Genomic DNA, 144,179 nt, shown 5'->3' on the forward strand with positions numbered 1-144,179 from the left:
AGTCCGTGGCGACTAGCCTTCGGCAGGGTTGGCAGTGAGGCAGCAGGAACCATCGGGCAAAGTGACCCGTGCCGCATCCTATCTCTATCACTTGATGCTCCTTGGTCAAGACACCCCGGAATTACACTTTCTTCAGAGCGTAGACGCTGAGTTGACTTCTTTTGGCGTTGTTCTTGGAGAAGCAGAGTGGACTAAACTGCATGATGGCGGTCGGGTGATCAGTAGGTTGCCGTGTAAATTTGCGGTGAACTCCCTCTCAGTAGTCAAACTAGCCGCCAACTATGGAGGCTATGACACATCAGAGAAGAAAGCAAAGCGCAGCCCGTTTGCCACGGTGTATAAAAGAAGTTAGAGGTGCAATCGTATTCAAGTGTGTTCAGAAAAAGCACGTTGTCAAGTAACTCTAGACATGAGGTCCGCGTTTGTTTTTACACAACTCTGTTCTCGCAGAGAAAACAAGCAGAAAGCGTCGTTATGTCAGTCACTGCACGTACGGCTTGAAATTACAGCTAGAGTCGTAGTTGCGACAGGGGATAAAGAGCCGAAAACAGCATATGAGATGACTACTTGTTTTTCAGCGTGGACGCTTGTGTATAGGGATTATAACATCTATCAGTAGTGTGTTTGGGTTCACTGGACTCTTCTAACGCTACATCGCTAAAAGCTTGTTTCACGGGCACTCAGGTGTCGGCGTCAGAGTTGGCGTCGGCGTCCGTGCTGACGGTAGTGAGCAAAAAATAGGCGTAGTTGATCAGCTGAAATTCGAGATTGATGGATGGTGAAATATCAGCAAAAGTCTTGATAGACGCGATGCAAACATTTAAATATAAGTTTTCGGGCTGGGTGAGAATCTGTTTTGTGGCAAGCAGGTGTTTCAGATCACATCACTTCAACTGCTTGAAAACGCTGCGTGAAAAAAAAAAAAAACACACTGGCTATAAGAATCTCATCTAGTGGGAGGTGTCTCCATAACGCGTGCAAAACAGCGTAAAATAATAATAGAATAGCGCCAGGGGTCAAAACACGTTAATTGCGCCACGACATGGGGCTGTTTAAAAGTCGCTGAAGCTCGGACGAGTTGAAATGAGCTCTCTTAATCTGTATGGATGTGTCGTTATCGGCTGGTTTGGGAATCAGCTCACGCGTGAAATAAAAGAAGCCGCAGCTATAGCAGAAGCGAGGAGCTTGTGTGAGCTCGCAAGAAATCGCCTTGACGGGAAAAGAAAAGATGTTTCTTGGATTGAGATCACGAGCAAGATGAGTTGTGTTTTTTTAGCGCACGTGTGAGAAGGATGTGAAGGCCATGCAACAAACAGTCGGAAGATCAGCGCCTCCTTTTCTTTTCAAGTCTGTGTCGTGTTTACATCTTGTGTCTGCCGCACTATCACAAGCTAAGTTGATGAGTGATTACTAGAGAAGGCAAAAGCGTGAGGAGGAGACTGAAAGTTAGGTGGGCTGATGAGATTAAAATGTTTGCATGTATAGTGGTCCAGCACAAAGCACAAGACCAGGTTGATTGGTAGAACATGGGAGAGGCCTTTGCCCCTGAAGAGGGCATAGTCAGGCTGCTGCTGCTGCTGCTGCTGATGATGATGCTTATGATGACGGGTGGTATAAAGCTGCCCACTCACTGGAAAGCGGGCAGCTTTAAAGTACGTGTGGAATGTAACGGATGCGTAGTGGATATGTCGCCAGTTTGCAAAAGCACCAATTATGGCGCAGTGGGCCCTTCACAACAGCCTTCGCAGGGGGGGGGGGGGGTTCTAAGGTAGTTAGCGTTAGGCGCACATACATTTGTTTATTTGCGGTGCCATTTTATGGTGCGTGCCCCGAGAAGCGAAGCCAGGCTGGCAATCGAGAAGTCCATGCTAGCGGGGCGAGAGTTAGCTATCGTGTTAAACTCTCGAAGGCGAAGCTCAAGCCTCGTCGAAAATTTTCAACTGCGGTGCCATTCAAGCCTGGCATAAACTTTAATGCATAGACTGAAAAAAATACTGCTCGTCACCATCTCTACTAAACAAACGGGTGTCGATAAATAAATAAATAAATAAATAAATGAATAAATAAATGAACGGCCGCCCTGCCGTTCGTAAGCTGCAAGCCGAGCAGCGCTTACGCGAACGCGCTCAGCAGGCCGGTGAATCATTCACCAGCTACATTGAAGACGTCTTGGACCTATGCAAAAAATGCAACGACAGCATGTCCGAATCAGACAAGATCCGGAACGTCATGAAGGGCATTGCCGATGATGCCTTCACGATGCTGCTGGCCAAAAACCCAGGCACAGTAGCTGAGGTCATCACGCTGTGCCAAAGCTACGAGGAGCTCCGCCGGCAGCGTTCGATGACCCGTCGCTCCACACCACGAGATGCAGGGCTTGCAGGCTTGGAGGCGAGCTGTGACCAGGTGGCACTGCTGGCAGACCTCAAGTCCTTCATACGTGAGGAAATCGCACGGCAGTTCTCTCTCCTGCCCTTCGCCCACCCACCGGCTGCTCAACAATCGGCCACTACCATTTTCCCCCCCATCCGCCGAGCGATTGAGCAGGAAATAGCGGAGGTTATGCCTGCGTACCACCCACAACAGCTTCCGGCTCCTGTACCCCCAAGTTACACCCAAGTGGTCGCCAGGCCGCCTCCAGTCGTTCAAGCGCCCGCCCCACTGACTTACGCCGAAGCTGCCGCACGACCTCCATCCTTTGCAGCGGGTATGCCGGCTACGTATGTTGACGTGACCTCTCAGACTCAGCTCCAGCACCCCCTGCAGCCTTTCCAGCCACCGTTCCGTCCATCGGCTCTTGCGTCATGGACAAGACCTACCCCGGCGAACCGATGGCGCACATCCGACAACCGGCCCATTTGCTTTGCCTGCGGTTACGCCGGCCACGTAGCACGTTATTGCACTCGCGTACAGACGCCCCATATCTCGTCGCCTGTTTCTGGCCAGATTAGGCGTACCTATCACGAGGAAACGCCGTCTATGCCACCGCCAACTCGCCTAGCTTCATCTTCTCGTAGGTCACCGTCTCCACGACGTCGTTCCCCGTCCCCCATGCGGCCAAGTTCAGCTGCTCACGAGCGGGAAAACTAGTCGTCGCAGTCCCCGAGGCAAGGACTGTGATGCTATCGCATTGTGAAAGCCCTCAGAGCCGCCCATCTAATGTCATTGACGTGCTTGTGGATGGTGTTCACGCATCTGCTCTTATTGACACAGGAGCTGCAGTATCTGTTATGGACGAAAAATTTTGCCGCTTGCTTCGTAAAGTGACGACGCCAATTTCTGGATTGTCCCTTCGTACCGCCGGTTTGCATCGTATCCATCCTACAGCAGGGTGCACAGCTCGCGTTGTCGTTCAGGACGTTCTGTATGTCGCCCAATTCATCATCATTCCCGCATGCTCTCATGACGTCATCCTGGGGTGGGATTTTCTCTCCCGCAACGACGCCGTCATCCATTGTGCTGCCGCCGAAATTGAACTCTCCCCCTTCTCGCATTTGACGCCGGAAGACAGTTCTTCGAAAGTGAGCAAGATTCTCGTGAAAGACGATACCATAGTGCCTCCAAGCTCCACGATGGGTGTATCTGTCTACTGCGCTGGACTCTCCGACACAATTGCACTCGTTTCGCCACCCGACCGTGCTTGCCGAAGGAAAGGGTTGCTAGTACCTTTCGCGACCGTGCAAATCACCCAGGGCAACGCCTCTATTTTCGTGACCAACCCATCCCCGTACACTGTTACCTTGGTTCGAGGGGAATGTCTCGGCAGTGTGGAACCAGTGGATAACGCACAAGTCCTGGACGTACCTGATGACTCGCGTTGTCCCAATTTGCGTACCATCAGTGCTGTTTCCACTTCTGATTCGTCATCTCCTGATGTATTTGGCCCTTGCATTGATGACAACCTCACGTCGGTACAGCGTTCCCAGCTTCTGAACCTGTTGCGAGAATATCGTTCTTCTTTCGATGTCGGGCGAAGTTCTCTCGGTCGTGCGTCCGCTGTTACGCATCGTATCGACACTGGTGCCCATCCACCATTACGGCAACGTCCCTACCGCGTGTCGCCTGCTGAACGTCGGGAAATTAACGAGCAGGTTGATGATATGCTCAGACGCGACGTTATTCGGCCCTCGGACAGTCCATGGGCGTCTCCTGTTGTTCTTGTTGCGAAGAAAGATGGTTCTGCGCGGTTTAGTGTAGACTACAGACGGCTCAATAAGATCACTCGCAAGGATGTTTACCCACTGCCGCGCATCGATGACGCAATTGACAGCCTTCACGGAGCCAAATTTTTTTCTTCTCTCGATCTGCGCTCGGGGTACTGGCAAGTACCCATGGCTGATGACGCTCGACCGAAGACTGCGTTCATCACACCCGACGGCTTGTACGAATTCAACGTCATGCCGTTTGGTCTATGTAATGCACCTGCGACCTTTGAGCGCATGATGGACACCGTTCTGCGCAACTTGAAATGGCACACGTGCTTGTGTTACCTCGATGACGTTGTGGTGTTCGCTCCAGATTTCTCTACGCACCTCCAACATCTGAAAGAAGTTTTTGCACGTGTCAGCAATGCCGGCTTGCAACTAAATCTAAAGAAGTGCCGCTTTGCAGCACGGCAACTCACCATCCTTGGGTACGTCGTGTCCAAGGATGGCATTCTTCCTGACCCAGCCAAGCTTTGGGCCGTGGCCGAATTCCCCAAACCTGCGTCCGTCAAAGAACTGCGTAGTTTCGTGGGCCTGTGCTCGTACTTCCGACGCTTCATACGAAACTTTGCCACGATCATATCACCGCTGACGAAGCTCCTTGGAAGTAACGGGTCCCTCAATTCGTGGTCGTCTGAGTGCGACGACGCGTTCGCGAAGCTCCGCCATGTGTTGACATCTCCTCCCATTCTACGCCACTACGACCCTACGGCCCCGACGGAGGTGCACACAGACGCCAGCGGTGTAGGCCTCGGCGCTGTCCTGGCGCAGCGCAAACCCGGATTCCCTGAATATGTCGTAGCATATGCAAGCCGTACGCTCACGAGAGCTGAGACAAACTACACCGTCACGGAGAAAGAGTGCCTGGCGATCGTCTGGGCTCTTACAAAGTTTCGACCGTATTTGTATGGTCGCCCATTCGATGCCATCACCGACCATCATGCACTATGCTGGCTTTCATCATTGAAGGATCCCTCAGGCCGTCTCGCCCGTTGGGCTCTTCGTTTACAAGACTACGACATCCGCGTGCTGTACCGCAATGGACGCCAGCATGCTGATGCCGACGCCCTCTCGCGCTCCCCTCTGCCTGAAGGTGATGTGCTCTGCTCAGTATCCTCGGCTGCTGTTTCTGCCATTGACGTTGACATAATCGCTACCGAACAGCGAAAGGATAATTGGATCGGCCCGCTGATCGACTTGCTCTCTGATCCATCCGCAACGCCGTCCACGCGTGCATTGCGTCGTCAAGCTCGCCATTTCGCCATTCGTGACGGCCTTCTACACCGACGCAATTACGACGCCGACGGCCGGCAGTGGTTGCTCGTGATACCCCGCAGTCTGCGGTCAGAGATATGTGAATCCTTCCATTCTGATCCGCAATGCGCGCACTCTGGGGTATTCAAAACCTACCATCGCATTCGACAACGCTACTTCTGGCGCGGGATGTACCGCTATGTGCAGCAGTTCGTTCGCTCTTGCCTCACTTGCCAACGCCGTAAACCGTCAGCTCACATGTCGCACGCCAGTCTACAACCGTTACCTTGCCCTGACCGTCCCTTTGGGCGCGTAGGTATCGATTTGTATGGACCACTTCCTCTGACGTCGGCTGGTAACCGCTGGGCCATCGTTGCCGTTGACCATTTAACGCGATACGCCGAAACCGCCGCTCTCCCTGCGGCTGCTGCGCGCGATGTTGCGTCCTTCCTGCTGCATCGATTTATACTGCGCCACGGACCACCCCAAGAGCTTCTCAGCGATCGAGGCCGTGTCTTCTTGTCGGAAGTCGTCGAAGCCATTCTGACGGAGTGCCATTCTGTCCACCGCAAAACTACTGCTTACCACCCACAGACGAATGGCCTCACCGAACGCTTTAACCGCACCCTCGGCGACATGCTTTCTATGTACGTCGCCGCCAACCACACTAATTGGGATAATATACTGCCCTTCGTCACCTACGCCTACAACACCGCCCCTCAGCGCACGACTGGTTTTTCACCTTTCTACTTGCTGTACGGAAGGCACCCGTCGCACACCATGGACACGATACTCCCGTACACGCCGGATCCATCTGAGTGTACACCTATTTCCGACACAGCCAGGCTTGCTGAAGAGTGTCGCGAGCTTGCCAAGACTTTTACGACGCAAGAGCAAGAGCGGCAGAAGAGTATCCGTGATGCCAGCACCACTTCTGAGCCCACGTTCCTTCCTGGTGCGCTTGTATGGCTCTCGATCCCGACCTCTACCGCTGGCCTCTCTTCCAAACTACGTCCCAAATACGAAGGCCCCTACCGTGTCATCGAGCGCACCTCACCCGTCAACTATCTGATCGAACCCGTTGAACAATCTTCGGACATGCGCCGCCGTGGGCGAGACATCGTCAACGTGGAGCGCCTGAAGGCTTATTATGACCCGCTCATAATAACAAGCTGTTAGGTCGCCAGGCGGCTCCCTCTTCGACCCCGGGTAATTGTAGCGAAGCCTACGAACTATGAAATAGGTCGATCTCTTGAGTACCTTCTAGTGGGGCTACCCAACAAGGACGCCGCTCGCACTGAGAGCCCGTGCTTGGCCGTTACTGTCGCCATTGTGCTTGCTCGCTGTGGACCGGCTATTAAACGCCTTAACAAAATAAATAAAACTAAGATGAAAACTTTGTTTACATTGTTCTACCAGGTCACGTACGTGTTTGACACTGTTGCAGACAGAACAACCACCTTATATATGCGTCACTTAGTGTCAAGACTTCCATTGTAATAATATATGGGTGCCTAATACTATAAGGGTGCGTCACCGAACATAGTACCCCATGAGGCAGAAGCGCGAGTGAGGAAAAAGAAAGGGAAGCCGTTTGAGCGTGAGGAGCAACGAACGAGGCGGGGGGGGGGGGGAGGGTGAGGGGAAAGCATGCAAATGCAATGCATGGTATGTGATGCAGCAAGGAGGCAGCAAAAAGACGAGGAGAGAAAGGAGGAGGGAAATGTCCGCCACACCGCACCACTGTCTTCTCATTCTTTGTAGAGAGAAGAAAAAACATCGGGTCACGGACGCCTTTTCTCTTCTTCTCTCACATCTTTAATACCCTCACCCCACCGTTACATGCGCTGAGCAGCGCTCCCAATTAGGGATGCAGAAGTTGCGTCTTTTTCTTTTCCTCAACATCTCTCTCTCTCTCTCTATTCTCATTCTTGGCTCTGCTAATGCGTGGTGGCTCTGGGTGGCTACGTTTTGTTTCAATCCTCTTTGATGTCCGTTTGTCGTGTGGCCATTTCAGTACATTTGACATGTATGCGACCTTCTTTCGGTTTCTATTGGTCGCAAATATTTCACCTTCACTGAGCAAGTGGCGCATGTATTGCAAACATTAGCATAAAAGGCACAACTAGAAGCGCGTAACAAGGGCTGTAATTTATTCACACTGCTCATGCAAGTTATGGTGATCGGATATGCAAATTAATTTAACCTATAAACCAGAACAAGGATGGAGGCTCTTTAGGATAGCATTATTTTACGGTGCGAGATTGGTTCTAGTGACAGTTTCAGCACGTCGTTGGGTTTTCAGGTGCCTCATGCTGCCGCTGTTAAGCAGCATTTACGTGTGAGGGGCGGCTTTGTTCTCTCCCATAGTAGGGTAGCGGTTACTATAAATTGTTACCCACTTTTTGGAGTAACAGTTTACTATGTTACTTTATGGCGATAGCGTAGAGAGCTCGTGTCACAGAAAACCTGGCACCAGCATCGGCCCCGTTGGTTGTGAGCTAAAAATCATCTGTACGTCTGTGACCAAAAAATCAGGTTACTGAGATAGCCACGGGAGGCCGCTACTTGTTCACGCGTGCGCGCGCGATCACACTGAATATCCGCGCATTCGAAGAAATAAAGAAGTGACCAAGGTCACGAGGCACGGTAGTTTCTTTGCGTTGCCACCCCTCCCTGCTTAGCTTCCAGCGCTTTCACCGGGACGACAGAAGATATAATGCAATTGCAGCATGCGACCAACCTTTGTAACTCCACTCGCACTGGACGGATTCTTAAAATTTTTTGTGGCATTGAATTCGTGAGCCACTAAGCTCTTCTAGTGAATTCATTCCGCGGTTACTTGAAAAAGTGTTTCAGGGTTCCTTTAACGCAATTTGTTCGACAGGTGTCACGACGAAAACGAGCCTATTCGGTGATAACAGCGCGCGCTGGCCCAATCTGCTGTGTGCGGGTTCATGTGCGTGCGTCTGTATGTAACAAAACGTATGAATAAGTATGCATTTAGTAGTTGAAGGATGCGCTAGGGGCCGGATTTCACTATCGCGTTTAACTCTTAAAAGCGAAGCTTAAGGGTCCCCAGTTTTTTTAATTCAGAAACCACTATCTTTTTTTATGATTAACGTACGCGGGGTTCCTCCTCGATTCAAAAGAGTGCACGCGTGCCACTCCTCTAGTCCAGCCGTGGCAGCGGCTATCCTCCTTGGTGGCTACCTACTATTACGACGACTACCAAAAATCGGGAGATGGCACGTGCAAGTGCGGGAGTGGCACGTAATATGGCTGTTTTAGCGACGCAGAACCTGCACTGTGGTGCGTATGTGTCGGGATCTATCTTGGACAGTATGTATAGATTGGGGTAAGGCAAGGTCTGCAGGCGATGCCACGATACCTGAGATTCTTTACAGAGCTTTAGTCCCGGGGGCGGAAGCTTTCGTCGATCGAGTCTTTGATGTTCTAGAATATCTGTGTATGTTAGGAACGGGTTGGAGGTCCGGAAGAGTAATTCTGGGGCCGAGGCATGGGCGAGCTCATTGCCTCTAACTCCGCAGTGGCCGGGTATCCATACCAGCTGCTACCATTCACCCTCTGAGCGTCAGGACGAGAGTCGTGTAAGAAGTTGATGCGCAATGGGAACAATGTAGCTTTTACAAAAATGTTGGTAGGCTGCTTTGGAATCTGTTAGAACTAATGTGGACCTTGGGTTTTGTAGCGTGAAGGCAATTCCTGCTTCTTCCTTACTAGTTGTGTCCGTGCCCTATGCTGATATACAATCAACCTGTTTTTCACAATGAATGAGGCTTGCTGTATATTTGCCGTTCACTGGTTCAGCTGCGTCGACAAAGAAGGCGCCCTCAGTATCTGAGTAGTCGTCATGAAATTTCGCCCGTGCCCGACGTCGATGTTCGTGGAACTGAGGATACATGTGGCGTGGAAGTGGTTTGATGATGAAGTCCTGCCTCCCTTCATGTGGGACACGTTGTTTTCCCCTTCTCTGAATGGGGGCTTCGATGCCAAGTTCTGATATTGGTCATATAAAAGTACTGCCATCTAGCGGACATTTCAAGAACTAAACGAGAGGTGGCTACCTGCTGCATACACCGACGACGCACTACCCACGGCTTAAGGAGCTTCGCCCCTAAAAGTCTATCCCCTGTGGCACATACCCACTTTCTCGGGTATGTGGCATCGGGGGTTACACGATAACGGGATACGAACGGGTGACGTCATAAGGAATAGCAACTGGCTGGTGTATCAGTGCTATTGAAACATAGCTATTAAAGAGATTTGTAATTAGGTGGAGAACTAGACAACTAAGAGAGTTAATCATATAAAATGATAAGTTGAAACAAAACTTGATAATGTGTTCATATTCAGAACGTGTTCTTGATTGGGAACGCGACACGCCTGCCTCAATAACGCTAGTGTTTGAATTAAATTAAAGGATAGTAGCTGGCAGATGTATCAGTGCTGTTGAAACATAGCTATTAAACACATTTGTAATGAACTGAATTACTATATAAGAGTTTACCATATACTACGATTACTTGAAATGAAACCTGCTCATATGTTCATATTCAGAACGTATTCTTGATTGAGAATGCGACAGACACGCACGCCTGCCTGAAAAACGCTAGTGTTCCATTTAATTCAAGGATGATAGCTGGCAGAGGTCTTCTTGTTTTCGCCACCGACACGAACAGAGCTCATAATTCAGTTGCTCTTGCAGGTTCAGCGCACCGAATGACATTTCTTATGGCGTAAATCAATCACCCGATCCTCGTGCGATGCTCCGTTGGAACAAAATCACCTGTCACGGCGGCCCGTATAAAAAGGGCCACGACGGGGTTGCCGATACATACTCCCAGAGCTGTGCGAGGAAAAACCGCATCGACAAGCACGTAGGACTATGAAGGCTGCTGTGCTTTGCGTAGTGGTTCTCGCCGTCCTTCAAATCACCTTTGCCCGTAAGATATTTCCTCATTTGCGCAGTTCTGTCGGCTAGGGAAACGATTGTGAATGCAAAACATAATAAGGCACAGGCGCCTACAGTACCTTGTCTAGTAGGGGCGAGGCAAAGCCGTTTCGCGTCGCGGGAGTGGGTGTAGTAGGGTTAGATGCTGTTGAGGCTTGTGGGTGGAGTTTATCCGCTCCCACAACCGTGCAGCGAAATATTACGTGCACTGCAAATTATTTCTTTTGAATCCCCAGATGTGGTGGAATAGTTAGGCAAATAAAATTGAAAATGGCGTATTTGTTTACCGCTGCTGAAGGACATACGTCCCGGGTTCCATCCTCGGACCATAACGCATTTTCCTGCCAGTACTCAGAAGCTTTCTTTCCTAGGTATTGAATTGTATTTCCTCGTGCGTTAGGGTTACAAACTGGTGGTTGTCAATTTTCTTTTTTTTTAATGCATGCGTTCTTGTTTCCTTTCATTTGCAAAGAGTTCTAGGTGTGTGCCAGGCACCACTAATTGCCTCATTGACTACATATAGTATAGTTCCCTTTAAGTAAACTAGCCCCAAATGTTTTCACGTTTCACAACACATAATTATCTATAGTATATATTTTTTGCTGCCATGAAGGGCGTTCTCGCCACAACCTGTGTGTGTTTTCGTTTTATCATGAGTGCACGTGCATTTTTTTATTCTCTCTCTCTCTCTATCTACCCCCTCTTTCTTGCCCCTATTTCTCTACCCCCAGTGTTGAGTAGCAAACCAGATACCAATATCTGATTAATCTCCCGGCCTTCATTTTTCTCTCTATCTCTCTATTTGCTGCCATCAATAATGCAGAGTAGCATAAGAATAGATAGACTAGCCAACTTGGTCTTTAATAAGGGGTCTTCATTCTCTATGTTTTTGCTTACTTCCCGGAATCAATCTTTCTAGCATGTACTCGGCATCACTGAAAACAGGGGATCATTTCTACAGGTCTGTGATATGCTTAGTTATTGGTTTAGGAGTGTAGAACACGAGCTCGTGGTCTATTATTGTCGCGGCAGTAGCGCAGTTCTTGCGTTTCTGTGATAAGTGTGGAGACGGTGCAAGAAATTGCACTGATTACAGCTTTCACTTACACGATTATTCTTAACCTCTTTATTTTTATTCGTGAATATTGTTGTTACCTAAAAGAGAAATACGTAAAGAAATCGACCTAAATTATTCTTACGCTTTGGCCCACAGGGAAGTCTCCAAACCCTGGTAGTTTAGAACAGGATGCGTGATATCTGTAGGGAATTTTATACTGCCGAAACAATGATGCTGTGGGACGCGGTAGTGAAGGGCTCCGCAAATTTGATTCACCGGGGGTTCATTGACGTGGAACGCAATCTAAGTACAAGGGCCTCCTAGCATTCCGCACCCATTGAAATTGTGGGCCGCCATTGCTGAGATTGAGATAACGCACTTGAGCACCCTCAGACTACCGCGGTGGGCGGAACAGGGTGTGTGATAGAAGGTATACAGTGATTGAGAGCAATGAGACTTTATAATGAATCTAAGATAACAACACTGTTTATTTCGAGAACTGTGAGTGTACTGCGAGCCTTGGACAATCGTAGATAACAATCCCTCTTGTTCCTCCACCGGGGCTTTGTCTTATTCTTGTACTAAGGCATTGTACCGTGCTAGTCAGTAGATGTCAGGATCGATAAATTACAGTGGGAATCCCTAATAACAGAAAAAAACGGTGAAACAGGCTGGAACTTACAATAGCTAAAAAGCATCCTTAGAATGCCACCTTGTATCTGCCGGCAACCATCTTGCGCAAGCGTGAAATCGCCAAGTGTCACATAATAGAAAATCTTAACGAGCTATTACCGCGTGTAGAAAGCTCGACTGTTTACTATAGACAAAAACAATGGCATGTCACTGACGCACTTCTTATTGTAGAACGCCTGCAAGTGTCCCTGTGTGTCGTCGTCCTCCACGACTTAAAATGCTAGGTTTGTCAAGAATTTCTTATCTTCTTCGTCTTTGTCTTCAGCAAGACAACTATTTACAAAAAAGGACAAGTTGTTAAAAAGATATGATAACGCGTAGCTTACCACGGTTTATATTTCAGAAGAGGAGGACTGTGGCCCGGGCGAGATCTGGAAGACTGGCCAGAGCAGCAGCTGTGGTGAGAACAGGTGTGGCGATCCAGAGGACGGAATTAAGCCTTGCACCTTGGACTACGCCAGCCGATGCTTCTGCGACGACGATCTCTACCGAAGGGACAGCGACAGGATGTGTGTGCCCAAGGAGGAATGCTGAGTCATGACGCTGTTCTAGGGCAACAGTGTTCATCGTCGTCAGTATGTCAGCTGCTGAAGAATACGAATAATGAATAGTAAAGAACTAATTCAAAGGGGATTTGTATCCTTTCAGGACCGTCAAGTTGACTGATTCAAGGGGTTTATTATATGTCTAAAGCCTGATTAGTGATTACGCGGAACCCGAAAAAGAGCGACTCTCTGCCTCGTTCAGGAACATGCGTTCAGCCGCGTCATCATGATGTGCGGTGGCGTATCTTTTAAACTCTCGCTTTTGTTTTGTTGTGGTGCACTCTGTTCGCTTGCGTAGCGTATAACAAGAGAAAGAAAGGGTGATAAGTATGAGAAAACTTCGATAAAATAGTGAGCCGAACAGGTGTCATCAATGTGCACCGCAATAAATGCATGTGCGCGATAAACATTTCTGAAGATTAGCGTTGCTGCCTGTGTCTTTTTTAAATAGTCGTGTGTTTCTGCGTCGTTTTAAAAATTCTGGTTTGCTGCAACAGCTCCTTGCACACTCACCTGTTTGAAGATTATCCTTTTCCAACATCCAAATCATGGCTAGAATTACCTGCCCTGAAAATCTCCCGATAATTGTGTTTCGTGTTTACTTATATACGCGTTGTCTTCTGTTCCGCTTTAACGTGGTTGCTTCAGAGAGGCACCACGGCTACTCTATTTACTTACGTTTCAAATCGTAACAAGAATGATTACTCATAATGAAAAATAAACAAGTAAGAAAAAATAAAAGTTTGGCGAAGTGAAACAAATTAATAAACAGAACTGAAATGTGCACTTTCCTAGCATTAACTTTGCAATAAGGCGTTCACACACACGCACACGCACACGCACACGCACACGCACACGCACACACACACACACACACACACACACACACACACACACACACACACACACACACACACACACACACACACACACACACACACACACACACACACACACACACACACACACACACACACGCTTCTCTGTCACATCTGCCCACAGCATACAGAATCTCACAACGCTTACCCAGTCCAGCGTCCACTACGAAGTTCGTCGCGAGGGTGGTCGCCTTTCGGAGAAGGTGCTTTTCAGGTCGTGGTCGAAGTAACTTTAGCAACGTCAGGGGGAACTTGTCTAAACTTGCTAGTGTTCGCTCTTACTTCTTTCGTTTCCGTAATTTATAGATATTAAAAAAAATGTGGCCAACGTAGTTATTTTCGAGAATACACTCACACTCACATGAGCGAGGCTGCTGTATCTCGCGCTCGAAACTGTATATGTCCTAACATCAGCACTTTTTAAGCCGCGGTCAGCTTGTACATTAAGTCAGCTGCTTAAATAAACAAATAGCTCGGACTGTTGCTATTAGCTCGTCTCGTGAACAAGCCCCGCCGCGGTGGTCTAGTGGCTAAGGTACTCGGCTGCTGACTCGCAGGTCGCGGATTCGATTCCCGGCTGTGGTGGCTGCATTTCCGATGGAGGCGGAAATGTTGTAGGCCCATGTACTCAGATTTGGGTGCACGTTAAAGAACCCCAGGCGGTCGAAATTTCCGGAGCCCTCCACTACGACATCTCTCATAATCAAATGGTGGTTTTGGGACGTTAAACCCCACATATCAATCAATCAATCATATAAGGCCTTATGTTGGCTGCTCTACGTCTCATCATATTTCGGTTCTGGTTTTATTGCACATTTTCTATTGAACATTCTTTTTTGTGTATTCTCTTTCTTACGCAAAAACGCAATCACTATATAGATAACTGCCATGATGCTGCTTGTCACTGACGCAGTCAGTTTGTGAAATGAGACATAACAAGTTTCTGCTTACCTTAACAGTATTTTTCGTCAGGAAGTTCATGCTCAGGAATGCATGGCATGGAGGTGCGTGGGTTTCAATCAATTTAAAGATAATTGCAGGTGGCCGCATTCTCCTGTGAGCCTGTTCGAAAATGACGCCCAGCTCTAACAGAGGGTTACACGAAGTAATAAACTACACAGGATACTATGACATGCATTGCTCAATTATTTAGGTGCACCGAAATGTTCGTTGCATATAGTGAAATATTTAACGTTACAGAAATCACTCTCAGAATCCTTTCGCAAGGCCGCGTTTAAAGGAATTGCCAGTCACCCTGGTATGCACGAACAAGGTCATGCCAAAGCTATCGGTTTACTTAAAAAAAGTGTTCCATACAATGAAGTGAAGTTGCTATGGCGAATAGTTGGCATGGCTTCGGGACTCTCCGCGCCACCAAGAACTGACGTAAGGTTGTTTACAATCGAAGAGGATGAGTACAGCACGTGCGCAGGTGAAATCCCGCCGACAAGCCCGTCTCGGCACACCACTACGCGCATATTGGCCGTGAGGGCCTTCACTAGAAAGGCAACTGTTGGGATCATTTTGACGTCACAGATAGGATGCGTAGTTGTGGAATAAGGCAGCTTTGCTTTCGCGAGACCACTTGCATCGTCCCCCACGGCTGCACAGCTTCTTAGTCGTCATTTTACGATAGAAGTTAGACACGAGAGTGCCACCGGGGGGCACCGATTCGTAGTTTGCTTGCCCGTATTATCAGGTCTTACCGCTTCTTTAACCACTAACATTCAAGACAAAGAAAGGGAAGTACGCACGGTGTCTTCTGCGAAAGCGCAGAAGATGCGGTGTTCTAGCAGACAAAGTCGACCCGCCATCCTATGAGTGACGTCATCACGTAGGTGGCGCCACGGTTTAACCGTTGGTATTTAAGAAAAACAGACTGGACTGGAAGCGTGTTGAGGGGGGGGGGCAGAAAGTTAAGGGGGGGATCCGGTTAAGAAGTTGACGCTCATAACATGGTGACAAGAAGTGCAAGATTGTGTTAATAGGAGAAAGAAGGTAGAGACCTTTGCCTTGCAGCGATCGTAGTAAGTCTGGCAACCACGATAAGTATTGGGTGACATGAGAAACATAGCAACAAACTAGACCCTTTTCACAGAGAGAGAGAAGAGAAAAGAGGAAGACAGGGAGGTTTACAAGACACTACAATCCAGTGTGCCACCTTGCTCACCTTTTTGGTAAATGTAAAGCTGGCCTTCCTGCTATGCATCCAGGCTAAATAATGGCAGCTAGTCCCTTCTGAAAAACAGTGTGTTCAGGCGAAGCTTCACGCAGTGTGACGCGGACGATGTGGACTCTGTCCTGTTGATATAAAGAGGCATAAAAGACGTACGTGCAACTAGGGCTTTTTCTCCACTTGAAACACAACTGGTGCCACCATCAGTTGGACGAATGCACAGTGCTCACAAGCGGGCTTTGGAATTATAGAAGGGGTCCATTACATACCTTCAGAATCGGGCAGTCGAAGATAACGATCCGGTAATGTTGTTTAGCGTAGCTTACTTTGTCCTAAACTGGCTAACCTCCCGGAGGGAAGATCCGGTAATGTTGTTTAGCGTAGCTTACTTTGTACCTAAACTGGCTAACCTCCCGGTCTTCCCTCCTTTATGACTTCTTCTTCTTACTCTTTATCTGTATTCGACGGTGTTATCGAGTGCTCAGTTGTATTGTGAAGCATTGGCTGTGCAGTATTGGCAGAATTGCGTTGCGCGCCACAGCACCATAACTTTAAGCTGCAGGAAGGAATAGAGACGTGTGGTCGTGCGTGATAACCTATTGTGGACGCAAAAAAAATGGCAACGTGAGATAAGATATTGTGTTGCAGATAAGATGTTTATGCGAAGTAATGCCTTTGGGCGCACGTCTATTACATTGTCTTGTGCCTAGTTTTTAATTGTTAGTGTTGGCTAAATGTACGCATGAGTTGGCTAGGGATGACTATTATTGTATAGTCATGGCTAATCCTAGAGTTTCCGATAGCGTATTCTAAATATGATCAGTTTCTTGAAGCATCAGCCAAATCAGGCGAATTTTCGGGATGATTGGTTACCAATGGCTAACAGCGACTTAAGTAACAGTCACTGAAGCGTTTAATTTATTTGAAGTAAAAGCTCATTAGTTTGAATGCCACGGAACAAAAAAAGCTACGATTAATCGGCTTCTGAATTATCAAAAGTATCAAGAAAATAATTGACTGTTTCACCTATGCACTTTAATTTTCTTAGAGAATACGTAAATGCAGCAATTATATTAAGAGCAGTGCGAAGAGCAAAATTTTCATCATTTGCGTCTTCATTCACAATGTTCATATGGCTTAAGACGCTGTATGTAAAGCTGAAATGGGCTCTGAACCCATATCGTACTACGTACCGAAAACGTGATAATGAATGGGTAACTTTACATTGATCTAGACCATTCGCGCTGCGCAGGAGTACTAGCAGAAAAGTGCAGAATCGAAAGAATGCCCTGCTCTTTCGCATTGCCTCATACTGACTAACATCTTGAACAAAGGATCGTGAGCATCAGTTCGACGTTGTCGTAGGATGATGGCCCAACTCATTGATACAGAAATGGAAGACTGTTTCCTTCAAGATTTTTTTGTATTTACATCCGACGGTAAAGAGTGTCTAATTTCTGACTGAAGCCAATCACCGATTTCACTTCTACACTACTAGCACTTAATATTATTTGCACCTATAGATATTCTTAATGAGCATTACTTATTTAAAAAAGGCTGCCTTTACGTTGGCGTCCAATTGGAACACGCGGCATGATGGCACAAAATAAATAAGTCAGACAGACGCATGCAGACTTGCAAGTGGACTGACAAAAACACGCAATCAGGCTTTAAACAGTGTAATGACATTAAGGGGGATAACATCAATCTATATTAAACGACCCGGGTTCGAATCTGTCACCTTACTGCCAAAACTGCGTTTCCGAGCCGTTTTCGCAAGACCGTAGTTGTTTTATATATCCAAGAAAAGAAGAGGCATGGTTGGAAATATGTTAGAGACGTGTCACGTAACAAGTGGAGTAGGGTTTATGCGCAACGCGTCAATTTATCTGTTTGACGAAGGGTGTGCCTATGATGCTCGTACTACATAACAAGTTGACTAACGAGGATGTCCACATTAGCTTTTGTTTGCCGTCTTTTCCCCCTAAAACGCCGGCTGGAAGGTCAGTGCCTTTGCTATTTTCATTGTTGTTGGTCATAAGCGCCCGCCAATGATCACCATCTTTATCAATCATATTATGAAATGCAGACTTCCTCTTACGAAGAAAGACACACACACACACACACACACACACACACACACACGCACACACACACACACACACACACACACATATATATATATATATATATATATATATATATATATATATATATATATATATATATATATATATATATATATATATATATATATATATATATATATATACATATATATATATATCTTACTATGTATTTGTGCCTTTACCAAAGGGCCAACTAAACCTATCTTAGGTCAAGGTATTGGCTTGAAAACAAATGTTTCACTGTTAATGGAAGGCACGAAACACGAACGACGAGGAAAGCATATTTTTTTTCGTCCCTCAGTTTGAGCGCCTTTTGTGGTCAGTGCGGATTTCCACCTTGATCAGTATTCAGCTCTTTTAGAGCTTTGGCCACTCCGTATCAAGTGGTTTTACTTTTTGCACCGAACGATGACGAGTACCCCACGCACTCATTTCATTTATTGTGCGGTAGCTCGGCAGCCGTGAACGACGTAGACGGCAAACTTCAACGCCAGTGGCTGTCCCGGCTCTGGGCACAACTTCCGGTGCAACAGTTGCGTCCACAGATCGACGAAGTCTGCCCACTCCTCGGCGGGGACGATGGCCTTGAAGGGAACAACCGCTAGGAGCATGTCTGAAAAGAGAACGGAGAACGCGTGTTCTTAGATTCACCATGGTGTTATTGAATGGTGTTCTCGAGCTCGTCATTGCACTGAAATTGTCACGTGGTCAAAAGAAAAGAGAAGCTGCCCGCAGCTTCTCACGCGGGGAATTCGATTAATTGCGTTGCAGAGGGAGGGGAGTATCGCGTGAATGTTGCGTAATTGGGTATGCTTTGAGAAGGCTTGATTGTTATTTCATATTTGCAAGATGTTTCAGCGCGCGAACAAAGGAAAAAGGACAGGGTAGACAGAAAGTCCTTTTTCCTTTGTTAGCGCGCTGAAACATCTTGCAAATATGACTACGCACCAACTAGCCCAAGTTTCCATTCTTGTGTGTTATTTCATCCTTCTTATTCTTGCCCATTGATTGAAGAAGAACCGTTCCCTTCAACGAGTGGTGGGACGCTGATGCTGGGTTGTGCCCAACTACTGGCTGAAGTTACCACTGCTTCCATCGTAACTACTCGAGTCAAGCAAAGCGCCAAGTCAAGAGAAAGCCAAGTAAAGACGCCCTGATAGAACTCCAAACGCGTGACCCAGTGCCTACATATACGGCGTGGCCAGTGAATGATTGTGCAGCGTGAGCAGTCGGTTTCTACTAGCAGACGCTCACTTTGTCGGCCTTGCGAGGCGAGAGACAGAGAGAGAGTAAGAGACAGAAAAAAAGAATAAGAGACAGAAAAAAAGAAAGAAAGAATGAGAGAGAGTGAGAGCGAGAGAGAGAGGAGCATCAGTTGGCTCGAAACGTGAGCATGCGCAGTGGGGGTATCGACGACACCGTCGCCACCGGACCTGCGAGTAGGTGTGACTATAAAATGCTCCGCATTTAAAATTCGACGTCTTTAAATGAGTCAGATTTTCAATGAAAACCAGTTGCTAGAGCGCTTCTGTCTGTGTGTTAGTGTGTCTTCCTTTCATCCGGATGCGCTAGCGCTGCCCTTCCGAGTATGAATTTCCAACTCGCCCAAGAAACAGCACTTCTTGAATTAAATTACAGTGTCTAAGACCTCGATAATCGTAAAGAGGAAAACCCTGTGGCTAATGCTTTGAGCCACTGATTTTATTTTTTGCAGCAGGACTTGACCATTCCTCTTATTTCCTGACACTGCCGTTACTTGTAATACGATGGTATATCGGCAGCACATGGTATTTGCAAGCCATGTTCTTCCGAAAATTTGCCCAGGTTTCCCAATTTAAGAACAATTCTATCTAGCAACCTTATCGCTTTTGAAGCGTGGCTCACCAAGAAGAGATTCCATGTTTTCGTGCTTCCAGGAGTGATGATGAACTTCGCAGGAGATGCACTGCAGTCCGGTTCCAAGCAATGCGTCCCTGACATCCGCTTCAACCTGTGCTGTTGACTTGACGCGATGAAAGTTGAAGAAGGAGTTTACAATAGTCCGTGGATTCTGTAGGAAAAGATGAGGTTCAGGAATCAAATAATGACGCTGTTTTTTTAAGAATAGGAGACGTGCCACAGAGTACTCGAACTGAATCTACGAGTGCTTAACTGGAAGCAATAATTCTGGCAGTTGCGTGAAATGAAAGCGATAAAAGGCGATATTAACCAATCAGCCGTCGGAAATAAAGTCGGATACTACCTCACAAGTATGTCGGTGACATCATCGCGATGAACATATTAGCAAATAATATCGAAATCAGGCACGGAAGCTGGTGATCGCCCTTCGGTTATCTGGTCACTGTCTCTTTTGGAGTGTGTATCACTAATAAAATTACCACCTACTATACAAAAATTTGGCCAAAATAAAAATTAAGTGACCGACATGTTTTAACAAAGATAGTGAAATCCGAGATAAGCGGCCTTTGTGATAGATGCCATGCCCTTTAATAAATATGTTGCTGATATTTAAGCGATATTACTACAACGGGGCAAGAATCGGTGAGAGCCTTGAGGATTCTAATATTATTCGCTATTTTTCAATCAAAACCATTACATGTAAGCCAGAGATAGATAGATAGATAGATAGATAAAGAGAGAGAGAGAGAGAGAAAGGGAATAGCAAGACAGAGAGGCTGGTTAATAAGGAAGAAAGAAGGAATGAAAACCACTAAACAAAAATAAAACAATTTAGAGGGTCATGGCTAGGCTATCTGCAACTCCTCCGGTGGATGTGAAATGAAACGCGAATTGACATTAGCTGACGCATTGGGATCAATGTGTTAGCAAAATCATCAACCTACTAAGAGAGTGGTAAGTTTCTCTTTGGATGTTGAATGTGATGGAGTTACTTCCAACGTGGAGGGCCTTCACTCTATTTTTGTCCTGAAAAAATGTAGGACCGCAATGCTTGTTTGATATGGGCACGGGCATCACTTTAATGTACGCAATTGTGTCGGTGAGAAGCTATTGTATTGGCAACAAAAATTGTGCCTGATTGTGACCCTATAAGCATAATCGCGTCGGCCAACATATCGTATCTGTTGGTTGCTCTAGAAAGAAAAAAAAACTGGAATATGTTTTTGTTGACGCTAAAAATGACGTTGTGCGATAACATTTAGCTTCAGATATATCAATGCCAAATAATGGTTGCACGCGACCACATTGTCATTATTATGACGAAACCCTCCCATGTCTCTTGAGCAGAAGAAGGTGTCTTGGCGATGGCGCGAACGCAAATTACTCGGGTCCTTTCCGCCCTCTTGCGGGTCTTCACAGAACTAAATTGCGTTACTCATGGCCTCCGAGATCGCGGGCACCCGTCGGAAAACACGCCGCGCACCCACCATCTCGAATGAATGGATGGATGGATGGATGGATGGATGGATGGATGGATGGATGGATGGATGGATGGATGGATGGATGGATGGATGAACTTTGTTTGGTTCTTCGGAACGTGCTTTGGGACGCTGCGGGACGCTCCGGCCATGCGTTACTTATGTCCATGGGCTTAGAGCTGTCGATGAATTCATCCTCGCCCGGCCAATTGCAAGTTTCCTGGCCAGCTCAAATGGTAAAACAACCACCCTAAAATTGCGTTGGTTCCGGGTTTGAACCCCGGAAGATGACACATTTTTAGGCTATTAAGAAGCTTTTCTTTCTGAGAAATACGCGTGGATTTCATTGTGGCTTCGTACTATAACTGGGTGATTGTCTATTTTCCATTTTTTAGGATATCTTGGTAGGAGGTTCGTGTCAGGAACGTTGCCCTTTCAACGATTGTTCGTTACGCAAGTACACATCAAAACAACAACCAACTCTTAGTCAAGTTGGGTGCATTACGTACGCCTTCGCGAAGAGTGCAATTTAAATAAATAAAAAGAAAAGGCGGCTTTGCACTAGCGCTGCCAAGCCTGAGGAAGAAGTGGAGGTGTGTTTCCTTCAATGTGGCTTTTTGTTTTTCGCTCTTTTTCTAGTTTCATCTGTTTCTCGTATTAATTTTTGGAATATGTTTATTTTTGTTTTTTTCTCGCAATGCATATTTCTTTCTCCTTCTTGGCACTTCCTTTCTGACTTTCTCTTTCTTCCTATACTTTTTCTCTCTCCCTAATTATCACTGCCTGTTCCAGGAAGTCTATCTCTTCCTTTCTTTGTTTCTTTCTTGTTATATCTTGCTTTCTGTTCTTAAATCTCGTTGTCGAGTATCATTCATTGTATTTCTTTCTTTGTTTATCTTTGTGTTTCAGTCTTTTGATATCTGTATTCCCTTTATTTCTCTCGAATAATCTATTTGTCTCTTTTCTATTGCGTTCTTTTGCTCTCTCAGTTTCTTTCTATGTCTCTCTCTTTTTTTAACTTGTTTCATGCATTCCATTTCACACCGCAACATTTTTGTTTAACGCTCGCGCCTGCTTTACTCGTTCGTTATTTTATTACCGTGTGGTACTGTTAAGTGGCCTACTGCAGTCGGTGCACCGATTCAGATGTCAGAATCAAGTAAGTCGACTCACCAAGACACTATGGTATGTCAACGCGAATGCATTGTGTCATTCGGTCTATGAAGAAAAAGGTGTGTAACATCACGGCAGAACGCACAGCGAGAACCGCCTATTCAGCACGAAAATGATGTCCTATCACGATGGTCAAGCTGGCCTAGACGTAAATACTGCTTTACAGTTTTGCTGCTCTACTACACCAGTAATTATTTCATGGGTTCGAACATGGGTCACGACATAGCGTCAAGTAATGAAGGTTTCAGCAGGCGTTCTACCACCGGGGCTTAATAGGGTGTCGAATGGTCAACTTACCGGTAAACGGTTTGTCCATTTCGGCGTCTTGCAGACTTCCTCCCACACGTCCGCGAAATCGAAGCTGGAGAAAGCAAGCACCAGGCATTCCCCGTCGTCGTTAAGCAATTTGGCGACGTTCGCGTAGGCTGTCTTCTGGTCCTCCACCAAGTGGAACAGCAGGAAAGAGAAGATCCTGTCGAACTTGCCGTACTTCCCTAGGAAATCACTCACGCTGTGACTGGTGATATCGAGCGTGTCGTAGACGATCTGCTTGTGCGAAAAATGTTTCCTCGCGAAGTCCATCATGACGGGATCGAAGTCTGTGGCAACTATCCTCTTACACGGTTCGCAATGGTGTGTCAGAAACAGGCTTGCAAAGTGTCCCGTACCAGACCCTACTTCGAGAACCTGCTGATTTTCGGTCAGTGGACGGCGGAAGCGTATTTTCTTCAGCAGTTCGTCCTCGAACTGACTGAAGTAATGATTGAAGCTCGCGTAATCGTCACGGTTAAACTTCATAGTTGGCTGAACTTTGGGACGCACTTCAACACCGGTGCACCTCGTGCGGGCTTTTCAAGAGAACCGTAGGACAGCGATACTCGTTTTGTGGGCTCATACACTGTGTCTAAACGTAGGCAGTTGCGTCTTTGAGTGTTCGTTATTGTATCCTTAATTGTATACGTGGACTTGACATGATCACGTTTCTCGTCATATCATATCTTACCGTAGCCAGAGTGTGGAACGCGAACCTGTGTGACCCAAAGATGCTATTGCTGAGGCTAAGAGGGGCAATGTGCGATAGCATTGTGCAGCAAGATAGTACATGGCCACCTTGCATTGTTTAGAGATTGGAGTATTTTCGAATCGGGGCCCCAATCGTTTTGGGGCCCCAAGGAAATAGCGTTGAGGATGCTGCGTTGCGCGAGACGTAAACAGGATATGGGTGTAGCGTTGGGGACGCTTTTTCTCGAATTCAACAGGAGCAGCAAAGCCCGCCCCGAAATGTTTGCTTCAGGCAAACGTGCTAGCTCCTAGTGATGTGATGGCTCTGTGAAGGGGGGGGGGGGGGCGTTCAAAGCACTACAGACCCCATTTGATAACTTTTAGCTCGTACTTGGCTCAAAGTGAGCACATGCAAAGTGCTTTGGGGCTCCTATTCAAACACTCCCTAATAACTTTACATTGATGACCAGTCAAGGATCGTGGTGTTAGAAAATTTGAACATGAATGGCTAAGTAGGCTATGAAATCAAAAAAAAGAAATTTTTGAGGCTTGTTTTTATTTGTTAATAAAAAAAACGAGCCCTTAAAATTCCCCTTCTTCCCTTCATTCTTAGCGAGGTCTTGTTAAGGCAAATTAGATACTCTAAGTAAGGGCGCAGGCAGACATATTTTTGAGGGGGTAGGTGGGTACCTCCTTTAAATGGTAATTTTTCTTTTTGTATGTCATGGCGAAAAAATGGGGGGGGGGGGGGCATGTTAACTGTGCTACAAACATTAACAGACATGGCACAAGCTCTCTTGAATCAGTGTACAATGAACATTAAACTACTTCGATAAGGACCCCTTTTACTTTTGCGTTACACCGATTCCTATGGCAGAACAATCAACCATGACTTTTTTAATGAGTCCATTCTCGAACTGTCTGGGAGAATGACTACCTCGCTGGCTACCTTGATGAATGACAACCTCGGATGAAATTTCATCACTTGTTGAACCTTGTCACAAATAGCAAGGTTGCTACAACGTAAGCTTCCCTCTAAGGAAAGCTTCTCTCGGAGATGCTTGTTTTATGCGCAAGCCCGCCTCTTCCTAATGCAGGCTGTTGTTTTCGAGTGTCCCGTTGTATTGTCTAGAGTGTTGCACTATTGTGGACTATTGACGTGATTTTGTGGGCCATCATGGCACCGTATACAGGCCAACCCAATTATCCACAGCGCAATTAAAAAAAAAAGAGCAATGGCGTTACGCGAAGCGAAGCTCACGCATATTGTTTCCAGTAAACTGCGGTAGCCACTACTATTTTTTGTTAATGATAATTAACTAATTAGTCACGACCATATTTGTAACCCAAAAAGTGCTCTCCTAATTATCAAAGTGTGAAAGAGGCAGATGTGCGCATGTTGAAATGACATCTCTATGTGCTACTTTCAACAACGTACTTATTGCGTGCTCGTTTTTTTCTGGTCAATAAAGAAAGCCCGTGAAATACGAAAAATAACACGTGACTATACCACTGCGCGCATCAGAAAGAAGTGCTCTCAAACAAGCTCACTTTGAGATAGCCAATAGCAATGAAGTAAATGTAGAAAGAAAAAGAAAAATACGGATCGTGCTATCTGCCATTTTCAGCCCGAAGAGACGCGCCGCCTTAATCTTACACAGTCAGGCTGTGATTGCTCTAAGCAGAACGATGACACGGTTGCGTTATCAATGAGAACAGTTGACCATGAGATATGAATGGTGATAGCGACGTACTGGTCAAGCGGAATAAATCCCCGCGAAACTATGGCGCATTATTGTTGGCTCCCGACTTGTACTCTTGCTAAAGGGCAAAACGCTGTGTCTGGCAACAGAAAAGAGGCAAAGAGGTGGATTCCAGAAAACATAACTGAGGGCGCTGCTTTCTTTTGCGGCTTTCTTTATTCACAGAAAAAAAAAAACTGAGCCCACAGTTGATTCGTTGTTGCACGTATCACAGACAGATGCCATTTCAACCTGCGTACATCTGACTCATTGAACTTTTGATAATTATGTGAGTAATTTTAAGCTACCAGTATAATTAGTTTGATTGTTTTATAGTCATTGGCGAAAAAAATCAGTAGTGGGTACTTCAGTATTCTGGGAATGGCATGCACTATAGGTTTGCTTCGCAGTAGCGCAGTTCCTCTTTTTTTTAATCGTGCTGCTTGACAACTGGGGTGCCCTGTATATCTGTTGCTGTAGAATGGAATGGACACATGTGGCCATGTTAGATACCTTCACTGTGTACGCAAAAAGGGGCATAGTGAGACAACATTGCGCTGCCTATAACCCTTCTGTGTGAATTAAGCTACCTCACTGCCACATAATTAGTGGCTATCACAAGTGCTTACTAAATGTTGGCTTGTGAAGGCTACAGTGATGGCTATCATTGGCTAATGTCGGCTTGGAAAGGGTATAACAATGGCTATTTATGGCAAATGTCGGCTTTGATGTCAGAGGGTGTTGGTTCAGATTCACCAGTGATGTCTAGCGTCGTCCAAATATAGCTGATATCATAAACGGCTAGTTAGCAGTGGCCAAGAATGAATGGAGTAGAAGGATGTTAAAGATACTTAATTTTGACTTTTTTTCAATAAACTGCGACTGATGTCTTCTAGTGTCGCATAATGTGCCCTAGATAATGACAACAGGTAAATGTTATTGCGGCACGTTTGTTAAAAATCGTACGATTACAGGTACGCGTTATCCGAGGATTACCCTTGCTGTGATGTTTGTCTAAGTTTATGATTCATAGGGTTGTTGCTGAAGCTGATGCTCTTTTATGGACGTGTTCGAGTACGAACGCACACTAATACACACAGTTTCAAAGTAATACACTACAGATGAATTTGGCGTTAGTGGCTAAAGGAGCCGCAATGTGGGGTGATTCAGCCAGCTTGGGAATGACGTGTAATACGGACATTTTAACTCAAGAAGCGAAGAGGGGGTGGGGTAGTTGTTAAGACGTGGAAAGCATAAAAAATGCGCCTACATGCAGGATACAAAAAGAAATATGCCAACAGCCCCGTTCACGTCTTCTTGGGTCCTGTTTGTAGGCGTAGTTTATTGTTTTCAATGTGCATTTGCCAAAGCTTCGTACTTTGTGCTCTGTGTGGCGGCGTGTGGCCCAAAGCCGTAGTGTCGCAATACGAAGCTCAGTTCCAACAGTTCAGCAGTCCAACTTCATCATATTTACCCTTTCGGGCTGAACATTACAAAAATAAAATCGCTTGGTTAACAACGAGCCTTTATTTTATTTAAAACAGTAGACAAAAGGCATACACACGTAAACAAAGCCACAAGTACATTCACAGGCACCAGCCCAAAGTCTAGACAATGCCATGTACTTCCTATATTTCTCATGGTTGCTGAACTACCACACCAACCTACTTCTCTTTAGAAAGAAAAGGCTTTAGCAAATAATGTGTGAAACTCAATGGTTCAATAAATCCGTGGTTCATGCCTATCGCTACAGATGAGCAGGTTTGTGGCACTGTTCTTCACAAAAATACACAATGAAAGAACAAACGTTGCTTGAGTGTCATGCTGCAAGTATACACGAACACTGCCTAAATACTATGATTAGGTTCCACGTCGCGGATATTTCAGTTCCACGCATCGACAATTACCGTCGAGAGTTTCCGCACTGCTCCGGATGAGAATGAACTTTATGATATTTATTGCACTCTAATCGGTAGATAGCCTTCCGTGCACTACGTAAAATGTGAACTTCAATGCCAATGGCTCTCCTTGGGTAGGGGACAGCTTCTGGTGCATCAGTTCCTCCCATGAATCGCGGAAGCATCCCCACTCCTCAGCAGGAACGAACGCCTTGAATGGAAAAATCGTTAGGAGGATGCCTGTAAAAGAGAAGAAAGAGTAGCAGTGAGTGAAGAGCAATACGCCGACAATATTCTGACGCATTCGTATAGTATGTCTGAGGGCGAAAACTATATAGCGTGACTATTTTTTTTATTCAAATAGAAAATAAACGAAGGAGTTTTTGTCACCGTTGCTTGGCGACGGCTAACCCCCTCCTCTTGATTGGTACAAATAAAAAAAATATAAAAAACAATAGCATACAGTCCTACAAAAGTGAGAGCAAAAGTTCTATGGGCATTTACCCTGGACGTTATACGAACGTCGAATATACCCTTATTATCTGTTACTTATTTGATTATCAATATATGTCCCGCTTTGATCACCATATATTAAACACTCGCATAAGTTTGATTTACTACAACACATATACGAAGTCAGGTTTTCGCTCGCTTTTGCATGGCTTTCCTCATCTATAGACGTCAGTAAGGAGAGTAACGCAGACGTCGCTTTTTTGTACTTTCCAAGTGGAGGGGGCAGCTCCGAGATAACTTTGTTGTTGCTGCTGCTGTTTTAGCTCGGCAAAATGGTATAGTAGCATATTGTAGAACCTTGCATCCGTGACTGAAGCCCGGGCAGGGAGATGGGCCAAGAACGGGTAGTTTGAACAATTCTAAAATTATACATTAGATTTTGTACATTGAAATTAAAAAAAACACACAAACAAACAAAAACTAAAACATTCAAACTGATAAATACGAAAGTGCGCATACATCAAACCAAGCGGACAATTCAAACTAACAAACAACACGATCTGAAAACGCAGGAAGCCGGCCGCGGTGATCTAGCGGCTAAGGTACTCGGCTGCTGACCCGCAGGTCGCGGGATCGAAACCCGGCTGTGGCGGCTGCATTTCCAGTGGAGGCGGAAATGCTGTAGGCCCGTGTGCACAGATTTTGGTGCACGTTAAAGAATCCCAGGTGGTCGAAATTTCCGGAGACACTACGGCGTCTCTCATAATCATATGATGGTGTTGAGACGTTAAACCCCACATATCAATAAAGTCAATCTGAAAGCGCAGGAAATGATGGGTCAACATTGATTCGCCAGAAGAAATATTCTTGAGCCACCAAGAAACTCCTGCAAGGTACTGGCAATTTTCCCGTTGGACGAATTCAAAGGGCAAACAGCCGGAAGAAAGTACATTCGGTGGATTTGAATCTTGTCGAAGGAGTCGAAAGATGGCACCAGAAGTAATTTTGAACTGGCGTTTACATGAAAGAAGATCATAATCTGCAGTCTCAAGCACTCCACAAAAAACAACAGTTCGGGGAAGCTGCCATACCAGCCCGGCGTAAATAAAAATTTAGATATGGAGTCTTACCACGAGGGCTTTCCTTAACTTAGCTGAGTCGTGAGAGGGTCTTTATCTCATTGTTTATAGGCTCTGGTTTAGCCCTTCGCGAAGGTGCAGCGAATGCTGTTTTGTGTTATATTTGCGCTAAACGAAAAACAGAGTAAATCAGCAGCTCGCTCACAGGGGCATGTCAGGCACATCGGCAGCTCAGGTTATAACGTGATAGCGCTAAGAGTTCATTTCGAAAAACTTCCGGCACCAGTGCCGTTGGTTGGGAGCGACAAATCATCATTTTGTGCATAACCGAAAATGAAGAAAGATGCAAGTAAAATAAAAAAAAACTTGGCTGATTCCTTCGTCATATGATTGGTATAACACGAAAGTGTCTCTTCATCGAAGTAGTGCTTATCGTGTAGTGATTTCTCCGTCATAGGAATTGGTATAACACGAAGGTGTCTTCATAGAAGTAGTGCTTATCATGTAGTGATTCCTCCGTCATAGGAATTGGTATAACACGAAAGTGGCTTCATAGAAGTAGTACTTATCGTGTAGTGATGCCTTCGTCACAAGAATTGATATGTGTGTCTTCATAGAAGTGTTGCTTATCGTTTAGTGATATACGAAAGCTTGTACAATTTATATTTGCGTTTCATGGCTATGGCGTCACTTGACGTAGACACATCCTCTTCGACGCCTAGTGGTACGTTTCCCTTGCGACTACTACCACCGACGAACGTCATTTAACCATTTTGGTATACGCTTCTAACATATACCGGAGCACAGCATAACGTTGATCTCCAACAGAGATGGCTTCAACAAACACACAATAAACACGGATATGCACGTCTTTAAAAAGCGTAAGTTATGGACAGAAAGAGCACGACGTGCAGGCGTGCGCACCTGAAACCTGCACCTGCGCTCACGCATACTGCACTTCAACAACGCGAAACGCAAAGGTGCGTAGCTCGAGCACCGAATGCACTCGGCCTCGCACGTCCTGCTGGCCTCCGTTTCGGTCCACCAAGGCACGACATTCACCCATCGACATCGTTGCCTGGCTGCAGTGCTCACTGAAGCAATTTCATATTTCATGAAATGTAAGCCGGTGACATCACACTCGCAGTCGTCAGCCGTGAAACATAGTTTGTGCGTGTGGAAGCTGCACGACTTGAACAACGAGCTGTCACGTACGAACGTGAAGCGGAAGGCAAAGAACACAACTGAGTCGGCGACTCCAACGCTCGCTCGGTCTGGGTTTTACGTTGCTATCGAGAGGTTCAACCATAGCCTCAAAGACTGCGCACCAGCTTCCAATCTCGAAAGCCATGCTTTAAGTGCATCATGCCACAGTACTTCTCTTGAGCTCTCACAGACGGTGGCATCGCACCGCTTCGCCAACCGAGAGCACAGAGCGATAAAATAAGTGAAAGATATAAGGTGCGTTCGTACAGAGAACATCAATTGCCTGAATAGCACAACTGTAATAAGAAAAAAAAAACATTAGCTCAAGCGGTAGTTCACCGGGTGCTGTTCACAGAATCACTAGAAGACAGAGGTTCGACGCCCAGCGAGGAAATTTCTTTCTAGATTGTTTTTTTACTTTCTCATTTGGTGCCATTGCTTAAAAACGTCATTTCTGAGACAGAAGTACGTCCCTGAAGTCTTAGTGGACACTGGCATAAAACACTTTTCTGCAAATAATAAACATTTCTGGGTTAGAGTGTCGATCGAACCATAGTGATCTGCGTGGCAAGCAGGTGTTCTAAATTCTGGCCGCCCAGAGGGCGCGCGCGAGGGTGGTCAGGTTTAACCTGACCATCCCCTAGTGGGCCTGGCCAGATGGCGTCGAGTTCATAAAAAGTGTGTTCATACAAAAAGCGATGTTCATAGAAAAAATGTGGACCACTCTGCGTTGCTTGTCGAGCAGGGGTGCCTACGTGTGGGACATGATCGCGGCACACTTCGCGGTGTAGTATTGGCTATTGCTCGACAATCTTGGCTAAACTGCGTTCAAACGAGGCCTCTTATGAAGAAAGAAAGCCTCAAATGTTTCATGAAACATGAAATTTGACGGTCCGCATCATCCCGCAGCGCCGGGCACGAGTGATGCTAGAAATCACAAGCGCGTAATGACGCCATAGACCACCAGAATTTGTGACGTCATAATAATCTAACGTAGCGTAACATCTCCTGATGACATCAACACACGACATCGTAACTTGTTGAAACGTGGCACGATTACAGAGGCAATCTCATACAAGGGGAGGTGCCTCCGATCTCAGATGCAGCGCAAAACGACGTTGGGGCCAGAATTAAAGTTTTCGAAGGGTGGAGTGGCAGGATCGATACATTGGAAGAGAACAAAGAGAAGATGGCCTTGAGCTTCGAGTCACCTTAGGCGAATGCATAAAAGACCAGTGAGTTTGATTTTCTCGTGGCTTACCGAGAAGGGAGTCCATGCAGTCGAACTTCCAGCAGGAATCTTCAACTTCGCAGGAGATGCACTGCAAACCGGTTCCACGTAAAGTGTCTCTGACTTCGGCTTCAACCTGTGCCGCTGATTTGATCCGGTTGAAGTTGACGGAAGCATTGAAAACGTTTCGCGGGTCCTGTGGTCGGAGACGTTACAAATGACTTAGTCTGGCTCGCCAGTGGTCATATGAAAAAATATTGTTCCTTATAATTCCACCAAGTTATGAGGAAATAATAGTGGTAAATTATAGGAACGGTGCTTATCCGCTTGTAAACCATTTCATTATTAAGTCCATTACAAATAGTGAGAGTTGCTGCTGTATTTATGTAATTCTGTACAAGTGGAACAGCGATATTTGGTATCTTCTTGACATACTATTACAGTACTCTAGTGTATCATTTCTTCATAACGCCACTGAGTTGCCGGTATCAAGAAAGGACCACATGACTAACGGGAAAAGCTGCGTATTGAGAAGGGACCAAAAAAAAAAGCATACATTCATACCATCAACGTAGCACTTCACATACCTGGCCCTTGAGCCAGCGACAATCATGTTCTAAAATTTTTCACGTTCTTACGTTCATGCAGGTAAGCAGGCAATAGTAAACAGAAAATGCACTGTAACACGCCACTTTATTAAAAGGACACTAAAGGCATGTACTGAGTGACTATGGACTGGTGAAAGTGTTCTGGGAACCTCGCAGTACTTGTCTCGTATGAACATTTTCTGAAATAGTCAGGTTAAACAGTGGAAGTGCCTCCGGCGTGTATTCTTGCAGGTGTGCACCTTGAGTTGCGCTAACGGTTAGTAACCTGCTAAAACGTGTTTCGTTTGAAAACTAAGAATTGCAGAAAACGTTAATCCAAAATCTAGATGGGAGCTGACACATGAAAACACGTAGAGAGATAGTCAGGCTGAACAGTGGAAGTGCCTCAGACAGGCTGGCCGACATTTCGATTGGAGGGCCTACCTTGGTCAAAGGCACTTTGTCATCCTTGGCGTGTTAGTTTTAAGAGGGTTCATAGTGACGTCATCTTCTGGTGGTGGCGCGTGTCCCTAGGCACCTTGTCATCCTTGGCGTGTTAGTTTTAAGAGGGTTAATAGTGACGTCATCTGGTGGTGGCGCGTGTCACCACTAGAAGATGACATCACTATTAACCCTCTCAAAACTAACACGCCAAGGATGATAAGGCGCCTTTGACGAAGATAGGTCTTCCTATCGAAACGTCGGCCAGCCTGTCTGAGGCACTTCCACAGTTCAATCTGACTATCCCACTACGTGTTTCTTCCATCTGTCGGCTCCCATCTAGATTTTGGATAAACATTTCCTGAAATTCTTCGTTTTAAAGCGAAAGCCGTTTTAACAGGTTACATACCGTTCGCGCAGTTCAAAGTGCCCATCTGCAAGAATACCAGTTTTTAGGGTAACCTTAAATAATGCGATTTCCTTTATGAACGCAGCTGAAATTCACTATTTGTATTTTATTCTGCATTGTGAGTAACTGCGATTGTTTTTCATCGTGGGTCGTTTGAGAGCTACGAATCAATTGCACAGAGGGCTGCTACGTCGCTGTACACCACCATATCTAACTGTAACGCAGCTGGTGCCCTACCCATGTGTGCCTACAGATGAATGTGTGTCTACAGCGACACGATGCATGTCTATATAGGAATATAGACACTATACGCTGCGTGCGGGCAGCAGGAGGAAACTGCTGAACGCCTGCTACCTTTCTGCAAGGGGCTTTATACCCTACGTTCTAAGGCTATCGGGCTGAATTTTTCGAAGCATTTGGGCCTAACAGAATAGACATGACGCAGATAAAAATAACGAAGAGGCGGTTGTTTTACTGGCGGCAAAAATCAAGGCAGCTGTGAAACTTGTTTTTGCAGAATATATAGCTCGTACTCCACTGTTATTTACGACTAGATGGAGTGATCCGCCGACAGACCAATATGGTACAGTCACGTCCAATTGTCATCGTCTACTGATCGCAACTTTTTGATAACCGTGCATATCACCGATGTTTTACAGGCTCTCAGGCATTGACATTCTACAAAGATAAACTATTTACCTTTATTGTTGCCTCAATACAGCTGACAGACGGTAAACTTACCGGAATACGGCCTTTCCACTTCGGCATTTTGTACACCTCAAGCCACACGTCCATTGTATCAAGGCTCGACATAGCGACCACCAGGCATTCGCCATCGGGGTTAAGCAACTTGGCAATGTTCGCGTACGCTGTCTTCTGGTCCCTAATCATGTGAAACACCAGGAACGAGAAGACCCTGTCAAACTTTCCGTATCTCTCCAGGAACATATCCAAGCAGGGTGTGGTGATGTCTAGTAGGTCGTGCACGATGTCGTCATGCGCAAAATGTTTCTTCGCAAAGTCGATCATGTCCGGATCGCAGTCCGTGGCCACAATCCTCCGGCAGATTCGGCAGTGAGTGAGCAAATATTGCCGAGCGAAGCGTCCCGTCCCGCACCCGACTTCCAGAACTTGATGATTCTCGGTGAGCGAACCTTGGAAATGAATTCTTCTGAGGACTTCATCCGCGGATTGACTTGACTGACTGTCGAACTTCGCGAAGCTGTCCGGGTCAAAATTCACGTTGCTTGAAGCCATCGCCTGAGTTGCCGCTGCTCCACTCGCTGTTATCCGAGGCAGTTACAAGATGCCAGCCGCTCTGTGAGCGCGTACGGGCGTCCGTGTTCTCTATGCTCTTATGAATTTTCCACAGAACTTAGGCAAGTGGTGGGGGGGGGACGTTATCACTGATAATGGCCTAAAAATACCACGTAGGTTTTCATTCCTTTTATCTTAAGGGTGAACGGAGAAAGTCAGCGAAACTCGAGTACGAGAGAACACTTATTCAAGAACGATAAGGCGTTTGCTGTGCGATAAGATTGACACGCGTGCATCGGAGAAAACATACCCATACAAAATGACGGTCGCAGCACATTCGTGTGAGGGAGTCGACAAGCATCGACAAAATAAAGTGATAACATTGTCGAAGTATTTCGATAGTATGAGCCAGAGCATGAACGTATGAGAACAGACATCTGCCACGTGGTCTTGTTGTCATTAACGTGCACGTGTTTGCTGGTTGCTTTGGAGTCAGGAAATAACCACTATCTTTTTGACCAATTAAGCCAGTCTTTTTTTAATACCTTGTAGCTGTCAGCCAGTGGCTAGTACATAACCCATTGGAATGAATTTTTAGGACAGAAGACATGCATTGTGTGTGGACATGCACACAATTTTTTTAGTCCGTCCCGGTAGTGTAGCGGTTAAGACGCCCGGCTGCTGAACCGAAGGTCCCAGGTTCTATGGAGGTGAAACGATAGAGGCCCTTGTACTGTGCGATGTTAGGGCGCGTTAAAAAAACACCGGGTGGCAGAAATTTCCGGAGCCTGGAAACAGCGTCCCTCATCGTCATATCGCAGTTTTGGGACGTTAAACCGCAGATATTGTTACAACACCTTGATGTGATGCCGGCATGAAGCAGTGACAAAAAGACAGAGTAGTGACCAAGGAGGTTAAAAAAATAGTTGGAGTGAAAATATTTTCCCACGAGTAAAGCCGTGTTAATGAGGACACAGACAACAATACGCACTACAATGCAGTCGCATGCATCGAACAACCAAGACACTTAAAGACTAAAGAGTTAGAAAACTTATTCAGTCCAAAGTTCTTGAAACAAAAGTCTGGATGATACTCTTCCGAGAATCACTCACTCAAAGTCTAGTGTTGTTTTCACTCCGCTGCTTCCGAAGTTTCTCTTCCAGGAAACCTCGCGTCTTCAATTGACCGCTCTCCAGGCTCCAAACTTCATCGCCGGAAACACGTCAGCTTCACACACGCAGCTGTTGCCATGCGTCTTCGCTCGATAGTGGTAGACACAACACACACTCTTGCCTGTAGCTCGAGTCTTCACCCCTCAGGTGGAAACTCTTCTCCTCCTTTGTCACGGAAGACAAAAGGCTTCGCCCACAAGGCGGAACACCCTACGCACTCTGGTGCATACTTTCTTTTTCTCCTGCTTTGTCACTAAGGACAAAACCTTCACCGGCAGACGTGGCGGAATAACCCCACACACACTGGCGCTAACTTTCTTCTCCTGATCTCCCATCTTGGCTGCTCGATTAAATACCTTCCGCGCGAGATTCCAGAAAGTTTTCATCATTTCATCGGCGCGATACGCAGCGAAGGATGGGGAAAGGGCGAGACGGTACGAGGGCCGTCCGCGATGGATGACGCAACGCTGCATCACCACGCCCCTTTTCATCGAGAATGTTCCAGGGCTTGCTCGGGCGCCGATTAGAGGATGTTCATCGGCGAACCCACGCTTCCGAGGGGAGAGGGACGCGCACCCGGGGAGTCTTTGGATGCTTGTTTTCATTTTTATTGTTGACCTCGAGGCATCCTTCCGGCGTTTCATCGCGAGAATTTGGCGGCGTGCCCTTTTTGAGCACTCGTTTTGTGACACTGGCCCCCACTTTAAGAATATTATCTCATAATATTCAAAACCACACAAACGAGCGCGAACAGTCACCGCACACTTAAAGACTGTAACATAGTCCGTTGCTCATGGCTCGTCACATTCACAATAGATCACTCAATACAAATGTACATTGCAATTCAATTGCACAACACATGAAATATAACCACAGGTACATGAGTTCAACACTCCATCACATATTCCAAACAATACAATCGTACAAAATTCTCTCATTACAACAATGGTACAATACTATACATCACATCACCGTAACAAACATTTTGACTCGCTCGACATGCAGTTGTGATACAGGATAATAACCACATTACCTTAACATATTGCACTCAGCACTGTCATACACATTCCGATTCGACCTCAACACCTATCCTAAGTACTTCAAGCTGCGCTTGCACCCTTTCTTGCGGTGCTCTCTCGATCTCTTCTTATTGTTCTTGTTTCTGTTCCGATGAGCCCTTTCCAACGACGGTATCTGAGGCGGCGTCTCAGCCATCGTTGTCCCTTTCGACACCGTTAACGGGTGATAACGTTCAACCGATCCTGTCACCCGCTTGTTCATGTCACGACATTGGGCCTGGCTGGCCGACTCCGTCACCTTTACACTGTCGGTCGGTTGAGATCGTGCCGACGTAAGTCCAGCTGCCCAGCACGTGAACTCATTCAACACGATCATGTTCTCATTCACTGTCTCTTGCACCGCGGCTTCACCTTGGGCTCGAGTGAGATCCATCACGGGATGCTCCGCCACTGTATCTCGCGGTCGCTGGGTGGGTGAGGGCTCTATCTTAGGGTCTTCTCCCGATCGTTCTGGATCATTCTGCCCTCGCGTCCCGTCGATGTTTCCGATAAAGAGGTCGTATAGGGGGGTCGTCATGCATAGAGGAGTAACCTTCCCGCTGAAGTACGCGGTTTCGACCTCAATTTCTGCTTCGGGAAGCATCCGAACCGTACTATCAATTAGACAAACTGGATTCGTTTTGCCTGTTAACTCACTTTCTCGTACCAAATTTCTCCGCACGATAACGGTGGAGCTGCCGGTGTCTCTTAACACCGTAATCTTCTTGCCCGCAACTTTTCCAGGCGACGTTGGCATTCCCTTCGTAACACCGGTCGGCTATTTTGTCATTACAGCACCCACAATAGGAAGATTCTCCCCAGTTTTCAACTCTACGAATCCGTCGGTGACGGCATTATCATTGGATTTCGGTGCTGCTAGCACACAGGATAACTGGTGAGTTTGACTCACTCCGTTACGACATGCGCCTGCTTTGTGCTCAGTCTGACCACACTTGAAACATTTTATGACCGTAGGGCTCGTAAAGTTAGTTCGACAGTTGCTAGCGCGATGGCCCACTCGGTTACACAGAAAACATCGCGGCATACTCTCCGGTGCACGCTTCTTTTGTTCGGGTGCCGAATTTTTAGAATCTTCGGGACACTCCTTCTTGACCTTGGTCAAATTAGTTCCACCTCGCGCTTCCAAGAATTGATCACTTAATTCAAGCATGCCATCAAGTGACTCAGCCTTCCTCTCTTTCAAGTACAGCGACAGACTTGGGTGGCAACTGGTGAGAAATTGCTCTCTAATAAGGAGCTCTCTAAGCTCATCATACTCCTGCGCTGTCCCTGAAAGTTCAATCCATCTGTCGAAATAATGGTTAAGTCGGGCGGCGTACTGCGTAGCCGTCTCACCATCAGCTGGTTTTCTTGTCCGAAATCTGTCCCGGAATCCTTCCACAGTAAATCTAAATCGCTTCAGTAAAGCAGTTTTCACCATTGCATAGTTGGCTGCATCGGTCGGCGTCAGCCTACGGTACACACTGAGTGCTTCACCACTCAAGCAAGTTCTCAAAGCAGTTGCCCATTGATGTTCCGGCCAATTCTAGCTCCTCGCAATTGTCTCAAATCTGTGAAGGTACGCGTCAAGGTCGTCCTTCCTTTCATCAAACGCTACGAGAAGCTTGCTTGGGTTCAAAGCCACGTTCCTCCCGTTCGCTGCTTTCAGCTCTAGCTTGGACCGGAGTTTCACTTCGCTGTTGCAAACGGAGCCGATCGAGTTTCATTTCGTGCTGCCACTGCCCTTTCCTTTCAGCCATCTCCGCTTCTCTTTCTTCTCTCGCCCTTTCGGCTGCCAACTTTTCTCTCTCCAGCTCCAACTTCAATTCCTGCCCTCTTTCTTCTTTCAGCTGTCGCTCCTTTGCCTCTCTTTCTTCTTTCGCCATCTCAGTGGCCAGCCTTTCTCTCTCCAACTCAGCTGCTTTTTCTTCCTTGGCCCTCTCAGCTGCCAACCTCTCTCTCTCCAACTCAGCTGCCTTTTCTTCCTTGGCTATTTCAGCTGCCAACCTCTCTCTCTCTCCAACTCAGCTTCTTTTTCCGCTTTGGCTCTTTCGACCGCCAACCTTTCTTTTTCCAGCTAAGCTGCCTTTTCTTCTTTGGCCCTCTCTTTTTCCTCTTTTTTCTTCTGGGTGACCCACTTCCATAGTTCGGCGCCAGAAAGACCCATCTTCTCACCAAGAGCGACTAACTTTTCGAGATCCATTGTGTCTCACAAATAAAACCTTGTCGCGTGCAAAAAATATCTGCCTAAATCAGTCTATTTGAACACTCTCCTGCACTCGTTAACGAGAACACTGAGCAACACACAAAATCGTTCCGATAGCAGTATCAACAACTCGAGGCTCTTTCTCACTACTTTGGACTCACTGTGCACAAAAAAGGTCCTGTCGCGGACGCCAGATTAATTGTCACAGGTCCCGTTAATTTGGGAGGCGATCACCGGGCTAATTCCAAGGGCCGAAATATCGACCCCCCGAACCGCACCACGAAAGCGTGGACAATTTAGAAGTGGTCCTATTTGGCGCGCCAGCGGACGCCGGCTGTGGACCAAAGAACAAGTCAGAGCCAAGAGTTGATAAACAAACAAAATTATATTCTCAATTATGGCAGATCAAAACAATACAGAAGTATGCACACTCGACAATAGTTGAATAAAATATGTCACCAATCAAACAATGTACTACACAGTACAATCAGCCACACTCGAAACAACGGACACAGACAACAATACGCACTACAATGCAGTCGCATGCATCGAACAATGAAGACACTTAAAGACTAAAGAGTTAGAAAACTTATTCAGTCCAAAGTTCTTGGAACAAAAGTCTGGATGATACTCTTCCGAGAATCACTCACTCCAAGTCCAGTGTTGTTGTCGCTCCGCTGCCTCCGATGTTTCTCTTCCAGGAAACCTCGCGTATTCAATTGACCGCTCTCCAGGCTCCAAACTTCTTCGCCGGAAACACGTCGGCTTCACACACGCAGCTGTTGCCATGCGTCTTCGCTCGATAGTGGTAGATACACACTCTTGCCTGTAACCCGAGTCTTCACCCATCAGGTGGAAATCCTCTTCTTCTCCTCATTTGTCACGGAAGACAAAAGGCTTCGCCCACAAGGCGGAACACCCTACGCACTCTGGCGCATACTTTCTTCTTCTCCTGCTTTGTCACTAAGGACAAAACCTTCACCGACAGACACGGCGAAATAACCCCTCGCACACTGGCGCTAACTTCCTTCTTCTCCTGATCTCCCATCTCGGCTGCTCGATTAAATACTTTTAGCGCGAGATTCCAGAAAGTTCTCATCATTTAGTTGGCGCAATACGCAGCGAAGGCTGGAGATAGGGCGAGACGGTACGAGGGCCGTCAGGGACGGATGACGCAACCCTGCATCATCGCGCCCCATTCTATCGAGAATGTTCCAGGGCTTGCTGGGGCGCCGATGAGAGGAGGTTCGTCGGCGAATCCACGCTTCCGAGGGGAGAGGGACGCGCGCCCGGGGAGTCTTTGGATGCTTCTTTTCTTTTTTCATCGCTGACCTCGAGGCATCCTTCCGGCGTTTGTCGCGAGAATTTGGCGGCGCGCCCTTTTTGAGCGCTCTTTTTGTGACACAGGTTGAGGGCCGAAAAACGAAAGTCAAAAGTGTGCCATCCCCTGGATCGACATCTTTTACAAGGTAAACTTATCTTCGGTTCGTAGTGTCAAATAAAACCGAGAACGCCTTGCTTCCTTTTTTCTCCGTTAAAGCATTCAGAGAGCTTTCGACGACTCGAGTGGTTGCTGCATCCGGTGTGATAAACAAGGACCGAAAACGACAGGGAGGTGCATCGTGTATTTACCATCTACTCGTGCAGTTCCGAGCATGACGGTTCGTGGTTCTAGACAAGAGAGTCGACCACTGTGCTACGCACGACAATTTCTTGACGGAAGCATGACCAGGAAACAAAAAACGCCTTCATTATATCACTAGGAGTTACTGTACTGTATGTCATGCTTCGCAAGGACGTGATCGACAACAGTTGACGGCGCTGCTACACAAGGCAAAGCCCCCACGTCGCTGGTCGGCAACGTTCTGTTAAGTTGCGCATCAGGAGCCGAGAAAAGGCTTCGCTCCCGTTCCGCAGGATGAAAGGTATGTTGCTTTGCAACCAATCCTTTACGAGGATTCCTGCGGAAATCAAAGCTGCATCAATTTCTCTTCAACAGTGAAAGCCCATGCAAAATTCTACACACTAAACAAAAATGACCTGAAATAACCTGAAAAACTGGGTAAACCATTTGTCCTCTAGCGCACTACCTCTCCTGGGTTTTTTTTACCACCTACTATTGAGGTAAATATTTACTCTCGTGCTAACTGAGTTTTTGAACGTAGGGAGAGTAGTAATTATTTACCCCAGTGAGGTTTTGAGCGAGTATAGAGACAGTAAATTTTTACTGCCTTCACAAGGTTTTGAGGTGGTTTCTGGGAGTTATTTCTGGTGGTAAAAAATAAAAATTGACGGGTGCATTCGCCCAGAGTCGAGTAATTTATGAAATAGCAGAATTTATTGAATTTATTAAACAGCAGAATTCGTGACACATAGATTTACATACAGACAAACACGCACACACAACAAATGCAGAACAGACTGCACGCGTTGCTCAACTACACTTTGACAATCCGGTATATATAGGCATGACGTTGTGACCGGCCCTGTAGGACCAGTAGGAGAGCTCATTTTTTGCATTTATTAACAACAACGGTGTAAGGTGCAAGCGTAAACTTAAGAAGGGCTGCAGGGAAATAAATGTCACAACGACCTTTTATTCTCACCTTTTTGAGTATCCACCTTTTTGAGTATCCGATAATTACTTGGCACACCGGGCTCATGGCCCCACGCGTGTTAGCACTGCTGATGCACAAGTCCATAAAATATACATAAGTACGCACAAACCATGGCGGCTCAATGATTTTCATTGAGCGACGGTGCACAAACACAGTAGCAGCACGTATTCATCACAACGGGCGTAGAGGAGAGGTGCACGCCTGCACACAAGCTTCTTACCGACGGCGTACTAGGCCTTTTCGAGGAGCACGGCTATCCGATGAAACACAGCTGGCGATCACAGAACACATATCCTGTGCGAATTTCATCGTCATTTCAGACACAAATGAACACGTGACCGCCATCTTACGGGGATGGGGCGGTGTATGCATACTTCCAACGAAAGACCACCGTCCGGGTTTTCTTCGTGCTCACCGAGAGCCGCTTGCTGGTTCCGTCTGCCTCGTATCGGCTTCGCGCTACATGTTTGAGAACAGTTGGTGCATGAGGTGGGCGATTCGGGCAGCACTTTACTCACGCAGACATCGCCTACTGTGGGACAAAATATATGCGATGCTTCTTTCACCTGCCCCGGCGACACACTCCCACTGGTCACTGACGGCCGTGGCTCGGTGCCGACGACAGAGTGAAGCATTTCGCTTATTGCTTCTCCAGTAAGCAAGCACGGACGATGACACCAGATTGATTTTGTTACCACTGGCAGATATTTGCGATTCGGCTCAGAAGCGAGATATCCGCGACGTGCAGGTGCCGAGGCGCTCAGAAGCGGAGTGTCGTTTGACGATGTAGGAAACACGTGAGATTCATCAGCCCAACCAGACACACAGATACCGAGCTTCTTGCACCGTCTGTCTCCAAGGCACCACCGAGCAAAACCTAACAATTTGCGAAAATATGCAGGACAACTTTCCACAGCAGGTTTTCTTTCTTTTTTTTTCTTCTTTTGAGATCCCCCTGTCTTTTTTTTTTCTTTTTCGTTCTGCTGTTCTCGCTTGTTGTGCTTATGCTGCCTCCAGTTCCAGTGAAAGTGCGTTGACTCGAGGTCAGTCCTGAGGCATGTCGATGCCAAAAAAAAAAAAAAATCTGTGGTCCTCGCGTACCTTTAGGATTTACTGAGGGCGTCACGATGGGGGTATGGGGCAAGAGCCACCGAAGCAGCTGCACCTTGCAGTCACGTGGTAATAAACTCTGAATCGCAGGTTAAAAATCACGTGATAGAAAACTCCCTACGTGGTAAAACTGGATTTTGACATCCTTTTACTACTAGCCTGAGAAGTGGTGTTAAAACTATGTCATGTACCATCTTTTATTCCTACACGAGGTAGTAATTTTAAACGCAAGAGAGTTTTCAGAGGTCATGAGCCGCAAAAACCCCAAACTCGGATAGTTTTTGCTTACAGTGTAGGATCGACCTACAGTTTTGATCAGCGAACGTGGCCGCGCCCCTTTTGCATTATATTATAATATTTCAGCGTTTCTATTTTCTCATGTAGTCATCCTTTGTTGCTTTTTGACAGCAGATTTTATTACGATACTGCAGTGGTGGTCAGAACGTGATAGTTGGATCAATATCTCGCGTATTTATGCTACTAAGCCACACATAAACTAAAAAGCGCGAACAGGAAACTGAACGTTATCAGTCGAATTGCTGATAGGAAGCTGTGAATTACGTGCGTATGTTCGCCTACAAATCTCTTATCAGCTATGATTGATTGATTTGTGGTGTTTAACGTCCCAAAACCACCATATGATTATGAGAGACGCCGTAGTGGAGGGCTCCGGAAATTTTGACCACCTGGGGTTCTTTAACGTGCACCCAAATCTGAGCACACGGGCCTCGACATTTCCGCCTCCATCGGAAATGCAGCCGCCGCAGCCGGGATTTGAACCCGCGACCTGCGGGTCATCAGCCGAGTACCTTAGCCACTAGACCACCGCGGCGGGGCATCTCTTGTCAGCTATATAGTCTCCGAATAGTTCGAGATGAGTTCACAAATTCTTAAAAGGTTAGATATACAGAAAGCAGTCAGATGTATCCCACGCATTAGGATACAATGAATAAAGTAGAGAGATATTTTTAAAGAGAGAAAAAAAAACTTCTAAAAAGCAAAACTGGGTTTCTAACCTGTGGCCTCAGTTTTCGCAGCACGTCGTACTCAGTTTTTTAGCACACTAACGGCGAGTAATGTGTATACACCACTTTGCATGCAGCACAGAAATTTCGATGCCGTTTCGGCGTGTTAACAACTACCCGCGAGATGGCGCGGCGGGCGAGTTTTGAAGCGACATCTTTCCATTTTGTTTGAACTGCTCTTGTGAGGCGCTCTAAAAAGCGGCCACATTTATGATGCGGATTGTCGGGAAAGCAACGTTTTGAGCGTCACCGTGCAGAAGACTACGTAGAGGGATGGCTCTACGTGCCTCGGTGTTCGACAAGGAAGCGCTGGCCGAGTCGAGACTCGAAGTGCGGTGATAAAACACAATGACGTAACAACTGTGACAGTCGTCAGTGCCCGTTAGTTCTTTGTATGCCTGTGGGCGCTTTTCGAGCATCTTTCTTTGTGTTTGATCAGCGGAGTGCAAGTGCCGAGCTGTGCCCTCATTTAGTGCGATAGCGTTAAAGAGCTCGTGTCGCAGAAAACCCACCGCCGGCGTCGGCCCCGTTGGTCTGGAGCATTTGAGACAAAAAAAAAAAAAAAAATCAAGTTACCGAGATAGCCGCAAGAGGCCGCTACTTGTCCATGCGTGCACGCACGATCACACTGAAGAAGCCGCGTATTTAAAGAAAAAAAAAAGTGCTCAAGCTCATGAGGCGCGGTAGTTTCTTTGCCCTGCCACCCACCCCTGCTAAGCTTCCACCACTTTCGTCAGGACCAGAGAAAAGATGATGCTATTGCAGCATGCGACAAACCTTTGTAACTCCAGTCGCACTGGATGAATTAAAAAAATTGCGGGGTTGAATTCTTGAGGCAATAGGCCCATTGTTACTTCAAAAAGTGTTTCAGGACCCCTTTAGATCATTTTGATTGAAAGGCGTCCCGACAAAAACGAACCCATTCGGCGATAATAGCGCGCGCTGGTCCAATTTACTGTGTGCGTGTTCGCGTGCGCGTGTGTGTATGTAACCAAACATAAGAATAAGTATGCACTTAGCGGTTGAAAAGTGCACTAGGGGTCGGATTTCGCTATCGCGTTCAACTCTTAAAGGCGAAGCTTGATGGTACCTAAATTTGGGGTGCATCTTTTGCGCCTGAGTGGCGCCATGCGATTATCGCGTGTCTTGGCGTTCAAATTTTTTTTTCACTGCAGTCGCTGCTTCTCCCTTGCAGCAAGACGGTTTTTATGCTTATTTGAGACAACCACTCATCAACCACTCACTTCAAAGTAGATCAAAGTCTTGGCGTTGTTGAGTAGTAGTGGTAATAACGTGGGCTTGCTTACCAGGCATCCTGAGTATGCTGAAAGGCTATCGTGCGTCAGCGTTCACGTTAAAGCGCATACGTTAATTTTATCGAAGCGAAGTTCACGCTATGCTGCGTTGTGCAAATGTGGTCATCCGCATATTCCAACGGGCTTGAGCAACCTATAAATTAATGCCTACCTAATGCTCATTACTGTGGTATAATAGCAAATAGCCAGCACTGCAACCTCAATTATTTTCCGACGTGATGTTTCTTATGTATTTATGCTAAAATTTTTGCAGCTCACATAGGAGACGGGGACATGGAGAAATAATGTACAAATAAGTGTTTTAGGCGCGTCCTAGCCTTTTGTGCGAATTACAACGAGTGTTTAAACGTGAATTTGGGTCAAGTTGTCCAGCTGTCAGTTTTACTGTAATGATGTTAATAGTACACAGTTCTTTTGCCAATAAGTTACAAGCAACGGCATTTATCTGTGGTAGAATATTTGACTGCTACGCGGATTGCCGATGTTCAGTTACTGTTGATACCGCGTTTTTTTTTTTTTCATTCTTTGCGAATTCTGTGACACGGGCTTCTAAACGCTGAAGCATTAAGGAGCACCGTTCTTGAGTTTATGTAGACTACTCCCTTATGACGCCTGCCCGCATTCCATAGGATGTTGTGTGCACATTGTAGCGGGAAACGTGTTTTACGAGAAATGATATATATAGATCCCTTCATTCACGTCGTAACCTGTTAATCGTAATCATAGCTCATTTATATCGCGCTATGCCAGTTTTTTTATTATATGATATTAAGGAGACAACCGCAAAAGCACCAGGACGTAGCGGCTGGACAGGTACTGCCTTTGTTCCTCTAAAAAAAAAAATGCTTCGCACTTTAGCAAGCGGAGCCGAGTAAGGGTTAATGTATGTTAACATTATGTATGTTATGTATGTTAACAAATGTATGTTAACAATTTAGTGCAAGTTCGTAGGAATAAAAATGGATTTCTATGTGAGCGGGAAGCAAAATGCCATAGTAAGAAATGTTATATGAAATAAGTTTAGCAGCAAACTTTTCCGCCCGAATCGTTTAACTACAAAAGGCTGGTGTAAACCAATAGGAATGCTCCGTAGAATGACACAATCTTCGGGCTGTCCGTCTCGCGCCTCTATACGCGAAACGGTGAAAATAGAGGACGAATATACGAGACGTTTGCTGATCGGAGACATAGCACCAGCCCTAGCGCTCGCGACCATGGCCTTGCGATTGAACTTCGCAGTCGCTACTCAAGCCAAGTGTACCATACCACGCTGCTCACCTTCTGCCATTGAAGGTACTTTCAACGGCGCAGCGGTAATGAAAGAAGGAGAAAGACAATGACACCTTCGAATCGTACACAATGCGGACAGAGATGCTTGTCTAAAAAAAAAAAAACTCGAATAGGATGGACGGTGATCAGTGACCACCATGTGTCGTGGGCTCCGACCGAGTCTTCTCTGAGATGTCGCTCCTGGAGAATGACAGCGGCGGTGTTTCTGGTGACCGCAAGGGCTCTTTGGCCGCAACGGCTGGCGCTGGGCTCTCGACAGATTTGCAGGGCGGCGACTCCGCCATTGACGAGTGCTCGCGCGAGAAGACATCCAAGGTGGGCTCAACCTGTTGATAAGAAGTAGGCCACATTGAGCCGAGAAGTGCCGATTGCCTCCTTACGACACCGGTGCTATGCCCTAAACTTCAGTTCAGTGTGCCAGAATATTTTAGCACAGTAAATCCGATGGCAGTAGTTTGAACTGTAAAGAGTGCAATGAATAAATTGGGGGTCTTTCGATTGATAAGCTTCAGACGCTACTACCAAGTGATACATAATTGTCCGGGTTTCGCTTATGAAAACCACAATATAACTGAAGCACGATGTAGTGAAGGGGTTCGGGAATTAAACCAACTGCTGTTCTTTAATGTTCAGCATCGCATTCTGTCTTTCCCTATATTTATATATTGCATCTAAAAAGAATGAATTGGTACAAACATGATTGTTATGGTTCAGTGGAAAGCTATATTTGATGCATATGACATCGACATATAAGCTTACCTAATGTTTGGACCACTTAACTGTTAGGTATATTATTTCACTATAATTGAAAAAAAAATGCATAAAAACAACATGCACTTTTTCTTGAGCAGCTGGCATAGTCACAACGCCGGGAAGTGCAGCTCTCAATCACGTGATTCTTAAATTTTTGTGTAGCTTCTGAGAACTAGTGCTAGGTCAAGCCATTGGAGTTTTTTGATAACCAACGCAGAATAAACTAACTTCCAGGCGTAAATGCAGATTACCTCGCCATGACCAACCTTTAAGAAACACAAGACCACCTTGGTACCTGAATGTAAAACAAATGTCTATGAGGTTTTTTTTTGCGAGGACCATAGTTGAGTGGAACAGGTTACCAATCGAAGTGGTGAACATGTCAACGTCCGACTTTTTTTTCTTTGTCGGCTATTGTGGCCTGTTTGGGATCGCAGGGTGTGCTTTATTGCTTGAAAGTGATTTACTTGTTATTCATTGTTCCTTGTACTGTTGTTGTGAAATGACTGGTGGGCTTTGCTTTTTGACACCAGTAACTGTGGACTGCTCATTGATTATTCCGGTCAGTGTTTTTTGTATCTTATTGCAATTTGGTCACTCTGACAGGATAATGACTTGTAAGAAATATCACGTCCACTGCACGGTAAGAACTCCTGTCTAGGCGATCGAAAGGTTGCGGACGGTACTGAATAAATAATAAATAAAACAATATTAGTAACAACATACAATCACGTTGGTGTATGCAGTCACTCCAGGAGTCCTATAGTCATATCTGTAAGCTAGTAATTTTCTCAATTACAATGAAGTAGACAAAGCAACCAACGGCGTGATAGGACTCATCTATCAGTTAATACCTTGGGTGTTTCGCCCACGTAGCGTGTGGCGCGGCTCGATCGCTGAGAGCTCTTGGAGCTCGTGGACGGCCGCCGGATCAGCAACGCAGAGACACCGGGCACCTCCGATGAGGAGCTCTTGCGGGGAGCCAATTCGGGCGCCTTGCTGGCCGATGCTTGCGAATGCTGCATCGAGCCTCGTCTCGAGGATGGCTTTGAGCCGGCTTTGGAGCCAGCTTTCGAGGTGGTCTTTGAGGGAGCGCTGCTCCGCCGTCCCTTGCTGTCTTCCTTGTCCACCGCACTGCTGCCCCCCGGTGGCTTTTTGGACTCCGAGTGGCGGCGCTTCTTGGACTTGTTCGTGATAACGCTGGTCTGCCTGTGCGCAAATGACTGACGTCTCTAGCAACTCAACAGTGTAGGCCACGGTGTCAGAATAGAACCTATTCTAACACCGTGGTGTAGGCATAAAGGCATTTGTCTAGTGCACCGTGTCACAAAACGTGAAGGACTACAACCACTATGACTGATGGGCCATAATTTATGGCAGAGATATTTAGTGTTCTACTAGGTAAGGTCCTACATAGGTGTAAGCATCGGAACTGGCGGAGGCCGATGTAGGGCGTTTTCGGCCAACTTATCATAGCATGACTGGTTTGCGCAGCGTTTCACTAGCACCGACTTACCGTATATGATTAAGTACAGAAATGCCTTACTGTCTTGGTCAGCAGGATGCTTTTTAAAACTTCAGGCACGCAAACTGTTCATCCCACGCCATAACATGATGAAGAAGATCACATGGGCTAATACGAAGGTCTCGCAAACTAAGGAAGATGCATGCGACCATTGCTGTAGGACGTTACCTTGCTTTATCACCCTGACTGAGCCTGCAGTGCAAAAGCCTGTCTGGTCAGTCGCCAATTTACCTGATAATGTGCTTGCTGCGCTCACGTTATCCCCGCAAACTTCTTTATATCACCTGCCCACCAAACTTGCTGCCTCCACTTCACTGCACTAACGGTAAGGTAAGCTGGCATGCACTAACTGTAAGGTAAGCTTTCGCCGCTAAAACACACTGTTAAAGAAACAGCCGTTATGCTGACCAGTACGACTTTAAAGGCCAGCTCCGGTGATTTTTCGAGGTCAGTGGATCTGAATGAAATTCACCGCGTACGTACATTTGCACGTTTGCGCCATTCATGCCAAATCGCTGGCGTGAGAGTTTCGCAGATTCTTTCAAAACGAGTTTTATAGCTTGCCTGGATACGCTCACCTTGCTTGCCAGAATTAATGGCAACATTGTGTGTGTGGGACGTTGAGTTTTGCCAGGCAGAAGTGACGAACTGCTGTGTCACAGCAGCGTCTGCCTAATGAAGGAAGGAAAAATTTTTTCCTCCCTCCATGGTCTGCTTGTCTGTTATGATTAAGTAGCCAATCCGTGGATCAATCGCGCAATCCGCGCAAATCCGTGGATCAATCGCGATATCATTCACCTAGTACGCAAGATCAAAAGGTTGAAAAAACGTAAGGTAAACAATTCGTTATCCAGAACCCTGCGCCAAACACTAGTGGATAAAATTCGTGCGAGTAAGCAATTTTTCTATTCCACCACCTTGCCTAATTTTATTAAAACTAATCCTTCAAAATTCTGGCGTCACCTAAATGCGAGAGGGCGTGACGACGATAATAGCATAATAATAGGAAATCAAACTATAACCGATAAACAGCTGATTGCGAATGAATTTAAATGTTTCTTTCAATCCGTTTATTCTGATTCAGTGCCTTCTAATGATATTGGAGAGATACGTAATGTAACCGGACTGAACTCTGACTTTATCAGTTATGAAGGAATAGTTGCAATGTTACTTAATCTAAATTGAAATCCTCTGTAGGCCCTGATAAGATTCCAAACATGTTTCTCTATCGGTATGCCGAATCCATAGCTAAATTTCTAGTTGTTATATTCCGTCTTTCCTTTTCTGAAGGTGTTGTCCCCGCCAAGTGGCGTATTGCACGTACAGTTCCTGTTTTTAAAACTGGCGATCGAGCCATCGTTACTAACTATCGCCCTATTTCGCTTCTCAATTCCTGCAGCAAACTCATGGAGCATATTATTTCCAACTACCTGGTCGACTTTTTAAATTCCCGCAATATTTTAACACCCTTCCAGCATGGTTTCCGTAAGGGCCTATCTACTACCACTCAACTCGTTTCTATTGTGCATACCTTTTCTTCAGTTCTCGACAAGTCCGGCCAAGTTGACGCAGTATTCCTAGATATAAGCAAAGCATTCGACAGGGTTTCGCATTCAGGTCTTCTCTATAAACTTAATACACTTAATGTCCCGCATCTTCTAATAAAGTGGATTGCCTCATACCTTGAACATAGAAAACAATTTGTTGATGTCGGTGGTCACGTTTCAGATCTTGGATCAGTTAACTCCGGAGTGCCTCAGGGAAGTGTCCTGGGGCCTTTATTATTTCTGGTATATATAAACGACATAACCTCTTGTGTGCACGAAAGCGTTGCTATTCGTTTATTTGCGGACGACTGTCTTCTGTACAGAGCTGTTGAATCAACTAATGACCAAATTACCCTCAACGACAGCCTGAATTTAATATCCAATTGGTGCGACACTTGGGGAATGAAGCTTAACCAAACTAAAACGGTGTACATGCGCATAACTAATAAAAAATGTCCTCTTATGTTCAATTACTCTGTAAAGGGAGTCGAAATTTCTCAAACCAATAGCTTTAAATATCTCGGCTTATCATTTACAAATAATCTAACCTGGTCAATGCATATCGACAAAATCTGTGCATCAACTCGGCGTAAGCTCGGTCTCTTACGTCACAAACTAAAAAAATCCCCCTCCCATGTTAAACTTCTTGCATATAACACGCTAATCAGGCCTCGTCTTGAATACGCGTGTATCGTTTGGGACCCGTTCACTAAAAAAGACATTAACAAACTTGAACAAATTCAGAGGCTGGCTGTACGGTTCATATATAATCGTTACCGCCGACATGACTCGCCTACCTCTTTAATGCAAACAAACAACATCATGACCTTACAGAGCCGCCGTAAAATAACAAGACTAAAATTTCTTCATCAGCTTTGGAACCGTAAACTTGCACTCGACCCCGCTCCTTATCTAAACCTTTTGCCCCATAGACCCACCAGGAACTTTCACCCTTTTAAATTTAACTCGATTTTTGCACGCACAAACATATTCAAACATTCCTTTTTCCCGCGCATCATAAGTGATTGGAATGCCTTACCATCTGAAACCTTCTTATCAAATAATGTTCTTCAGTTGTTTAACCAGCTCGCAGAATAAATTTGTAACGGTGCCTTTATCTTATGATTGGTTTCCCATATCTAGTTGTGTAAAATCTGTGCTACGCTATTGTTATGATCATTGCTGCCTTGCTTCGTTTTTTTTTTCCTTCTTATGTGCCATATGTCTGATATATGCACTGATTAGTACTCTCCTGTTCTCTAGTGTTTTCTTCGATTGTTCATTGCTTATTTCTTCTTCCTCTCAATTTGTATTTCTTTTTTTGTTTAAATCTGGTTTTCATCATTGATATACAAACAAACCACTCCTGCTTGGGCCGCCCTAGGCCTGCAGTATTGTATAAATAAAATAAAAATAAAAATATAGATTATGTGCGTTTGGCCAGCGCTCCCTTGCTTGAGCATGTAATTTCCTTTTTTTTTGTGTTGGTGGGCGTGCGATAGGTGCCAAATGGTGTTGCATTGTGAGCCACGCACGATTTGCCATATATGCACCATAACAGCGTGAGCGTTTCAGCCGATCACCGCAGATGGCATGTACAAATAGTGCCATCTGGCGGGCATTTTGTGCAATCAGGCAGGTTCCGGCGGTGTCAGGCAAATCTTTACGTCACACGTAGAAGCGCAATCGGTTGACTTTCGGTTTCAGCATTGTGGTTTTTCGGTAATTAAAAATTATTTTTTGAATTTTTTGAGCGTTTCAGTTATTGGGCACGTAAGAAGAGTGTCAAAGGAACATAAAAGAACCATTATCCTGACATGGTGAGAAATCGCCGGAGTTGGCTTTAAGTCAGATTCGTTCTGCACGCACGTGGTGTTTTTGCACCTGATGATGGTAGTGGGCATTAGGTGCTCAGATGAGGGAATTCTATGAATGAGAAAAACAAGTTTGGTGGTGCTCGTTAAGACTATTTCGTATTCGTGTTCAGCTTCAAGAACACAAAAATACACCTCCAGTTGTCGCAATAGACTACTTCAAGATACAGAGGATATATACTAGAGGGAGCCTCCGTGTTAAAATTATTATAAGATGAAAATGGTGAGTATTGATAGTAAACGTTTCTTAATCTCACGCATAGATTCATGTTTACTGCCAGCACTGCACCTCTTAAATTTCTAAGCACTCATGTTGTTGCGAAAATCAGTCACCTGGTTTTTGCTTACACCTGCATTCGAGCGTCATGAGGCCAAAGCCTGAGAAGAGAATGTTAGATGCAGAAAGCTTTCGTGTGGGAAGATAACAAGGGCAGATAAAGATACGCAGATATACGCAGATACGCAGTCTTCAAGTTGCTATAAGTGAATGCAAAAGAAACCATGTAAGTAGTGTTGAAGAAGAGCTACCCTTAGTCACCATTTTATTGCAAAGCTATGGAGTTTTACGAGTCCAGATAGATGAAATCCAGCTATGTCTATGTACGCCAAATACGTTCATGAAATTTACGTCATGCTTTTTCAGTTAAACAGCTTTTTCAATTAAATGTTTCAAGGAACTTTGTGAAATAGAAAACAAAGCATGGTAGAACATACAGATGGATTCATCTACCAATTCTTGATAGGGCAAGTGGCCCGCAGCGTTTCTGCAAGTTTTCACTTTCACCAAAATATTACTACCAGTGGGACCGTTTTTGAAATCGTTTTTGAACTTGTTAAATGCTATGTTACCTGGAATCACCAGGCGAGGAGGTAGCAGCTGTGATAGACTGTTTCCTGGGTTCTGCTTTGGCTTCGTCGACTCGTTCTGCCCCTCCCGAAGGCGAGGTTTTGGCACTTCCGGCTGCAGCCTTCGAGAAAACAAAAATCGACGCACATGTACGATGAGGTGAATGATGAGTGGGGCTCCGGAGAGAATGATCCATCCATCCATCCATCCATCCATCCATCCATCCATCCATCCATCCATCCATCCATCCATCCATCCATCCATCCATCCATCCATCCATCCATCCATCCATCCATCCATCCGTCCGTCCGTCCGTCCGTCCGTCCGTCCGTCCGTCCGTCCATCCATCTATCTATCTATCTATCTATCTATCTATCTATCTATCTATCTATCTATCTATCTATCTATCTATCTATCTATCTATCTATCTATCTATCTATCTATCTATCTATCTATCTATCTATCTATCTATCTATCTATCTATCTATCTATCTATCTATCTATCTATCTATCTATCTATCTATCTATCTATCTATCTATCTATCTATCTATCTATCTATCTATCTATCTATCTATCTATCTATCTATCTATCTATCTATCTATCTATCTATCTATCTATCTATCTATCTATCTATCTATCTATCTATCTATCTATCTATCTATCTATCTATCTATCTATCTCCGTTCTTTCGTTCATTCGTTCGTTCATTCGTAAGGAGATTTGCCACTGAAACCATTAACGCCATCTTGGGATATGTTCATGGGCATATACACACAAGTGAAGTTTATAGCAAGTGCAAAAAAAATGGACCCATATCTGCATGGCTCACTGCAAATGTCGTCAAATGACGATAGTCTTCCGCCTGAAGAGAGTGATTAAAACATTTATGTAATGTTTTGTTGGAGAAAATCGGTGAATGCGATTCCGGAATCGACAAGTACTGCTGACTGGGCGAGTTGGGCGAGTTGGTGCAGCTGGAGGCGCTGCGCCTCGATGCACGCAGTGGGTTGGCGCCACCTCCGCATCCTCTTAGCAAAGCGCAGGAAACAGCCCCCTTTTCGTGCATAGCGTTGCATTGTCGGCTTAGCGTAATACACGCTACATTCCTTAGAATTACTAATACATGACTTTTGCAGTATAAAGAAACATGCCAAGATATATTGACGTGTTGACGTTGTGACTTAGATATGCGCAACATTTGGTTTTTATTTGATACCACGACAAGTATGAACGCAGAAACAGAGCAATATTACTGGGCGCTGCAGATGTGGTTGTATTTTAGAATTAAATTGATTGATATGTGGGGTTTAACGTCCCAAAACCACCATATGATTATGAGAGACGCCGTAGTAGAGGTCTCCGGAAATTTAGACCACCTGGGGTTCTTTAACGTGCACCGAAATCTGAGCACACGGGCCTACAACATTTCCGCCTGCATCGGAAATGCAGCCGCCGCAGCCGGGATTTGAACCCCCGCCCTGCGGGTCAGCAGCCGAGTACCTTAGCCACTAGACCACCGCGGCGGGGCATTTTAGAATTAAAGGCACAGACAAACCATTTCAGGTGACAAATAGACAAGTCGGCGGACACACAAATGAACAGACCAAAATTCTCGCGTTGAGGTATCTCAAGAAAGACTATCTTAAAATGCGAGAAGTGACGAAGACGGGCACAGGAGTAACGCAAAATAACTGAACTTTCTCTGGAGAAAACGCATGGAAAGGGTGAAAACCTGTTCACCGCGAGCACAACCGAAAGTCTCAAATGTGTGCATGTAGGTAGCCTACCTGTTTGGCCGCACAGCTATCATCAGACTTCAAATACAGGAAAACTCCTACAAGATAGCTCTCGCGCGGTATGACTTCAACGGCGCACGTGCCCTTTAGCTTAGAAGCGTGGCAGCTTGGGCTAGTTGGTATGACATGCCGATAGTTATAGCGCGAGAACAGAGTGACGACAAAACAGTGTCCATCGTGTCGTTCTTGTCTGGGTGGTCGTTCTTTTCTTGCGCTATAACTATCGGCATGCCCTTTAGCACCGCGAACAAGAGTTGAGTGCAAGCGCAATCCTGTCTGTGCCGGGAGAAATTTACACAAGGCTGACTTTTCAGAGATAATTTGTGTATTCACTGGCCACCGTTCAGAGTGAGGATGGTCTATTCTATAAATACTGTTCACCTCACCTAAAATACATTTGGTAAACGACACCCATACCATACTTTGTGATGGCCTGTATTCCTAGCTGTATGCTCTGTATTTGCTTGTCCTGCAGTCCTGTTCATCTTGTCCCACGCATTGTCTGTCTTTATTCAATAAACATCGCCAAATAGCTGAAGCGTCTGTATGTCTAAACAAACTGCATGTCGGGCCAAATTTCCACGCCGGAGGAGCAGCATGTATGACAAGGCAGGCAGAGGGTTGAGTAGTGCGGACAGCCCGAATACATTCAGGTAGAGAACTGCAATTCACTGTTCCTTCGCTCTAAAATTCGCATATACAAAATAGTTTGACCTCTTTAGCTCACTAAACAGTAAAATGCGTGCTATATATACGTTAACGTGCAGACTAAGTTTGTTTGCTGTTATTTTCTTGTTTATTGTTGCTTGACCTGTGTTCCCATATTGGGAATATTTGTATAGTGTACCATTTCGTTCTCGTGCTCTTCTGTATTTGCCGATTATTATTTATTTGCTAATAGGATTGGTAATACTTTGTTCGTATTTTTACACTAATATTTTTTTCATACTTTAAGCTTTGCTGTGAAGCAGCTACCCAGCAAAAGGGGGCCGTGACTGTGACAGCGTTTTCTGGGCCATCACTGTCTGTACGTCTACACGGCAGAGATAGAGGATTTGAGCTTAAAAGTTAACTCACGGTCGTGGTCGGTGCCCCTGAAGCGGCTTGCTGCCACCGCCCTTCACCGGCACTGTGCTTCCGGTCACGCTGTGTGGTCCCGTCCGGGCCGGGTATCTGCGACCCGCTTTCTTTGCGGCGAGCGCCCATGCCGGACTCGACGATGCTGCCCCGCTTCACGCTCGGCTCGACAGTCATGGTTTCTTGATCGCACATCACCGGCTGGCGTCGCAGGCGTCGCAGCAGCAGCCACACGAGCACGGCTACAAGGCCGGCGCAGATGCTGAAAAGCGCGAACGAGAGTATGTTGTGGAATGAATCGTCGTTGAGGAAGGGCATCGTGGCTGACGAGGCGGGGCTTTTCAGCGACTGGGTGCAGCCAAATATGAACAGTCTGGACTAGCAGTGGCTTTCGAGCCTGTCGCGCGACAGAGTGCTCACGAGAGCTCGCGTAGGGCTCGAGAAACTTCTTCTGGTTTGAGCCCACTATTAGGTTCGTGCTTACGCCTTACCACGTAAAGCTAACCCACTATGCGGCAAAAGCTTTTGAGCGCGCTGCCGCTTCATGAAAGGGTGTCCCATATTCATAATGCAGAGAGCACTGCTCACGAAGTAACATGCACTTATTTAATTTAGGTGCACAACCCTGGACAATTGCCTGTTCCCGGCGGGATGTGCTAGTAGGCGTGACCAGGCTTGACGAAGCCCATTGAGCACTGCTAACTCTCTTGAACAAAACTGATTTGGCCTCGCGTTTGCAGGCATTTTGTCCATGTGATACCTATTTGTGTTTACGTCTGTGTTATTGTTGTATGTTTTTCTTTAACTTTTGTTTCCTCTTTCTTCCTTCCTACCTTCATCTCCTTCATGTATCCCCCTTTTCGAAGGAGTAGACAGGCGTTATGCCCCTATAATTGGCAGTTGTCAGCTGATCCCTCCCTATTTACTTTTTGCCTTCGCGTTTTTTGTGTATACGAACGAAAAAATACACAAATAACAGGTTCATGTACCCAACCTCTACATGACGAGTCCTTGCTTATTCATGGCTTTGTGGGCGTACTGGACGGACGAAATACTGTTGGCAAGTTCTGAGAAGTTCAGCACGTCGGCTCGCTGCACCGAGAAAGCATAGATGCTGAGGGTTCAGTGTATTTAGTACTTGCTTAACACGGGCAGAGAACGCGTTAGAGAGTTGCAGGGGCTATACCGTAGAAAAAATTTTGCAGGTGCTGTCAAGATATACCTTCTGGTACAGCCTTTGATTGATCAGCTAGGGCTACACATATTTTTTAAAGGAGAAGGTCTTGCAAGTTTATGTATCAAAACTGTGTTTTACGTTGTTTTTCCTTCTATTCTATGCCCCATACCCACTCTGGGGGACTGGCCAAGAATGCATATTGAAAAATTTATAAGTTTATTGATTTAACATTCTTCTAAAGTGTGGGACTACGCTACTTCATCTTTTAATAAGCAGAAGTATATATGTCACAAAAATGACTCAAAATTATGTGTCACTTCTGTTTCATGTGCTAAACAGCTTAACGGGTCACCGCTATTAATAAAGTGAAATGTACGTATACTCCTCTTTTAGCGGTGAAGCTCCTTAGGGTCGAGGCTTGTCTCCCGTCGCGCCTTGTGGCCATGCAAGTACTTGTTTTTCGCGATAGTACTCATCGCTCTTGCTAGAGGCGCAGCTGTGCTCTCATTTGATTGTAATGGCGCCCACTAGCTGGTGCGGGGCGCTCGCTCCACTCTCAGTGCGTGCTCTAGTTTGGCAAGAGACCGCTAGAGGGCCGCGCCCGTATATAGCACTCGTTGTTCGCGCGCTTCCTTTCTCTTTCACCGGTTGCCACTCAGTGCACTTCGGTACTGCAACACTGAGATTATGAACACCAACAAATACAAGGCGGTGGCGGAGCGGAGTGCTTGCAAAGCACCTGCAATGCGGGCTCGCTGTTGAGACATTAACATTCTGCAATGAGAGCTAGCGAGTCGTAAGCGGAACAGTGACTAGAATAAAATTAGTGGAAACGGCTTCCTGGGTCCGTAGATCTTTTGCACAAAATAATCGCCTACCCTATAACTAAATAATAAAACATTGTGTACATATTGTATTAGTATGTAAATATTAGGAGCACACTTCCATCTTCCTGTGTTCCTTTGCATGATGATCGAGTGGGGCGAAATTTACGGAGGATTCACAGCTTGCCAGATTACCCTCAGGGCTTCACCCACTCACCATTGCTCACTTCACGAATATGCGGAGTTTTTTTTTTTCTGCCGCTTGTCTGACGTCAATATGTAAAGTGTCCAGCGTCTCTGTTTTATGACACGTCGTTTTATTTTTGTTTGCTTCATTATAAATGTTGCTTAAATACGACACACAATTCTTCAAGAATTCATATAGTGGTTTTGGGACGGTAAACCCCACATATCAATCAATTCTTCAAGAATTCACGCACTTATCCGGAGCTTGCCTTCACGCCAAGTAACCACCTTAGCAAATGACGTTGATACGATAAAAATTACTATATCTTCAGAGGGAGTTCTTCAAGAGATAGAGCTAACAATTTATAGGGTATGTCGAATGAATACCTCAGAAATGCAACACTTAACAAGTCACCAGAACTTTACTGATAGTCAATGCTTCGATACCAAAACAGTGAGCATTTCCTTAGCATGAACTGCTGTATTGCAAGGAAAGCATGAGGTATCTTACCGAAATTGACCTTGTACAAATATAAACATAAAAGCAGGACCATGCTGTTCGGAATATGTATGAGAACAAGTGAAGCAGAGTTGTTGAGACGTTGGTTGGTTTTTTCACGTGACTATTTCAATGATCCCTTGCACAGATCAGTTACACCGAATCATCAACACCTGACTAGCAAGTGTTCCTATGGTAGCGCTGATAGCTGTTGAATGTCACTTCTGTTCATGGGCGTGTGAAAGTTTATCAATTATAAGGGGAGGAGGCAAGCTTCGCTTAACCTTTTTTAGATAGTGTTGGCTTCACCACAGTCATCCTCCTCACACCATTGGTTGGATCTGATGGTGAACGAGTTCTGCGAAATATACAACTAAAAGGAAGGGACAACGTACTTACAAAATCCTTTAGACCTGCCACTTGTCTTCGATTTTCTGGTTTGATGGTGGCAAGACGACACCGTGCACGGGTCATTGCTTTACTATTACCGCCGAAAAATGTGAGTAACCATACACTTGCGCATTAACAATGATGTTTATATCCAACTGAGCAGTGGGCAGCATTTGCGCCCGATTTTGTTTATTAGGGATGAGGGTGGTCGACGGGGCGCCTGCCTTCCACTATGTGCGCCTAAGCCGCCATTCATACTGACAAGAATGCACAAATGCATTTTAATTTTATCAATGAGGTCGCTTTCTCGTAAATTTGAAGTCGCACGCGTGTATTCGAGTGGATAAAGAACTGTATACGTTTAGGACACTGTGCGATTGAAGGCTATGTCACAAAATTTTCCCCATTGAGATATACACACATGATAGTAGCATCAGGACACATCACTAATATAAGCAACCGTTAAAGAGCTTCTGTAAGTACCCGGAGCGTTTTCACACAGGTACTACAGCCGAAACTGATTTCGATGTATATTGTTTGACGTTATTTTATTAGGCTGTATGTGCTAAACCATGGTCATTGCGCCATAAGCGAGTCTTTTGTAGAAATAAGATTTCACAGGAAGTATTGGTGCATCATTAAGGCACCGGGAACAAGTATATTTTTTTGTATGACAGAACAAAATGTATGTGTGAATTTAGAATATGGAATGTGCGCGCACACACAATGTAATAATTGTCCATAACATATATCGCGGACAGATTTCACATCACAATCCCACCTTCTATGGCAAGACCAAGTGCACGTCGGCACAGATGGGCACTTTGTATGAATATTTGCGGGGAGAGCGTCTTACAACGTGCTGCGCTGTACAGACTAAATCTTTATTACAGATGGAATACAGGTTTCTTGACGTGTATTCGTGGTGGTTTGGCTTTCCGAAGAATATAAAGCGACAGCCTTAACGTTTCGGTTGCACCGCTGAATCAAGTTGCATTTCATTATTTCGGAAATATTACGAGAGGCTGCTCTTCCGAAATTGTAAAATATCTTTATTCAATGGCAGGTGTTTTTGCCTTAATGCAAGATAGCTACTGACCCCGGCCGGACCAGAAAAGCGCGTTGACGTTCCCCCTTACGTCCTTGGCAATCGTACGTGTTCAACGCGATGGTATAGCATTTCTCCGCACTTAGAGGCACTGCTCAACGTGAGGGTCACAATGACCAAGAAAATTGATGCGTCTTAGTGTTGTCGGCTCAACATACAACAGAGCCTATAGCAGTTTGTATACAGAACATGTGATAACATAACAATGTGTCATATATCATGTATGCTCAACCACGAGAACAACTGTAAAGACGACACACAAAATTGGTACACCTGCTCAGCTATAGCAGAGGTATGACGGATAGTGTGCACTAGTGAAACGTCAAATATTGTTGTCGAGATGCTCAAGCATGGAGTTTATTCCCCAAGGTGTCAATATTAGCTGGATGCGTCATGGCAATGTTATGTCAACCATAAGAAGAATCTTGAAGATGCCTTGTGAAATGGATGCTCGGAGCGTTGTAAATCGGATAAATCTTGTGGATTTATATGTGGGGTTTAACATCCAAAAACCACTATATGATTATGAGAGACGCCGTAGTGGAGGGCTCCGGAAATTTAGACCACCTGGGGTTCTTTAACGTGCACCCAAATCTGAGCACACGGGCCTACAACATTTCCGCCTCCATCAGAAATACAGCCGCCGCAGCCGGGATTTGAACCCGCGCCCTGCGGGTCAGCAGCCGAGTACCTTAGCCACTAGACCACCGCGGCGGGGCAAATCTTGTGGAAACAGCTGAATAGACGGGTACGCAAAATTGATACGTCGAAGAGCTGTCGGCCCAGTATGAAGATGCATACAACGCATAAGATTGATCAGTCAAAGCACCGCTTTCTCACTGCCCAACGCTATATCTTACAAGATGCGGTTTTGGAGTGGCTTGGCTGTTAGTCGCGTAATCCATAACCAGGGTAGAAAACTTATACAAAATCATAAACACTTCTGAAAACGTTTTTACGCGTACCACAGATTTACATTTGCTAGGAAGGCGTGAAATTCAAGAAGTGGTTGAGATAGTTTAGCATTTCTTGGTGTGGTTTGCCACCCTCATTGGGCAATGACTATAAAAAAAAAAGAGTTGGTTTGGTAGCAACCACATGTGAGTGCTGTGCTTGCTTTGCTCCATCTCTCAAGACTACGCTGATATAGTGTTGCCTGCCGCAGAGTCTTCCTAATCACTTCTTCTCTGAATAAGTACCACTTCGAAATTCGTTATACTGGACGTTTTCAGTGTTTACAATTTTCATTTCTCACTATTGTTTCATTTAGTACGAAGCTGGCGTGCGGCATATAGTAAAATGTAAATTGAAAATCGCAATAACCTGCGATCAGAAAACTGGTGCATTTATACAACAATGCAATGCTTTGCTCGTTTCACCCAGAGGTAAGCAACATTTTCACTTTCTACTGATGGAAGTAATTCTGCGCAGCAACTGATCTGACTGAATGACATTGGCTTGTCATTCATGCTTTGATTAGTGAAGAAAATTATATGGCGCTCATGCCTAGCGGCTCTACCATTCGACTCGTAAAATTTTCCCTCCACCTAGCATGTTTGGTGCTTATCTATCAACAATTGATTATGAATGGGGTCCTTTGAAGCAGGTGTCTCGAACTCAGCTCTACTACTAGACCACCGGCACAAACTTCAGTACCTCAAGGACCTGGGCAATAAGAACTTTGGGTAGAAAAAGGGGGCCTTGACAAAATGCCAGCTAATGTTGTCATTTGGTCACAGGTGCTTTGAGTGTCCAATGTATGGTCATCTTGAAAGTGAATAAGGCGTAGAGATTCGAGTAACATATAAATGCCGAGTTCCACAAGGACTGTAATCAAGCAGCCGAACCTGAAACCAATTGCTGTCAAAAGCTTATAAGCCTACTTCTCGCAAAGAGGAGAAAGGCCTTCGGCAACCATGGTCTACGTAGAAGTCAGCTCTTGAGCAAAAATTGTTCGAAAAGAAACCCGTTTGTTGGCCCCACCCGTTGTGGATCCGCCTGTTGTGGACAACTGTCATATGTACGTTGACTGCTCATGACCCCACGTTAACAAACCCCAGGTGGTCAAAATTTCCGGTGCCCTCTACTACGGCATCTCTCATAATCATATCGTGGTTTTGGGACGTTAAACCCCACATATCAATCAACTGCTCATGACTTCACCTATAAAGGACATTTAAATAAGTATGAGACGAGGGCAGTCTTGTGCATACCGGGCGACAAGCAATAAGCCCACGTGCCGTATGTGGCTCGCCTGTTTGAAACATCCAATTTATAAGTACGAATTGGTATAGAATGCAAAAATAAGATTAGCACTCGGCTGCGCCAGGTTTTACTGACCGTGTTCCGGGTAACACGTCACTTCCCGGGCGATTGGAGCCTCTCTGCACGCACAACGAGATATGCAAGCACCATTATGTCCCAGAAAGAGTGCTGCCCCTGCTACACTTCTTGCTGTGCAGTACCCAAACTGTTACTCTCGGACTGCTTCTAACAAGATTGTACTCTAGCCCTACGGAACTGCACACAATATACCCAGAATGGTTATCAAGCCCGGATTGCCCCTTATGTAGTGGTTATGGGCACTTTGAGCATGTCCTGGCAAGCTGTGCCTTGGCCGGTTCCCCTTTACATCAAGAGGAAGTGAACAAGCTGAATAATGCCCAGGACCTCACCTCTGAGACCCTTGCCATTCAAAGGGTCCGCGCGGCTTGGCCGGTCAGGCTAAACCTGACCGTCCCCAAGTGGGCCTAGCCAGGTGACGCTGAATTAACTCGCGTCTGTTGTGGACCTACTAAAGTTGTTTCATTCGCTCACTCACTCACATTCAACGTGACTTATAGACAAAGTACTTTTGATGATATGAGAGAAGCGTTAGGTTTTTAGGGAATATATTATGGGCTGTTTTTGACGAACATCAAAGATGAGCGTAGCTATGCCTTTTTTTACCTACTCGTTTACATCGTGCCATATTGTTGGGAGATGTGAACGAACTTCATGAAAAACTAATGCTGGGAAAAGTGTAACACTTGTTTCTCCAGGAGTGTTTTCGCATAGCTGCGCAATGACCCTAACACAGTGGGTTTTTGGGTCTTGCTGATAAATCATATGGATGGGGGAACGAACAAAGCACATCTGCATGTCGGCAGCAAAAACAGGTGCAAAAATGTACGTGGAACGAGTTCCCTATCTGGTATCCAAGAAAGCAATGCAACATGAAGAGAAAATACGTATGTTCCAGTGAGCTGGTGGGCTAGGATCAGCGGTCGATATCAGAATTGGCAATGCTGTTTACCAGTTCAGGGTCATGTAGGTGTCACTTGCAAGCCGATAGTGCCTGCTGGCTGGAGTTGGTCGTGCAATTGGTTTCTGCTTGACGTAGATGAGGCAGAACACGTTTTGTGAAAAAAACTAGTACAGTTCCTCAGCAAGGAAAAATGCGAAAAAAGAGATAAATGAAACGGCTGTTGTTGCATAGTGGCTATGTAGGTAAATTACATGTTCAAGTGTCACGGAAATTAGGCTTTATAGAGAATACTTGAGTCAGGAGAGCTTGAAGATTTCATGCACAAGATGGAAGTAAGAAGTTTAGAACTTTTCATTATATATCTAGGAAACATCAACAATCTAGTCTTCTTTCGTTCAATAAGCAAATAAAATATTTTTCTTTTCATTCTTATCGATAGCAGGCATGTGAAAGAGCTGAACGATAGTCGGATAATATTTCATATTTTGTCGTCGTATATGCGAAGTTTGGATGAAACCTCGTTGAGGGCATTAGAAGGAATGCATATTTAGGCAACCAATTATTGGTATGGCTGATGAATGTTGTCAAACAAATGTTTGTGTATCAATTATTGCAGTTGTTTCGACAGCTCTGGGCCCCCCGAGTAATATTTCAACTTCGTGACTTCATACTTTTTTGCAAATTCCCACCACTCACGCCTATGATTCTCGATGCAAAGAATGACAGTTTATAATAAAGACAACTGCCTTTCCGATAATGCCATTTTAGTGTACGGAGGTACAAAGATGCTATCCAGAATACTTCCCTAAAGTGGTCGTATAAGCAACCAAACAGACATGTCACTACAAGCCGACATAAAAAAAAAACACCAAGAAAGGTCTGTAGGCATAGATATTTATTTATAGAACACAGGATAAAATATGGCAGCTCGTTTCACGAGTACTATGCATGCAAACATGTTACTTCGTCACTTTGTCGAAGAATGGCAGCATTAAGCAGAATGTTTTTTTTTCTAAAATTTTGGAATTAATAATCGAGCGTTTCGATTTGCAGGCCCTTCAGAAGATGAGAAGTGATGCTTAGTTTCTTGTTTCAGATTAGTTCTTACAAATCCTGCGACTGTCACTAAGTGTGACAAAAGAGAAAGTTGGGATGCTTCCATCTCATGGCAAAGCCCAAAAGAAATTCAAGTGCATTTCAGAAAGAGAAGAGTTCTCAGCTGACAAAGTATACTTCTTGATACTGGTACCAAGCTAGTTGGATTTTCCTTTCCAAGGAATGCCCATTAATCTAATGATAGTTTCTGTGCTACGGACGGGTGAATTATAATTGTTTTCGTTCCTGTCCCGTTATTGAGCAAACTGTAGCTGAAGGAAAGCATGTAGAAATGCTGACGCTGGACGTTGTTGGTAGCACAATGCAAGGATCGTCAAGTGCTAAGAACACGATCGACAAAAGAGGGACACTTCTTATAACAGGCTTCAGTGAAAAGTTTAGCCATGCTGAGTGCTCTGCCTTACTGGCGGGTAAAATTAGAACAAAGGTTCACCAGTTTAGTTTTCATAAAAAAAATAACCCTACTTTTTGAAGATGATACGGCCAATTCTTCAGCGGCTGACTTCCAATTCCAATTCTTCAGCGGCTGAATCCGCAAAGAAAAGGCTGATTTAGCATTTAGACATTAAAATCAAGTTTTTATTACAGCTTAAAGAAACATTTAAGTGAAAGAATGGAATGATTTAGATTAACAAAGCGTTTGCTCAAAACTCTAATGTCATTGACCTCACTATTACAAGCTCATGATTAGAGAAGAAAATCAAGGTAAAAGTGTCAATTTTAAATTTCCTGCCAAAATCTCCCACATTATTTCAGGAATCCTAGAGTACTTTTCGTATTGTGCCTATATTGGACAGACAAAATTTTCCTAAACTTTATATATTTATTCTTTAGCCTCATCAGCACACATTTACTTTATTTTTTACTCATTGGGAGTTACGTAACTCTTTGTAAACATCGTAAAAACTTACAACATAATTGCATATAAAGCCTAAATTTCAAGGTGGCGTCAGTACCCGCGTTTCATTTTTCAGAATTTTCCAGCTTACCGCGGCGAGCATGGTGATTTTCGGATTGCGAAGGGCTGTTTTACTTGTACCAGAAAAAACAAAACATTTTTCTCTTTTGTGTCCCTCCAAAACTATGCTTGCCTTGAGAATATTAGTTTCTATATGAAACAAGTATGCACAATGCTTGCTCCAATCCATACCATTACCTATCCTAGAGCGTTTATACGGTGGTGCTACACAATGTAGTGGTTCAAAACATAATTAATAAAACCACGACATCAACCGCTTTAGAGCGAACGGGATCTTGTAGTAAAGATTGGCCAGGTATGGGTCAAAGTCTGTCGGATGTTCCTGGCCCCCGGACAGACCTGTCCCGCTTGAATACGTCTGGCCGTACACCTCTGGATGGCCGAGGGCTCCGTAAGGGAGTGCGCCAAGCCACCGACCATAGTTTCTCCTCAAGCTGCGTGGACGATAGCGCCGACCTCGACGGCGAGCTCGAAAGTCTCCGTAGTCGATTCCGTATCGACTTACACGGCACCGACCACCGTAGCGCGGGAACCCATAGTCGCCGCCAAAGGGAGTTCCGTGCGGGGAGTCTTCTATGGCTCTCGGCACGTTGGCGTCGTCGTACGTTCCTGGGATAAACGAAACAAATAATTGGGGAAGAAATAAGGCCAGGAAGGTGGGTTATGACCCCGCGAAGCCCACTTTAATTTAACTCGACAATATGAAGTATTATGAGATATCAAAAGATTGTGATTTCGGGACAGTTTCGATTGAGATGGAAGTTTGCCTAGCAGGCGTTCGTCTTTAGAGGTGCCCTGCAGCACTTTTTGAACTTGGTCAAAAACGCTGCCGATTGGTAGTAGAGGTTCTCGAAAACATGCGAGCCAAATATAATAGGGCAACACGCGACCTAGAACTCACAATAAATTATCAAAGTCAGCTAAAAATTGCTATCCTTTTTTTTTCTCTTGCAAATCACGGAATAAGCTCAAAAATCACTCGTAGTAAGCCCATCTATCAGCCATTGGCTGAGTTGAACATGGCACGCTCACTTTTTACAGAGATCACAGTGCGAGGCCGCTAGTTTTCCGTGCGCGCTATTGAGCTGAAAAAGCTGCGCAATTAAAAAAAAGAAAAAAAAGCAGATCCCACGGACAGTGCGAATTGATGATATGCGAAGCACGAAGGAAGAAGGTTGATATGCCACTTTAAAATCAGCACAACGTTGCGAGGCGGACGTAAATTATGCCGTACACGACTTCCTTTTCATGATTATCATGTTTGAATGTGTAATTTACCTTCGTAATCTATTCATGTCACCTGATACCAAATTTGGTATATGTGGAGCAAGCAAAACGGCTGCTAGCATGCTAAGAGCATTGGTTGTAGTCATGTTTTACATGACATGCATATTATTATTATCATGTTTGGACCTGCCATTTTTGCCCCGCCGCGGTAATCTAGTGGCTAAGGTACTCGGCTGCTGACCCGCTGGTCGCGGGATCAAATCCCGGCTGCGGCGGCTGCTTTTCTGATGGAGGCGGAAATGTTGTAGGCCCTTGTGCTCAGATTTGTGTGCACGTTAAAAAACACCAGGTGATCGGAATTTCTGGAGCCCTCCACTACGGCGTTTCTCACAATCATATGTTGGTTTCGGACGTTAAACCCCACATATCAATACATCGAACCTGCCATTTACACTCGCCGTTCATTCTCGTCATGTAATACCAAATTTGGTATATGTGGCACTAGTGTAACGGCCGCGAGCACGCTATGAGCGTAGCATGTAGTCACGCATATCGTGATCATCATGTTTGGACGTGTCATTTACTTTCCTCGTGTATTGACGTGACGTACTACCTAATTTGATATCTGCGGAGCTAGCAAAATGGCCGCGAGTGAACCATGAGCGTGGTATGTTGTGTTATTACATGGCACGCGCCTGATGAGTATCATGTTTGCACCAGTCACGTAACTTCGTCATTCATTGGCGCCCCGTAATACAAAGTTGGGATAAGTGAAGCTAGCGAAATGAAGGGCTCAATATACTCCGAAGTAACGTTGATGCGCGCGCAAGCTGGGCGCAACGACACTACGCCAGCAAAACGTGAGCATTCTATAGTCTGACGCCAGGTACGACCGACGCGACCAGCGTCCGTCAGCGTGGTCCGGCGGCAACCGGCGCGAAATGCAACATGCTGTATTTCGCCCCGATGACGTTACCCAGCGTTGCAGGAGTTCGGTAGCTCTACCCAGATAGCACTGCCTCTCTTCATGATGGAAGGAGGCTGGGAGTGCTCAAACGCGCATGCGTGTCGCTCAGCGTTGCTCAAACGGCCGCGAGCGCGCATCATGAGTGTGGCATACAGTCATGTTGTTACATGACACGCATCTAATGGTTATCATGTCTGAATCAGTCACATACCTTCGTCATTCATTCACGTCCCGTAATACCAAAATTGGTATTTGCGAAGCTAGTGAAACGGCCATGAGCGCGTCATAAGTGTGGCATGTAGTCATGTTGTTACGTGACACGCATGTCATGATTTTCATGTTAAGGTCTAGCACTTGTGTTGCCCATGATGTCGTGTCATACCATACAAGTTTTGGAACATGTCATGTGAAACTACCGCAAGAGCAGCAAGGCCATGAAATGTAAATTATGACATTCGTGACACACATATGATTTTCATGTTATGACTAGTCACTTATGCTCCTCATACAGTCATGTTATGACAGAGCAAGTTTGGTATCAATACTATCATTGAGATGGTCAGGAGAGCTAAAAGTCAAGCGGCTAGATAGATAGATAGATAGATAGATAAATAGATAGATAGATAGACAGACAGACAGACAGACAGACAGACAGACAGACAGACAGACAGACAGACAGACAGAGAGATTAGATAGATAGATAGATAGATAGATAGATAGATAGATAGATAGATATGTAGCGAGAGAGGAAGACGGGACGGCGGCCAACGTGTTCGTGTCGTTCTCTCGCCACTTTATTATCCAGGGCGATTGCCGAAGCGGAGCGGCGGCGGCTACCACGTCCGAACCGCCAGGTACGTGAGCTCGATTTCCACAGCTCGTGCCTCGAGCTGTCACATCAGCTGCACGAGAGGCGCGGCGCGGTGGCTAGAAAAATGACGATGATGATGAATGGCGATGATGATGACGCTACAGATTACTCCCCCCACGCAGAAATGAAGCCGGAATGAAAATAATGAGAGCGTATATACAAGCGAGTTAGGTTCGCAAAACGAAACGGGGTCCGTGAGCAGTCCAGGTGGTGGAAACATATTTATTTATTTAATTACATAAAATTTTCTGCGGAGAAGCTCCGAGTAGTCGGACATGCTTGGCTTGCGGTGGGGGGGCCCTTAGTCCAGGGCTCCGCTTGCAGCAGCCGCTCTGCGGGCCCGGTTGATCAGACTCAATTGATCTTCCAGGTTCTCGCTGGCCAGCAGCTCCTCCCATCGCTCCGCTGTTGGATTTTGTACTGGTTGTAAGGCTGTAATGGCCTGACACTCCCACGTGACGTGGTACAGAGTGGCTTTAGCTGAACACCATGGGCAGAGAGGAGAGTATGCCGAGGGGTGCATTTTACTCAGGATGTGCAAATTTGGAAACGAGCCGGTTTCAATTTGCCTCCAGCTGACCGATTCCTCTTTATTTAGTGTTCGGTGTGGTAGCGAATAAGCTTTCCTAAGTCCTCTGTAATGGTTTAGGATGGCCGAATAGTCTCAAGGGACCGGAACGAGTTCCTCAGGGGCGGAGTTGGAAGGTGCTCGGCTCGCATACCCTCGAGCTACCCTATCCGCTGCCTGGTTCCCCTCCAGTCCCATGTGGCCCGGAGTCCATATAATCCGATGCCAAATTCTGAGTGGATGTGTAATGGAATGCTCGCCAGTGTCTGTAACGCTCATGATGACGCCAAGAGCGGGTTGGCTGATGCGCCCCTGTAGGTAGTTGCGGCAAGCTGCTTGAGAGTCCGTGAGAACTGTCAGCGACCTTCGTTGTCTGTAGCCGAGGGCGAGAGCGAGCGCGATGGCAGTTTCTTCAGCATCGGTGATGTTGCGGCACCGCACGGAAGCGCTGGTACGTTCTTTGAGTGTGTGGTCCACGACTGTGGCTACAGCCTTATTGTTTGCATGGTCGCAGTTGGCGGCGTCAACATAGTACGTAGTGTTTTTGTGTGCATAAGTTCGTTCGAGGGCTTCCACTCTGGCTTCCCTCGGGCCCTGATGTAGTCGGGGATCCATATTGCGGGGGATGGGAGCGATCTTATAAGTGGCACAAAGTTGGTCCGGAATGGGCTTGCGACGAGCTTCGTCGTGAAACTGGCTGATGTAGCCGAGGCGTAGGTGCAGGTCACGGCCTGTAGGTGTTTGCTTGAGCCGTTGCAGTTGTGTGGCGAGTTGCGCTTCACAAAGTTCTTCAAAGGTGTTGTGTAGGCCCAATGCGAGGAGCTTGCTAGAAGGAGTACCCAGTGGTAGCTTGAGTGCCGCTTTGTAGGCCTTGCGGAGCATTGCGTCTACTTGGCCCTGTTCGCTCTTGGTGAGGCGTTGGTAGGGCAAACTGTATGTCACCCTACTGACCACGAGGCTACGTATGAGTTTCAGGGTGTCCTCCTCGCGCATGCCATGGCGACGAGTGGCTACCCGAGATATCATTCGGGCCACTTGCAGTGTAGTGGTGCGGAGAAGGGAAAGTGTGTGATTCACATGGCGGTTCGACTGTACCCACATGCCTAATATTCGAATGGTGGATTTCTCTGGGATTTGTTTGCCAGCAAGGACAACCTGGAGGCGGGAGCCTTGGTTGTTCTGCGTCGATGGTGGGAGCTTGCGTCGATAAATTCGTAGAAGCTCAGATTTTTCTGTTGCACAGGCCAGGCCTCGTGCCTGCGCGTATTGTTCGACGCATGTGGCTGCCTGCTGCAGGTTATATTCTTTTTCTCCAAGGGACCCCCGCGTGGCCCAGACGGTGATATCGTCCGCATACATTGCGTGATGGATGCCATCGATGCGGTGGAGTTCATGTGCCAGGCCAACCATAGCTACGTTAAAAAGTAGCGGGGAAATCACTGAGCCCTGCGGGGTGCCCTTGTTCGGAACCTTGATAACATCTGATCGGATGGAGCCGAGACCGACTGTGGCAGTGCGGTCCGACAAGAAGGCGTGAACATAACTGTAGACGCGCTGCCCACAATGAAGGGCCTCGAGGCCCTCAAGTATGGCCTGGTGGCTAACGTTATCAAATGCGCCCTAATGTCTAAAGTCAAGATAATGTTTTCTCCTTGCTGGGGGGCGTTATCAATGACTTCTTTTAATTGTAGCAGTACATCTTGCTCTTGCGTTGAAAGATGTGCCCGGAACCCGTACATTGAGTGCGGGAAAAGGTCATTGTCTTCGAGGTAATCTTGCACGCGATTAGTGATGACGCGCTCGAAGAGTTTACCAAGGCAGGAAGTGAGGGATATTGGTCGGAGGTTTTCGATCTGAAGTTTTTTGCCCGGCTCCGGTATCATTATGACCTCCGCGTGCTTCCATTCAGGAGGAAGCGTGCCACGTTGCCAATGATCATTGAAAAACGCCGTGATTTCTTGTACGGCGCTGTCGTTGAGGTTCCTGATAAGGGAGTACGTGATTCCGTCTGCCCCAGCAGCTGTGTTGCGATTGCTGCTGCGAATGGCTGCGTAAACTTCGTCCACCGTTATTGGTCGGTCGAGAGTGTCATTGGCACGTCCACGATACGCAGCTTGAGATGCGGGTGGGTAGAAATCGCAAAGCATTTTCGCCGGATTTGATCCAGCAGCTCATCGTCAGTACCCTCAAAGGCGTGTATGAGGCGCATGACTGACTTATTCGTCTCATTTTTTGTGCGAGTGGGGTCCATCAAAGCGCGCAAAATGTGCCACGTGCGGGCCGTGCCCAATGAGCCTCGAAGAGAGTCGCTAAACTGGGCCCAATTGAGTCGCGCCAGTTCTGTAGCGTACTGCTCTGCCTGAGTGGTGAGTGTGGCGATCCTTAGCTTGAGGCGTCGGTTATGTTTTTGCGTCCTCCATCTGCGGATGAGGCTCCTTCGGGCTTCCCACAGATGTAGCAGATGGCCGTCCACTTCCAGCAGTGCAGGTATTCTGTTAATGGTGGTGGTCCAACGCTCTCGAATTTCTTTAAGTTGGGTGCACCAGTCGGTGAGGCTTGTGAGGCTGTCGAGTGAATATTCGCTCTCACGACGAAAGGCGTCCCAGTTTGTGATGCGTGCTTCTCCAATAGACCGACGCGCTGCGCTCTCGGTAACTTTTGTGCGGATAATGAAGTGGTTGCTGCCCAAGGATTCCTGCAGGTTGTCCCAGTTATAGTTTGCACGGCCACGGGCGAAGGTGAGATCGGGGCAAGTGTCCCTGCACACACTGTTGCCGATCCGGGTAGGGAACGCGGGATCCGTAAGCAGTTCAAGCTGAAATTTTTCAGTGGCAGCCGCAAGCTGTTTGCCTTTGACATCCGAACGGTTGTAACCCCAGCGTTCGTCGAGAGCGTTGAAGTCGCCGAGCAGTAAGAGTTCTTTTCCCTGGGCCAATCGGCAGGCACCTTGGACGAGGGCATGGAAATCAGTGTTTTTTTGCTTTGGGGCGCTATATACGTTGACAATGATGATACTTCGCTTTTCTCCTTTCTTTTTTTGCCTGAGAACTAGCTCCACAATCACATGTTCTATGTTGGTGTCTGGGATATTGTCTAAGCCAACTGCGGTTAGCGCTTTGTCAATCAGGATGGCCGCTTTGCCCTTTGTTTGACTATTATAGGACTCATAACCTGAAAATATGGGTGGCGTTCCGGGCTCCTGAAGCGCTATGACATCTGGCCGAGCAAGGTGTGTGTTAATGTACTGTTGGAGGAGGCTCCGCTTTCTGCGGAAGCCGCGGCAGTTCCATTGCCAGACTTCTAAATGTTCGCCAATGAGTGGGGCTGTGCTGCCCGTGGTTAATTCGTTGAGTGGAAAGGCGTGGGTATCGGAATCTCGGCTTGCGACGCCGATGTAGGAGTGAGGTTGAGGGCGCTGGGTGTCAATGCGGGGTTAGCGAGGATTTCGGATGCATGTGATTCCAATCCTAGTCTATGGTAACCTTGATCTGTCGTGGCGTGCGAGCTACGAGTGGCCCTCTTCCTGCGTATGTTTTCGCCTGTTTCAGCAATTTGCGCCTCGAAGCGTGTCTCGAGAGAGTCGAGGCGTTCTCCGAACTGCGTGAATATGGCACTGAATTGTTGCGATAGCTGCTGCGCGAGCGTTGAGAGCATTTCGCGTAATTCTTCGCGTGTGACTGTGGTGCCCGACGCAGCAGGAATTGATAGCGCCGTTTTAGGGGTCTTCTGTCTCTTGGGGGAGGTTTGGGGGTTTTTTTCGGGGGAGTCGGGCGGCGATCCAAGACGTGCCATTAAGGCATGAAGTTGAGAACTGTCCTTTGCTTGACGTGCCCTGACGGCCGCCAGCTCCTGTTTGAGTTTTATGTTCTCCGCGAGAAGGTGTTCGTATGTGGTGGACAGGTTATTGAGTGGAGCGATGGGAGGATCTACATTTGCTGACCAGCTCACCTTATTGTCGGCACCGGCTGATGGAGTGGGATTGGGCTTCTCATTATGCTTGCTGGAGGCGTGCTACGACTGTTGACAGGTGGGTTGCTGCTGCTGCTGCTGCCCCTTGGTCATCTGGTTCTTCGGATGTTGTCGCTGCTGTGGTTGCTGCTGTTGGCCAGGTTCCACAGAAGGGAGGGGCGGGAAGGACTGTGACCTCGAGCGTGAGCGGGAGTGGCTGCATGAGGTCTCGTTTTCCTTGCTGAACCACCTACGTTTGGGAATGGGTGGGTTACGATGGGGGTTGCGACCCCTGGCTGGTGCTGCTGGTTGAGGAGGTGGCCGTGGGCGCGGGGCCTTCAGTCTCTGAGAGCACTCTTTCGCGCCCGTTAAGTAGGCATCTCCACACAAGTGACATTTGGGAGCACAGGGGTGACCGTCAACGGGGTTGAGGATACCACACTGCCGACACACGGGAGTGTTTGGCGTGAGGCATACGTCTGAGCGGTGCCCCGGTTGTAAGCAGACTTGGCAGGCTTGTCGCGTCGGCTTGTACGGATGGCAGGCCACCTCCCCACCGTAATACAGTACATATCGGGGCAGAAGGGGGCCTTCAAATGTGATCACGGCAGATTTGGTAGCACCAAGCATTCGTGCACTGTGCACTGTCACTTCCTGCGTGCGCACGCGGAGGTTGGCGGTGAGTTCTTCCGGAGTTGTGTCGGGGTCTATCCCATGAATAACTCCCCGCAAGGTGCCCTCAGGGGCTGCCACATAGGTATTGAATTCGTAGGTCTTCCTCTCAAGTGTGAGGGTGGTGATCTGACGAAGAATTTCGGCCGTCTCAACATGTGGCGTGCTGGCAATGATGATGTTCGACCCGGGGCGAGTAGGTATAATGAAATGATCACCAGTACAATGTTGTCGTGAATTGCCCGCCAGTGCTACGGCTCGGGAGATTTGATACGTAGTGAAGTTCCGAATGGCCAGGCCCTTTTTCGGGCGCATGGTGATCTTTATGTCCGTGCGTGGAAGCGGCGGCAGCTTCCGTCGAAGCTGGCACGGCTTCGTTACGGGTGGTGGTGTTCGCGCCGGTGCGACGCCGGCCACGTCTGCCTGCGCAGCAGGAGCGCTCGCACCCGCAGCTGCCCCGGCGTTGACGTGGCTGGGCGGAGTGCTTGCAGGACCGGCCGGCTGCATCAATTCCGCTCGCGGTTTGTCGAATTTTTTTCTGGCGTTGACGCTGGCGACGGGAAATGGCCAGTTTCCAGTTGGCGTCGGTGTCGCTCGCCGGTCCCAGCGATGCAGACGATGTAGGATGGTGCACGGCAACTTCATCTTCGCTTGCCGAGGTGAGCTCCTCAAGGTCGAGAGATTCCGTGTTAACATGGGTGTCGTTGGGGCTGAATGCAGGTTGAACGCATCCGGTAGTAGTCACGTCCGCAGTTGGCGTAGTGCTAGCGTCCATATTGTTGTGGAAGGGGTCCCGCCGTTAGGCCTAGTCACCCGTACTCGCACAGGCGAGCTGGGTCGACGCTTAGGCCCAGCGGCCCAGCGCTCATATGGGTTCTTCTGAAGGCGATAGAGCAACATGGAGATGCTCTACAGCCTCGGGAAGGGTGTGCGGTTCCCAGAACAGTTAAAACTTGATGATCCGACACAGTGCCGGCGACGATATCGAAGTAATCCAGTCAACGAGAGCACACGTTCGGCGGAGCGCATGCGACGCGCGTCCGCTCGCTCCGGCGTCCAAGCGCGTCTCGTGAGCAGTCCAGATCGTCAACTGGAAGGGACAATCGGCAACCAGTGGGTCTCTGGCGGGCGACACTGGGAATGGCGCAGCGGACGAGGGTGGCTACGCCGGCACGCTGTTGGAAGGAGCGGGCGAGGGTCGTGATGAAGGGACACTTTTGTCGATAGCGAGTACCAACGACAAGGTGAAAAATGGTCAAGGGCCGAGAACACGCACGGGCCGTTTCGGTGCGGTCGATTGTCGGGCGCACTCGGACACTGATGCTTAAAAGATGGACTGTAGCATGAGCGTAGTATGGCCAGTCCAGAGGGTCTAGTGTTACTTCCTTGTTGGAGCTGGTGGGAACATCGACAGGGAGTGTGGTCAACCCTGGTAGTGTGTTTACCGTGCTGGTACCGTCGCTTCCGGTGGCACATTACCGGCTGCGGCGGCAGCCTGGTCGGCCGAGTAGGGTGCAGATAAGTTGGAAACGGTGTGCTTTGGACCGATGAAGTTCGACATGGTTTACAGTGATAACGAGCCGGCTCAGAGGGCACTGATAGATTGCTTTTTCCGACCTTTGAAGACGTGTAACGCGTAGGCGTTCGCCGATGAGTCGTCGCGTTGTTCGAGCTAGAACCGACGTTTGGTGATGCGAGGTCGAGCGGCGGGTATGTGGCGTCACAGTTGTCATGGGCCGTCGACGGCGTTGAAGTGCTCAAGCACGCGTACGTAGTGGTAGGCGGATGGTTTAACTGCGCATCTGTTGGGACATGCACGGTGTGCTCCACCTGTGCTGAGCCAGGCGCGCGGCACTCCGGATTTCCTGACATCATCACAGCATCATGCACGTTCAGCCGTGCATGCTCAGGGGCTTGAACTTGTGTAGGATACATCGAGGATGATGTTAGTAGGTGCTGGCAGTCCACGAGGTTTTGAGCAGCAGGCACCGGTGTGCAGGGGAAATTGATGACGTGCAGTGTCACAGCGGGCTCTGGGTTCATAGTGTGAGTTGTGTCGCGGGCATCCACAGGTGCCGGGACAGGCGGGGAGTCTGCAGGAAGGTCAGCTGGCCCAGCTGAGGTCATCGAATCGCCCGGGACAGACAGTTCAGCCGACCAAGTCTCTGCAGCGAATGCGACGGTGCACGGGGCAGCGGCCGGTGTCGAATCTATGTGGCCAGTTGCCGGCAGGGGAATGGTCTGGACTGGCTGTGGGGCGAGAGGCGTCCTGGAAGGTGATGAGCCCGGTGCAGTTGTGTCATTTTTGGGAGGAGGAGCATGTTTGCCGTAAAACTTGAGCACGGCATGTCGCAAGTGATCGTACGGGCGAGGGCTCCAGGAGAAGTATGTGAGGTGGCGTTTGAGGTCATGGGGAAGATGGTATTCCAATACCTCGTACATGAGCTCTTGGATCCAGATGCCGTTGTGATACAAGGCCGCCGCAAACTCCTCGAACCTCGACTCTAGGCGAGAGGTCCGGAACGGGGGCAGTGGCGGGTCGAATTGAGGCTGCCAGTCTTGCGCTGACTGGAGCATGGCCGCATAGCTCGGTGGCAGTAGTGCAGCGCCGGTCGCTTGTTCGTGTGTCCGTGGTCACCAATGTAGCGTGGTCACCAATGTAGCGAAAGAGGAAGACGGGACGGCGGCCAACGTGTTCGTGTCGTTCTCTCGCCACTTTATTATCCAGGGCGATTGCCGAAGCGGAGCGGCGGCGGCTGCCACGTCCGAACCGCCAGGCACGCGAGCTCGATCTCCACAGCTCGCGCCTCGAGCTGTCGCATCAGCTGCACGAGAGGCGCAGTGCGGTGGCTAGAAAAATGACGATGATGATGAATGGCGATGATGATGACGCCACAGATAGATAGATAGATAGATAGATAGATAGATAGATACGCTCAAAGTCGCCAAAGTTTGGTAAGAAATGCTCCGCCTTAAAAAAGTGCTCGAGGTGGCGAAGCGTGTGTGAAGTTTTTCTGTGGTCTGGCAATCGCTCCCTGCTGAGCTTGCAGCGCTTTCGTCGGCACGAGAAAAGAGAGAATGCAATTACACCATGCAAGAAATCTTTCTAACTCCACTCGCACTGGACAGATTATTGAAATTTTTGCGGCGTTGAATTCGTGAGGAAATAAGCTCTTTCAGTGAATTCATTCCATGGTTACTTGAAAAAGTGTTTCAGGGCCCCTTCAAAGTAATTGTACGGTACTCGGCACGCTTTTGCACAACGCTCAATACACGTGTTCGTAGCGTACTGATGACGTTCACCGAGTACACCTGGTTTGAGGCAGACCTCCTTAAGGCCACATGATAGGAGGGAGCTCCTAGGTAAGTTTTGGCTCCTTCAACGTATGCTTTCGCCATATACGCTGTTGAGTAGTCCGGAATGCACCGTTCCAGTTTCCTAGACAAGCTTGTTGAGGTTTGGGCAAATAAAATCCAGAAGCAATTCCCAGATGTTTCTACGTATTCAGTCTGCAGGGTGTGGGTAATATCTAACTTGGACATGGTTAGTGGGGAATCATCGTTAAACAAAAACATTTCAGCATGTCCATGGAGTGAATAATGATGAGTATAGGCGAAGCGTCCATCCGTCCATCCTTCCGTCTGTCTGTATCTATGTATGTCTGTCTGCCTGTATGTCGGTCCCTAACTTTTATCATTGTCTATAAAAATACCCTACCGCCATCTAGCGATCTTATATACAATATTACTTATAGACACAAAACGCCATGTAGTGAACAATTCATAAACTACACCTGGCTACATATTATGCACTAATGACAGTGGAGGGAAAGACCCACACCCTAAGAACATTCATCCCTAAAAACCTGGCGGGCACTAAAGAGGAGTGGGAAGATTCCAAATCGTTAAGTAAGGTGCCTAATTCCAATGAGTGTCTTGTAACGGCTGCAATCTACCTCCACGGCGTTACTAATGGTTATTGTACCTCGATGCCATGTTTCCATTGAAATAAGGAGGCGGGAGCGAAATATGCTTGCATGTTCAAGGTACCATTTGTGATGAGTGACATCACAAAAATGCGCATTTATCATGTATATATTAGTTGGCAAGCACGTTGTGGAATGATTCATTTGATGACGGCTCACACCCTAAAAGCGCACTCCACAAAGACAGCCTACTGGTCAAGCTCGCTGTATAATTCTTGCTTTGTGTGCGTGTTTTCTTGTTATGCATTTGAACTGTCCTAAACGCCGCATCAACTTGCACAAACTCATGTCCTGATCCCGCAGTCGAACTTGATTGCTTGCGAGTGTGTGACCACTATATCGCGAGCTTCTAAACTCAGACCTCTTTTACTCGAGGAAGTATATGGACGATTTTTTTCGATGACAAGAGGACGCTGTATAGTGACACGGTTTGTATGTGTCCTGCGTTTCTAATAATTTCCCGTGTCTGAGATGACCCGAAAATTCCGGAGTGATGCGATTACGAAGCACGCCATCGTAGGGGACACCAAATTAGTCTTGACAGTCTGAGTGTTTTTAAAATATCCCAAACTGTAACAGCACGGGCGTCCCACCTGAATGCAGTCCTGCAGACGGAGCGTACATGGAACTAAATAGGAGTGAATTGTCTGTGGTTGAATGCACATATAGCGCAGTATGAATTGACGTTTCGCTATGTTACAGAGTTATACTCGTACGCATGGTTAACCAGTACTGGATTTCCCAGAAAACGTTTACTGTAACCAGTAACGAAACAATACCGAAGAAGACTAGTAAATTCAGATCAGCGAAGGAAGAACACTATTTTCGGGGACGTATTTCTTACCTTCATCTTGGTAGACGCCATCGTCATCACTCACGCCATCCTGTTGTTCTTCGGATGACGACAAGCCAGGGTAACCTAGCAAGCCAGCCCATGGGTTGACAGATGGAAAAGGAGCCTTAGAGTGCCACATCGGTTGACACAGGACTGTGGGCAACACCAACAACAAGAAAACGTTCCTTGCTGCCATGGCGGCCGGTATTGCGAACGCCGACTGATTTGGGACGAAACAGCGAGCGCGTGTATGGCGTGCGCTCTGTAAAGTTAAGCAGAACTAGCGCGAGAATTCGCATCGTCTTAAAAGTTTGTATTACGCCTCTCTCTCATTCACTCTCTCTCTCTCTCTCTCGTTCGGGAAGCTGCTGCTCTGAATGTCGTGACAGTCGCTCGTGGATACACAATGGGTTTAAGTTGTTCGCATTGTAAACGACACTGACAAGTCGTTCTTCAACGTCTAAGCTGAGATAGTCGTAGTTTACCTGAAAGACAAGCCGGACATCGAGTTGATCGGGGCGTAACGCAGGCGTAATGCATGCGACGAGAACGCGAGAGACCCGAAAGAGGTTATGATGTATCGAATACGGGGAATTCTATTCTCGAAAGCATTCTATTCTCGAAAACGTGACGTAAGGTACAGAAGGACACTTGGACGTCTGAGGCGCAATTAACTGGCCAATACTTTTCACAGAGCGCAAGCAATTTAAGAATTCTTTATTTACCGTTCTTGCCGTAAAATTTCACCCGGAATGATTGATTACCTCCTATGGCGACTTGTATTACGTTATGATAAGACTAGCTGTCAGCTTTGAAACGAGCTCGGACATATTCATAGCGCTAGACAAAAATTTGATGACGTAGCAACGCCGTGGCGTGCGCTTCATTGATGATTTTAGAAGGGCAAATAACATAACAATTTTTTTCTTTCACGTTGTGTCACCACGCTATAGACATCTACTTTTTCTGGATAAATTTAGCCACGACGCACTACACAAGCCATTTTGTCTAATAGGATTGGTTTAAGTGCGTAGACGTGTAGAAGGTCTGTGTCCAGCGGCTTTTTTTCTTTTTCGCGCTGATATGTAAGAACAGGAAGGCCCGTCAAACAGAATTAAATAAGCCTTTTTTTCCCGTGGTCCTTAGTTTGTATGAATAAGATTTGATTGATTGATTGAAGTAGAGCACGTGCTATGTGTTTGCCGCGTTCCCTCATGTGTATGTCCAGCCAGTGGGACCGGCGGTCACTTATATTAAATGAGATCAAAAAGAGATAGGCAATAAGAATACACGTTTTTATATATTTTAGTCCCACTGGCGATGCTGTAGTGGCGTTTTTAACGGGACTCCGTCGACTTTTCGCTTTTATCGCGGCTTTCTTTCGGATGACCCTCTGACAACGCTATCGACATCCGCGGTTCTACTTGTAGTATAGACCCATTTCTTGTTTGTAAACACAGGTAGATCGACGTCGACATATTGGGTAAAACTATAGCGACGTCCACACGTAATTCCCGCCATAAGCACTGAAAGCTGCGATGTGCGCCAACAAAAGCATGCTGTGAGGCGCCATAAGCGTTGTGAAAGCCATAAGCGCTGAGGGCTGCAATGGACGCCAACAAACAAAACTAAGTTGTGAGACGCGACTCGCGTCATCGTCATACTGTTTTTTTTCCTCGTTGCTTGACTGAGAACTCCACATACACCATTGAAAACCCAGCAGAAACTGCGATAGGCAGAGCGTCTTGTGCCTATCAAGACAGCGCCACCGCATTTTCATGACCTAAGTCCGGTGGAATTGGTCTATACGATTGCGGCGTGCATTCTGGCATGATAATGGTGACGATGATGATGATGATAATGATCATTTTGCGGAAGAATGGCACAACCCACCATGAGGGATTAGCTACGAAGCGTGCGGCAATGCATAATGTTGATGATGATGCACCTTGGTTGATTGGCCTCAGCTCACTCAGGGAGGTCAGCCAATAGTCCGGTGGATCATTATTATTTTACACGTGGTAGCCTGTGGATGTGTGCTACCGGTGCACCTCGTCCTCCTCGGCCTGCCTTGCTGTAATCCATTCCGTACCGACCAAGTGGGTAGGCACCACTGTACTTTAGAGCAGCGTAGGGGTCCGCCTCGCTAGCGGTGTTTTTGTCGCTTGATTTCTTTCCCGATGACCCAGCTTGTTTATGCCTGAGATACTAAGAAATAATTAGGATGCGAGAATACACGGCTCTTCGTCATAATATCACCAAACTGCAATCCCGGACGTTTGTGTCCATAGAACCACCGCTTGAGCATCTTTACAGCATATTAGCGCTAAATGAAATGAAACGCTGATTATATAGCAGTATTACGGTAACTCGAAAGTTAAGACTTTTTATCATCATCATCATCATCATCATCATCATCATCATCATCATAAGCTTGACTACGAGTGCCAAAGCCTCTCCGCTGTTTCGCCATGCAACCCGGATCTGAATTTTCATATCGCCAGCTGATAAAGTAGCCTAATAAGCGATACAACTAACCAGATAGGTCTGCGGTACCTCAGTTCTGGCGATTGTGAAAAAAATGCTTGAATACCTCGAGCCAATGAATGACGAGTGTCCTACGGAAATATGTTAACCGCCGCCGTGCTGGTCAAGGGGTTATCGTGCTCGAGTGCCGGCTGCAGGGGGGTATCATTTATATATTTATAATGAATGACCAGTGTTCACATATTCTGTGGTGTCAATGCACAATAAAAAAACCTCAACTTGTCGAAATTATTTGGAGCCCTCCAGAAGAGCACTTCTCATATAGCCTGAGTCCCCATGGAACGTTAAGCTTCGTAAATTAAGGCAGCCAAAACAAAGAAACATATTTTTTTTTGTCCACATATGCCGTCCTGCTAAGCAGAGAGATGCGCTCACAAAAACAACTGTCTTCTTGGGGTTGAAGAAAAACACTACTCTTACGACCGTTTCGGTGAAGCTAACATAATATACGCAATGATAATAACTTTAAAAATAGTCCCAAACCAAACAAGCTAGCATAACAATCCTGGTTTGTTGTCGAGCCTTGGCCGCTGGTTGACAGTTATATCATTATTCTGTCATGTTGTTCAATAAAGGTAAAACAGAATAGTCGGCAAGGGCATGCCCATCCATTGTGAAATGCTTTTACTAAAGGGATACTTATGCATTCACCTTCATGGACACTGCATGCATTTTGTGCTGATGCTCTCAAAACTTCTCAGTATTCGTAGGTTACATTTGGATACACGAGGACATTGCAAAAAAAACAAAACGCCACTGAATTGGACTCAGGAACAATGAAATTCAAAATTTTGTTGACAATGAGTGATGTCGACTGGTGAAACTTCTGGAGTTTTGCTCATAACTTTACTAGAATATATAAAATGGAAGTTAGTTCTTGATATGCTTAACTGATATGACACCTTATGATTGCTCCACGGCGGTTAAGGATACATAATATTGGCAATCAGCCGCGTATAAGGGGGCCTAACTTCCGAGGCTCTAGCCATCTATCGACTTGCAGTAGCGGGTGCGTAGGTGACTAAAAAGTGATGAAACAAAAAAAAAACAATGCCATTTAACCTACGCAGTAATATTAAGGTTGTGAATCTGCTCTTTAAGACATTATATATTGATTGGCCTCGTGCTCCCAACAGTCCGTTAATTTACCTTACACAGACACTACATAAAGAACGAGACGGACATAATTGCGAAATGCACAGAACTGGTGCAGGTTTCATTTATAATTTAGTGTTATGTAAACACCGAAACAAAGAAAGAATGAAGCAAAGGAAAACATTCGAGGTATTATTTGTTCGTCCTAACTGAAGCGTAATGATCATGCCCTAAATCGAAGACAACTAAAGTGATCAAAAAAGCCCAATTACTCTGTAAGGGTGCTTTTTCTTCAGCTTTCCATCAATTCAATTTCTTTCAATTCAGGTCACAATCATTACGACGCAGTAAAACTAACGAGCCATGTCACCGATGCGGCTTTTGCTTATATTCTTAATTGTTCTCATTGGCTGTTCTTATATAAAGATATGCATTCTTCAAGCAGAATGGATCAGGGAACAAATCGTGGTTAAGGATATCATACTTGAAATCAAGAAGAGGAAATGGACATGAACCAGGCATGTAGCGCGTACACAGGATAACCGCTGGGCATTAAGGTTAACTGACTGAATTCCGAGAGAAGGCAAGCTGGTTAGGGGGAGACATAAAGTTAGGTGGGCAGACGAGGTTAGGAAGTTTGCGGGTATAAAGTGGCAGCAGCAAGCACAGGACCGGGTTGACTGGTGCAACATTGGAGAGGCCTTTGTCCTGCAGTGGACGTAGTCAGGCTGACAATGTTGATGGCGATGATGATGATGATATTCGAACAGTTCTCATTTTGTTTAATCTTTACTTTTGTTACCGCATTTCTTTCGGAGAGCAATTGACCTTGTCCCCAACGGCGGAGACTTTCTATGATCGTCTTCACGGGGTCGTTTTTTTTTTTGAGGTGCAGAAGCGCGTAGGAATTGCCCAACAGAAGCGTGCTGCGGCGCTGTTTCTATTTTTACTTGCATACCAGTTGTATCTATTGAAGTACGGGCAACTTCTCTCACACAAGATGAATGGGAGCTCTGTTACCTATGTACAGTGAATATACGAAGGCAAGATTGAAAAGACTGTGCCTGCGGGCACACGACAACGAGCCAGTTCTTGAGCGTGAGCTCTGAATGGCTACCTTACTTGCTTGCTTGTTCCTATGCTTGGCTTGTATCCACAACGTGGGATTAGCCATTAAATCGATGGTTATTATACAGATAATAAATACTATTAAATTTGATTAAAGAAAAAGAATAAAACAGATAATTTGGAATATAAAATTTAATCATCCTAAAGTCACGTATGTATAAAGTAGATACAGAGGTGTAATAAAAATTAATAACAGAATTTCAAAGAAGTGGACTTACATAAGAAATAACCTAATACGAAAAGCTTCTCGTGTCTCTAAGAAATTAGCAGACTACCATGCAGACGTTCCTGTTGCCGTGGCCCAGAGAAGAGGCCCCAAGGAAATGGCCACCTGTGCAGATGGCCTTTCTTTTTTCCCCTCGTGAAATGGGGCGCATAGCTACGAGCTTTTGTGCGATAACTGAAAGCGCGGCCAGTGTAATTTCGTTTTTTTGAAGCCTTTATTTTTTTGTTAGCCAATGCCGAGGTATGCATGGCTGTCAGAAAATGCATTATTTAAACGAATTGGCCGACTAACTAATCAGTAATAATAAACTAGCGTGCCTGCAACATTATGCATCGTGGAAAAAAAAGCGTATCGCTTTACTTTACAAATATGTTTTTTGTTTTTAAACGAATAGGCACATTTGATCGATCGCAATAATTTCCATGGTAATCTGTAACTTTTCTACTCTATCCTACGTTATTGAAAAATTTTCTGCCATTTTGAAACTCCACTCAATTCTTTGCAAATCCTGGCTATGCGCTATGGTTATTAGGTGGACGAGAAGACTTCGCGAAGACTTCTTTATCTCACTCATTGTGGGAATCTATTTAATAGGAAGCATTCAGGGAGTGCTGTACACGCCGCGGAAGGAATAAATTTTATTCAGAACGAAGGCGTGTACTAGACGTGGGCATTAAATCTTACAGTCAATGCAGCAGTCGCTTGCTACTTTTCTTTAACGGGCGTTATTTTGCTTTGAGCCACGTCTTAGTGACTAACAAGGCCTTATTCGCCGACGTCAGAACTATTCACAGATGTATCGTCAAGAAAAAAAAATAGTTCATTTGTTTTCAGTCACTGCTTCATATGTGCTTCATTATTTCACATATAATTGCTCCGTAAATCATTTAAATCATTGCTCCGTGTATGACAAATAATACAGCCCTAATAAGGCACGAAGATATATGGAAGGCGTCCAAGACATGCTCTTTCAAAAGTGTTAATGGAATAAGGTCGCGCTAAAAGAATTCGCCTCATTGATGAAGTGTCTAACGAGCAAAAACGTGCTGGCTGTCGTACGAAGAAGTGAACAATCAGCGCTTTTGTTTCGGCTAGGGTTTTGACTTCACTATCGACATCGTTTTTTCAAGGCTTGTATAATGCCGATTGTTCCTCTGTGAAGGTGTCCGACTCCACTGCTATACTTGTAATGAAGTAACGAAAAACAGAATGAAACTTTGTAAATCTGTATATATTGATCTTTTAGGTGAGTACTTCAGCTCGGAATTACTTCGAGCAAACGGGAATCATTGTTGCGTCTACCGGCAGCACTGGCTACTTTGTGCAGACAGCTGTTGTATTGTACAGTGATGCGAAGAAGACTGTGAGAGAACGATGATAAACGAAAACTACAGCATGAGAGCGACGTAAATGTCTACCAGTTTCTAAGCTGTGCTTTTCGGCCCGCATTGAGCCGCAAACTGTACATTTGATACCAGTTTTTTTTTGGATTTAAAACAATCGCGAATTGATACTTTAGGGCGCCACCAAGTGGCCTAGCCAGAAAGTGGCACAGCAGGCTTGTGCCCCCCCCCCTATTGTTTTTCCTGTCCCCATCTGCCTAACTTATCTCCGCTCTGAATAAAAGTGGTGCCCCCCTCCCAGTGCCTTCCCTCCCCCTGAAGAAGTTTCTGCTTACGCTTCTGGCCAACCCCCATTGCGTGTGGTTAGCTTTCGGGTGAATCGAATTCAATTTAGATTAAAGTTTGGTCAACGACATTTATAGCTAGGTGTACATAGACAATTCCCTCGGACCGGATTGTTTGCCATCATACACTTTCACTAGTTACGAAACAAGCACGCGCCCGTTTTCCCCACGCCACATTCACGGAAGCAACCAACGACGGATCCTAACGGGCCGGTAGATCAAGCGGTGAAGGAAACTGTGAAGGCAGTAGGTAGGATAGTATTCTATCACCTTAGCGTTAACAGGCTTCACTTGACCCTAACATGTTCAGATAGATCATCTTTGTCGACACATCATTGTTCGCATTCCAAGATGCGCGCAATTTCCATAATGTGTTCCCAGGGTATCCATATTGTCACGCGCTAAGAGCCCGAAGGAACGTATAAAGGGACGCGACTGTCAAAAATCTCAGAGACAAAGAAGGACGTCTCCGCTGGCACGGGTTGCTCGTCTTCGTCTTCCTCGTTCACCGGCACAGAACACCAGGTGGCATTACTCTTCCTCCCAAGAGAGCATCGACCCGATGCTCAAACAAGTGTGCACAGCAGTGGGTCGAAGTAGGTAACATAAAAAAAAACATTAAACAAATTGGGTTGTAGTGAGGATTAGCCATCGCGACGTTTGGAACTTGTGTCATTGTGGTACTGTGTGCCACATCTTGAAGCGGTTGGGCTCGGACGCCTTCACCGCTGATCTTCCGCTGAACCGGGCTTCGTTCTGAACCGGGCTCGTCCCTTCGGACTCTTTCGGACGGTGGTTTGGCTGAGTTTTTGGGTGAATTTGACCTGTGGAAACTAGCTGACGTGGCATATTACTTCTTTAGGCAATCGAATTAGTGCTAATGTCTAATTCATCTCCTGGCCAAGGGCATAGCCCTTGGTCAGCCTCCTTGCCTAATGATGAATTGCCATTGGAATATTTTTTCAGCAGTGGTGTTGGAAGCATCCCTGTTGCGCTGGTGCCCTCGAGTGGTGGATTTATTAGGCTCAACAACCCGAAGGCGATCCAGGTGGGGTTGCAGGCCATGACGCCGCACTTTCAGCTGATAAGTGATGTTCGTCAGTTCGGAAGAGGTGGTTTGGTATGCAGATCGTCAGATCCTTCGTGCGTTTCTGACATCCTAAAATGCAAGACATTTGCTTCGGTCCCGGTAAGTGCATTTATCCCGCCTCATTTAGCGTGCACTAAAGGAATTGTACGAGGAGTCGCCTCTACATTAACGCCCGCTGAGACTCTGGAAAAGCTGTCTGATGCTGGGGTCATAGCTGTGTACCGATGCAACCGATTAGTTAACGGTGAGAAAGTCCCCACTGAGTCGGTTATTGCTACCTTTGCCGGCACTTCCTGTCCATCCGAGTTGAAAATATGGCCGCTCATTTTCAGAGTCGAACGTCTCGCTTCTCGTCCTCTCCAATGTCAAAACTGTTGGCGTTTTGGTCACAGTGCAGGGGGCTGTAAATCAAATTCACGTTGCCGCATCTGTGGCGATACCCACCCATCGAAGGAGTGCATCGCCGAAATCGAAAAGTGCTGCCTCTGTGCAGGAAATCACGCGGCCGATTATCTGAACTGCACCGCAAGGTCTAATGAAACGCAACTTCTAGAAATCCTGGACAGACGTCGTTGCTCGCGGCGAGAAGCAATAACAGTTGTGAAGGATAGAGCCTTTGGATATGCCGGAGTCGCGTCGAGGCACGAACAACTAAGTGAGACGAAGATTCTTAATCTTATTGAGGCTGCAGTAGAAAAGGCGATGTCGAAAGCGCTGGAACACATAGTTACGAGCGTGAGTGAGTGCATCTCTCAAGTGTTTTGCTCACAGATGACACAGCTGGCTTCTGCGATAGCAGTACCGATGGCCAAGTCGACACCTTGTGCAGTGGAAGTTATACCGAATTTAGCCCCACAGCGACAATCCCGCGAGGAGAAAACCCCAATTTCGTCCGGACCTTCTACGTCGACCCACGTGGAGGATCAGAATGAAATGGACGTATGCCAAGATTTCAGGCGTCAGAAGCGCACTGGATCTCCATTAAAATCTCCTTGCCCAAACACAAAACCCAAAAAGGGCAGCGAAAATGCCAGTGCACTTTTTAAGGAGAGTATTTTAGAAGCTGCCGTTGCTGAAGTGTTTCGTTCGTCAACATAGATACCTTGAAAGTACTACAGTGGAATTGTAGGTCTTTGATTTCTGCTTCTACTGACTTACTTTGCTTAATTAATCAGTTATATCCGAATATAATCTTATTACAAGAAACCTGGCTTAACCCTGTTAAGAATTATCATTTAAACAATTTTAGAGCATTTCGGTTAGACCGTCCATCACTAGGAGGTGGTCTAATTATACTAGTCTCGAATAAATTTTGCCGCACAGCGAGCATAGCTTTTCAGCTAATCTCCACAGACTGTGAAATTTTGGCAATAGACCTTTGTCTGCCCGGGCACCACCCTTTTTCACTTATAAACGCATATTTTCCAACGGGTTTGCATAATACTCAACAATTAGATACTGCCTTAGCTAATTGCAAGAATGATTTCCTTCTGACTGGTGATTTCAACTCACATAATGTTTCATGGGGATTTCGAACAGACCATTCTGGTACTCTTCTGTGGGATTGGATGATTAATAAAAATCTTACCTGCCTAAATGATAGACAGCCTACTTTTATTCGCGGACGGACACGATCGGTATTAGATCTCACGTTTTGCAGCCCAAGTGTTTAAATAAAGTCTTGGAAAACAATTGATTTCTCTTCAAACAGTGACCATCTTCCTGTATACTTTGAAATATCATGTGCTGTGAAATCTATTGAAAGGACAAAGAAAACATTGATCAATTACAAAAAATTTAAAGACTGCTTGCGTTCCAACATTAGGGCATTGTCCAGTGGTCAAAATGAAGACCTCGGCAGAAATCTCTGTTCTGCTTTAAAAATCTCCAAGAACACTTCAGAATTTGTAATTGCTTCGTCGTCATCCAAAAGTGCCCAACCTAGTAGATGGTGGAATGATGAGTGCACACGAGATTATAGAAGAAGAAAAGCCGCATGGAAAAGACTTATATGTAATCAGAGTCCAAAAAATTGGAAGGATTATCAGTTCATTGCGGCAACATTTAAACGCACTGTATCGCGAGCGAAAGAGCAATATGACCAAGAACATTTCGCGTACCTGTCTAAATCAAATAACAAACGTGCTTTATTCAACTTCCTTCGTGGTAGGAAGAAGGCCCCTATACCAGGAAACGTTGACTCAGTAGTTTACACCTCACAGGAACTACAGGAATCTTTGAATCAGTTGGCTAATGAATTAGAAAACAGGTTCTCAACGCATCTTCCTAATTCGGCTTACACAACAACCATTTATGACTACACAGAAATATCGACTTCCGAATTAAATCAGGCTATGGAAAGATTGCCAAATGCAGCACCAGGCCCCGATGGAATAACAAATACAATGCTAAAAATACTTCACAGGGAATATCCGAATGATCTGTTAGGTCTCGTCAATTATTCCCTTAGAAGAGCATGGATCCCTTCTGAATGGAAGATTGCGAAAATTATACCATTGCTTAAGAAACAGGGGGCAGGCTATAATTTAGACAACATACGACCGATAGCCTTAACATCTAATGTAGTAAAACTTATTGAAAGGGTACTTCATGGTCGTATAATTAGGTTTATTAACGAGAAACAACTGTTGAGTTCTTCCCAAATTGGCTTTAGATCTGGATATTCCATATGGCATGCACATGTAGATCTGGAAAGTCGTATTCATATTGCCCGTCACAAAAAGCACTTTGCGGCTTTAGTAACGTTAGACATATGTAAAGCATATGATAGTGTAGAGTATTCTATCTTGACTAATCAGTTATGGAGTCATGAACTTCCACCTTATATAGTAGCATGGGTGACGGAATTTTTAAGTAGAAGAGAATTCTATTGTTATCAAGGCGGTTTCTCTTCCTGTAAGCACAAGCAAACCCGAGGTGTACCTCAGGGGTCAGTACTTTCCCCGGTTTTATTCAACATATTGCTTAGTACCATCCCCGTTCATCCAGAAGTGAAAACCTATGTTTATGCCGATGACATTGCTTTCTTTGCTATGTCACATGACTTCCACTGTCTCTACACTATCTTGCAAACATATCTTAATAAAATAGAACATTGGTTGGATGGATTGATGTTGAACCTCAATACCGGTAAATGTGCTATTCTCGTTTTTCCAATCAAAGATCCCGTGCACATATCTATTAATTACAAGCTTCAAGATATCCCACAAGTACAATCATTGAAATATCTTGGAGTTATGTATAATGAGCATCTAAATTGGCGCCCTCACATTGAATACATCGCGACAAAAGCAGTACGCGCGATGGGGGCATTGCGGAGATTGAGCAATTGCAGATCAGGTATGAGAAGAAAGGCACTTTTGACTATATATAAAATGTATGTCCGACCTGTGTTGGAGTTTGGCTGCATTCTTTTTTCTGGTGCGCCAGCCTACAAACTTCGGCCGCTCGTTCTGTTGGAAAGAGAGGCTTTACGGCTCTGCTTAGGACTTCCAAAGTATACTGCAAATGCAGTGTTATACCTTGAAGCACGAATACCAAACTTATTATGTCGCTTTAACATTCTTACTGTGCAGACCTTTTTACGACTATATGAAGCACCGTTTAACCCTGAACAAATTATTTTTATTTTCAATCCTGACCTATTCTTCTCCGTGCATTGGCCCAGATTTACCAAACCACAAATAGTATTTGTTCAATCGTTACTTGAGCCCCTAAATGTACACGTTCGTGATCTGATTCCTTTAACTGAGCAACAAAATTCTCCAGAAATTGTTTACCATGATATCTTCCCAACTCACGCAAAGCTATTACCTACAGGCATTTTAAATGGTTTATTGCAGGACCATTTAAGCACTCTGCCAAGAAATGTCATTATAGCAACGCACGCATCTCAATCACATGAAAAATCAGGCGTTGGAATATATTGCCCCGTACTTGATTGGTCATTTTCACTTCGCTTACCGGACTTTCTTCCTGTCTTTCTGGCTGAATTCATGGCAATAATGTTAGCTTTTCGAAAGGTAAATATTTCCATTCCAGTTGTAGCAGTCATAACTGATTCATTATCAGTGTGCTCTTCTCTGTCCGCATCTGGTCACTCACCTATAGTGAAACTTTTTAAATCGTTGATCCCCTGTCATCTCCGAAGTATTCATTTAATCTGGACGCCAGGGCACAAAGGTTTGTTGTTAAACGAAAGAGCTGATTCTCTTGCGAAGGCATCCCTTTCGACACCAATTATTCCTATTTTCCTCCATACAGTATACATTACGGTGGCGCGATTTCGCACACTTAAAATCAGGCAAAATTTATCTGACCCTGCACTGACGGCTTCTCCAGAGTACAAACACTTGTTATTTCCCTGGCGCAGTGAACTGACTAAATCAAGGATGATGGAAGTTGTCATCACGAAATTTTGTTGCCGCGTTACCTCCCTCAATTTTTACTTGCATAGATCAGGCATATTGAATTCCCCTATGTGCATTTACTGTAATCAAGAGGAAACGATCAGTCATTTTTTATTACATTGTCGCCGTTTCAATTTATTCAGGCAAGGCATACTAGCACCACCTCTTCAAAGACTGGGCTTGCAACTATCACAGCCTGATCTTCTTTCATTTGGAGCCTCTACACTGGGTTTCAGCCACAGGGATGTTTTATTCGCCGTTCAAGAATACATCACTGCGACTAAACGATTTTCTTGCTAAATTGCTGTCTCAAAATTTTTCTTATTTTTTTTTCTGCAAACTTGATATCGGTATTTCAAATCAAAATTAAGTTACAAAAAATTGTAGGAACGACACAATGCTGAAAGTTTAGGGCAAATTCACCTTAAAATCGGCCAATCCCCTTCTTTGGGTACGAGCCATTTCTACAGGGAAACAAAAACAAACAAAACAAACAAACAAATTAGTGCAAGAGAAAATGTGTCCTGGGCCCGGTAATCGGAAATAAACAGCATTCACTGTTCACATGAAGCGTTCACTGGCACAAGAAGAAAATTCGCAACACCGCGTCGTAAAGTATGGTTTTAGGCGGACTACGTGTACAGTCTCTGGGCGTGGTAACCTGCGCTGGGATGACAGTGAGCCTCCGTCTGGAACCACTTCGTAGTTCACGTCGCTCACACGTCTGAGTTCTTTGTAAGGTCCAAAGTACTTCCTCAAGAGTTTCTCACTGAGACCTGGCCGCCTAATGGGTGTCCAAACCCAAACTTGGTCACCAGGTTCATAATTAACTTCTCGATGGTGGATGTTGTACCGCCATGCATCTGCGCACTGTTGAGTTCGGATGTGCACGAGGGCCAGTTGACGTGCTTCCTCAGCGCGCTGAATGTACTCATTGATGTTGGGGGCTAATTGGTCGAGCTAGTCGATGTCCTCATATGGAATCATGGCGTTCAGCATAGTTCTAACATCTCGACCATAAACGAGTCGGAATGGCGTGAAGCGTGTAGTTTTCTGCGTTGCAGTGTTATACGCAAATGTTACGTACGGCAGAATGTCGTCCCACGTTTTGTGCTGCACATCCACGTACATAGAGATGATGTCGGCTAGCGTTTTGTTTAGCCTTTCTGTTAAATCATTACTCTGATGGTGATATGCAGTGGTCTTTCGATGGGGTGTGTAACTCAACCTGAAGATATCATCCAAGAGTTTCGCTGTGAATGATGTCCCTCGATTAGTGATGGCATATGACGGGGCGCCATGCCGTAGCACAATTTGATGCATAAAAAAACTGGCAACTTCAGATGCGCTCCCTCGTGGAAACGCCTTCGTCTCAGCGTAACGCGTCAAATAATCGGTTGCGACAATAATCCATTTGTTGCCAGAAGAAGACAAAGGAAACGGGCCTAGGAGGTCCATCCCCCCTTGTTCAAACGGTGTACGTGGTGGATCAATCGGTTGTAGATGACCTTCAGGCTTTAAATGTGGTGTCTTGCGACGCTGGAATTCACGGCATCCCTTCACGTAGTGTGTGACACAGGCAGACATTTTAGGCCAGTAATAGAGTTGTCGCACCCGATCCATAGTTCTCGAGTAGCCCAGATGGCCAGATGTGGGCTCGTCGTGGCAAGCTAATAAGACGTCATCGCGTAGGGCTTTAGGCACGACGAGAAGATGAGATCTGTCACTAGCACCGGCGTTCCTTTTGTATAAGACGCCATTTCGTAGGCAAAATGATGGCAACGTTCGCGACATTGGACGAGAAATGGGCGTGATGCCACCTTCTAAATGATCTATAATCATTCGTAGATTGGCGTAATTTCGTTGATGAGACATCAGATCCGGTCCGCTGACAGTTGCCACGAAGGCGCCGTCCTCTTCTGCGCTAGTACTGGCGGATTGAAGAGGTGCTCGTGATAGCGTGTTGGCGTCTTCGTGCTTTTTGCCTGACTTGTACACGATGGTGACATCAATTCCTGTCGGCGCAGACTCCATCGTGCTAATCGTCCTGAAGAATCTCGTAGATTGGTCAACCAGCACATAGCATGATGGTCAGTGACCACTTTAAATGGTCTTCCATAGAGATATGGCCTAAATTGTGTAATTGCCCAAATGACCGCGAGACATTCTTTTTCTGATGTGGCATAGTTAGATTCTGCGCGAGACAGTGTGCGACTTGCGTAGGCTATTACCCGTTCAATGCCATCTTGTCGTTGTACCAAAATAGCTCCAAGACCAATATTGCTGGTATCAGTGCGTACTTCAGTGTCAGCATCTTCATCGAAGTGGCCGAGCACGGGAGGAAAAGAGAGCTGGTGCTGTGATTCCGGAAAAGCAGTCTGCTGGTCGTCAGCCCAGACAAATGGTGTGTCATCACGCGTGAGGCGTAATAGTGGCTCCGCAATGTTAGAGAAATTTTCAACAAAGTGCCGGCAATACACGCACAGACCCAGAAACCGTCGAAGACTTTACTTGTCAGTTGGAGGTGGAAAAGCGGTGACGGCAGCAGTTTTGTCAAGATCAGGCCGAACACTAACGGCGCTCACGACGTGACCAAGAAACTTTAATTCTTCGTAGCCGAAATGACATTTCTCAGGCTTGAGTGTGAGATCGGCCGATCTAATGGCTTAGAGCACATTCCGAAGGTGATGAAGATGCTCGTCAAACGTTTCTGAAAACACAATGACATCATCGAGGTAGACGAGACAGTTTTCCACTTGAGGTCTGCCAGGACGGTGTCCATCGTTCGCTGGAATGTGGCTGGAGCGGAACAGAGGCCGAAAGGGAGCACTTTGAATTCATAAAGTCCATCCGGCGTTACAAAAGCGGTCTTTTCCCGGTCACTTTCATCGATCTCTATTTGCCAATAATGGCTCTTCAAGTCGACGGACGAAAAATACTTCGCCCGTCGCAGCTTGTCCAGAGAATCATCGACTCTGGGCAACGGGTACACGTCTTTTTTTGTGACATTGATCAACTTTTTGTAGTCGACACAGAAGCGAAGCGTGCCAACTTTCTTTTTCACAAGAACGACAGTGATGACCAAGGGCTGCTTGAAGGGTGCATCACGCCATCCTGAAGCATTCCCTTTACCTGCGTTTGAATCGCGTGCCGTTCGGTTGGCGAAACACGATAAGGCTGCTGCCGTATGGGATGCGCGTCGTCGTGGGTGATAATACGGTGTTTCGTTATCGGTGTTTGACGTATCTTCAAAGAATGTGCAAAGCATGTGTGGAACTCCAGCAACAGCTCGCTCAAACGCTGCTTGTTCGCTTCAGAAAGCGCTGGATTGATGTCGACGCTGCGGAAAGGCGTTTCAGCAGTGCCGATGGCCTCGAAAGCAAAGCACTCGGTGACATTGGCGACTGGGTCGGCGTAGGCCATGACAGTCCCAGGAAAAAGGTGCCGGTGCTCGTAGCTGAAGTTTGTGACAAAAACGTTGCGGTGATCATCACGAAGGTCAACAAGGCTTCTCACTACGCAGGCACCCTGAGACAGCAAAAGCAAGTGATTGCTTTCCACGACTGCTTCACCGTGCATCACTCCGTCCCACGCCACCTGAACTACAACAGTTGCACGGGGTGATAACGTGACAGCGTCGTCGACGACACGAAGAGACACTCGGGAGTGGTTGGGGTCGGCGTAAGCTGTTGTGGCGTTTGTGGTCGCGAAAGTGACTAGACGTCGTCGAATGTCAATTATAGCACCATGCTCCCTAAGAAAATCTATGCCATTGATCAGGTCTTGAGAACACTGCCGGAGAACGCTCAAACTAGCAACAAATGTACAACCGCGGACTTGCAGTCTTGCCGTGCACATACCGAGTGGCGTGACGATATGCCCGCCAGCTGTACGAATTGGCGATCGGTTCAAAGGCGTCGTTACTTTCTTGGAAGGGCGGCCAGCTTTTCGCTCATTATGAAATAGTCCGCACCAGTGTACACTCAAGCGCTGACTTCGCGAAAATCTAGCAGAACAGGAATATCTAAGGAAACTTCCGCAATCAGCTGGTGGTGTCGTTGTCGATGTATCGTCGGTATCTTCAGTCCACGTCGATAGGGGGCCTTGAGCATGACCAGTCTGAGCGGCCTTGCTCCTGAAGGTCGCTGAGCCTAGTTTTCCCGACGTGGCTAGGTGACCGGCCCTGTGCCACGCCCGCATAGCTGCGATGATTCAGCGAGAACCGCCACGGTGATGGAGAGCGTGAGTGGTGCCGAGATGTCGATCCGCGCTGCTGAGCAACGTAGTCAGCGATTTCCAGAGGCCGCTGGCCGAACCTAGGAGGTGGGGAGTTGACCGAAAAACCACGAAGTCCCAGTTGTCGATAAGTGCACTGTCGGTAGATGTGCCCCAGTTCACCACAGTGATAGCAAAGGGGACGCCGATCGGGGGCCCGCCACACGTCTGATTTTCGCGGAATCGGTCGGTGGTCACTGAGGTACGGGCCCACTTGGACTGCCTGAAGCATGGCTGGGGCTGTGGTATTAGGCGGAGTGAAATGTGGTGCAGGTTGGCGCAGAGTTTGGTCTGCCGGAAGCATGGCTGGGGCAGCGGTGGGAAGTGGAGCCAAAGGTGGTGCTGGCTGGAGCAGAGTTTGCGCATATGACATGCGAGGGAAGTCATTTAGGGGCCGCAGCTCTGTCTGACAGGACGGTTCTCGTAGTGCCTGCTGAACTTCATCTCGGACGATGCCGGACAAAGAACTGACAGTGGGCGCTGAGGGTACAGGTAACTTCTGCAGTTCTTCGCGAATTACAGAGCGTAGGAGCTCTCGGAAGAAGTCGACGTGAGCCCCAAGACCACCCATGTAGTCCGTAGCAGAAGCAAAGTTCACTTGTCGCTCGTACGTCTGGGTCCGTTGCCGAAGCGTGCTTTCAATCAGGACGGCTTCAGCAAGAAACCCTGACGTAGTCTTGGGGGGGGGGGGGGGCTGCGTACAAGACCACCGAACAACTGCTCTTTCACTCCACGCTTCAGGTATCGCACCTTCTTCTCTTTCGACATGTGAGGGTCATCTCGTCGAAAAAGACGCGTCATGTCCTCAACATACATTGCTACGCCTTCATTTGGCATTTGCATACGGCACTGGAGTTCACGTTCAGCTCGCTCTCGGCGATCGGGACTTGGATACGTTTCAAGAAGCCGGCATTTGAAGTCCACCCATGACGTGAACACGCCTGCCCGGTTTTCGTACCAAACACGTGCCCCGTCATTCAAACTGAAGTATACATGTCGGAGCTTGTCTGTGTCATACCACATGTTATAAGTGGCAACTAAGTCATAGTGGACTAGCCAATCTTCAACGTCCTCATGGACAGCCCCATGAAAGGAATTCGGCGTTTTTGGTTTGAACAGTGTATATTGCAATGGCGTTGCGCCTTCCATACCGGCTGGGTTGGAACCGCTTGGGACGGCGCTGTCTGGAATAGTTGGGGCCGTCATCTCCTCTGAGAGAAGTCCGAACTCAGGGTCCAGTCCACGGATCCTGCGGCTAGCACGGTGAACAGGCGTAACCACCGGATAGGGGCTGGAGCTTCTTGTATTAGGAGGGGTTCGGTGCATAGGGCACCCAGCACCTCCACCAGTTGTCACGCGCTAAGAGCTCGAAGGAATGTATAAAGGGACGCGACTGTCAAAAATCTCAGAGACAAACAAAGATGTCTCTGCTGGCACGGGTTGCTCGTCTTCGTCTTCCTCGTTCACCGGCACAGAACTGACCCAATGTTCACTGGCACAGAACACCAGGTGGCAATATCACGGACATTGAAGAAGGGCAGCTGCTGCGGTAGTTGCATCAAAAATTCCGAATTCTGCTCGTTTTGTCTCTCTCTCTCACACACACACACACACACACACACACACACACACACACACACACACACACACACACACACACACACACACACACACACACACACACACACACACACACACACACACACACACACACACACACACACACACACACACACACACACACACACACACACACACACACACACACACACACACACACACACACACACACACACACACACACACACACACACACACACACACACACACACACACACACACACACACACACACACACACACACACACACACACACACACACACACACACACACACACACACACACACACACACACAGTATAAGTATATCCACGGAGTGGATGATGATGAGTGGGGCGAAAGGTCCATCCGTTCATCCGTCCGTCCGTCCGTGTGTACGTCTGTCATGCATGCGTCCATGCACCTGATCGCGTTCGAGAATGCAGAAGGCATGCGGGTTACACCGACGAGACGCGAGCCAAGGAAGCCGAGCGCAAGCGCCTTCAACGCGCCTGCCGCTCTGCTTTGTCCATGCCCCACCAACGATCTGCCATGTACGGTGACTCTCTAGGATACTGAGAGTGGCACTCCTTCTCCGCGTACCCAGGCAGAGCCCGCGCAGCAGCCAATTGGAGAATAGCGGTACAGCGCCATGTAGAATGTGCTCACTTATTTGCAGTTTGTATGTACATCTATGAGACAGCGCTGTCTATTATACTGTTCGGGAGACAAGGCCTTTTCTTTCTCGTCTTCTCTTCTCTTGGTTGCGCGTGTGCATGACAAGAAGCTTCGCCCCTAAAACTTTCATTTTGCACTGATTTAACACTAGTAGACTGCTGTACAGAGTGGGCGGCACACTGGGCGTGCCTTATAGGCCTCCCCCCACCCCGATACAAAAAGCTGCCAAGGCTAGCCAGTAGTGAAAATGACACTATACTACACCTGACAGCACGACAAAAGCAAGCATCTAATGTAGAAAAATGGTTCTCTTGCACAAATACAGCGTATTAGCCACTCCATTGCACATGTTAAAAGTGGATAAACGCTGCTTATAATCTTGGAAATACCGATCAGACAAAACTCCTGTAGTAAAGTCTCGCAGTTCAGCCCCCCCCCCTGAACCCCCCGTTGGTTCTCTTTTATTTACAACGGATGTGCATACGTTTGCTGTATTTCATAATGCTTCACGAACAGTTCAAATTGGCACCACTATACACGTGCTTTCAGTTATACACGCAAAAGATGCGTGGTCACGGCTGACTGGTTCCAGAAATCATTAATGAAAAGACAAGATACATGCATCCTATATGCAGCAATGAAAGATAACTATTACTGATAGTTTTACTACATGGCACCAGGGTTATATGCACGGCACAACACTACAGAACGATGGCCGATTCCCAAGCGTCATTACTAGATGATCGTTCTTGTTGACATCGACGACTGATTCGCACATTTCATAGTGCATCTGAGATGTCGCCTTAAATATAGTTGCATCAGAGTAATATATAATCGTGGCAGACCAAATTATATATTATAAACCTTGACTCACCAAATTTTGAGTCGTGGCTGATTAAATATACAATCCACGTAGGCTGTTGAAACAATAGTTTTTGTCGTTAGAGGCTGAATGTGCAAGCACACACTTGGCCCACCATGATTTTTAAGCCGGTAAGCGTTCTTCAGAGTCAAATTCAGCGGGGACTCCAAAAGGTTATTAAATGTTCATTCAAAAAAAAAGCGAATGAATTGAAGTGACGTGTAGAATGCTAGCCTGATCTGCACTGCAGATGGGGATGTCGACACTTGTAAACACAAAGTCTTTGTCTGTGGACTCTCTGTCTGCATGAAAGTTTGTAAACGGCCGGGACTATGAACGGATATAATGACTCGAGGAGCCAATTAGCGTTATTGATAGGCTTGTGGAGCCTCTTTCTATGCTCTTGCCACCAGGCCTACATGTTCTCCTTTAGTTGTAATAATAGCGTCGCTGTAAAACAGGTGTGCGAATCGTGCTGCTCAAAGCAGCCCAATATGCAAAAAAAAAAAATGAAATAGACATGCTTTAGATTCCACTGCTCACACACGTGGGTGAACTGAGACAAACGCTGACAAAGCGCATTACCTGCCCTGAAGCAGTTTGGAAACAATGTTTATAATGAATCATTAAGATGTTTTCTATAATTCAGTATAAGAGAAGCGAATTGAGGGACACGCAAGGCCTGCATGAATTCCGGGTTTATTTATATGTTGATTTCATATCCACACCACTTCGTGGCATCACAAGGGGGGGGGGGGTTACAAATGAACATACATGTAACCGACTAAATAGCAAGCGCGCTCTTCCTAGTAAAGTAGTGAAGGCATTTTCATACGAATGACAAAAATACTTGTAAATTACAAGCACAGAAGATAATTGTACAATGAAAATCGCAAGGAGCAGCCGAAGTGATCATTAACTTCACCAGAGCATTAATAATTCTTCGAGTGTAAAAAAATATTACAAAAATAATTCAAGACAGGGTCCTCTAATTGATATAGGTAAGAAATTATTTTAGGAAAAAGAATAAAGTCGCACATTTATATACACGAGATCTTCGTAATGAGCCTGTCTTGCAGGGAAGTTCTAATATTTGGTATTTCAGACAAAATTCGCGGTATATGGAAGACTGTAGAAAAAAAGCATAAGTCGACGGAAACGCCGATAATTAAGACTTCTATTGAGCGCAACAAAACTGCGAGTGCTACGTATGATTACATGATTACCGCATATGTACACTAATTGCGATAGGGAAGAAATTGAACAGCTCCCACGCTTTGGCTACACTACGCTGGTGTCCCAATCAAGGAGTGATCGAAAGATGAACACAACGGTCGTCAGGGCTCAAGGGGGTCACTCCAGCGATGGCGGCTCCGAAAGAATGTTCGGCTTCGAGTGTTTCTTCTTCTTCAGTGGTGGAGATGGATCTTCCATGAAGGACGCATGTTGATCCGAGAAGATATCGAGATCTGCTGGCAACTGTGAAAGCACACACACAAAAAAGAAATAACAGAAGACATCATAGGTGTGTGTCGAAGACACAGAGATGACTTGCCGGTGTGGCCCTGTTGCTTGCCACTATATGATGCCTCTACAGAGAGCAATCCTTGTAAGTGCCACAGAGACAAACAAAATATAAAGACTGGGTAACTATAAAAAACGAGTATATATAAACACCAATTCTGTTGCACGAAGCCATAAGGAAGTCGGCATTGTTATGCCACAAAGAAAACTTCTAATAGTTGCCAAAAACCTAAACTTTTTCGGGGATCAAACCCGGGACAAGCGCCTTTCCTTGTTGGGTGTTTTACCAAAAGAGCAAACCTGGAAGTGAGCAATTAACAACAAAATGGGTGAGAGCGAATTCTTCGACAACTATAAACACACACATATTGTTTTCCAATGAAAATTTGTCGGACTCCACGTACCGTGTGAATCGACGTGATGTGAGGAATGCGGAGGGAAGGTGTACTGGCTGAGGCACTCACGTTTGGAAAGAGGTAAAAGGCTATAGAGGCCCGTGTGTTTTTATGCAGGTGCAACTTTGAAAACGCCAAGTGGCCAGTTTCGAGTGTATCCCGCTGCGGTGTGTCTTACACTCATATTGCGGTCTGATGGCGTAAGAACGCGATTATGGTTTTTAAATGTTTGATCTTGGTGTTTTCTATGGTACTATAGTACTCGCTCCATCGAACTGATGAATCGCATGAAACGGCGATTCATCGCCGTTTCATGCGATTCATAATGATTTCATAGAAGCAGTAGCAATAAAACGAGCAAAGCTCGTTTTATTGCTACTGCTTCTATGAAATCATTATGAATGAATTTCTTTCGTGGTGCAGACACTCGGTTGTTTCGCGTTTCTCACCTTTGAAGGACTCACCTGATTCCGCTGCATATTGGACTGTCGCAGGGAAGGCACAGAGACGTGCGAAGCACGGCGCTTCATCACGTCCTGCTGTAGCTGACGTACAGTGTGTTCGTCCAAGTCGCCGGTCCCTGGACTTGCGCCGGTGGAAGGCGCCGCCAGCTTGACTTCGGGGCCGTTGGACTTGTGTTTTGTGTCCGCCCTGCTCGTCGACCCGGCCACCACGTTGCTTTCCGACGAGTGTTCCGACGAGAAGATGTCTAGATCGCTTGGAACCTGGGCCCAGGGTGAGCGAAAAACTCACATTAGTTAATAATGAATTAGCCTAAAGCTACTCAATGTAGAGAGCAATCTCTAGACACATTAGCCTGCATTTTTAAGCCTTTAATATCAGTGTAGACGTCATAATAGTTACTGTGATTATGAAACTTTCAGTTCCAGTAATTAAGGAAACTCCTAAGTGCAAAAGGGCGTGTTGTCAAACATTCCGATAAAGTTGACGGGGTCATAAGAACGGCATTATGCATTGCAGTGCACCTCAATACATGCCGGCAGAGGTCTTACGCGTTGAGACGTTTGTGAGGGTCAGCGAGTGTTTCAGTAGTATTTGAAAACTGACCAGTCCATAAAGAACCGCTCACATTGTCAAGCGACTTATTACAGCGAAAGTTCATGCCAGTGACTAGATGTTCAACTTACGATATTAAGAACTGTTGACCAATTTTAGGAGAATACCACATAAATGGTTACGCCATGACGGAAAGAGAAATAATATTCGTGGTTTTTACTTGCCTAAACCACTATATAATTAGGAGGCACACCTTATTGGACAAATCGAGAAATTCAGAACACCTGGAGTTTCCTAACGTGCCCCTAGTCTCAATAAGCGGGTCTGTAGGCCATTTGTTTGCGACCACCATTACCCTGATCTAATCCGCAACTTTAGGTTCACAAGCTGAGCATAAAACCACTTCACCACCGTGGAGGCCAAAAGAGAAGGCAAAAAAGATGTTCTTTGTGGAAGGAAAGTGACAGACCCATAAACCAGTGCTACGTTATTTCGCGCAGCAAGATCCTACAGTAGCGCAGGAAGTAATTACTGAGTTACAAGTTAGGGGGAAAAACTTACACGACGCTTCAGCATTGCCTTCAAGGGCGATGCTTCAACCTGGCAACATTCGTATCACCTCCTCAATAACTAGCCTTCTTCGCTGATCAATTAACACTTCAACGGCGCGAAAAAACAAAAACAAACAAACAAATAAAACAAAAACCAACGAACCTACGTGTGGGTGAAATCAATCGTTTCGAGCTATCTAAGGGTGCTTATCCGAAGTACAGCTGCGAAGTGCCCACTACGCCATCATTATACCTTTTTCAAGATGGCGGAGTACCCACAATGCGCCTGTGCAGGCGCCTGTAAGGCAGCATGACCACCTGCACAGCTGCACACTTCGTCGAAACCTCTCCGGCCTGCCGATTACGGCGGAACGCTCTGTAATGTGCGGGCGTTTTAACCGGAAATTTCTCGTGCAATTCACGAACAATTGCTGCCTGGTACGATTGCACCCTTCGGCCACGCAGTACTACACCAAACATTGCGATTCACCGAGCGGTGATGTCACACTTCCAGACGAAATTCAATGCTTTCAAGTTCTCACTCGAAAACCACCTACACAGACGTGTATATGTATGCGAATGTGAACTATTGAAGCATTTGAAAAGTGAATGGCGTCAGGAAAATGAATACGCACTATTGGATGGCACATTGATATAAAATGTCTGTGGAAGAAATAGCAATCGTTCCATTTCGCGTTTAACTCCACATCCCCAGCTACAAAGTGCGAGAAAAAAAAACAACAATTAAAAAGAAATTGGCGCATTGCCGTACACGTGTTTTTCATTTTGGAGCAGTGCCATAAAGCCAACTTCAGCACCGAAATTCCCGCTTAAAGTACAATACGTCATTAAAAACGTAAATTAGGTTATCTATTATATGTAACTAATTTTCGATTTTCTGTGAGTTCGGTATATGTGAGTACCACTGTACAATAAATCCGAGCAATATCGTGTTACGTACATTGAATGCACGTCGCGGGGGTCGCAGGGAGTGCTGCGACACGTAAGATGCTCGACGCATCATGATCTCCCGGCGCAGCTTTTCAATGGTGGACCCGTCCACGCCACCCGACTCCGAAGCGCCGCTTTTAGCGGGTGATTCGGGGCTCTTGGCGGGCGACGTGCTGTGGGACAGAGTCCCCGAGGAAGCCTGAACTCCACCGACCCCGGCGGTAGAGACATGCCCCGAAACCGGTGTCTCGCGCTTATGCTTGTGCTCGTGCTTGGAGTCGTGTTTGGAGTCGTGCCTGGACTCGTGCTTGGACTCTTGTTCATGCTCATGCTTGTGCTCATGCGTGGTCTTCTTCTCTTGCGCCGCCATCGCCTCGGCGATGCTTGCGGGCGAGTGTTTTTCCGAAAAGATGTCGAAGTTGGCCTCAATCTGGGGAGGACAAATTAAGCGAGTGCCAGCAATGTTGACCACCCTATAGATACTGTCATTTCTGGATGCATTTTTTTTTCTGCATTAAATTTTGCACGTCTTCGAGAAAATGCGTGCGTTTGAGACTTTATATTAGTTCATGACATGTTGCGCAACACATTCACCCGGACAAAGATAATAATGTACAGCTCGGGTTCAAACTGAGAACTGTTTTATTGCAGACGACGAAATTCACTTTTATCTTTATGAACACAGATGTACCAGAGGGGAGGATTGAACAACAGTAATTAGAAGAGATAACTTTCTTGTAGTTGCTGGAGTGTACCAGCAGCCCGGCGCGGCGGTGTACTGGCTAAGGTACTCGGCTGTGGACCACATGTTGCGGGAGCGAATCCCGGCTGCAGCGGCTGCATTCTCGATGGAGGCTAAAATGCTGTAGACTCGTGTGCTCCTATGTAGATGCATGTTGAAGAACCTCAGGTGGTCGAAATTTACGGAGCCCTCCACTGCGGCGTCTCATAATCATGTAGTAGTTTTGGGGCATTCGACCCCGCATATCAATAAATAAATAAATAAATAAATAAATAAATAAATAAATAAATAAATAAATAAATAAATAAATAAACCGAGTATACTAGCAAAAGTTCGCCTGCGTTTTTGAAGTTAAACAATGTAGTTATTCGTTTTTAATGAACCCGTTATGATCTTGCGCTACTGGTGCCTATTTTTTGTCCATTCGTCTGTGTTGCGCAGCGAATCACGAATCTGCATGAAGTCCCGCAGTTCTCTGAACCATTTATTTTAGTTGATAAATTACAAACGCAGCCGTGGGACAAGGGCGATACGCATATTTGGCCCTATAGGCAGTCTGAAAATTTAATCAAGACAAAACAAGACGAAACTGGCACAAAGAGCTCACTTTCATCTTGTCCTATCTCGCCAAATTGGGGCTGGATTACACGAGATATGTTGTATACCAACAAGGCCAAAAGATAAGATGGCAGTTGCAGCACCTTACCTTATCTTCGACAGCGGGCCGTGGTCGTATCGAACGCGTAGAGGCGTGCGAGGCACGACGCATGATCACTTCTTTGCGGAGCTTCTGCAGGGTGGGGTCATCCAGGTCATGGCTTGCGTAAGGCGGGCCGGGTTCCACAATTGCCGCAGTGGGGCTTTTAGGGGCGGCTCCTTCCACTTGCGCCTGGCTGGGCTGCTGCTGTGTGAATAGAAGCGTGAGAAACCGGAAAGTTAGAAAAACGAGACATGTACTTAGAGTTTAATCAGCATCAGCCTGACTGTGTTTACTGCAAGCCCAATGGCCTCAACTATATTTCGTCAGTGGAACCAGGCCGGTGCTTGCTGCGGCTACGCTATACCTGCAGACGTATCAATTTGTACTGCCTTCCAAACTGTTTGTCTCACCTTCACACGTTTGGCTTCTTTTGGAATCAGACCGTTGCTTTTATTAACTGGTGGTTATCTTGTCCTTGCGCAACATACCCTGCCCGTTTCTTCCTGTTTTCGACTAACATGCCCTTAATATCACTTGCTTGACCAACTCTGGCATCTAATTCTTGCGCACTTTCAGCGAACATTCGCTGGAGCATCGTAGTGAACTTTAATCAACCAATGAGTGCTATAACGACGGTGATGAGTAAACAGGCTACGAGCTACGTAAGTGCGAAAAATTGGACCCCTCATCTTCATGCATGGATGAAAACTGTGAACTGCGCATAAGCATTTGCCGTAAAGCCCCACTGTGAGAAAAAAAAAGCGAATATTTATTTCCAGGCCAGGGTTAGCTGCCTTCGATTGCCTTGTGATGCCTTTAACTCTTTTTAACAGTACAAGGTACATTTAAAAATTCTTGTTATTTTGTAACGTAGCCATTTCACGTTGTTTGTATATGAAACTTGGGGGCTTTTGAAGTGAACTTTTGCGTTTTGCTCAAAGATATAATTATAAATAATTGATAGTAGTGCAGGCTGAGAAAAAGTACATAGGGCACACATGAGATGCAACACAGAATTGTGTTGTGTTGAATATTGCTTTTTAAATTCTTGTTCTTAGCCAGCGCTACCATCAATTATCTTGCTATGCAAACAAGCCCCAATTGCCATCCTTACCGCAACGGCACTGGCAGGCTCTTGTGCGGCGGCTCCAGCCGGTGATGCAAGGGAAGCTACACCTGAGCTGCCAGACGCAATGGCAGAGTCTGGCGCCCCTGCTTGTTTTGATCGCTTTTGCTGCTTGGGAGCCTTGCGCTTCGAAATGCCTGCGCCAGGTGTATGGGTGGCCATTCTCTCAATGATCAATAGCTAGGCTTTTCACCGAGACATCTTGTCGAGATATTTACAAACCGAAAGTGATAGCTGACAGTCATACGCTGGCGGTCATACATTGGAATAAATTGGCACGTGCACATATCTAGCATGTTTAAAAAGGATTATAATTTTGTTATTTAATGAGCAAAGAGCACGATATAAACCAGGAGACATGGTTCCACTCTAGAGTGCCTATTTGAGCTAGTTGGTAGGTGTTCAAGGAAACGAGGCACAGCGCAAAACGCAACCGTACCTGTTGTTCCGTGTTTCACGCTCATTCTAGTTTACTTCAGTGGTTTCACTAAATTGATTATGATGACCTAATTAGCTCAGCAAGCCTGAAAAGGACTACGCCGAACATGCACCCAAGTGAAGATTGGAACTTCGTATGCGATGTCGGGAAAATCTATAGCAACGATCACAAATTGAGCTCATTGGAGAAAAGGCTGGGGTATGCACTCTCTCTCTCTCTCTCTCACTCACTCACTCACTCAGTAACTAAGCTTATTCACACTGATTACCACTGCAAGTAATTTAATTATTGAAATAACGAATCATTCACTTGTTCACTTGACAAAATAGTCAATTACCGAATTAACTAATCATCAATCAATGAATGAACCATTGAGTAAATCTATCAATAAACCAACAAGCTAAGCCAGTACAAGCACATAAAGGCAGCACGAATGCATCAGGTTCAAGTAAGGAGCAGGTTTCATTTTCATCAGCATCTGCCTGACTGCGTTCACTGCAGAACAAGAACATACACCAATCAAGGCAGCATGTTTTTGCCAAGACAAAAATTATAGATGTTAGATGTGGCCCATTACTTGCTTTGAATAGTGAAAAAGATTGCAATAGGTTCAGCCTGTCTTGCTGGAATCAAACATAGAAAAAGTACTTTGCGTCTTAGCTAATATAGAAAAGCACCGAAGCAATGTGTCTTCCTTAGTTTAATACCCCCCCCCCCCCTTCTCTTTAAGTAACAAGGCATGAAATACACCGTGTCAAGGTCTATTTATAAATAAACTGGTCTAAGATGCCTTACTTTGCGTAGCTAAACCCGATAGCGAAGGAAGTTATGTACGAACCTGAAACCAACACTGAACGTTAACTGGACATCACACGCAGAAAACGGTATACTCACTAGGGCGACTAATCGGGACAACAGAAATCATACAAGCAGGTACACGTATTAGCTCCAACCAAGAGACTCGAGAAAGGAGTAGTGCTTTTACATGCGTGCTAATATGCACCGCCCTGGCGTCAACTTGCTCGCTCAGCAATAAGTCTTATATGAATATAGATACCACTCTCCATACTTAAAGCTATTGAGGGTAGGCAAGCTAGCAGTACGACGTATCGAACAAGGCAACATTTTCCACGTTCATGAAAATTTGAAAGAGGTTTAGAAAGGAAGCATGATGGCTAAAAATTCTGAGCCGTTCTAATAATTTCAAAGAAGAAAGTTACGACTGCCGTTCTGTGGCAGCGTTATCACGTCATTTTGAGCGTTTTCGTGGCAGCGTTCTCACGTCGACGCTCTTCAAACTCCTACTCTTCTTCCTCGGAGTGTACGACACGCTTTCGTCTTATAGCGAATTCAAAGGGCAACTACTCATAACAGAGCTAGCACAATCTCTACCTCAACAGAGAAATGGGCGCAATGATTTGTTGCAAGTGCCACATACGAGTATCGTGCCGATTATCAAGAAGATTGGTTGAGGGTGGGGAAGTGTGACAATAGGACGAAGTGCAACAATAATTGTTAAACGCTTTGTTTTGTGCGCTGACGCGATCCGTGATAACGTAGTGACAAATCACTGAGGTGTAAAAGACTTACTGGACTCGACACTTGTGGGTGAAAGATGGCCAGACTCTTTAGGCTTCTTCTTTCGATGCTCGCTTTGAAGCGGTTGCTCCTTGCTTGGTTCCAGCGAGCTAGGCCTAGTAGGTGAGCCCGGGGGCAGTTTGCTGCGGTGACGATGCGGTTTCGCTTCGAGTCCTTCTTTGTATGCCGCTCGCTTGTCCACTGACTCGTCCACTGGCCTTTTCTTTGACTTTTCTTCCGTGGGCTTTCCTTCTGATTTATGTTTTGTTGGCTTGTCCTTTGGCTTCCCTTCGGCTCGTTTGCTCTTTCGCTTATCAAGTAACGACGGAGTTTCCTCTCGAGAAACCTGCCAGAAGGAAGGCACTGAATACTCTTCCTAAATATTGATGTTGAAAGTGTACTTTTTTTTAAAAGAAACGAATGATTTATGGTGGAATACTCCCACATCAATTGTAAAAACAATATCGTAGTGTGAAAGGTGTGTTCAAAAAGAATGGTGTGAGATAAACAACAACCACAGAAGATGAAGAGCCAATTAATTTAGGGAAGCATGCTGAAAGCGCATTGCAGAATGCATGTCTCAAGAAGCGAAGTTACCGTTGCAGCAGCCAAGTAGCCCTGCGTAAATGCTGTGATAAAGAATGAAAGCATTTGTTTATAAAATATCATTCATCTTAGTGGTCGCTACGTTTTCTGTTCGTGAGAGCTTTGACATCCCTGCTAATGGCATAGCCATGAAAGCTTTGGCATTTTAAGTGACGAAAAAAAAATAACGGAGAAAAGACTGGTTCAAGGAGCCTAAGTGTAAAGTAGTGACAAAGATCACCACCATATTCACAAAGTTAATGATGTTAACATCACTGCTAACGGCACATCCGGGAAGCTTTGGCATCTTACTTGACAAAAATATAACAAAAAAAACCCTGGTTTAAACAGCACAACTGTAAACGAGTGACAAAGATCACCGCCATATCCACAAAGTGAATGATGTTAGAAAAACTTGCTCGGAGGTGCACAGGATGTTTCTTTGTGAGATGATTTCTGTAGGCTGGAAGAGAGAGGGGGAAAAGAGCGGAGGCTAGTGGACGCTGCCTGCGTCGGCGTGGCGAGGCGAGAAAAAGGGGAGCAAAGAAGACGAGAGGGGAGGGCTGCACATGCGCAGTAAGAGGTGGTCACGCCGCACACCTGAATGAGCTTGACCACAAGACACTCCACCTTTCAAAAATCCCAGGCGACAGAATAGGGATCCAGACTGTCAGTCGGGCCACAAGCATATTGTTAAGCAACGAAGTGTCTATGCTCCCGGCAACCGGGATAATTGTTCAAAATAATTTCTCCCGGCAGTCAGCTCCCATTGGCTCTCGTATGTCACGTGAGTGACTGCCGTGGGGAGAAGAGATGCGGGACAGACTGGGCGTACGTAGCCTAGCGTTTGTTAGATTAGGTTAGACTAGGCACATCACCGTGCTCCCAACCGGGCTGCAAAAACTAGGCGTCTTTCTCCTCTTCTAACTACTACCACCACCACCGACGGGGCATACGTAGCCTAGCGTGCGTTAGATTAGGTTGGATTAGGCTGCGAGACAGACTGTACAGACGTGGCCCAGCGTGCGTTAGGTCAGATTAGGTTACGTTAGATTATGTTAAATAGGTTAGATTAAGTTCTACCGGTTGCCGGGAGAATCATACAAAAATTTATCCCGGCAGTTAGCCACGGGACTTATGAGAGCCAATGAGAGGTGACTGCTGGAAAATACTTCTGATCAATTATCCTGGTTGCCGGGACAATAGACACACCCGTTAAGCAATGTACTAACTCACTTGGCATTACAAGAAATCATGAATTTTTATAAATTATGCTATCAGCCTTTATGTCACCATTAAATATGACACCATGCTCTAATGCCACCACACATATGCCATCATGCTTAATTAACTTTGCCGTCTTGCAACCATGCATAATGTCACTGAAATCATCCCACAAGTCAAGACGTTTAGAGGCGGCCATACGCTTACCGCTGTATGATCCTTCGGCTTTTCAGATACCTCAGCCGACGGCCTGCCACTATCCATGCCGTGGGTGGGGAGGTTCTTGCCTGATGTTCTGAAGGGACCCACTATTGTGGCCGTCGTATCCGCCGGACTCCCGGTGCCCGGCGTGGCTATCCTCGAAGGTGCAGCTTCCCGGCGGTACTCGCGGTTGTACAAGCGCATCAGCACCCAGATGAGCAGCCCGATGAGAATGAGGCCGACGGCGACCAGTGACATCGCCAGTGTGTCGCTGAACGCGTCGGCCATTGCGAACCTTCGAATGAGAGACCACGAGTAGCGAGGCCTAATGAGAACGACCGTGTCCAGGACTTGGTGCATAAAAAGAAAATCTTCTTAAGGCTGACTGCTCATTTTCGTAGTTAAAACCTTGAGTGGCGGTCTCCTTTCAGATGCGGGTGTCCCTGAGACGGTAATGGAGAATGAACAGCCAAGCTTCGAAGACGTTCTCTTCTCAGCCACTCAATTATTCGCGATCTAGGTGGCGATCAAGCTCACGCGCTCGGCTCGAGGTAGAGTCCGAAGGGTTGTTGTTTATGATGATGATGCTCCTTGGAATATTGGCACCTTCCCCGTCAGGGAAATCAGCCAAGAGTCGGGTGGATCATACATACTAGATATACAATTTACATTTAGTAAGACCGAAATTATTTAGAGATCACATTTTTGATGCAACGTTAATTATAAATGATTGTAATTTTATGTTTCACTATTTTGTGAAACCTCCCAGTGACGGAAGATCTTTTGACTAGGAAGGCTGAATAGAGACAAATGGTTGTTGTTGAGCTATAACCGGGCTCGCACTCACTAGGGTGGATTTACCAAGAATTGAGCGGTTTCATATAATAGCACAACGATTAATGTTGGTGTCAATGTGAGTATTTATTGAAACAAAAGAGACTCTAGAAGTGAAACATTGCATAATATATACAACATTGCAACGTATACGTCATAAAGATCTCGCTCGCTGGATTCCGTGCCGACCGGTTGTGCCCTCACGATCTCCGACGTCAGCATGCTCTGGCCGACTGGGCTGGCCCTACGTCATCTCCTGACGCCGATCTCCGACGACAGCGTAGCTCTGACCTACTGGACTTGCCTTACGCCATCTCCTGACGCTGACAAGAGCTCTCGCAAGTGGTGCCCCGTCCTCGGACTCCCGTGACCGTGTTTCCATCTTTTCTAGCTCTCCTACCCTTTATGATATGTCTTCGCTCGCTGGCTCAGTGCATCTCTCTTTTTCTATATCTTTACTTCTATTCTTTTAATCCCTCCTCACCCCCATTCCCTGTGAGCTACTCTTGAGGTGTCGCACCGTGATGCAGATAGTTACGGGGCTCACTTTTCTCTTCTTTTCCCTCTAATAGCCACATTTCTATACGTCATAAAAGAGTGTCTTGTTCTATGACGTCAGTGGTTTTTTAGGGGCAAAGTTCCTTAGGGCGTGGGCTGTGCGTCCCCTGTAGCCTGTATGTAGCCACCTCTAGTTTAGTTCTTGCAGTGTTCACTAGATGGCGGTACCGTCCCCTGTATGTAGCCACCTATAGTTTAGTTATTGCAGTGTTCACTAGATGGCGGTACCGTCTCCTGTATGTAGCCACCTCTCGTTTAGTTCTTGTAGTGTTTACTAGATGGTGGTACTTGTAGCTGACGATGAAAAGACGCAAGATGTTATAAACTAGAAAGCGGTACTTGTAGTTGATGAAAGACGCGAGATCTTATAAAATAGGAATGATGTCACATATGGCGCGTATCATTGGTTGAAGGCAATCGTTCGATTTAGTGCGGCGACGTACGCTAGGGGGAGCGATGTAATAAAGTCGAGTGGGCAAAATGTACAGAGGATTCATGGTTTACCAGGTTTACCTCCGGAGCTTCGCCCACTCATCATCATTCACTTCGTGGATATGGCGGAAATTTTTTTCTTCCAGCGATGTTAGTATTTCTGTGCATCTATAATAATTGTCAAGCTGCTCGTATATACTAAGACATTGACTCCTATGCCAGTGAAAATTTCTTGCTAGTGTATATTGTAGCCTTTTTGTAACATTTCGCTTTTTGCACAAGGATAAAAGTAAGAATATTTGGTGTAGCTGGTCAGTAGTGTGTCTGAAAAAAACTCCCACAATATTATGCCTGTGAAATCACTCAGTCATCCCTTAGGCAGAAAACCCTTATAAGGGTGAAATCACCTACTTGCGACTTTGCTAAATAATTGGCATTTTTGTTAAAAAAAACAACCCTTTCAGTACAGCATCCAAACTAAGAGAACTTCTCTGAAAGGCGTGGGTAGTTGCGCATGAAACATCTTAGCCTATTCATGGCTCTCAGCAACAGAAAGTGCAGTGCAAAGGTAATTTGGGAATATGAAGCAGCTCATGCAATGACTATGTTCATTGATCGTAAGGGGAGCACCAGTGACAGAATTTCAGCCACTAAAACAAATGAGATCGGGTAGTCGAAGAGAATAAAATTAAGGCTAAATAAATACTAATTAAGGCTAAATATACTAACACCAGACTTTTAACAAAACTGTGATGTGCCTGTAGCCGTAATAACCTTTTTTGTTGTGATCTGCACCTTTTCCAGCTATGTTTTCGATGTGAAGCCTCGATATGTGGATAGATGTAAGCCTAAACGGCATGCCAGGTGTCCCATAATTAGCCGAAAGAAATATACGCATAGAAATCCACGTAGTGAATTATGACGAGTAGGAAAAGCACTGGGGATGATTTTTGCGGTAAACCACCCGTGACATTGTCCACTAGCTTATGTAAATGAGTGGCATATCCCATATATACAGCGAGTTTTTGGCACTGAGCCACTACTACTCGCGTTCTCAACTTGCCAGTAGAAGCTTGTTGGTGGCGTTGCCGTTTTCCACCCGTTTCCCGAGCTCTCGTCTCTGGAGTATTGCTGTCTGCGTAGACGTTGAGCCACAGCATGCCGCACTATCGTCTCCTGAGTAGCAGCTCGTAGTCGGCGCTGCAGTTTTGAATTTCACGGGCGTGAGCGCTTTCACGGTCTTTTTCATCCATGGCAGAAAAAAAGCGTGGGGTCAGGAACACGCTTATTAAACAGCGTTATCGTTATGACGTATAGAGCTTTAAGGTGCTTCGTGCCATGGGTACCGTGCATGTGCCGTGCTATGATGGCAGGAAGAGAATCTGTGGTCTGGGAACACACTTATTCCGTTATCTTCATTACCGGTTAATGGACAAGCCTAGACTTTAAGGTGCTTCGTGCAAACAGATAAGACAAAGAGGGAGGGTTCATTGACCAATTTTTCCCGCAGTTTAGCCACAGCTTACAAAGCACACATTATGGGCAGTTCCGCTGTGTGTGTATAGTGGGTAAGCGCGATGGCGTGCCCTGTTCCTGCGTTTTCCTCTTTACAGCATTTTTCTTTCACCCCCGCACCTCGGGATAGGCTCGGTACCAGTGTTTCATTCGTGTTTTTCTAGCTGTTGCTTTAGGATTTTCTTTCAGTGGTTATATCGTTTGGCTCCCGTGTCCCATTTTTCTAAAGCAGGGTTTGGCGCATACGGTGAGATCTACTCATCGTCGGCGCTGATGGCCTTGGGCGAGCGCGTGCTATTATGTTCGGCGAGACTTCTCAGCGGCGTCCACGATGGGGAAAAATTAACTGCACATATAGTTATTTCGGTATAGAACGCGTTACCTTGCCCAACGGAGAGCAATGCAACAGCCCATGGCATAGTTAGCGTGATCACAGAGTAGCAGTAGCGGATGCACTCGGCCAGTCGACAGGGACGCCATGGGCTCATTCCATTGAAAGACGACGCCTGTTTCGCTTGGAACTGCGTGGTTGCAGATAGACGAACTTGGCCTTCGGTGTTTTAGTTGACGACACTTGACATCATTCGACAAGGTAACAATGCTCGAAGAGAAGTTTCGATAGGCCTGCTGTTGACGACACTTGAGATCATTCGACAAGGTAACAATGCTCGAAGAGAAGTTTCGATAGGCCTGCTAGTGAACTAGCACGCAACTGTTTTTCAGAAGGGACTCCAATCAGTGATTTGAATTGTTTTATTATGTGAGACAAGCTAGTTTGGAGCAGCAAATCTTCATGAAGAGGAAAAAGGAACAGAAGATTTGGCAGATATTTTAAATGGGAAGTTTCTGATATTGGAAAAAAATACTTGATAGATTTAATTCAGTCACCTATTTAGACTACATCATCACAGTGTTTAGGCAATCTAGAGGTAGGCAGCTGGTGTCAGTGTTTGTCCTTGCCACCCTGCTGCGTGGCCGGGTCATTGGCTTGACCTTGTGTTGGACCTGATTGAGTCTCTCCTGTTGGAGCAGGACCCTGTTCCTTAGGTTGGGCTGTGGCCTGTGCTGTGCCTTCTGCTGCGCCCTGTGAGGCGTTGGGGTCACCTTCTGGAGGTGGTGAGAGAACTGGCGACGCCATGGACGAATGCTCTCTCGAAAAGATGTCCAGTGCTGGTGGTACCTGCGGTTGGCATGAATATAGCCGTGTTGTGCTTAGGAATTACCCTAACGCAGCTATCCCGGCACGCTTAATGGCACCTCAGTTTGCGGGGAGTGGTGCTGATGCCTCTGTAAGAACTCTCACTGAGAGCTTAAAGACTACTGTGAAAAAGGTATATTTAAGGTGCTTGTTATTTTGGCGGGAAAAACCAAATGAATCAACTGATTATTACGTCAAGAAAAAGAAACATTACTGATGATGATGATGATGATATATAAGGCTTTATGGCACAAGGCGGCTCTATTTGCCACTCATGCGCAAATAGAGCCGCCTCATATAACAAGATGTGGTCAAAGAAGAAGCTTAGTGTAAAGGCCTAAAATCGTGCGCACTAAAAGTCTGTATAAGTGTGTAAATACTAAAACAACGAGGAACATGAAGTGTACGTAATCGACTAAAATAAAACATTATTATATATACGATGCGCTAAATGGTTGTAATCGTACACAGCACTATGCTATAGCTCACATAGAACCTTACTCACAAGGGACCGAAGGGTCACACATGAACACATGATTCCGTAGTAGCATATTCAAGAAGATGATGTGCTATGATTGCAAAGTGCAAATGATGCTCATTAATTGACATTACATGCATTCTGCCGTAGTTCAATTTCTGTGGTATTGATCCCAGGAAGTCGAGCACCAAAGTTGTTCATTCGGATCTCATAGATGATCTAGTGCGTTCTGTCTGCATTAATTTCTTTCAAGTTATGTTATAATTAACTAATTGTGATATTGTTATGATACCTTGTAAGGCTTTTCTCGGCATAAGTGTGAGTTACGTTAATTTGGTTGTGTTTAAAAAAGTAGGGATTACGATTTGGCTGCTCTGCGGTTCATTCACAGCCTTTCAAATTGCAAAAGCTTGAAAGCTTTCTGTGCCAGAACTTGCTAACCAGGAAGAGATGATGTCTGTAGCCCTACTGGTTGCATCTATCTAGTTGGTATTCTAAATAGCCTAGTGGCTGTTGCGTTCGAGTTATACGTTCTCAAAAACACTTTCTCGCAAGCCTTGCTGCGCGAAGTCGCACCCGCTATTAGTTAGAGGAGTCTATCGCAAGGGCGGTTCTGAGCTTGTTATCAGAGTTAGAGTAATGCATTTCGCTCCGACATGTCGACTTGGCAGTTAAAAAATCAACACACATTTCGTACGTTTCATTTCTAGAAATCTGTGGCACAATTTTGAACGCTGTTTTGCGCTCGAAATTGTGTGCATGGTGGCGTTAAAAATTTGTGAACGCCGACCAACAGGAGACCTAGCATAGTCGTTCAAGGTGCTGGTCGAGCAACACAACGTGGATGCCAAAATTAGCTCAATAAAGTGGGTTTACTAGCAAAAAAATCTTATATCTCCCTCAAAGCTGATTGCAATGCTAATAACTGAGTGAGAAGATTGAGTACAATATAATTGTGATCTTTTGAAATCAATGGAACTTCATAATACTTATTGTAGAACACAAGGTCAATGGTGCCACAAAAAAAGCATCTTCAAGCAATGAAGCTTCGCTGATGTCAGTGGTATTTCAACGTGAAGTTTCACGAAGGTTACTTTGCATAAAATCCGCATCGTTCCTAAATTACTTGCTTAAGTAAACCCAGAGGTGAAATAAATCTTTCTGCTTTTTCTTCTTCACAATTTATTGTACTGATTACCCCCTTCCCCCCCTCCTATTTCTACCTGTCCGCCTCAGTGGAAAAGTGGCTAAAGTGCTCAGCTGCTGAACAGAAGGTCGCGGGTTCGACCTCGGCTGAGGCGGTCACGTTTAAATGGAGGCGATATGGTGAAGGCCCACGTATACTGTGTTATGTCGGTGAACGTTAAAAAAACATGAGATGGTCAAAATTTCCGAAGCCCTCCACTAGGGCGTCTCTCCTAGCCCTATGGTGGTTTCCGGACTTAAGACCCCAGCTAATATAGTATATCCTCATTCTATTTCTATCCAGATCGCTTGACGTCAAATGTGGTTTGTCACTTTCTCCGCTACGTGAGGCATTGCATGATCACATCACATGGTTTTCGCACTGACTCCCTGAATGGATGCCTTTGATCACGTGACAATGTCCTGTGATGGCTTGATGACATACCCATGACGTCATGTTATGACATCGGACTACAAAAGACTCTGTATTTGTATCACTCACCTTGGGCTTATCTCGCACGTAGCGCGTAACGCGACTGGCGCGTTCCTCTTCTTTGGAAGAATTCGAGCCAGTCGAGGTCTTGGATCCTTTCCGGATGAGAAGAGCGGGAGCCACAGGTGGGGAACCGGCGGCTGCTGTCTCGGAGCCTGATGTGGCCTGCGGTATCGGGAATAGGTGGTATAAGGCTATGTGTACTGCTGCCCATATACACAAAGTTTTTTACACAAAGCTTTTCGTACAAAAAAGTGGGCTCTCCTTTCTTCTGGCAATTTCGTCAGTAAACCAGTTGGTCGGTTCCAGGAAGCGCCTTCAAGCCTAACCAAGCTGGTGTGTGCACTAGAACACGGCAGTGGAGTGATCTCACCGAAGCACACCAAACTCACTCTGGTGTGTTTCCGAACTGTGAAAATTTAGCCCCCAAAACTCAGAAGTTTAACCTAAGTGTAAGAAACAGCACACTCAATAAGCTAGGCTTGTTATCGCACGTTGTAGCTATTGATCGCTCGCAACAGTTTCGACATAATGCCTCGAAAGTATTCCAGCGGCACACACTAGGTAACTGTGTCAAGGAAAGGGTGAGTTGAAATAAACACAATTGCTTCGGAAAGAGATAGTTTTACGGTAAGAAATAGTCAGGAACTTTGTTCCGACTTTCCGGAGCATTTGGAACGGTGCATAGACTACGTTCTGCAGAAAGCGAACAGACGTGTTAAGCGAACAGACGTGAAAGACGTGCTAAGGCTTTTTTTGTATATTTGAGTATATTTTCTGGTGTACATTGCACTTCCACATTTTTGACGCAGGGCTATGCATGCAAATGTGTTGAATCGTCACAACCAGGGGGGAATGAGCACGTCAGATGCCATGAGTAGAACAGAAACTACACTTATTACAAGATTAATATTTAGTTACCACAGATTCTTGTGCGGCTGACATTTTTTATCGTGAAGACAAAACTGTATTCAGTCACGTTCGATGTTATCGTGGAGTGGCGAAGAACTATCAAATCAACTAAATTTTTCTTTCATCTTTCGAAGAAAAAAGAAAAGATAGGAGCTGTCACAAAAAGTACTACAGATACTTCTTGTTGTACCCCCCCCCCCCTCCCTCGCTGCCGCAAAAAATGGTCCTAGCCAGAAAATGGTCCTAGCAGACATGGCCCTGAATAAATACGAAAACTGTAATATACCACCACAGCAGTCTGTCGCCTCAACACACACGCAAAAGAGCCCCGCGACCGGCGAAGCGTAACATCGTGCCATGCGCCGTTATTGGAGAAGACGTCAGAATTTTCTATCGCCGTGTTCAGGGGCATTTTTCAGCTGGCCGTACATGCGTTAAAGACCTACCGCAGACGAAGAGTCGCTACTAGGAGCAGCTTCTCGCTTCTCGCTCGAGCTGGTTGATCCAAGTGAAGCTCTGGACCCCCGACGCTTTTTCTTTTTTGACTTGGACTTGCTGCTGCCTTTGCTGAGATCCTCAGAAGGGTTGTCCATGAGTCCACCCAATGTGCGTCGGCTAGAATAGTATACCTGTAGTACGGAAACCGCAAACTTTGTGACTATTTCCTGAGAACTCACAGAGAAAATGTTCAGAACTCTTAAGAATGTGGCTTGGCTCTCAGACCAAAAGAACGTGGTATGAGGAACTTGTCACAAAGTTCCCATGCTACGTTGAACTTTGTAACGACGCGCTGAAAGCGCGTCAAATTGAGGGCACAAGTGCCGAAGATAAACAGAGGCTTTAAAATGATATTACTTAATGGGCACACCTCGACAATGTCGCATCTTACTGTGGCTTACCACGTAGCCTATGTCGCCGATGTTCTGCAATGAATCTCTCGTAATGCGTAGCCTTGCGATGAACCCGTAAGCAGCAAGTGTGTGTTGAGAAAGTCAGAGGGTGCAGGGCCTTTTTTTTTTACAATAATAGTAAGCTGCGCAACGAATGAAACTTTCGTTTTTCTTTCAAGCACACCTAGTCAATAACATGCTTCCAGTTTCCGTATAATCAGAAATAAAGCCTTGCAAAAATAAAACTTTCATCCATTGAATATATTTATTTCAATTTAAGAAATACTACATGCATGCGGTATGAGAAGGCCGGTTTACCTAGGTGCCAATTAATATTAAAAATGATTAATTCTAGTTAAATGAGGTCACTGAAAGAGGACGCGGTTTTCTCAGTAGCTGCTGAGATTGTAGCGACACTTAGTGGAGTAGGTCTCAACCATGTGCCTGTTTGTATGTGGCCTCTTACATTTGCTTCAGCAGTGTGATGAAACATATTGTTAACCCAATGAATACGCAGTGACAGTCGAGCGCCACGGTGCCAGTTCCAGGTTCATAGGTATTGGATTAGGGTTCCTTTAGTTTTTAACAGAGAAGATGCTTAAGCTTGGAGAAACTTCGTGAGCCGCTAGCAAGATTCTTCATCATTGTGAACCGACCCATACTCTTTGTCACCTTCCTCTGGTTTGGCTATACTATCGGAACACAGTGCCTGTTCGTCAGGCGTGGGATGAAAGAACTCTTATAGGAGAAAGAACGACTATGGAGTTGGATAAAAAATAGATAGAAGCAATGAGATAAAAAAAGATAAGCACTGGCTTGGCTGGCCTATGGCAGGATATACGTAGCGTAAGCTATGAACGGACGGACGGATCAACGAACCAGAGACAGACGAACAAAGCACGGACAAAAGGACGGACTAGAGAGCCAGTGATCTCACGTGACAGAAGTGTCAGCCTGCTAGTGTTACGTAGAGTGTCGAAGTGCTTGCTGATTTCATGTATTGAGCACTTTTCCATAGGTGACGTCAGTTGCCAACAAAAAGCTCAGCCTTTTCTTTTTTTTAACTGTGCGAGTCAACGAGAATTTTTTGTGTAGTCCCTGAAAGTATCCAGCTCAGTCACAGTGAAAGCTGGAAGAGTGGCCTTTCAGAGCTTTTTCAAAGATTCTTTGGGTAACTGCTACAAGCACACTTTCCGGGTACCCTCTATGTCATCATTCATCATTTTTGTGTGATAGGCAGGCATTCGCCATACCATCCTTCATCATTCTTCAGAGAAGCGTGTTATCCGCTCCCGGCACTTCCAAAGCATTTTGTGCGATTTTTTGATGCAGTGGCTTACAACGATGAAGATTTATGCCTGAAACTATTGTAACTTTTGTAATGGAGTCGGAGCATTCGACAACCCAATCGTTTTTTGATCCACATTGTGTGATGCTAGATGTTCTTTTGATGCTCTAAAATGCGTTGTTGCTCACATTAACACGATTCCTTCCACGACATCAACGCCCATTTCGCAACGGAGTTCCAAGCACTTGTTTCGTCATATTACACAATGTTACTTTACGAGTTGAAAGTTGGGGGATTATTGGCCCATGTGGTGCACATAATTACTTAGGCAATAAAACATAAACATACACGTTTATATATTGCAGGAGCGGCGTGGATTTTACGAACGTATTGGAAAATACCCTGAAAAAAGAATTGATGAGAAGTTCATATGACATCTGTGTTCTTTCTGTTGAAAACGAGGCTGGCGTACCTTATGCACCTGGGTCTGCGGAGCATATGGCAAACTCGAAATGCCTTTGAAAATGCGGATGTAGAAGCGTGATAAGTGTGATATTTTAGTGAATCTGTACACCCTTTCCTTGAAGTGCTCAAGGTGCAGGAGGATGTACCGGAGTGTATTGCGCAAGTTGAGCAGTTGTTACGTTTGCCAAAGTACTAAGAAATTGTCAGCTCAAAGCTGACGGTTCCCCCTTGCACTTTGTGATTGTACAGCTATTTTCTTGTATTTCGTCGAGTATGTGAAGTCTGCATTTGCAAGACAATAAAGCAAGCTAAATACGGCGTGGCTCTGTGGTTGAATACTCAGCTGGCATGCAGGGGACCCGGGTTCGTGTCCTACTGTGTCCTTGGTGTTTTTATTTACTTCGTTCTTTAGTTATTTTGCGTCATAGTGGTTACGGACACCGGCGGCGGTGGCGGTGGACAGCAGTGGTGCACGCGACCCTAATGATCAAATAACAGTTCTCGCTGTAAAATGTAAATGAAGCTTTGAACTGCTTCTCACAATGCCCACGGCCTCTGGTTTGTAGACGTATGGGGAGACGTCACGCACCCCCCCCCCCCCCCCTTTGGTATTTAAAGCAGGAACACCCACCTCTCCTCCAGAAGCACGCCTATGATTCTGCGAACTCTACATGCATAGGTACGGGATCGAAATCAGTGCTTCAAACGAAACTCTCAGCTGCGGCCGCAACCTAGCTCATTTCAGAAATCAAGTAGTCCGTATCATTTTGTGCGAGGTTCCTGGGTAGGCAGATTGTTGAGAAAGCAATTGTCTGAAAGAGAGCCAAGAGATTTGTTCAGACCCGCGCCTTGTGAGCCTAGAAACTTCGGTTTAGGTAGCCTACGTTTATGTCCAATGAAGAGGTCATCACTTCATGTATGAAGAGAGAATCTTCTAAGTCTTGATGCAAAATAGATATTGCTATTCAGCAAAATATAAATGATGCCGGAGAATATGAAAAAGCAAAGCTTACCTTGACTACAAAATAATCTTCTTCCTCCTCTTCATGATTGATGACATGCCATGATTCCTGTAGGGCGTTTACCGAAGTGACGGGTTGGGCGTGGGATAACATCTTATCGAATAACTACAGCGCAAGGCAAGGTCGAAACAAGGCGACAAGCACAGTGTCAATCCTTCGTCGATTTTTCATGCTGCAGTTGTTCAGAAATATTTTTCTGCGAACACGACATTATGTCTGTGTTTAGTTGAGCAGAACCGCTATTAACCAGGCGGGTAAAAAAAAAGCTAGGACGGTTTTGAGCGCCATTCTCTAAATTATTAAAAATTTACTTCTATTTTATCAGGCATTAGTTATATTGCCGATACGTAAGTGATTTCTTCTAAATAGGTATTGTTTTATTGATAAATCGACTAGAGTGGGTGTGGGCTATTCAAATAGGTCATCACTAGTGTCAAACTGTTAGAACTACCCGGTCGTTGGCCCATCCCCCAGCGTCGGTATGTGCACCACATATTCGAGGCTTTACTACCTTGATTAGTCCACTGCCGTATTCTTGAACCAAACAAGTGTCATATGTTCCTATTGAATACTACAACCTGTACTCAGTATCCGCAATGACCCTAGGGTGTATGGGAAATCGTACTATAGTACACCACATAGGTTAATCCAAAAGAGTTCACGCATTGATGCAACTTCGGAAAACAGATGTATGTTTTTTACTTAACCTAAAATAAAACCAGACTTCTTTCATGTATATGCAGGAACACTTCCGATTAATCGCCAATAAAAGGCGGGATGTGGAACCTTTTTCAGCTTTTCTCCTCCTGTTGCTGTTGTTTTCGTGGTCGACTTTTTCGCTTGTGTCGTTCTTGCTTTTGCTGTAGCTTCTGCAACCGTTGTTTCTCGCGTCGCTCCTTCCATTGCCACCGCCGTTCTGCACACTGTCGTTTCTGCCCGGGTCGCCGCCGCTGACGTCGCTTCTCTAACTGATGGCGACGCCAATCTCGACCAAGACGGAGACGACCTCCCTTGCCTAACGTCGTAACCGTGTTCACCTCCGTAGCCTCCATAGCTTTGATCAACGCCGTAAACACCATTGACGGCACTGTCATAGCGAGTGCCAATTCCGCCAATGCCTTCGCCGAAACCGCGGCCACTGTATCCATGACTCTGACCTTGATCCACCCAAGGTCAACCAACTCGACGAGTACCTTAGCCGCCATTCACTCCACTACTTCTGTAGCCTGCGCCGAACACGCCGTTGCCGTATTCTGCACCTCCAGCTTGAGCCACACCAACTCGACGAGCTGTGCTGACACTGTAGTCTCCGTTTATACCATAATTACCGTAGCCCGCATAGGTTCTGCCCATTCCATAGTCTCTACCGAATACGCCGCCATTGTAGTCCCCTAGGATTCCATCATTTCTGCCCCCGTATCCTTCACTACTACCGCTGGCTCTATTGAGGACGCCACCATAGCCACCACCATATTCGTAGCTGCCATATCATTCACCGCCAAAGTTATTGGCACCGTTGCCACCGTTACCATAGGCGCCGTTGCCGTAAACGGTGTTGCTGAAGTCAGGGACACGCAAGTAGGTGCTGTATTCACCATCGCTTAGGAAAGGGGCATCGTATCCGCTAGGGCTGACGTCAGTGTACCTGCCACTGCCATAGGCTCCAGAACGACCTGCAAAAACACAAATGTCAAGAGGTTGGCCACCTTGCTCATGCGAGGTACCATTGCCATTAGTTGCTTAGAGATGCTGACTTTTACCTTAGACTTCATTGCCCTGGATATCCCGTGTCTTTATAGTCCACTAAGGCTAGCTAATACCATACAACTGGTAATATCGCCAATGTGGAAAGCTTTCTTGTGGAACCCAATGTAGAAGATTTGTCTTCGTGTGCCACCATGCACAAGTCACTACTAAAGTCGCACGGAAGCCCTATACTTAAATTGGCCAATGAATTGGTATTGTGTTAGTTTCAAAATGTAATAGAAGAATTATGCTTGCTTTCATGTAGGAATACTTTGTCGAATAGTCTACTTGTACAAATTTAGGAAGCATTTCGGTGAGAGAAAAGTTACTGGAAGGTCGTTATCTTGTTGGGTCATTTGCTGCAAAATCACGGACTCTGATCTCAATCGACCCTAGCGGCAACTGGGCATGAAGCCGTAAAGACATATTATGTTCAAGAGCTCACATGATCCGGAATACAGTCACTGTACAATCGCCTGGTTGTGTTGTGTTCTTTGTAGTGTGTAAAATATCCAAGTATTTTACGAAATCCCTAGGATGTGATTAGGTTGCTTGACATTCCGAGTATTCATTGTGCGGGATTACATACTTTTTCACTTCCTCATTCTACAGACGCGATGTGTACCCGTACAAGTCCACAAAGCGATACAAACAATCCGTATCAGCAAATGTGCCTTGAGCGAAGTCCCTTAAGGTGAATGCACAAATGAAGAATTTTTTTCGTAAAGGACAAAGCTGGAAGAAGACGTGAACTCGCCTGCATTAAAGTAATCACCAATAACAACGAAGCTCCTATGGTTTTCTTGCCTGCTGTGTCCGAAGGCCACACTGATGAGTGATGACAATAGCATGCAGGCTGCCGACAATCGAGCCATAATTTGGTACTCGGTATGCATCAATTCGCCGAAACTATTGCGTAAAATCGGCGGCCTTTATATTTATACAGTATACACGTGCTTCCAACCTTCTTCCCTGGTCACCTGTCAAAAAGAATGCACAGTAACACAACGTATTAAGATTTTTTTTCACTGCAAGTTCATTGTGCGCAAATGCATGAATGTCTTTTATGCGAATGCCATTCAGTTGTACACAAGGACAATGGGCGGAAACATTGCCAAAGAACTACAATGGTACCCTGAAAATAAAGGGGACTCTCTAAAGTTCGATGTATATCTATACCGACCAGCCATGAGGCTACTATACCAACTGGTAGATCTGACAAGAATAGATGGACAAACCATAACTAAGAAATCCGAGATGCATCTCGTATACATAAGGCTATCGCTCACACCTGAAAATAGACGCCTTTTCATTAAAGAATGAGAAAAAAACTACAATGACATGAAAATGATGGCATGCCTGGTTTTCTTCTTGACGAAAGCAGATGTAGCAATGCTTGCTTGAAAAAGCTACCCCAAGTCTTTTACTAGTTTGTTTGGCTAAAAGAGATTTGTTCGTTTGGCTTAAATAGATCTTACATGAACAGGACGCGGAAAACAGACTTCAAGGTTGACGAACTCCTTTTCCAGCCTGCAGGCTCAGCCCTTTAGTTACTCATTGAATAATATTCGTTTAATTTAGGAATTCTAAGGTAACAGCGCTAGGGAACCACCAAAAATAAATAATGAATAATGAAGTTTAACACCCCCCCCCCCCCCCAAAAAAAAAAACACCATATGGCTATGAAAGACATCGTAGTGGAGGGCTCCGGAAACTTCGACTACCTGGGGTTCTTTAACATGCACGTGAATTAAATCACATGGGCCTAAATCATTTTCGCCTCCATCAAAAATGCGGCCGCCATGGTAGAAATTCCATCCCGTGACCCACAAGTCAGCAGCCGGGTGCCTTAGCCACGAGACCACCGTGGGGAGCATATAAAAAAATGGCCCCGTATCTGCATGCTAATCTGCAAATGTCGTCGAAAGACGGTAGTCTTGCGTGTGGAGAGAGTAAACATTTATTTGATGTCCTGCGCAAGAAAATCGGTGAAGGGTACTGTGGAGGCGCTGCGTTAGAGTGCCTCGAGCATGCAGCGGAGGCGAACGAGCGCATCAAGTCACGTCACACGTGAGACATGAGTGCCATCTGGCAGTTTTCTTAAAAAAAACGAAGTGCGTGGCTCTGAGACGGGTGTGCGCGCCCGTCTCAGAGGTGATAATGGGTAGAACGCAAGACAACGAGTTGGTGCCACCACCGTCTCGTCTTAGCAAAGCGTTGGAAACACTCGCCTTTTCGTGAAAGCGTTGCATGGTCAGTGCAGTGTGATAAGTGCTATGGTCCTTAAAATTACTTATGCATGCCTTTTCTAGTAAACGACGCTCAAGCAGAATACATACGTGTTGTTATGGTGCCCCCGACATGCGATATAATTGATTTTTTAATTGACAATTGCAAAAGTATGAACGCTGAATCTTGAAGCAACATTTGTGGGCGCTGTGGATGAGATCGGCCGTTTCAAGTATCTGATGCCGTCAAGAATGGACAAACACAGACAGACAGACAGACAGATCAAAATTTTTGCGTCGAAGGTCCCCAAGAAAGACTATCGTCTTTAAAAATCGCAAAATATCCACGGAGTGAAGGAATGAGTGGGGCGAAGCACCCCTCAGTCAATCCGCGTTTCCGTTCGTCCGTTCGTTCTTGTTTCCGTCCATCCGTGCGTCCACCTGTGCGTACGTTCACCTGTCCGTCCTTGCGTCCATCTGCCCGTCCGTGCATATGTCTGTCTGTGCGTACATCCGTCCGCGCTTCCGTCCATCCGTACGTCTGCTTATATCTCTGTCTGTCCGTCACTCAGTCCGTGTGACCGCCCGTCCGTCCATCTAGTGAACACTCCAAATACCGCCATCTCGCATCTTTTCATCATTTATTCATCATAAAGAAGTACCACAATCCAGCGGATTTTTCAAGGACTAAACGAGGCGTGGCTACCTACTGCTACGACGAGTACTACGACAACTGCTACGACGACTACTACGACGACGACGACGGCGACAACAACAACAACAACAACAACAACAACAACAACAACAACAACAACAACAACAACAACAACAACAACAACAACAACAACAACAACAACAACAACAACAACAACAACTACTACTACTACTACTACTACTATTACTACTACTACTACTACTATTACTACTACTACTACTACTACTACTACTACTACTACTACTACTACTACTACTACTACTACTACTACTACTACATAGATCGCGGACGCACGAGCCACGGCTTAAGGAGCTTCGCTTCTAAGAACAAGCGGAAAGCTGAAGAACAACCTATCTAGAATGAAATAACTTTTCTGAAGCCTATGTGCGATAGAGTCAGCTCTGAGCGCCGTGTCGGTATTTGTTCTGGCATTAATGTTCGCTTATTTACTCATTTTTTTCATTATGAGCACCGCCACACACCATCTCTTTGTAGAAGTGAGTGGGTTCCAAGCAAACTACACTTTACATACAAAAGGCCAAAAATGGCCCCAATATATTATTTTTATATCACAGCAACGCCGTCGAACAATGGTTACGCAAACTGCCTTACAAAGAAGATATGCGTACGCAAATATGTGACTTCAATACGTCCATGGACATGGAGCTCAACATGCGCGTTGTAGTAGCATGCTACCGAATGCGCCACTTTATTTCGCGCCACTCCGCCTCCACTACTTGCGAAATTACGAACCTATCAATATTCCAAACGCCCCTTTCGAAGCTTGTTCATGCCACTTTGTTCAATTTTCTGCAAAGCCTGGTATGCGTATGCTAATATGCACCACTAAAGCTGAGACGTGATTCTGGAAGATGATAATATTTCTTGGGATACTGCAAAGCAGAAATTTTTGACTTTATCTCTGTCTGTCTGTTTGTCTGTATGTCGCATGATTCGGCCACCTGGCTAATGTTTGAGCACTCGCTAAACGTCGAGCCATTTTAAACGTCGAGCCACCTTAATTGGGTGCGTTCATACTCAAGAATATCGTCGATAAAACAGCAAAATTACTCAAATCCGAGGCACAACATCAGTACGTAATTACTGTTTGGTGTGTTTCTTTACTAAAAAATACATAAACGCGTAATTATAAAAGCACTATGCTTTTTTACACTGCGCTAAAATGCGATGCTGCAAAAAAAAAAAAAAACCTCTCTGTCGGCACTATGATGATGCCATAAGGCAGCGGCCCCGGGTTCTGCACAAGCTCATGTTTCTCGAGGGGACTGCCAGATGGCGTCCATATATCTCACATCGCCTCCTCTTTTTCATTATTGCCAGCAAGACGCGACCGATTCAATATTGATGAGGCACTGTCTGAGGCGATGTCAAACATAAATAGCCGCTTGGCCGGCTTAAGACCATCGTCTTTCGACGACCCTTGCAGCGAAGCCAGTGAATGCGCGACCAATTATTTTCTTTCATGATATGAAGTACTTTTTTTTTGTATAGCCCTCCTGTAGCACTCGCCTCTATAGGCCTGAAAAGGCCCACGCTGTTGCATTATTAAAGTCTGACCATTCGACTGTTCAGTTTGTGGGCCCTCTATATTGAACTACGTGAACTCGCAGGGTGCCTTATGCACTCACTGGAAGGTGATTTGTTTTGTTTTGTTTTGTTTTCCTGGGATGATGGCTCATACCCACTCAGGGGGATTGGCCAAGAAAGTGTAGTGCAGTTTTTCTGTGATCATTTTAACTATGTGTAATGAATTGGTATTATAATAAGACTAATGTAAAAAAACAACATAAAAGAGCAAACGAAAAAAAAATCAAGTTGAGCAATTTTGAGATTTGAGGTGTTGATTACCACTCAGCTGCGTTTACTTCACTCTGCCCTGGGAAGTAATAAATAATTTTTTGATTGAAGATCACAAAGGTATACGCTTGGTTGCCTGAATATAATCGCAAACGGCAGTGAAAGCATCCCTGTGGCAATGTCCGAAAACTGAGGCACCAAAGCTTAGCGCTGTTTCCGCCGTCAATCTAACGCCTATTTTCAGAAATGGCATAACTAGTAACCTTTTTCAAAGTATATCGTAGCGGCGACAATACAAAAAATAATGATATAGTGATTCCATTTCTCCGCAGAATGCGCAGAGGGGTGATGTCTGACCAGCTCTATGTAGATACAGGTTTAGGGGGGGGGGACACGACATCGAAATTTAGTAATTAAGACTTCGAGCTTTCTGGACTGACTCCAGTGGGGTTGCCATGGAAACATGAGGTGGTTATAGTCTGTCCATGTAGTTACTTTTTCTATCATATCAGTGGAGATTGCTGATTTTCGATATCTTACTGCCGTGATATATTCAACATCTGGCAGTATGGACAAAACTGGCCCATCAAGTGCGGCTCGTGCTAAGGGGTCGGCCAATTCATTTAATCTTAATCCACAGTGTCCCGGAACCCATAGTAACCTCAGGAGTCTCAACTGCGGGGGTACTAATGTTTTGAATGTGCTTAGAATTCGAGAGTTCTCTAAAGCTGTCAGAGCTGCACAAACTGAAAGAGAATCCGTCAATATGACTGCGTTGTTTTGAATTGGTGGAAATTTTCGAAGAGCTAAAATAATCGCCAAGAGCTCCGCTTCAAAAACTGGAGTAAAATCAGGCAGTCTCACTGAAAAGGACCAGTCAAGCAAATCAGAGGCAATGCCAACACTTGCCTTTTGATTATTTACTTAAGCATCTGTGGCTATTATATTTTTAGTTTCTGCATGCTCCAAGTAATCTAATAATATGTTATTTAAAAATTTCAGAGATTGTAATTTGGCGTTTTGGGGGAATATATCATCATATTCAATAATAACATGACAATTCGACTCATTAGTCTCAATTACATTTCTAATGTTCACATTTATACTTTGTAGATTCTTTTGTACAAACATTATCTGAGGTGTGTGAAACCGTGGCCAATGAGCAAGAAAGAAGGCGTCAGGGTTTGCGATAAAAGCATATTGAGATATTTTTGCCGGTAAGCTATAAAACTTTAAAAATGCTTGTACAGTCAAAATTCAAAATCGACAAAGTAGTGTAGACAGGCGCGCTTCCTGGTACAGTACGTTGATAGCAACAAATCTAGGGAGTCCCAGACACATTCGCAGTGCTTCTCGCTCCAAGACAACTAGAGGTTTCGTTTTATAAGCAGGGCTGTCCGAGAATAATGTGCAGCCGAATTCCATGATGAGGCGCATATAAATCTTGTACAACGTTATCAAGGTGTGCCTCCGTAAGCTATATTTCCGGTTATTTAGCTTGTGTAGTAAGCCTGAAGCCCGCTGTGCTTTGGTAGTTATATACTCTATGTGTGGACTCCAGTTAAGTTAGTCATTATAAATGATTCCCAAATATTTTATAGAGTCTACTTGCTGGATGGGTTCCTGTTTATATAGAATTGAAATTGAAATTGGTTCTGCAAGCGGAAACGCCGTGAGCGCACTTTTGTTGACATTTAACGATAACGAAATCGACTGCAACCAAACTTCTAACATGTTAATATATCTTTGTAATTTAAGTTGTAGTGAGTAAATACCACAGTCAGCAGCAAAGAGTGCGATGTCATCAGCATAAATGTAGACAGTAACTTCTTGATCTGTTGGAATTGTGCTCAATAAAGCATTAAATAATATTGGAGATAAGACTGCTCCTTGGGGAACTCCGCGCGTTTGTTTAAATCTAGATGAGGTTCATCTATCCTTGACGCAGTAGAATTCTCTTGATTTTAAGAATTCGGCCACCCACTGAATAAAATATTGTGGGAAGTTCAATCTCTCTAGCGTATTTAACAATATGAAGTGCTCCACACTGTCATTCGCCTTGGCTATGTCAAGCGTAACTAAAGCAGCGTATTGCCTTCTTTTACGCGCGAGCTGTATTCGGCTCTCTAAATCAGCATGGGCACACGAAATAGAGAAATCACTACGAAAGCCAATTTGGTTCGGTTTTATTACTAAATTGTCTGCCATCCAGATACTTACTCGGCTATGTAGGACCCTCTCTACTAGTTTGACCGTGTTAGATGTTAGAAAGATTGGTCTGATATTATCGACTGTTAATCCTACACCCGGATTTTTTAGTATAGAAATCACCTTTGCTATCCTCCAATCCTGCGGCACCCATGAGTTTTTTAAGGAGTAGTTAATAACAGTGGCGACGTCTCGAGGCGATAAATTGAACAGAATTTTAATCATGGGTACTGTGATTCCATCTGGGCCAGGAGATGCACAGTGTAAATGTTTAATCACGTTGGATACTTCAGTGTGTGTCACTTCTTCAAAGTCAGATTTTGTCGTAGACTTGTGCCAGTTGTTTGGCACTACTAAAGTGAATCTGCTTTCCAGACCTTTACCGATTGCCTCTAAGGTAGTGGTCATTTCTTGAGCCGACAGATTATCACAAGCTACATTAACTGGTGATGGAAGATTTTCCGAGATCTCATATATCGGAACAGTGCTTTCATATGTTTAGACTTCGACAGGTATTCATAATGTCTTCTGTCATATTCTTGTTAGCTTGAGCTACCGTTCTTTTAAAGCCCGCAGCAATGAATTTATAATCGGCCCAGTTTTGGGAGGATTAATTATGTAAGAGCTGCTTCCAAGCTGCCTGACGTCGTCAGTGCTCTCTTGTACATTCATCATTCCACCAACGACTATATACTCTTTTTGTGGATTCAACAGCAAATTCGCCTCTTTTGTAGGATCTTTTAATGACTGCATTTATTTTCAGTGCTTTTTTATTATCGCTCTCTTTCGAGTGAAAAGCCAATGCTGACTTCATATCATTCTTAAATTTAGTGTAATTTACAAATACTCTTACATTTGAACAAGATAGAATTATCGGGCAAGAAATTTCAAAACTTATCGGTAAGTGGTCACTGTTGGTGCCACAGTCCAGCGCTTTTCAAGAAGAAGTAGTAATGGCTGAACTGACAAAACTTAAATCTAAGGCCGACCTGGAGTGATTACGAATAAATGTGGGGGTTCTGACGTTGAGGCACGTCAGGTCATTAGCCATTGTCCACTCCCACAAGCGTTTCCCACTCAGATCAGTTCTAAAACCCCAACTCGTGTGGTGGGAATTAAAGTCTCCAACTAAAACTTTGTCTTTGCACCACGATTTTGTAGCTAGATCTAAACTTCGTGTGTCTTGAACTCCATCCGAAAATACATATTAACTAAAGTGAAAGGAGTGCGGTTGGGCAGTGTAATGTCTACTGCCAAAATTTCGCATTCTGGCGACATATGTTTGTATGAGCATTTGACTTTCATACTAATTCTATTATAATGAAGAGACCTAGACACCCACCTCTCGATGGATGGTCTAGTCGAAAAGATCGGAAGTTATTTAAACGGAACAAATTATGTACAGATAGCCATGTGTCTTGTAGTGCTATGATATCAGGAGCGAATTTAGAAGTCAAGTATACGAAATCCGTAGATGCAGAATGGATTGATCGGCAATTCCAATGGAGAATCTTAAGTGACCCTATGGTTTCGAAAGAGCTGCTTCCGCTATAGCTTTCTCTAGAATGCTTTCTTTCAAGAAATCCCTCTTTGAAAGGCTCTCCTTTTCTTTCAGATACTTTTTGTTCTTTGTTTGTTTCGGTGAGTTAGTTTTCCTTGACACAGGGGATCTATATCGCTTCAGGCACCTAGGGTCCAAATCCATGTCATCTGAATCTATTGTATATGCAGCTTTGTCCTCACTTATACTCTGTATATCTACTGCAGAGGGTGCTGCAGACGGAGAATACGATGGGCGGTTTCAAATTCTTCATTTTGGCTGTGGACGCCTATTGCAGAGGCTCTTGCGGGCGGATAATACGATGGCGCAGTTTAAGATTCACCGTCAGCTATTGGTCGTGAACTCTCAACATGTTGGGATAATAGGCCTGACTCTCCCGTTGTACCAAATATGCGAGTCATCTGGTTAGCCGAAATTTGAGATAGAGAATCGCAAAGGTTAGAAGTCAGTCGTTCCATGGCTTTTTCTAGAGTCTTTTCTATGGCCTCCGCTATATTCAGGGAAATCGACCCATTTATTTCCGAGAGATGTCGTGCTGCAACACTGGCATACCCCTGAGTTCTAGTCTGTATTTCCGCTATGGCTTCTCGTCGAGAACAGCGCCTACGCCCTATGATTTCAAGAATTTGCATTTCTTGAGCCTTTGCTGAGCAATCAGGATTATCTGCACAGTGTTGTTCGTTGCAGAGACAACATTTCTCTTCTTTAGCTTTGCAGTAATTTGTTTTGTGGTTGTCACCACACACTCGGCATCTGAGTTCTGACCTGCATCCTTTAATAGTGTGACCGTATCGTCAGCACTTCGTACACTGGAGTGGTCACGGAGATAGCGGTTCCACTCTGTATATTAGTGGCCATGCCTTGATTTCGCTTGGGAGATTCGCTCCAGCAAAGGGTACAATTACCGACTCAGTCGGCGTCTTCTGCTTCTCTACCAGTCGTGCACACCTATAAACGGAGATAGCACCAGTCACGGCAAACAACTGGAAGGTGAACATTTTCACTGGAAGGTGAAAATGTTCTTCTTCTTCTTCTTCTTCTTCTTCTTCTTCTTCTTCTTCTTCTTCTTCTTCTTCTTCTTCTTCTTCTTCTTCTTCTTCTTCTTCTTCTTCTTCTTCTTCTTCTTCTTCTTCTTCTTCTTCTTCTTCTTCTTCTTCTTCTTCTTCTTCTTCTTCTTCTTCTTCTTCTTCTTCTTCTTCTTCTTCTTCTTCTTCTTCTTCTTCTTCTTCTTCTTCTTCTTCTTCTTCTTCTTCTTCTTCTTCTTCTTCTTCTTCTTCTTCTTCTTCCTCCTCCTCCTCCTCCTCCTCCTCCTCAGTTGATGCATTCATCCGACCTTGCCACGCTCTCAAAGCTTTCTGCATCGAATTTGCTTTTCCAATAGCCCCAGGACAGCAAGCACGTAGTTTTGTTCCTCGTGGCAAACCGTAATCGTCCCCCCTTCACGATGACATCACAGTGACGTCACAATTATTAGCCATTTATGACGTAATGATTACGTTATATAGCGACGTCATCGTGTGATTGTTTGCGTCACTCGTGTTAAGCACCACCGAATGGAGATGGCGATGATAGACGCCATTTGGTTTTGAAATTGAATGAGACATCTAAGGTATTTAATACCGCGTCTGTCACTCCCTCCTAAGTAAAGCTAGCATGGTTTGGCTTTCATTGGAACAGCCTTGTACTAACAACCCTCGTCTGATGCTGGATTTTCGAGTATTCAAGAATGGCTGATGCAACAAATAGATAACGAAAATCTCACTTTTTGATATGATAAGTGAAGGTTTAACGTCTCAAAACCATAATATCATTATGAGCGTCTCCAAATATAACTTTCTAATTAAGTTGTTACGCACAAATGTAAATTTAGCTCCACAGAACATACGTCCTTGAAGAAGGCATTATCCCTGGAGGCAAGCACCCGCATTTAAACGCAGGGTCAGCATGTAAAATGAAAAAAAAAACACCGAAAAAGTAAACATACGTTGAGAGTCTGCCTAATCACATAATTCGGCCAGCATAACAAATATGTGTCGAATTTATTCACATTTAAATCAACCCTTCTTGCTGTCATGCGGAGTTTTGCCAAAGAAGTTCAGTTAAATTTTAAAGACGTAGCCCTGCGAGATCGTTTGTCGTTACGGCAAAGGTTGGTACATATTTGTGGTTATGATGATGTACCACTGCGGTTAGCAATAATTGCTTGTGGACGCTGCTTGTTTTATTGAATGGTGACACATGGCACCCAAGAGAAGTAAGTGGACTATTAGTGGTGCTTGGTGAGAACGAACATTGATAAAGTAAAGTTTTTAAGAGTAGACATTTTGTGCTTGGAGGTCATGAAGGTGCTGTCGAAAATCGAGCCAACGAAATACTCGATCGTCGGAAGTGGAACGTATTAGTCACTTAGTCACCGCTTATATCTGCACTTCATTAAAATTATTGCTCTATCTATACAGGAAATCAGGAGTATTTTGCTTTGCCTCTTCTTCATGTGATCGATTGGCCCACAACTCAAGAATATGTGATTGTTAACAAAGCTGCTAGATTCTTTTACTCAGTTTCATAAAAACCACTTATTGGTCAATGACAGATCGCGGCTCCAAGGCAAGGTAGTATTGTAACCACGTACGTCCTTTAATTGTTCTTTATATGAATTACACTTATTCGTTATGAATTACACTTACTCGTTACAGAAACAGTAAAGATCTTACATTATGCCTGCAAGATAGCTTGAATGCCGAAATCTCAATTTTCCTGGCATTTATTTGGTTGCGGCATACTTCATCACTAGTTCTCACAGCTTGACGTCGTAGAATTTCAAATTGTTTTCTCTTCGGGTGCATTGTGTGGTTTGTAGTTTACACTTTTCTACGAGACTGAGAGGCTGCGTTAGGATTACTTTTGCATAATTCCGTGGTAGAGCACAGATGATTCTGGCAGAAGCAAGGATTTAATATAGAAAAAGCGCAGTCAGTTGGTTCTCGTGGACAGGAGTTGTTTATTGTGAGACACATTTTCTCGAAAGTGTGTTTATAATTTGCTGCCGTGTTGTTTACCACGACATGGATTGCTGTTGCGAGTCTCCTCCATCAGAGCTTCCACCAAAGCCTCCACCAAAGCCTCCACCGAATCCACTGCTACCACTGGATCCACCGAAGCCGCTGCTAGATCCACCGAAGCCGCCATATCCGCCATAACCGCTGGATCCACCGAGACTGCCGAGGCCACCAAAGGCTCCACTGGATTCTCCATAACCTCCACCAAATCCACTGCCGCCACTGGATCCGCCGAAGCCGCTCATTCCGCTCATGCCGCTCATGCCGCTCATGCCGCTCATGCCGCTCATTCCGCTCATGCCGCTCATGCCGCTCATGTCGTTCATGCCGCCCATGCCGCTAAGGCCTCCGAAGCCACTGCTGCTGCCTGATCCACCGAAGCCTCCACTTAGGCCACTGCCGCCGAAGCCACTGTTGCCGAAGCTGTAGCGCCTACCACGTCGGCCACGTCCACGGCGTCGGCGACTCAAGAGTCCACCAAGTCGACCACTGAGGCCACTGCTTCCAAAGCCGCTGATTCCTCCGAGTCCGCCAAAGCTGCTTCCACCGAGTCCTCCGAAACCACTGCTTCCATAGCCACTGCCACTGCTTCTCATTCCGCTACTACCTCCGAAGAGACTGCTTAGGTCATCACTTTCTCCGAAGCCGCCACTGCCAAAGCTGCTGCTGCCTCCGTAGCCGCCGCTGCTGCCTCCCATGCCACTCATACCACCGAAGAGGCTGCTTAGGCCACCACTGCTGCCTCCGTAGCCACCTCCCATGCCGCTACTACCACCGAAGAGGCTGCTTAGGCTACCACTACCTCCGAAGCCACCACTGCCGAAGCCGCTGATGCCTCCCATGCCACCACTTCCACCAAAGAGGCTGCTTAGGCCACGACGGCCGAATCCGCCACTGCTTCGCCCAAACATACTACTCAGGCCGCTACCATAGCCGCTGCCGTAGCCGCTGCCGTAGCCGCTGCCGTAGCCGCTGCCATAGCCACTGCCATAGCCGCTGCCGTAGCCGCTGCCGTAGCCGCTGCCGTAGCTGCTGCCGTAGCCGCTGCTTCCGCCATAGCCTGTTTGGAGTAGAAAGGTAAGATAATTGTAAAAAATCTCTCTGTGATAAAGTCAGATTAGTAAAATGCAGTAAAATGAAGTTAAAATACCGCTGCCAGAAAGAACAGCCACAGTAACACGTCTGACAGTTCTTTGATCAGTCGCCTTCTTATGAAGCTACTAGTTTTTTTGCAATAATTGTTCGACAATAAGTAATTGAAGGATTAGAGGAGGTGAAAGCGTGTGCTCACTTGCGCAGGTGATCACATATTAATGTATATTCGGCCTTATGTATGCCACATGCACATTTATGGCCTCCCATCTAGTAGCTTTATGAATGCAAACGCGTATGTACGCAGCTGTTTAAACTATGCAATCTAGAAGAGGAGGAATAAAAGCTGCAAAAATGAGGTGCTCAGAGTTAATTTTTCAACTCTTCCAAGAAGATTTAACGCTTGTTTGCACTGCCCTGCTAAATATTATGATGATAGGTCGGCCTTGGTCATTGTTATTTCGGAAAAGAATCTCTTGAAATTTTGCATGTCTTCGGGCCATGAGAAAGTGCATGTAAGGTTTTGGTTTTCTTAAAGATATTCAGGATATGAGTCGTCAAAAGTTTGAGCCCTGAGTGGAGCATAAATGGAGGGAGGAGCTACTCCATAGGAAGAGACGCTGGTCACTCGAAAAACGTGCTGTGCAGTAGGGACGGCAGCTTTCTGACCGCCAAGGCGAAATACAAAAAAAAAACAACTGTTTGACATACGCAATGAGCAGAGGAGTACGAAAAGCTTTAGTTCAATGCTGGAAATTTTTCCGTACTCCTTGTTGGCTTACTGCTGAACGATAGTGTTTATTCTCAGGCTGATTTATTTCAAAATCTATACGCTCTTTGAATATTACTGGATGAAAGGAGCTTCTCAATTTACGTAACTATTAAGTTTTTTTTCTAGGTTTTACGTGTCACAAGCGCAATGTTATTATAACAAATGCGAAGGTAGAGAATTCCGTGTTTAGTTGGCCACCTAAGTTTCTCTAGCACGCGTATACATTTAGGTCTAGCACGCCCCATCAAACTGCATGCGGGCGCCGTGAATGGAAATCGAGCCGACGCCCTTGAGGTAAGCTATGCGGCGTCGTACTTACTAAGAAACCATGACTGGTTGCTGCTTCAAGAGGACAAAACTAAAGTAAACTAGTGAACAAGATGGCAAAGAGGTTCTATCTTTTAGGTATTCAATGCCACTTCGCAGGTTCGTGCCGCTAGAAGTCGCTGGTTAACTTTTCCGACTCTCGTACACAGTTAGCATCGACATAAATGAAAGTGGAATGTTAACTAGTACTGTAGTGGCATAGAAATCGCAAATGTTCACTTCGCAATGTTATTAGGAAAGAGTATATATTAGCTATAACTCCAAGCCAAAATTTCCCTACAAGCCTATTTTAGCGTGTACTGAAAGAACTTAGCACAGTAGAGCTGTGGCATTTCGTGCTGGCCGCAGTGGGGTTGGATCGCTAATTTTACAAACTTCAACAGAGTTCGAGATCGCATGGCGGAAATATTCGCCAATAGGCAGTGCAATTGATATGGGCATGAAAGAGTCCCATGAGTTTTTTTTCTAAACATTTTAAAGTCCTAGCAACATAACTGTATAAAGGCGCTCTGTCATCTTCTTTCTAAACAGGTGAAAACCTGATCCTGTAGGCATCTAGTGGTACGTATTCTATGACAGTTCTTTGCAGAATGTGTCAAAAAAGCACGACTTGCCAACAATGCAGAGGATATGTTCATTGGTTCGAGGCCTACAACAGTCACAACGAAAGCTGGAGGAGCGGCCTTTGTAGAACTTTTTTTGGGGTCACTGCTGTGAATACAGTTGCATGATACTCAATACGGCATAAGTGATCATAAGTTTGCGAAGTTGGGAAGCACCGCCTTTGCGGCTATTTATTGAAAAAAGAAACGCGCATTTTTTCTATATATAAACTCGAAATTTTCACTGCTGAGCTAGTTCAATCCTGATGAATTAAAAAGAAAGCTTGGTGATCGAGAGTGGTGGACTGCACTCACCTCCAGGGTAATTGTAGGAGTAGGTCATTTGGTACCCCGAGGTGAGGTAGGCGAGTGAAGCGACGAACGTGGTGGCTAGGAGCAGACGAGCCATGGTTCCTGTCCCGGGAGATGGCAAGGTCTTGGAGTTCCCGGGACTCCGGCGGGCCTTATATACGAGCGCAAGTGGTCCGCACTCTTGTGCCTAGGTGAAGGTCAAGCTAGGCAGACCCAGGGGAAAAAATAGCTCGTTGCAAAGATTGTTTGTAAGCGACAGTATTGTCCACATACTAAAAAAGACGCTTGCATACTTTTTTTTCTATTCTCTGAAGAAGCAACTATGGGATATGCGCTTGAAAATGTTCGTCTGCATCCTGAGAGAGTTGGAGACCTTGGCTTCTTCGTACTGTCAGCGCTGCCACTTGATGGACAAGCGCTTAGTTGCTTTAGTGATTGATCTGCAGACACGATTACTGGCTTTGTTTCTATGCTTAGGCCCCAAACCCGCCATCTTACTCATTGAAGCAGGGCCCCTGGACGTTGGGAGGCTACTTAAGGTCCTTGAAAAATGCATTCTCTTATTAACAGCCGATGTGTGACTAAGTGAAGACTCCGAGACTACTGATGTGCTGCCAATTCCACTTTTGTCATTTAGGTATATTCATTGCAGGTTTAGTTTCCTCCACATTAAAATGACAACACTATATAGAATCATTCTGTACTAGTGGTATTTAATATCTTGTTTGGCGCATGTTGATATGACATACGAAAACGAGTTGATGAGACATTAATAAATGCAAAGCATTTATTAACATACTGAAAGCACTGTAGGCATCTATCTATCTATCTATCTATCTATCTATCTATCTATCTATCTATCTATCTATCTATCTATCTATCTATCTATCTATCTATCTATCTATCTATCTATCTATCTATCTATCTATCTATCTATCTATCTATCTATCTATCTATCTATCTATCTATCTATCTATCTATCTATCTATCTATCTATCTATCTATCTATCTATCTATCTATCTATCTATCTATCTATCTATCTATCTATCTATCTATCTATCTATCTATCTATCTATCTATCTATCTATCTAGCTGCTTACATTTGGGTGTAATCACCCCCTTAATTTGGCGTGAACCAAAATTAGTCTGGGAAGGTGTGATGGCTTGACGAATATGAAGCACTGCGCGAGACATGAATAATGTCATAATCCAATCGCGTTCGTCTTCAAACAATTCCTGCCAGACAGTGACACATATCTGTGGGCTGATATGGCACGTACCCGCATACAAGTGGCACATAACCGCTCGCAGGTATGCGCCTCTGGTATGCGAGTACGTGCCACAAGTTATTGACACTTAGTATGTACCCAGGAACGAGGTGAACACATATGGACAATTTTAGCGCTTTAGCGTTAAAAGAAACCTGGAATCGGCAGCGTTCACCTGACAAATTCTAAGAATAAATGTCAGAGTCTCAGCAGGAATTCAACGCCAGCTATATACAAGGCAATGTATTACTATACCACGGAACCACACCATGCCTTGGAACTGCTTTTCAAATATACACCAATGCTCGTGAAACGTCATTTGTCGTTGCAGTGCTGACTAACCAATTTTATAAACATAACATTTGTACTACCATGATACAGCCATAACGTCGGGTTGGGGTCAAGTGTAGTTAGGTGCCATCCGCCGAAACTGATTTACATACCCGTGTCCAGGGCTATCATCCTCGCGAGCATCAGCATCAGCTTGCCGATTCTATTGTTGCTAATACTCATGTTACTATTGGCGTCATCGCACAAGTGCCAAGCAATGGTACATATATATCTATGTTTGTTTAACATATGTTTGTGCATGCAAAATTTGTACATATATTTAGCGTTATTTCGCAACGTGCCACCCAATAAAAAGATTACCACATGGTCATCTTTCCTCCTTATGCTTCACATGATGTCTATTCCCAAGGTATACGTGGGATCTGCCGATATTTAAGTGCATATAAAATCACTGTTTTTGACATCTTCATATTACGGGAACGGCCATTCCAGCCTAAACGAGTGTTTTTGCGGGCACTGATGTTTACATTATGTGCTTTCAAAAATGATATAGTGTTGTATGGAGACATATATCAAAGGTATGTAGAACATATGTAAGATAAACACTGGACATTAAGAGAAAAAGACTGTATTAAAGGGAAGGTAAGCGTTGAAAGTGAGGAGGAAAATAAGCAGGGCCGGTATGATAAAAAAGATCTCGAGGAAAATGGGGCCGCTGCCAGCACAGGGCCGCGTTGATTAGCGAAACATGAGAGATGCGTTTGAGAGAACCTGGTGTCAAGGAAAGCTCTCTAGGAGAAAGGGAGATACTCTTGCTCATTCGAGGCGGACACTTGCGAGCTGTCGAGCAAGGTTTCGGGAAATGATCTGACTCAACGTGATGCAGTTTATCGCAACAACAGATTCTCGTAGCGTTTGTTTTATCGTAAAGTAATATTGGCGACATTACGCCTCAGAACTGTGATATTACTACATAAGACAGGAGGTGTAGGGTTGCTGGGGCTTTCAGTAAAATATATTCGAACTAGCAGTTGCAGCGATACCGGCTCATCAGCGACTGAGCGGAGACAGCCCTTCGTCTTCTGCGTAAGGCACACACGTGCATAGGCACCGAGGATGTCAGTATGCATGCATGTAGCATAATCTCCGAGGCACAAGTGGCCATCTCAGTGCGTGTATATGTAATCGTCTCCGGGAAAGTTGTAGGGCTCCGAGCGTGCCACATGTAGGATACCAGTAGCCCGTGGGGCTGATCAAGCTGACTGGCCGACATGGACGATTTCATACGTCAGAGGAGTATAATCGCATGAAGGATTTCGTACGAACCTGTGTAGCGAGAAAGCAGTTTTTCTGACAAGTCAACATGACGGGTAGGAGAGCACAGAAGGACAAAAGAACTGGGCGAAATTTGCACGTCACAGTGTCGTTGATTGTGCAAACACCCTTGGATTTGTTGAGAGGTCGAGAGGCGAGTACGCGCAATTTCGCGGTTCCTTGTGGAATCAGTTCGTAAGGTTCCTTGTGGAATGTACACTGTTGCGACGACAAAGCCGTGCGATGTCTTAACGGCGCAAGCGTCCCCACAACTCATCTGTGCCAGCGGGGTCAGCTTATCCGTCTGACAAATGAAAGTGGTGGTGTGCATTCAGATAAGATCCGAATTCACAGGACCTACAGAACCAGCAGCTTTCCGAATAGGGCTGGCCTTGACGCCAGGAATTTTCCTGTTGCTTCAGAGTGAAAGTCGAGCCAGAGACACTTTAAAATGCCCCTTTCATCCAGCTGTATGTGCTTCAGTGGACCCACATGTCTATTGATCAAGCCATCGTACACGTAAATATTTAGGAAAAGCATGTTTGGTTTGTCCAAACAAAGTACATGTTTTGTTCAAGTAGGTTTCTTCTAAGTCCATTGATAGTAAGCCAGTAGTAAATGGTGTGTATACATAGCTCTGCATTAGTGAGATGGACAGGGTGAGCGGCGTGGTCGAGGTATGCTATGCAGCACGCTAAGGGCGACGAGTCGTTGGCTCGAATCCCCGCTGGGAGCCTCAGAATTTTTAAAGGCGAAGCATTTCTGAGTGAAATTTGGCGACCTTACCGTATACATCTATCCGCTTACGAATCGAAGCTCTGGTGGCCATTCCGATAATGGTATCTATACCAGCACTGGTTCGGTATGAGATCACTCATGTATATCATCATGAAAATTGTGGTGAAAGTGAGTAGCTGCGTAGATTGACGTGTTACCATACGGACCCGTAGTGGAGCCTTCTGCCATTCACCAAGGAGAAAACCATGGCGTAGTAGGCGCTTTGCAGCTGTACTTGGAGTAGATATATAAGGAAGTTTTACGCAGTAAATGTTACGCGCACAGACGTTCGTTCCTTTGCGGGATGGTTTAAGACTTCACCGAGAACCAAAATTGAGTGACCAGTTGAGAAGGCGATGGCGACAGGGCCTGATTACGGTATAGTGTTTTACTTTTGAAGATCAAGTCTTTTCTTTATTTTTTGTGGGAGTGAATCACGGCTTAATCCTTTATCGAAGTTTATAAGTGTGAGAAGGGAGCAATGTCATTAGGAAGCGTGTTCCACAAGGTTAATTTATGTGCAAATAAGTTTTTCACCACCGCAATACGACTACTTATACGTGCAATGGCACATGTGTGAGCTAATCTCAAAAATGATTTTTTTTGATAATAAAACTATTACTAACCAAAATTAGCATTCGCTTCCGAAAACTCTCTTTTCTGTATGACTCTCGCATAGTTGATATTTAGGGTGGGGTTCGAGCACACTCCCGAAAGTATTTCACCAGTTGAAGTAATGTTAAAGGAAAAGCAAATATGGCGTGTTATTTCCTGAGAAAAAATGGTTTCCTAATTTCTTGTACGCATAAGTGCAAAAATGAAGTGCGCATAAGGACGTAGGTAGATAAATTGTGTTCAATGAAATGTTTCTGTTTTTGTGATTTCTTTGGCACGTTTCATTTAAACGCAAACAATGACGGCTATGAAGAAAAGAATAATCATGGACGATAACATGACTAATGACGGAAAAGATTGCATGTCGGCGGAGTCTCTGTCAACCAAAGGACAACGAATATACCTGAATAGACCTGAACCTCTCCACCGCAAAACAAAACAGAACAGATCTCTAAACTAGCATTTATGTGCTATTAATTTACTTCCAAATCTCTAATAAGAGTTGTGACGCCCAACTTTTCTGAACCAAATATTACTTCGCGATAAAATTTTCCTCACGAAAACAAGAAAATATTTGCTTTTGTATACTGTGAGGTCCCGTGAAAGGAGTTTTTTCACTTTTATATACAATGAAAGTTTCAGACGACATCCACTGTATTCACCGATATCCACACATTGATCATTCCACCAGCAATTACGCAGCATGCGAGTGAAGCGCGTCATTTTAATTCAGCGAATAAACACGGGCACGCTGACAGATCAACCTCTAATGCATCGTGCTATAAAAACTGATTACGGAAAACACACATATATACTGAACATGTGGTTGACCTCGCTGTATGCGTCTTTCCAATCTTTCTCGCAGTCATGACGAATCATTTCCTTTTTGCTCTTACGTGCTAACTCAGTGTGAAACCCTGTGTTTATATGTCGTCCCAGGGCTATATGGGCAGTATATTTTGTTCTCCTATGGGCCCTATATGCGTCCTGTTGCTGCGTATTAATGTGACTGTGTCTACTTTATAATATATGTGACTGTGTCTACTTTATAGCTTAACCCTAAATCTTTGTGATGCATATGGTCGGCACCTCTAGTTTGACCTTTTGCATAATGCCGAAATGAACTGCTTCATTGAGGAAGATCGCTTCTGAGGAGAAGGTCTCAAAACAAGAGGGTTCGAGAGCGGGACCATGCATGGACAATGACAGCGTCAACTACAACAAAACTAATGTGCCTAGAAGATCAGTACTGTTGCTAGTACAACTTTCATCTTCGTATAGGTATGCTAAACTGATGCTAATGTACCTCTGACAGTCTGTGATCTGTGAGCTTTCGTTAATATGTTTTGTGCTGCGTTATATCTCTTGACCCATATCCTATGGTTTTGAGAACATTTCTTTATTTAACGTTTTTTCTGTACATGATTTACTCAGCCATAAGTGGAAATTCTGGCTGTAGTGATCCTGTTTCCGCCTTTTTTGTACAGGCAGAAAGAGGCTAACATTAAAGAGCAACAAGGAAGCAACGAACACATAAAAAGAGCAGAGGAGACTGGATAAAGATAAAATAAGCACAGGCGAAACAATGCTCTGCCGTTCGTTCAGCTTTCAGTAGGGTGGAGCTCGCTTAGGTTTTTCAATAGATTCTTCTGCCCATGTCAACTAAAGCAGGGCTACCCGGGTTAACTCCAACAACGTGCCGTCATTGCACCCTGTACTACCGCATTTGCTGAATTCCCGTAAGGGTCCAATACGATCGGCCCTCCGATATTGAATTTGCTCAATATGACGAAGACATTTTTTATAAGGGCCCCGTCGTGGTGGTCTAGTGGCTAAGGTACTCAGCTACTGACCCGCAGGTCACGGGATTGAATCCCAGCTGCGGCAGGTGCACATCCTATGGAGGTGGAAATGCTGTACGCCCATGTGCTTAAATTTGCGTGCACGTTATTTTGACCCCAGGTGGTCGAAATTTCGGGAGCCCTCCACTACGGCGGCTCTCATATCATATGACAGTTTTGGGACGGTAAACCCCACATATCAATCAAATCATCCTTTATAAGGCGGGATTTACGAGGGTGTATCTATCCACGCTGAGAATTGAGCTCTTAAGCGGGTGAATAGCCATTTTGCGAAAAAAAATAGCAGTAGTTAGTATATTTGCATTATGATGGTCTTATACAAAGGTTCAACCACTGTAAAATTCACGTCTAGCACACTTTGACACTCTAGTGGAATCACCAAAAGAAATACTGAAACATCCCGATAAGCCTAGGGGATTGTTATATGAGTATACATCATTTGTACATGACTATGTGGCTGCAACTGGTTTGCTCACTATGGCTATAGCTTCTCCCTAATTGTCACGGTAAATAGTTCGCATGATGTTTTCAGTGCCCTCATCCAACAGGCTACGCGACTGATTATACACATAAATGAGACTAGTGCTATATTATTTCGCGTCACTCCTCTCGGTGTTTAATGTCTGCTTCTGGGTGTCTCTCTTGGTCACTTCCTGAAGAATTTCGATGGCTTCGCGGGTGACACTTTCCCGGTACCCAGCATCCCATAGTTAGGTTATCTGTAGTCATAAAAACACATTCATATGTGCAAAAATATGCGGTCATGCATGGTCATAAGTATTCTTTGCCAGCACGATCAGTAGATGAAAAATCCTCCAATTCGGTACGTGACGGTAGCTAACGTCTGGAACAGAGATATTGTCTTCCCCACCACGGTCTGCTAGTGGCTAAGGTACTCGGCTGCTGACCCGCAGGTCGCGGGATCAAATCCCGGCTGCGGCGGCTGCATTTCCGATGGAGGCGGAAATGTTGTAGGCCCGTGTGCTAGGATTTCGGTGCGCCTTGAAGAACCTCAGGTGGTCGAAATTTCCAGAGCCCTGCACTGCGGCGTCTCTCATAATCATATCGTGGTTTCGGGGCGTTAAACCCCACATATCATCAGAGGTCCTCTTAAAGGCAGTGGTGTGACCTTGAAAAACTGAAGACCACACGACAAAACGCTAGCTCCAGTGACATGCCAGGCAACGAGGATTTATACTTCCTGAATGCTTCTACGTTCTCTGGAACTACCACCTTACTTGAATAGTGCTAAATATTTCATCGTAGCCACTTTCTCTTCTCGCTGGAATAATATCTTTTATAGGTTTGATAGTTTGGCAAGGAAATTCAAGTATCAGCCGCTCAAAATTCTCGGTCCGGGTCCAGGAGAATCGTTCATGCAGAAAATAAAAAGAACGCAGACGCGGATGCAGAGACCTGAGGCAGCCAACAAAAGCGCCTGCTGTCAACGGAGAGGACGCACTGTGTCCGGGTAAAAATTGTGCTGTTACAACAGTCCCTAATTGTTCTTGAGACTCTCGGTGCCATCTTTCGGCAGAACAGACAATCGCTTTTTTCATGGGTGTTTTGTTCACTAGCTGTCGATAGAGGGAGAAGCCTGTCTTGTATCTGTTCAGCGCAGTATATTACAATAGTTTGTTGGGATTCTAATAATGTAAGCTTCTAAGTTTAGTAGTCGCTTTCATATCTCACGTTGTAAACGGTACATAACATTTCCGGTAGGTACGATTGCTTATTAAGGTTGAAAAGGAACTCTTATGCCGCAATTCGTAACACCAGACGCAATAGGTTGATTTTCCATGTCTGCGTACCAGTATATAGGTAATGGTTTATTTGCAATAAAAACAAGTAACAATTTAAACTTTGAGTTCAATTGAAGCTTCAAGCCAGATAAGCGTTCGTTATCCTAGTTTTGTAGACGAGTACTCAGTGTCTAAGTACCCATTATTGCAGCCATAGGTCAGCGAACTCACTCATGAGTCGATTTACTTGGACTCACTCAGACTCTGACCGAGCCGCGAGTCTGAGTCTGAGTCCAGGTGAGTAATCGTTTCGCGAGTCTAATCCCGAGCGAGTACGGCTGCAAAAAATATATTCGTGAATGTGAG

General features: G+C 45.6%; 7 protein-coding genes across 7 annotated transcripts in view; 1 reads left to right on the plus strand and 6 right to left on the minus strand.

The window, feature by feature from the left end:
• The window catches only part of LOC119179983 (juvenile hormone acid O-methyltransferase-like), a 2,722-nt gene extending 2,353 nt beyond the window's left edge, over positions 1-369 (minus strand). Inside the window, exon 1 of the mRNA XM_075868070.1 lies at positions 1-369. This exon is cut by the window's left edge and continues 299 nt beyond it. The gene's annotated coding sequence lies outside the window, so the exon portion shown is untranslated.
• Positions 370-10,327: 9,958 nt separating this feature from the next.
• LOC119180051 (serine protease inhibitor 2) lies at positions 10,328-13,151 on the plus strand. Its single transcript, XM_037431184.2, has 2 exons — positions 10,328-10,426; positions 12,528-13,151. Exons 1-2 carry the CDS (start codon positions 10,369-10,371, stop codon positions 12,716-12,718), a joined length of 249 nt encoding a protein of 82 aa, XP_037287081.2. The 5' UTR covers positions 10,328-10,368; the 3' UTR covers positions 12,719-13,151.
• Positions 13,152-18,328: 5,177 nt separating this feature from the next.
• On the minus strand, positions 18,329-33,862 carry LOC119179345 (uncharacterized). The gene is made up of 6 exons (XM_075869931.1): positions 33,252-33,862; positions 31,104-31,269; positions 27,175-27,344; positions 22,760-23,314; positions 19,797-19,962; positions 18,329-18,525 (listed from the first exon to the last, which is right to left on the minus strand). Exons 1-6 carry the CDS (start codon positions 33,765-33,767, stop codon positions 18,350-18,352), a joined length of 1,749 nt encoding a protein of 582 aa, XP_075726046.1. The 5' UTR covers positions 33,768-33,862; the 3' UTR covers positions 18,329-18,349.
• Positions 33,863-47,149: 13,287 nt separating this feature from the next.
• Positions 47,150-55,373, minus strand: LOC142766846 (uncharacterized). The gene is made up of 3 exons (XM_075868071.1): positions 54,984-55,373; positions 52,111-52,229; positions 47,150-47,524 (listed from the first exon to the last, which is right to left on the minus strand). The coding sequence occupies exons 1-3, from the start codon at positions 55,299-55,301 to the stop codon at positions 47,152-47,154; spliced, it is 810 nt and encodes a 269-aa protein (XP_075724186.1). The 5' UTR covers positions 55,302-55,373; the 3' UTR covers positions 47,150-47,151.
• A 9,309-nt stretch (positions 55,374-64,682) lies between these two features.
• Positions 64,683-77,870, minus strand: LOC142767335 (uncharacterized). Its single transcript, XM_075868822.1, has 2 exons — positions 77,593-77,870; positions 64,683-65,118 (listed from the first exon to the last, which is right to left on the minus strand). Exons 1-2 carry the CDS (start codon positions 77,777-77,779, stop codon positions 64,742-64,744), a joined length of 564 nt encoding a protein of 187 aa, XP_075724937.1. The 5' UTR covers positions 77,780-77,870; the 3' UTR covers positions 64,683-64,741.
• Positions 77,871-112,422: 34,552 nt separating this feature from the next.
• Positions 112,423-119,531, minus strand: LOC119179344 (uncharacterized). Its single transcript, XM_075868072.1, has 4 exons — positions 119,495-119,531; positions 116,285-116,467; positions 114,936-115,091; positions 112,423-112,752 (listed from the first exon to the last, which is right to left on the minus strand). The coding sequence occupies exons 2-4, from the start codon at positions 116,429-116,431 to the stop codon at positions 112,516-112,518; spliced, it is 540 nt and encodes a 179-aa protein (XP_075724187.1). The 5' UTR covers positions 116,432-116,467; positions 119,495-119,531; the 3' UTR covers positions 112,423-112,515.
• Positions 119,532-132,760: 13,229 nt separating this feature from the next.
• LOC119179803 (uncharacterized) lies at positions 132,761-136,102 on the minus strand. Its single transcript, XM_075868825.1, has 2 exons — positions 135,947-136,102; positions 132,761-133,898 (listed from the first exon to the last, which is right to left on the minus strand). Exons 1-2 carry the CDS (start codon positions 136,038-136,040, stop codon positions 132,835-132,837), a joined length of 1,158 nt encoding a protein of 385 aa, XP_075724940.1. The 5' UTR covers positions 136,041-136,102; the 3' UTR covers positions 132,761-132,834.
• Between the last annotated feature and the right edge of the window lie 8,077 nt (positions 136,103-144,179).

The sequence above is a fragment of the Rhipicephalus microplus genome, chromosome 7 (assembly GCF_043290135.1).
Source record: "Rhipicephalus microplus isolate Deutch F79 chromosome 7, USDA_Rmic, whole genome shotgun sequence".
Lineage (NCBI taxonomy): Eukaryota > Metazoa > Arthropoda > Arachnida > Ixodida > Ixodidae > Rhipicephalus > Rhipicephalus microplus.

Bases quoted from the DNA above. Each gene is read 5' to 3' on its own strand.
- LOC119180051 (XM_037431184.2), top strand. From the start codon at position 10,369: ATGAAGGCTGCTGTGCTTTGCGTAGTGGTTCTCGCCGTCCTTCAAATC. The intron at 10,427-12,527 runs GTAAGATATTTC...TTTATATTTCAG, and splicing joins CCTTCAAATCACCTTTGCCC to AAGAGGAGGACTGTGGCCCG.
- LOC119179345 (XM_075869931.1), bottom strand. From the start codon at position 33,767: ATGGCTTCAAGCAACGTGAATTTTGACCCGGACAGCTTCGCGAAGTTC. The intron at 27,345-31,103 runs GTAAGCCACGAG...TCTCTTTTACAG, and splicing joins CTGCATGGACTCCCTTCTCG to GCATCCTCCTAACGATTTTT. The intron at 18,526-19,796 runs GTGAGCCACGCT...TTCTCTTTTCAG, and splicing joins AAACATGGAATCTCTTCTTG to ACATGCTCCTAGCGGTTGTT.
- LOC142766846 (XM_075868071.1), bottom strand. From the start codon at position 55,301: ATGCCCTTCCTCAACGACGATTCATTCCACAACATACTCTCGTTCGCG. The intron at 52,230-54,983 runs GTGAGTTAACTT...GTTTTCTCGAAG, and splicing joins CAGGGGCACCGACCACGACC to GCTGCAGCCGGAAGTGCCAA. The intron at 47,525-52,110 runs GTAACATAGCAT...ATTTGCGCACAG, and splicing joins TCCTCGCCTGGTGATTCCAG to GCAGACCAGCGTTATCACGA.
- LOC142767335 (XM_075868822.1), bottom strand. From the start codon at position 77,779: ATGGCAGCAAGGAACGTTTTCTTGTTGTTGGTGTTGCCCACAGTCCTG. The intron at 65,119-77,592 runs GTAAGAAATACG...CGTTTATCCCAG, and splicing joins TGGCGTCTACCAAGATGAAG to GAACGTACGACGACGCCAAC.
- LOC119179344 (XM_075868072.1), bottom strand. From the start codon at position 116,431: ATGGACAACCCTTCTGAGGATCTCAGCAAAGGCAGCAGCAAGTCCAAG. The intron at 115,092-116,284 runs GTAGGTCTTTAA...CCGATACCGCAG, and splicing joins GTAGCGACTCTTCGTCTGCG to GCCACATCAGGCTCCGAGAC. The intron at 112,753-114,935 runs GTGAGTGATACA...TGCCAACCGCAG, and splicing joins ACGTGCGAGATAAGCCCAAG to GTACCACCAGCACTGGACAT.
- LOC119179803 (XM_075868825.1), bottom strand. From the start codon at position 136,040: ATGGCTCGTCTGCTCCTAGCCACCACGTTCGTCGCTTCACTCGCCTAC. The intron at 133,899-135,946 runs GTGAGTGCAGTC...TACTCCAAACAG, and splicing joins CTCCTACAATTACCCTGGAG to GCTATGGCGGAAGCAGCGGC.